Raw genomic sequence first — 108,581 nt, 5'->3', positions numbered from 1 at the left:
TCATGTCTCCTCCCGTGTGCCCTCATGTCTCCCGTGTGCCCTCATGTCTCCTCCCGTGTGCCCTCATGTCTCCTCCCGTGTGCCCTCATGTCTCCTGTGTGCCCTCATGTCTCCCAGGGCTCTGCTTCTGCATGCTTGGTTTATGTTTTTAGTTATATTGAATGGGTGCTGGGCAGTGGTGGCACACACCTGTAATCCCAGCACTTGGGAGGCAGAGGCAGGCGGATTTCTGAGTTCGAAGCCAGCCTGGTCTACAGAGTGAGTTCCAGAACAGCCAGGGCTATACAGAGAAACCCTGTCTCGAAAAAACCAAATCCAAAAAAAAAAAAAACAAAAAAAAACAAAAACAAAAATAGGAATGTGAATGGGTGCTTTGCCTGCATGTGTGTCTGTGCACAATGTGTGTACCTGGTGCCAAGAGGCCATTCAGTCCCCAGGAGCTGGAGTTACAGATGGTTGTGAGTCAGTGTGTGGGTGCTGGGAATTGAACTCAGGACCTCTGGAAGAGCAGCCAGTGCTCTTAACCACTGAGCCATCGCTTCAGCCTTCCAATGTTGTTGCTTCCTTAACAAAACATTTACTGATTGATTTTTGTGTGTATATTTTTGTGCATGCATGCCTGCATACCTGCCACTGTGTGCATGTGGAAGTCGAAAGAGAAGCTTGCTCTCGGTTTTCACCATAAGAATTCTGCGGATTAAACTCAGGCATTAGCTGTGTGGCCAGTGTCTCAACCTGCTGCACTATTTTGCTTGGCCCTATATTTAAAACCACGACAACATTGTTTTAAAGGTATATTTATTCCATGTATATGGCTGCTTTGTCTGCAGGCATGTCTGCGCACTCTCTACATATGTGCCTGGTCCCTGGGGCTGTCAGAACAGTCCGTCAGATCCCTTGGCCTGTACTTGTGCATGGTATAAGCTGCCCTGTGAGTGCTTGGACCTGAACCTGGGTCCTCTGTAAGAGCTGCTGACACACTTCTCCAGCCACCCTTAAAGTACATGCTCTAAGATTTATTTATTTACTTATTGAGACAGGGCCTCACTGTGTAGCCCTGACTGTCCTGGAATTCCATCCACAGATCAGACTGGCCTCAAACTCAGAGATCCACCTGCCTCTGCCTCCTAAGTGTTGAGATTTAAGGCATGCGCCACCACACCAGGATATTTATTTTTATTTTTTTTAAATATTTATTTATTATATGTAAGTACACTGTAGCTGTCTTCAGACACCAGAATAGGGTATCAGATGTCTTACGGATGGTTGTGAGCCACCATGTGGATGCTGGGATTTGAACTCATGACCTTTAGAAGAGCAGTCGGTGCTCTTACCCGCTGAGCCATCTCTCCAGCCCAGGATATTTATTTTTATTTTCATTGGATAAATGTTTTCCTGAATAGATGTATGTGCACCAAATTCGTATCTGGTACCCACAGAGGCCAGAAAAGGGGGGATGGTACTTTTAACTGCCAAGCCATCATTCCAGCCCCTCCCCCTCAACTTTTTTTTAAAATTTTTATTTATTTTTTATTATTTTTATTTTGTTTTTTGAGGCAGGGTCTTGTTATGTAGCCCAGGCTATGCTCAAACTTGCTGCCTAGACATCTGACCTGTGATCCTCCGGCCTCAGCTTCCCAAGTGCTGAGATCACAGGCCTGGGCCACCATGGCTGGCTCAGGATTCCTGTGCCCATGCCTTCTCAGGTACCTGCTGTCATGTGGGCTGTGTCATCTTTCCACTCACACAGCTGCCTGCAATGCCCAAGGCGCGCTTGGATCATCAAGTAGCCTGCCGTGCTCCCCACCCCACCCCATCGCCTCCCTGCTTGGTTCCCCCTCCCCCTGCAGCTCTGCCTGTCTGCACAGTTTGACTTCCATTGGCTCCTGGTAACTCGCTAAGAATTCTCCCTGACCCACACGGTGCCTCTTTCCTGTATGTCTCTTCTGTTTGTCCCTAAAGGCCGCTGTTCCTGCAGGTACTGGGCTGCACGCGGTCACTTCTCGGGACTCTCGGGCTGTTTCGCTGTCCCCCTAGACTTCCACAGTCAAGCCTCTAACTCAAGCCTGCCTTCCAGAGAGGGACCAGACCCAGGGCTTAAGCAGCCAGTGACTGTTCCACCAGGCGTGGATTAAGCATGGAGACTCTGGAGCCCAAATGCCTGGGTTCAAATCCTGTGTGGGTTTGCATAAGACGCTTACTCAGTGCATGCCTCTCATCTTGAGAGTATTCTTGAGAAGCTGAAGCAAGTGGATCGTGAGTTCAAGGGTAGCATTGGCTAACTCAGTGAGCTCCAGGCTAGACCAAGCTTGCAGGTTGGGTTAGGGTTAGGGTTAGGGTTAGGGTAACTGTCTAAAAACTAAAAAGCAAAGGCAAAGTAAAAGAATTCTGGCGAGGTGACTCAGTTAAGTGCCTGCCGTGTTCGTGTGGGGTCCTGAGTTCAGGTCCCTGCGAACCAGGTGCAGCTGGGCACAGCAGCTCACATCTGTAATCCAAGTGCTAGGGGAGCAGAGATGGGGAATCTCCAGGGTTCTGGGTTCAGTGAGAGACCCTGTCTCAGGAAAGAAGGTGGGATGGAATTGAGGAAGATATTCAGTGTCAGCCTTAGTCTACACACACACACACTCTCACATACACACACACACACACACACACTCATACACTCACACACACATACACACACACTCACACACACTCACACACACATACTCACACACACTCACACACACTCACACACACATACATGAACACACACACTCACACACACACTCACACACATACACACATACACACTCACACTCACACACACTCACACAAACATACTCACATACACACTCACACTCACACACACATACATGAACACACACTCACACACATACACACACTCACACACATACACACACACTCACACACACATACACACACACACTCACACACACACACATACACACACATACACACACACACATACTCACACACATACACACACACTCACACACATACACACACATGAACACACACACACATACACACACACACACACACACACACACACACGAACACTGTATACATATGCACCACCCACAAAACAAACAAAAGTCACAAATGTATTTGAGTTGCTTGAATCCTAGTTTCTTAGTCCATTAAATAAAATAGTAAATAGGGCTGGAGAGACGGCTCAGCGGCTAAGAGCACTGACTGCTCTTCCGAAGGTCCTGAGTTCAAAACCTAGCAACCACACGGTGGCTCAAAACCATCTGTAATGGGATCTGATGCCCTCTTCTGGTGTCTGAAGAGATTAACAGTGTACTCATATATATATAAAATGTTTGTTTGTTTGTTTGTTTTAAATTGTAAATACCCTGCATGGCAAGGGCTTCCTAAGTGTTAACTAAAGCATTAACTCAGGATTTGGTACCTGGCCAGTTCACTCTCCTGGGAACATCCTACACAAACAGTCTAGTAGTCTAAGCCTTGAAGTTGTTCTAGATTCTTCTGTCTCCTTTCCCCCACACCTGCCCCTCATTCTACTGAATCCCAGCCCCCATCCCTAACCTCTTCAGTTCCTGTCCTCACTGTGTGCCAGAGAGAACACAGCACACCACTACCTCAAGTTTCTGCCAGGCCAGGCCAAAACCTAAGTGCCCGAGCCCAGTCTCTCACATCCTCCTGTTTCCGTCCACATCCCTCCGCACTTCCTGTCCACACACCACTGGGGCCCTCCCGGCCTTTGGCCGTGGGGAGTCTTCTCCCCAGCCTGCCTCTTTCTCCGTTCCCCTCATGTCAGCCTCGAAACCCCACAGAGCTCCTGTATAGCGACCTCTGGTTCCTCCAGCCTTCCGTAGTTGCTCTGGGGGCCTCACCGTGGAATCATGGTTAAGGATGGCCAAACCACTGAAGGGTAGGAGCAGGGCCTGATCCCTGTAGTATCCCCAATGCCACCTGCCACACCCTTGCAGGTCCCTTGCCCACTGGGATAGGACTGAGTCAACGGTGGTGGTGACTGGGCTGGTGGAAGGGGTTTAGAAAGATGAGTATAAAAGGGATTCCCAGGAGAATTATCGTCCACTCAGTGGGCGCGCCCTTGTCCTAAACTTCACAGAACAGACAAGGAAGAAAATGGTTCTTCAGGCAGATGGAAGATGCAGTCAGGAGCTGGGGATCTGGGATAGATAGGTGTTGTGGGGGGAGTGTATCGGGGAAGAAGGCCAGAGGAGATGGACAGGAATGACTGGTGGGGGGGGTGCAGGTCAAGGTGCAGGAAGAGGTGGGAGGGGCAGCAGGGTGGAGAGTACCCTTTCTGGGAAGTGGGAGGTGGGGGGAGGAGGTTCGTGCTGTGCATTGTGGAGGGAGGAATTGGCCTGCGGGTCAGCGTGAGCTCACTTCCTCCTACTGACTCCTGTAGGGTCTGAGGGCATCAGGCTCTGGAAGAAATGAGCCAGGGGCACCCCAGGGGCCACCACCCTCCTCCCTGCCGCCAGGGCCTCCCCTCCGCTCAAACCAGCTCTCCTTATAGAGACAACCCTTTGTTCTGGGAGGAAAGGACCCTGTGCCAGGGGGGCGCTATGCCTTGGAACGCCGGAGCTCCAGGCAGAGGGGGCAGGAACTGGTGCCTGTGTTGAGAGGGAGGCTCTCCAGGCACTGTAATGGATTACAGTTAGGTGGTAGGAGGGGCTTTTTAGGAGGAGAGGGGTAATTCTGGCTTCAGACCACGGGGGTGGGGGGTGGGGGGGGGTGGGGAGGGTAGAGGTGGGAGTAGGGAAGAAGTTAGAGGAGTCTTTCCAAGTGATTCCTTGTAAGTGCAAGGGGCTTAAAGTAAGGCCTACAGTGTGAGCCTGGCAGTGAATCACAATGTAAGCCTGGTGGGGAGCCTTTGGGCTCTCTGCAGTAGGGGTGTCCTGACTCATGTTCCCCTTCCCACAGCCTGGGTGGGCCTGGGGACTTGGGTCCGTAGTGATGGTGCTGTTAAGATTTATTTATTTTATGTGAGTACACTGTCACTCCCCTCAGATGCATCACAGGAAGGCATCGGATCCCATTACAGATGGTTGTGAGCCACCATGTGGTTGCTGGGAATTGAACTCAGGACCTTTGGAAGAGCAGTCTGTGCAGCCCGTGATGGTGGTGTTAAAAGCAAGCATCCTTATGTGTTCTTCTGGCTCAGGGGGCTAGCCTTTCTGCTCTGCCCGCCTTCACTGAAATCCATCACTATTTCTTGTGACATCTGCTTCTTCCTTGTCTCATAATCTGGGGCGAGAAATAGGAAAGTCTTTAAAACTGCAAGAAGGACGCCAGGGGTGGTGGCTCATGATTGTTGTCCTAATAGTCAGGAAACTGAGGCAGGGGGAGAAGGTTCAAGGTCACTCTGCAGTATCCTGTCTCAAAATCATCAAACCAAGGCATACCCAAGAAAACCCAAACCATCACCAGGTGTAGCACTGTACCCTCTTCACCCCAGCGCTAGGGAGGCAGAGGCAGGTGGGTTTCTGTGAGTTAGAGGTCAGCCCCATTTACATAGTGAGTTCCAGGCCAACCAAGTCTAGATATTCTATAAAAGAAGAAAGACCCCAAACCAGAAAAAAAAAAAAACGGTAAAAGGTTTAGGAAGAAGTCAACATGGGCTGCAGAAAAAGGAAGAATGAGAGTTGGATAATAAAAAGAACTTCCCAGCTCCATGAAGGATTGTATATGTGTGTCGGAGGATGGTGGTGGTGGTGGTATGTGAGCTTTGGGAGCAGGGCAGTGTGCTTTTTGTTGGCCTGAAGTTGAGTGGCTTGCTCAGGCCCAGAATGTCTCTCTAGGACAGCTCTCAGTGAAACAGGGAGGCCGGCTGAGGGGTGGGAGTGTCTCTTCATAGGGCTGTCTTAGTGGAGCCATCTTTGCAGGACCAGAGGTCTGACCCATAGTACTCACTGGGATGGGTACCACACGTCTGGGGTGTCTGTCAGACCTCCATTCTAACCTTGACTCGACTGCCCCTGTCCTGTCTAAGATTCTTCCTGGGAGGGGTCTTTTCTAGATGGGGGCCTACCTCAAACCATATCTGCTGTGATTCAACTTCCATGACTTCCTAGAATAGTGGTTCTCAACCTTCCTAACGCTGCAATCCTATAATACAGTTCATATTGTGGTGATCCCCAAGCATAAAACTATTTTCATTTCTACCCCCCCCCCCCTTCGAGACAGGGTTTCCTCTGTATAATGGCACTGGCTGTCTTGGAACTCTGTAGACCAGGCTGGCCTCAAACTCAGAGATCTGCCTGCCTCTGCCTCCCGAGTGCTGGGATTAAAAGTGTGTTCCACCACTGCCTGGCTTAGTTGCTACTTGATAACTGTGATTTTGCTACTGTTATGAATCATAATGTAAATATCTGATATGCTACCCCTGTGAAAGGGGTCGTTTGATCCCCAAAAGGGTCACCACCCATAGGTGCTCTAGGGCTGGAGAGATGGCTCAGTGGTTAAGAGCACTGACTGCTCTTCCAGAAGTCCTGAGTTCAATTCCCAGCAACCACATGGTAGCTCACAACCATCTGTAATGAGATCTGATGCCCTCTTCTGGTGTGTCTGAAGACAGCTACAGTGTATTCACGTACATGAAATAAATAAATTTTAAAAAAATAAATTAAAAAAAAAAAGAAAAGAAAAACAGTGCGCTAGAGTATTTCCACGAAGCTTTGTCAGTTCTTTCCCAGTCTGAAATGAGGTCAGGATCGACATCACAGGCTCCCTGGACCTCTGGGTCCCTTTCTGTTCCTTTCTGGCTGATTTTCCCCGTGCTATTTACTGGATCGGTGCCCTCATCCTCTTACTTCTATCTGGGCAGGTCCCCTGGAGGCCCTCTCCGAAGCTTCCCCTGAGATCTTGTCTCTGTGTCAGGCTCTGTTCTATCCTATGGCTCCATGGTCCGTGTAGACCCGTGTCTAGATTCCTTTTACTCTTTTGTGGAGCGCGTGGGGAGCGCCGGGTCTGGAGTTTGGCTTCTACGGACGGGGCGGGCCCGGGGGGCGGGGCAACGAGACCCCGCCCCTTAGGGCCCCGCCCCCTGGGCCCCGGCCCGTACCCCCAACAGTGCCCTGGCCGCAGAGCCTCCACTGCGGCCCGATGAATGGAGTCGCTTTCTGCCTGGTCGGGATCCCCCCGCGTCCGGAGCCCCGGCCCCCCCAGGTGAGGGCTGACCAGGGCCCGGGTGAGCTGGGCGGGACCTGGAACGACATCCGGGCTGGGGTCACTGCGCCCCCGTCGGTGGGCACTGCTGTGGGAGCTTGCTGTCCCGCTGGAGGAACAGCTGCGCTAGGCAAGGGCTTGGAGGGAGGCGCAGTGTAGGGGCCCCGACGGGCCGGGGGCTACCGAGCCCGGGGCCACACAGCTGGTGGTGGTGCCAGGCCCTGGGCGGCCAGGCAGCAGGGGTGGGAGGCCCGCGCGCCTTTTGTCCGGGATTTTCAGGCGGGGCGCCCGCCGCCGTTTCCTCTGCCCAAGTTTTCGTTTTCCGTTGGCGAGGCCCCCGCACAGCTGGAGCCACAGGGAGTGGGGGAGGGGGCCGGGGCGGGACGTCCTTGGCTCGCCCCCTCCGGGTGGGGCTGCGTTGTAGGCTTCTGGGCTCGGGGCTGGGACCCCAGCCCTGCCCGGCCCTCCTCTCTGCCCGCTTCGGCTGTGGGTGGGTCCGGGAGTGGGGTGCCAGGGGCATTACTCAGCGCTGGGCTGCTCTGCTTGGGTTCTTTCATCTGCCAGCTGCTGGAGGCTGGGAGGGGCCTTCACCTTCCCAACAGGGTCAGTCCCCTGCCTTGGAGTCTGGCTGCCGGTCCTGCTTAAGCTAACCCCCTCTCCCTGTCGTTTCCCCCCTCCCCCCACAATGGCAGGGTAAGCTGAAGGGCTGAAAAATGTCTGGCCAATAGTTTTCCTGAGTTTGGAAAAGACATTCCCTGGGGTCCAGTTTGAGGGTCAAGACCAGGACTGAGCCACTCCCTCTTTTGACACTCCAGAGGGCTCCTACCCTCGGGTGTTGGTCCGGCGGGCACGTACTTTGCGAACTCTTTAGGAGACTCTGGTGTCTAAACTGGATGTATTAAGTTCTCCCTTAGTCGGCTTCTTTACCCCTCCCTCCAGCCAAAGTGTGTTTCTTAATTATAAACTTGAAATTCAGGATGGACAGGGGACAGAAGTAGAGGTCATTAAACTTGAGTCCTTCAGATTCTCCCCCAACCAACAGTGTACTTCATCTCTGTCCCCTTACTGCCTCCACCCATACCTGTGGGCTTCTGGTGGGTGGCCTTTGATCCCACGTGGTCCCCTCTGCCAGGGCCAACAACCCCATTTTCAAAATGGCCAGAGCTGACGGCAGGAGATTTGAATCTCCACAGCAAAACTAGTCATTTGGTCTCAGACTTGGCCCAAAGGCACCCCCCTCCACCCCCACCCGTGGTGGCTTCCTCCAGTTGCCCACATGTGGTTGGATCCACCCCCAGTTGGCTGGGAACACAGAGATCCCATGTTCCAGGCCCTGTCTCAGTGGGTCCCCTCCATGCAGGGCTAGATTAGAGGGTCTAAAAGTATGTGAGTTTGTAGTAAAGTGTTAGTGCCTATTACATTTTTATTTTATTTTACTTTTTGATTTTTTTAAGACCCGGGTTTCCTTGTGTAGTCCTGGCTATCCTGGAACTCTCTCTGTAGGCCAGGCTGGCCTTGAACTCAAAGATCCACCTGCCTCTGCCTCCCTAGTGCTGGGATTAAAGGTGTACATCACCATGCAAGGCAATGTTAGTGCCTATTTTACAGATGAGGTCTGACCTTAAGGTATGGTGATATTGTTGGCCTGGAACCTGAGTTCTGGTGGTCTTTAGGGCAGGAAATAAAGTTGGGGGAGGGGAGCATTGGAGAGATGGCTCAGCAGTTGAGAGCACTGACTGCTCTTCCAAGAGGACCTGGGTTCAATTCCCAGCACCCACATGGCAGCTCACAACTGTCTATAATGACAGGATCCATCGCCCTCACCTAAACACATGCAGGCAAAGCATCAGCGACATAAAATAAAAATAGATACATTATAAAAAAGAAGTTGGGGGGAATGTTTTTAGGAAGACAGTTTGGGTACTGCTGGGGCGGGGCAGGCTTCGTGGTTCCCAGCTGCAGCTAAGGGCACTGGGCCTGGGGACAAGCCTGTCTTGTGGGCAGTATGGATGAGGTTTTCCCTGTCCTCTCTCAGAGTAACCCTGAACTCATGGCTAAAGGATGCAGTGGTGTTGGCGGAGTTGGGAGTGGGGGTAAGGGCGGGTGTGGCATAACAAAGCCGGGCAGTGTGGGAGTGGGCAGTGGGTTGCTTCATCCCTCATTGCAAGGATACTTTGAAACTTCTTGTGTAAAGTTAAAAGACAAACTACAGCTGGGTGTGGTTGTGCCTTTAATCCCTGCAGAAGCAGAGGCATCAGCAGGCAGATGTCTGAGTTCTAGGCCAACCTGGTCCACATAGGGAGTTTCAGGACAGCCAGAGTTATAAAGAGAAACCCCTGTCGATGATGATGATGAATATAAAAGACAGATTACAGAGCAGATGACTGGACTAAGTGTTAGCTATTCAGGAGAACCTTCAGGGGCAGGTTTGTGAGGTGCAGCATCCCAAAGCAGTCTGTTGCATGGTACAGGAATGTTCCCTCCAGTAGGTGGATTCCTGTGATGCTGGATTCCAATGCAGATATCTAGAGAGATCAGAGAGCACGCAAACATATTCAAATGAGCGTGTACATTAGTGATAGAAATGTTTTTGAGATAGAGTTATTTGCTCTGTAGCCTAGGCTGGCTTTGTCTGTCTCACCCTCCTCAGTGATACGGTTAAGGTCTGACAGCAGTTCCTCTGGGGCAGGGTCTGTAGAGCTCATTATTTATTTGTCAGAGTATCCTCTCAAGGTGGGTACTGTCTTCATCATCCCATTTTACAGTTGAGAACACCGAGGCACAGGGAGCTAATAGCAAAGAACATAGCAGGAGAAGGACGGACCACCGGGTCCTAGAGTCATGACTGGCCCTCACTTTCAGCTGCCACACCCCGGGGTCTGTGCCCATTTAGGAGAATCCACGTCAAACCATCTTCCTGCTGGTTTGGAACTTGGTTGCTTGTTTTGTTGGTCATTAGGGTGGCACAGGGTGGTACAGCCTCAGGTATCCCTCAGTGTTTGTGGGTGAGGCATCATTCCATGGTCTTCAGCCTCCCTCCCCCGGAGCCCAGATTGGCCACCAGCGTTCCAGCCTGTGGTAGTCCCTTGGCATTCTCTGTCCAGTGGCGCATCAGGCCCGCTCTGCTGGCTGCAGTGGTTCAAAGGCGAGGGATCGGCTCTGTCAGGGATTTAGACAAAGCCTGGTTGTAATTGTCCTGCCCTGCCACCCCGACTGTCGTGAATGGGGCCTGTGGGAGCCAGCACTGCCTCTCCCCATACTCGCCCCCGCCCTTCAAACAGCCCGACTGTGGACCTAGGCCCCTGCTTCTCGTGAATTGTGCCAGCGTGTCAGCAGGGCAGTGCCAGGCTGTACCGGGAGGACATCTCTGCCATCACTGGGCGACATCGGGCCCAGATGGCCTTGGCTTTGGGCATGGCAGAGCTTGAGCCCTTTGGGGGGTTGTGTGTTCATCACCTGTCAGAGTGGTCAAAACGAAAGGGCCATCTTGCTCAGCTTCTCATGCTGCAGGGAGGAGGCTGCTGCACTCTGGCAGGCTCCTCAGCCTGTGAGTGGCAGGTGAGGCCCCGGCTCCCAGGGTTCGGTCCGTGGCCCTGTTTTCCCCACACCCTGCCAGTGCTAGTATCTGGGACTGAGTCCTGGGGGTGTGGCAGAGATGAGTGGACAATGTGTCCTGTTCATCTGTGTCCCCAGTGCCCGGCACAGTGCCTGGCACAAGGCAGCCCTCCATAAATGTTTGCAGAGAGCAAGCCAGCAGCCTCCCCCACTGGTCTCCTGGGGTGACCTGGGCCTAGCTCTCTCCCAGGCACTGGGATGGAAGACTTGTCAGTCTCCCTGTCAGACTTGAGTCAGTCAAAGGCAAGAAGATCATAGAAAGTATGCCCGTGCTGCTCCACGCTGGGCAGGTATGTGCACCCAGCTAGTAGGAAGAGGCCATGGCTTCCTAAGGCCACACAGTGAGAGACAAAGCCAAGGGCTGAGCATGCGCTTCACCTCATTCCAGCTGCCCAAAGGTGTCATGTCTGCCTTGTTACCCACACACTCTGGCACCCAGCCACACCTGCAGAATGTTTGTTGACTGACCGACTGACTAACTGGATTCATAAACGGTGAGACAATGTATGACACCCCAGAGAATCCTGCACCCCAACTTCCTCACGTAGGCAGGGTTAGGGTCTTGGAAAGACAGCCTGGGAGTATTGCTTGCTGTGTTGTGTGCCAGAGCCAGACCTGAGGGAGAACAGAAAGACTCTGAGTGATTCCTGTCACCACTGCCTTCCAAGGCTCCCAGGTGCCACTGCCCCCAAAGCTCTTGGCTTTCATTTGGCGCTTCATTTCTCAGAGTTCTGAGGCAAGTCTGTGGCTGAACCAAAGGCCAGCGTCCCGTGCCAGTCCAGAAGTGCTTAGCTTATGATTGATATCCTAAGCTGGTTTGGCGCTCTACGGCCTGGCTCTGTCCAGCTATCCCTGCCAGCCCCCCACGCCCCCACCTCATATGCCCGGATTAAAGGCACGTACCACCTGCCCTGCCTGAGGACTGAGGGTTGAGTCTGGAGCCTTGTGCATCTGAGACTCACTACCTACATGCCTGGCCTTGGGTTTGCTTTTATTTTTTTCTTTTAATTTACTTTATTATTTTATGTGTATAGGTGTTTTATCTGTGCCTGTGTTGCACATGTGGAGGTCAGAAGAGGGCCTCTGATCCTCTGGAACTGGAGTTACGGATGGTTTGGAAGCCACCATGTGGGTGCTGGGAATGGAACCCAGGTCCTCTGGGAGAGTAGCTGGCACCCTAACCAGCAAGCCATCTCTCCAGCCCCTTTACTGTTTATTTTCAGAGTCTTGCTAAGTTAAGGAGGCTGGTCCCTGTAGCCGGGTCAGGCCTTAAATGTCCACCCTTGTGTGTCTATCCCAGGATTACAGTCCTCTCATCCAGCTGCACAGTTATCAACTATTTTATCTCTTAAGCGACAGGTGTTGGATTCCCAGCCAGCATCTGTCCTAAACCTTGGGCCCAGGGACATCTCCTGCTTCCTTTGACTCCTGCATACCTAGGCTCTTGGGTCACCCTTCCTTTCTGTTCTTTTGTTCCTGGTCTGCATTAGCATTAGTCAGCCCCCCTCCCCCGGGCTATAGCTTCATCTGCTCTTACGGACCTGGACCTGCAGACCTGCGCACTGGGAGATGTTTGGCATTCTACCTTGTGACCCAGCAGATGGGCCTGGGAGATGAGGGCCTGGGGCCTGGGGCCTGGGCCTGGTGTGCCCCTCAGGCCCTCGGGAGTCTGGAGCATTTGGTTGGGCCTTACCTTCTTAGCTCTTGTGTAGCTCTACGCCATCGTTACTGTGCGGCTTTGGACACTAGCCTCCAGTTTTTCTTTCATGTGGACTTGAGGCTTGAAGCTTGCACATGCTAGCCAAGCACTTTGTGACTGAGCTACATTTTAGCTCTTGACCTTTATTTGTTAAAACTCAGATATAATCCATCAGCCTTGCTGAGAGGCCTGAGTGAGGGGAATCAGGCCGATCTCTATTGGCAGCCGTTGTTAGACAAATAATAATCAATAAGAACAGAGGCTTTGCTGGAACCCATAGACTGTTAACCCCAGCACACCTGGCTCAGTAGCACCCATTAGCAGGGGCGGGGGAGGGGGGAGGCTAGCTCACATCTTCCATAACCCTAAAGAGTTATGGACCAGAAGTTCAACATCAGCTGGGCGGTGGTGGTGCACGCCTGTAATCCCAGCACTCTGGGAGGCAGAGGCAGGCAGATTTCTGAGTTCGAGGCCAGCCTGGTCTACAGAGTGAGTTCCAGGACAGCCAGGGCTATACAGAGAAACCATGTCTCAAAAAACAAGACCCCAAAATTCAAAAAAAAAAAAAGAAGTTCAACATCACCCATCTTTGGCTACACAATTTTTTTGAGGCTAACCTGGGCTACATAAGACATAACCCTAACCCTAGTGGTAGGCAGGAGGCTTGCCACCAGTTCAAAGTCAGCATCAGTTATAGACATCAGTTGGGAACTCCACAACAGACCAGACTACAAAGGAACGCCTGTTTCAAAAACAAACAAAACCAAGCAAGCCAGCAAATAAATGAAACCTTCAAGACACCCAACCAACAGAGGAGTGCGATACAGCTCAGATGGTAGAGGCTTGCCTAGCTTGGACAGGCCCTGGGATTGCGTTGCATTGATTCAGCACGGTAGTGCAGGCCCATAATCCCAGCACTTGGGAGGTAGAGTCACGAGGATCAGAAGTTCAGGATCATCCTTGGCTACGTAATGTGTTTGTTTGGTGCTAACCTGGGCTACATAAGAACTTGCCATAAACAAACAAAACAGACATTTATGGTCAGAGTAATCTGAAGAGGGATCCAAACCCTGCTGGACAATAAATAATGTGCACTAGTGATAATTGTGGCACTGAGCTAAAGGTCAGCGCAGAACCCTCTGGGGGGCTCTGCTTGGATATTTACGCTGTATCACATCAGTTAAAAGGACTGTTTCCTAGACTCTGCACACTGGGGACTGAGCCTATGGCCAGATGCCTGTCTGCAGGGAGCAGTAAAGGCTGGCCACTTATGGTTGGGGCTAAGTGGCTGTTCAAAGGCCAGATATTCCTGAACAGACTGGCTGGAAGAAGCCTAGAAGACCTTGTGTGGGGTGATGTGCTCTGGAGAAGGCAGGAGGCCACTGTAGAGCCAGAAAGAATGGTGACCCAGAGGCAGGGAGGCAGCAGGGCCACTGGTCCTGGAGACTGCCTGCCTGCTCGTCCTGGGTTTGAATGCCAAGGGAGGGGGTGCGTTCCCTGGTTCCCCAACACAGCCTCTCATGTAGCAGGGGTCTGCCTCGCCGCTCCCTGTAGCAGAGTCTGGCCCGTAGGAGTGGAACTGGGGAAAGAAAGCCTTATGCCCAGTGCATTTGGGGGCATCTGGGGGTCGGGGGTAAACAGTGGAGCCTTTGTTGACAGCTGCCAGGAATCTGGCGGAGGAGCTGGCCCTGGGTTTGGCTGGGTTCTCCACAGACTGGCCCTCTTTGAAGTGACCCTTTCAAAGCTCAGTCTGTATTCTTGAGAGGAGAGGGAGTTTGGGCAGACTGGGCAGAGGGCTTGTTGGCCTCTGTGGCATGGACATGGGGCAGGAATGTGGTGGACTGGAGTACACGTCAGAGCCACACCAGTGGACAACTACTAGGGGTCTGACCAGTGACCAGTCTGGGTGTCGTTTCAGGGAAGGGCAGAGTTCCTTCTGGCTGGTGCCTGGTGTCTTTCTTTCGCCCAGCAATTTGATTTCTGTCTATACTGGGCTCCCAAACCTGCAATGTGTTCTTGTCAATTCCCACCACAGCTGGGAGAACCACTTGGGACACTAGGGTCAGACCACAGGACCCGGAGCACAGAGAGGTTGAGTGGGATTTGGGGCAAAGGGGCTTTCCCTACACCTTAGAGTCTTTGGAAAGCTAGGGACCCCAACTCTGAGCAGAGACCCCCACCTCTGAGCAGAGACCCCCCTACCTGAGTGGAGACCCCCACCTTGAGCAGAGACTCCCTACCTGAGTGGAGACCTCCTCCTCTCAGCAGAGACCCCCTACCTGAGTGGAGACCCTCACCTCTGAGCAGAGACCCCCCTACCTGAGTGGAGACCTCCTACTTCTGAGCAGAGACCCCTGTGCTTCCCTAGACTTTTCCTTACCAATGAGGAGACAATGACGGCTTGCCCAGGGGAGAGCCGGAGGGAGAAGAAAGGAACAGCTTATCCTTGAGGGTACCTTTCCCATCTCCCTATTTATCATGTTTAGGGAACGTGAGGCCTAGAGAAAAGGCAGGCTTAGGAAGAGAAGAAGCGGAAGAGAGGGAGGCAGAACAAACGGGCTGTCGTGGGAGCTAGCCCAAGTGACCCAGGAGGCCCAGGCCAAAGGATCAAGAATTCAAAGCCTGGATGACTCAGTTGAGACCCTGTCTTGAAATGAAAAAGGAATGGAGAAGGGGGCTGTCGAGATATCTCAGTGTTAGAGTGCTTGTCTGATGTGCACAAAGTCCTGGGTTCAACTCCCAGCACTGGGTAAACTGGGTGGTGGTGCATGCCTGTAATCCCAGCACTCAGGAACGTTAGAGTCAGCACCATCCGCCGCTCCATCTCCCGTCTCCGTGAAGCTGTAAACTCAGAGTTCCGTTTGCCTCTGCTTCTGAGTGCTGGGATTAAAGGCTTGTGTCGCCATGCCTGGCTTAACTAACTTAAAAAAAAAAGTGGCAGAAAAAGAAAAGGTGACATCCAGGCAAAGAAGGAGGAGGTTTCCCAAGGCTTCCTGAGGGAGACTCTGAGTGTTGGGGCGGAGCCCCTTGTCCCGCCCTGATACAATGCTTCCTCTCTTCCTGTAGCCATGAGATGCAGAGTGGCGGTTTGTGGACAAGCGATCGGAGTGTTTGGGAGTGGGTTGACCGGATCTCACTGCGGAGTAAACTGTAGCACTGTAGAGTGTGTAAGCATACCGTGATGGTCACACATTGAAACTGCCCAGTGATGCAATTCTCTGAAGGTGTCACCTGTGACACGGACTGTCCTGACACAGACCCGAGGAAATCTGGAGGCGTGGCCTCTGGTTCCTCCCCCGAGGGGGTGGGGCTCTCTCTTTGTTGCTCCCTGTATCTTGAGCTGGCATCTACACAGCTGAGCTCTCATTAGCTCTAATGAGACCTTGGCCATGGGCCTCTGCGCCCTGCTGCACCTGGGGGAGGAGTTGTGACAGCTGAGGGTGGGCAGGTGTACAAGAGGGGAGCGATGGGATAGTCACCCAGGCTGGTGACAGAGCCTATTCATCTACCCCCTCCCTCCGCAGCCTTTGCCTCCTGCACTGGGTCCCAGGGGCTCAGGCCCCTCAGTGCTACGGACCAGGCTCGGCCTGGGGCCACCAAGGACATTCCCAGGCATGACTGGCCTAGTGTTCCTCTTGTCCTCCCCCAACTACAGCCTGGGGCAGCTGAAGAGGCTAAATGCTTGGGAAAGATTGAGCAGTGGCCCTCATTTCGTGGGTGGTCATTACTTGTAAGCACCCTAGGCTCCACACAGCCCTGCCCTCAAGGGGTTTCTTGTCTGCTTTTCCTATTGCCCAAAAGCCAGACAAAAAGACTCCACTAAGATTTTTATAAACAATGGTCTGTGAGATTCCTGTCTCCATTACCTGCCAGTCCAGAATGTTCCCACGGCCCCCTTGCCTAAAATATCAGTGTTAAAAAGCCCCTGGCAGGCCAAAGGGGCAGTGTGGCACAGAGTCAGAGAGGGGACTAGAGCCAGGGTGGGTAAAATACACGGATTACGGATTCAGTTTGGATCTGGGTGACCTTGCCTGTGTGGTGTTTTTATTTATTTACTTATTTCAGTCTTTTGACAGGGTCTGTGTAGCCTTGGCCAGACTGGAGCTTAGGAGGATCCTCTTGTGTCTGCCTCTTGGGTGCTGGGGTTACATGTTGTTTAGCCCCACAAGAACACACTTTTGAGTCTGGAAATACCTTGCAGTGGTCCTTGAACATACATCTTTAGTTTCTTCAATGCTTTACAAAATGTTTTACTATTTATTTATTTATTTACTTATTTATTTATTTACTTATTTATTTATAGACAGGGTTTCTCTGTGTAGTCCTGGCTGTCCTGGAACTCACTCTGTTGACCAGGCTGGCCTCCAACTCAGAGATCCACACATCTCTGCCTCCCAAGTGCTGGGAGTAAAGGTGTGCACCACCACCACTTTTTTTTTTTTAACTTTCAAAAAATTTAATGTTTTATCTGCATGTATGCCAGTGCACCACGTGTGTGCCTGGTGCCAGAAGAGGGCGGTGGATCTCTTGGAACTAGAGTTACAGATGGTTGTGAGCCACCGTGTGACTGCTGGGAGTCGAACCCAGGTCCTCTGGAAGTGAAATGGATGTTCTTGTTTTTTTGTTTTGTTTTGCTTTGTTTGGATTTGGTTTTTTCGAGACAGGGTTTCTCTGTATAGCCCTGGCTGTCCTGGAGCTCACTCTGTAGACCAGGCTGGCCTCGAAATCAGAAATCCACCTGCCTCTGCCTCCCAGAGTGCTGGGATTACAGGCGTGCGCCACCACCGCCTGGCGAAATGGATGTTCTTAACTTCAGTGCCATCTCTCCAGCCTCAGAAATTAGTATTACAATTTTTTGAGACAGAGTCTAATATATCCCAAATCTGTTTCAGATTTGATTGGTAGCCAAGGGTGGCCTTGAACTTCCAGTCTCTGGCTCCACCTCCCAAGTGCTGCCATTGCTGGAATGTACCACCATGCCCGGTTACATAGAGCGGGGAACCCACCCAGGCCTTCATACACTCTAGACAAGGATTCCAGCAAAGAGCCATATCCCAAGTCCCCAAGAACTCTTTAGTAACATACTTTCTGTTGGGTAGATGTTCAAAGGCCATCACTAAGCAATTGCATATTTATTATAAAAACAAAATAAAAAACCAAGATCTGAGAGAGTACATATGTCACCAGCTCAAAAGACAGATCTTTTTAAATCCTACCTGTCCTATAGTTACTGCTCTATTGCCTGACACAAAAGTGCATGGAAGATCACTTCCCATGGGCCAACACAGCCCCATCTGTCCCAGAGCAGTGAGCTGAAATCCAAGGAGGGCTAGTAGCTTTGGTAAACACATGCACTGCACACACACACACACACACACACACACACACACACACACACACACACACAGAGCCTGAGTGAGATTCACAGCATAGATGTGAGTCCCAGCGTGTTTCACCTTTAACTGTTGTTGTTGGACAGGTTACTAACTTGTGCTGGGATCTCCCAACTGTTCCAGCATAGGTAAACCTTGTCTCCGCGGTGGTACCTTCTTGAAGCTTCTTTGAGAAGCCTGTATTTACTGATAGGACCCTGGATAGGATAGGTCCCAGCACACTGGAGGCAGAGACAGGTGCATCTCTGAGTTCAAAGCCAAGGCCATCCTGGGCTACAGAGCAAATTCCAGTACAGCCAGGGCTACACAGAGAAACCTTGTCTCAAACAAACAAGCAAACAAATGAAAAATAACCCTGGGGTCCCGACTCCATAAAGAGCGAGCCTTGACTGCACCACAGAAGAAGGGCGTGAGCTACTCTAGAGCCATCAATGGTGACCTGGTGACATCTTCCTCTCCTACCCACCTCTTTTTTTTGAGACAGGGTCTGTCTACATAGCCCTGGCCATCCTGGAACTCATATGTAGATCAGGTTGGCCTAAACTCACAGATATCTGTTTGCCTCCCCTTCCTGAGTGCAAAGATTCAAGGCATGTGCCATCATACCAGCCCCTTCCATGTTCCTTTGTGTTAGGCAATATGGCAATGACCATATGAGAGGGGTGTGTGTGTGTGTGTGTGGTGTAATGTGTGTTTAAACACTTTTTGCATTTATGGGTGTGTGTGCCACAGCACATAATTGTTGGTCAGGCACTTCTCAATTTCAACTTCTATGTTGTTATATATTTATGTTTTCACTTATTTGGTGTTTTAGTATTATTATTGTTATGATGATGGTGGTGGTGATGGTGATGATGATGTGTGTGCAGGCAGGGGGTTTGCCTGCATGTTTGTGTACCATGTTTGTGTCTGGTGCTTGAGGAGGTCAGAACAGGGAATCGGATCACTTGGAACTGGAATTACAGATGGTTGTAAGCTGCCAAATGGGTGCTAGGAATTGAACCCAGGTCCTTTGGAAGAGCAGCCAGTTACTTTTAACCACTGAGCCATTTTTCTAGCCCCTGGTTGTTGTTGTTTTAATTAATTCTTAATTTTTGAGACAGAGTCTCACTAAGTTGTCCAAGCTTGCCTGGAACACAGTATGTTTCCTAGGCTGGTCTTGAATTCCCAGTGGTCACTGCCCCCAACACCACACCCCCAGCTCCGGGATACAGGCGTCCTCAGCTTAGGCAATTCTTTGAACCCTGTGTCCACATCTGCTCTGTTTGTTGCGCGTCTACCCCTTTGATCTTTATAAATTCAGACTGCTTTTAATTTCTGCAAATCCTTTGGGGATTGCTGAACGAAAACTTGCTGAGCAGCTCCTAGATGCCAGGCATTGAGTTCTCTGAGGGACCCTGCAGGATCCCTTACAGCTCAGGAGGTGGAGGCTTGGAGGGAAGGGTGAGACCAGGGTTACAGAGTGGAGACCGAACCCCAGGCTCCGTGACCCTTTACCTAGTGTGCTAACCCTTCCACCTCGAGTTCCACTTGGTGATAACCTTTCCGTTGTCTGAGATTCGCCTCCGAAATTTGAATTGTTTGGGGACAAATAGGGGACAGGGTAGGGCCGAAATTCGACTCTCCTTAAGCTTAACGTGTGTACCTTTGGGGCAGGGACTGGTTCAGAGGTTTCCTAAGTGCTCAGCTGTTAGTGAGCTCAGATCTTAGAACTCCACGAAAGCGAGGCTGACCTGGGGCTAAGGTAGTGAGGAATGGCGTCGCAGGGAAGCAGAACCTTATTAGGGCAGTGATGGGAGTGGGGAGGTCTCCAGGCGCCCAGAGGCATCATTGGGGTTCGGCTCTGCGGTGACTGATGACGACCGGGCTTACCAGCTTAGGAAAGGCAGCCGCTTTAGCTTGCCGGTACTGCCTAGGGTAGAGTCCGTCCCTAACTTGCGGTAGGCAGGGATCCACCAATAAGAGGTGTCTGCTGCTCTTATTTTACATGGCCACGCCTCTCATTTTCACCGCTCAACCCCGTCAAGCAGAAGCCGTTTCTGCCCCCTGGGCTCTCGCCTCATTTCAAGCCCGGTGCAGTTTGTCCCATGGGGCGGAGAGGGGGTGGGGGTGGGGGGCTGCGACCCGGTGGCAGCCTGGCTGCGCTATTCATAGCTCCGGGGCAGGCGTACTTCGCATATTTGCCGCTCTTCACGTCTGGCTGGACCATCCTGCTCTGCCTTCCTCGGTCCCCTCCTCCCTCCTGCTCTCCCATCTTACCCTTTCAGCTTATCTCAGTTGCCTTCTTGTAGCCTGTGCCTGCAAGGACACTAAGGCCGGACAGCCCGTGACCCTTTGAGCTGGTGAACCTAGAGGGAGGATGCAAGAGATGAGGCGGCCAAGAGCCTGCCACAGGCGACTGCCACCGAAGACGCACCTGGCAGGAATATGGCACACTGTGGGACCTGGGCCTACTGCCAGGGTGACCTATGAGGATGGGGAGACTAGTCAGGAGTCATGGGAAGGACACAGAGGACTGGGGGAAAATATAGATGAGTACTGTATCTAGCATGTTTGAAAACAGGTGAGGAGGGCTTGTAGCTGGAACATGGAGTATGAGGAGAAGGCGTGGCTCCAGAGGGTGGAAGCAGAGACCTGTCTATCTGTGTGCCCCGTCCCCTTCTATACTACAATGCTCCCACTTTTGGACGTGGTTCTCAGCAAGAAAGGACAACAAAACAAAACAAAAACCCCTGAAGTATGGGTGTGATAGCACAAGCCTGTATCCTCAGTACTTGAGAGCTGGAGACAGGAGGGTCAGAAGTTCAAAGTCATCCTTGGCTAACCTGAGCTACATGGAACACTGTCTCAAAACAAACAAAAAAGAATTGAGGTAGTCTCTCTGTTCCAGGTGCCCCCCCCAGGGGAGGGGGTGCCACCCCAGTGATGAAAGCATTCCTTGTTCCTCGCCCCCAGATTCAGAAGCAGTGTGCTGAGGCCCACCTGGGCCACACACTGTCCCTTCAAAGCAGACACAGTCCTGGCATCTCAGGCCAAAATAATAGCCTCATAAACGTATATGCCCTGAGAGGGTGCCAAGAGACCTGACATTGGGCACAGGGACAGTATGTATGTGAAGTGACTTTAATTTTTTTATTTTTAAGCAAGTGGCACATGCACTTTAGTCCCAGCACTCAGGAGGCAGAGACAGGCAGATCTCTGAGTTTGAGGCCAGCCTGGTCTACAGAGGGAGTTCCAAGACACATAAGATCAGTTCTCTTCAGTTGTGTGGGTCCTGGGGGGGGTCCCTAGTCCAAGTAGTAAGCGGAGCCCCCTGGAGCTGGTGTGTTGGCAGACGTTAGTGCTAGAAGCTCCTCAGAGTGGGTGGGTGTGGGTCAGGCAGAGGGTTGGGGAAGCAGGGAGGGCTGGATGGCGACAGAACATTCCAAAGACAGTGTGCTGAAGGGACTAGAGGGAGGCGAGCACGGTGCTCCGGGAACTGGAAGGAGGACTGGGGTGACTGGGGCAAAAGGAAGGGGGGGAAGGGGGTGCGGCGGGTGTGGAGGCTAGAGGTGTGTCCTCCAGAGCCTGGTGGCCAAAATATTATCAGCTTAGACTGACCTCCCCAGAGGGAAACCAAGCCACCCAGAGTGGGTGTGGATGGGAAGTGGGCTGGTCCCTAGCCTTTGGGTGGCAGGGTCCAACCCTGATTGGTGACCTTCACGCTACTTAGAAATGGACCAGTATGAATGCCAGGGTTGAGTGTGTTCCTTCCTGGATGCCAAGATGAATGTAGATCTGTCTCCCAGCTTCCTGTCCCCCTCCCCCCAAAGGCCCATCCAGCTGTGGCTGGCTCAGGGACAGAGTGGGGATGGGTGGCACCTGTCCCTCACAGGTTCACAGGTGCTGTGTGTGCAGAGGGCCTTCTTTATAAATTTATCTTTATTTTATGTGCATTGGGGTTTTGCCTGCATGTATGTCTGTGTGAGGGTGTCAGATCCCCTGGAACTGGAGTTACAGACAGTTGTGAGCTGCCATGTGGGTGCTGGGAATTGAACCTGGGTCCTCTGGACGAGCAACCAGTGCTCTTAACACCTCTGAGCCATCTCTCCAGCCCCTACTTCTTTCTCTCTTTTCTTTCTCTCTCTTTCTTTCTTCTTTCCTCCTCCTCTTTCTCCTTTCTCCCCCTACCCCATTCTTCCTTGTTTATTTGAGACATGGTCTCTCTGTGTAGCCTTGGCTGTCTTGGAACTAGCTCGGTAGATCAGGCTGGCCTTGAACACAGAGATCTGCCTGCCTCTGCCTCCTGAGTGCTGGGATTAAAGGCGTGCGCCACCCCCTCTTGTCCCTGTCATCTACTTCTGTTGTGCCTATGACTCCATGTCTGAGGGCAGAGCTGGGCTGACTGACAACGAAGGTCTGGACATAAGAGATTGTCGCCCGTCCCCTTTTGACCAAGGATCCCAACCTAGAAGTCCTTCCAACCCCCTCGTAGTCAGGAGTGTAGTGAAGGGCATTTGGCCGCATAAAGCTGCGTATCTCCTCATCTCCTTGGATTGTCTCTGCCACAGCACAGGCTAGACCAGGGAGTGGTTCTGCTCAGAGGCAGGGCCAGCCAGCATACAGGGGAATGGAGAGGTAGCCTCAGCAGGTTGGACAGGGCTAAGGTGAGGGGGTGGGTGGTTTTAGAGGCGAGGCTGAGAGCCTTTTCTTGCAGAGAACGCCACGTGCCCTGGGGGAGATATTAGGATCTGCTGAAACCTGCCCTCTGAGGGAATGTGGTCTCAATTGGACTGGAGCTGAGCACTTGCTCTCCCCTCAAGGAAACCAGTGAGTGCACCTGTTGTCTCTGCCCAGGTGCCAGGTAGTAAGACAACAAGAAGAACTGGCATGGGGTGGGGGGGAGAAGGGTGACTCACACTGAGTTTGCAGTCTGTCTCAAATGAGCTGGCCAGTGATGGGATGGGTGGGAGGATTGTGAAGAGGAGTAACTGCAGGAAGCTCAAGGTTCTAGAATGACTGGCGGCTCCCAGTCTCAGGAGAGGGAATTGAGCCTCCTTGGCACTGCTGGACCGAAGGGAGGCTGCAAGGCTCAAGACACCGCCGATCCATCTTGCAGTAGACCTTCCTCACCTGTAAGTGATTGGGAGGTGGGGTTATGTGTCATTCAATTGGAGCTGGGAGTCCGGGAGAATATGCAGAGTGTGTGTGTGTGTGGGGGGGGGGGACCGCAGGGGAGGTCCCAGGAATGTCACCTTGTTCCTTTCATTTCCAAATGAGATGACCTGAAGTGGCATATATGAGCCAGCAGGGGGCACTGCTGGCTGTGACACTGACAATCTGCATCCTGCATTGTGTAGTCAAGATCCGTGGAGCAAGGAAACTCACAAGGACAGGCCTGCGTGGACACACCCTTGTGCGTGTGTTACAGCTGGTTGTAGGCTCACTGGGATTCAACACAGACCATGCGTACTCTGTAAGGTTAGATTTCAAACAGGAGTTCCACACTAAGTCAGAAGATCCTTCAATAGTCTTACCACCTCTGCATGGGGCAGGGCTGGGCAGAGTGGCCATTGGTTCAGTGTCCAAGGGGTGGGATTCCATCAATACCAGGGAGACTCTGTGTCTCTCAGGGCCCCTGTCAGCCCAGGCACTCCCCCGTGTGGGACTCTCTAGGACTCTAAAGAGGATAATAGCGGCCCTGAGAAGATGCAGGCTGGAGCCTGAGTCTTCAGGACCCCGATTATCCAGGCCCCGAGGACACCCAGGACAGGGCTGCCCAGGCTGGGACTCTGCAGCATTCTAGGATACCTGCTTCTGGATGTAAGAGGGTCAATCCATACCAGCTGCTAGTAACAACCCCCGCCTCGGGGTTTAATTCGGACTTTGCCAATTCTTTCGATTTTGATAAATTTATATAAAACTTGAGCCATCTTGATAAATTTATATGAAAGTATGAGCCGTCTGGTAATCCCAGCATTTAGGAGCCAATTCAGGGGGATCCTCATAAGTTCTGTGCCAGCCTGGACTACAGTGAGTTCCAGGCCAGTCAAACCTACAAAAATTAATATCTAAAACATTTTAAAAGATTTCTTAAAATCATGTCTAGGACTGGAGAGATAGCTCAGTGGTCAAGAGCACTGGCTGCTCTTCCAGAGGTCCTGAGTTCAATTCCCAGCAAGCACACAATGGCTCACAACCATCTGTGAAGGGATTTGATGCCCCCTTCTGGTGTGTCTGAAGATATCGACAGTGTACTCACATACATAGAATAAATAAATCATTAAATCCATCATGTCTCTGTGGGGGTGTGTACACGTGCAGGTGAGTGCAGGTGTCCATGGGGGCTGGAGATGTCAGTTGTGACTGGAGTTGAGGTTGCAGACAGTGGGAAGCCACCTGATGTAGCTGCTGGGAACCAAGTGTGGGCCTTCTTGCAGAACAGTGAGCACTCTTAACTGCTGACCTATCTCTCCAGCCTCTCACGAAACTATTTTTGAGTGTAGGGTTAGTTCTGTGCGGTTGTTTTCTGCATTGACCCATCACCGATATCTCACTCAAACTGCAGCTCTGTGATCATGAAAGCAGGAAGCGTCTAGTCAGTCTTCTCCAGTCCCAGGCAGCCATCTTCCTCCCTTCCTTCCTCCCTCCTCCCTTCCTTCCTCCCTTCCTTCCTCCTTCTTTCCTTTCTTACTTCTTTTCCTTTCCTTTCCTTTTCTTTTTCTTTTTTAAAAAATATTTTGAGACAGGGGTTCTCTGTGTAGCCCTGGCTGTCCTGGAACTTGCTTTGTACACCAGGCTGGCCTTGAACTCAGATCTCAGAGAGATTCGCCTGCCTCTGCCTCCGGAGTGCTTGGATTAGAGGCATGTGCCACCGCTGCCTGGCCTGTCAGTTTTATTTTCACTTTTCTTTTGTCTTTTGGATTTGTTTTTTTTTTTTTTTTTCCCCGAGACAGGGTTTCTCTGTGTAGCCCTGGCTGTCCTGGAACTCACTCTGTAGACCAGGCTGGCCTCGAACTCAGAAATCCTTCTGCCCCTGCCTCCCGAGTGCTGGGATTACAGGCGTGTACCACCACTACCCAATTCACTTATTTATTTTTATTAACTTTCTTGGCCTTTAACTTGCGTCCTTGTGCTTCTGAGACCCTTTACTGACTGAACTATCATTCCAGCCTAGCAGTGTCTGAAAGCCTGCTCTGGACAAAGGCACTCCTGGGCAAATCCACTTCTGAAAAGCAGTAGCCTTCATCCTTAGGAGCTGTCTGTCCAAAGGGAGAGGCTGCCATGGTACCCAGATGGACAGACGGACTCAGTTTCTTTCTCCCATCTAGGGACAGATAGATGCAGGCCAGGTACTCCGGAGCCCCCAGCATGCCATGGGCCACACGCCCTTACTCACAGGGAGCAGACACCCAGAAGACCGAAGCCAGCCCAGGGGTGTCTGGGTGGAGTGGATCTGGGTGGAGGGGATTGTGGTGGGCCCTGACCCACACTGGCTGTGGTTGCCTTGGCAACGGCCTGGGTGTTTTCTTTGTGGCTGACCCCAAGCTCACTCTCTTCTGTAAGTGCTCATTTCCCACCGGGAGCAAAGACTCTGTCTTTAGGCCCCTCCCCCTTGGTGTCAGCGTCCTCCTGCTGGGCTCACTCATGCCAGCCTGGCATGACCCTCTCTGGGAGCAGCCTCCTCTTGGGGCCTCATCTAGAGCTTTCCCAGAGGGCCTAGAGGCCAGGTCTGTGGGCCTCCCTTCCCACTGTGAGGGACAGGAGTGTGTCTCAGCCAATAAAAGCCTTGGGTCAGCTGTGGGAGGAGCCATGGTTCCACTGTAGGTCAAGTGGGAGGGGCCATGGTGACATGTTCTGCATGTGCCATGACACTGTGTCTTGTGCAAACCTTGTTGAGTAGCTACATGGCTGGATATTAAACAGCTTGCATTTTCAAGATCCCACTGTGTGCTCTGGGTCCATGCTGAGACTTTTATTTCTTATTTTTTGAAATGGTCACGCTGTAGATCAGGCTATCCTCTGACTATCCTCCTGCTTCCTCAGGTGACAGTACAGACGGGCACTGTCACACCTAGTTAAGGCTCTCTTTTGTTGATTTAATTCTCTCAAAATTCTTTGGGTGAAAGTTTCTATCCACCTTCATTTTGTGTGTTGGCTCCTGTCTGGGATTGTTCCTTCCCCTCCTGGACAGATGGCGGTTGGATGGCAGGCATGGGGCTCCTCTGCCCCCTGCCCCTTGCCCCCTGCCCCAAGCCTTCCTCTTCCTTGGCTCTGACCCACTTTGAGAGTGGTGGGGATGGTGTGTCACAGACCATCCCAACCCTGGCCACAGTGGTCTGAGAAGGAGAACACTGGTAGGGAAGACCTTTTGAATCGCCTGCCGCCCGCTGTCTTGAGCAGCACAGGGTCCCAAGCTCTGAGCTGCAGGTGGCGTGTCAGTGGAGGGGCTGGGAGCTTCAGCTCGCCTGGCCGGCTTGTCAACCAGGCCTGTCAGGGCCTGCCAGGAGGGGCCTCTGCTCTCTCTAGCTGGGAACGGAGATGTGACGGCCAGAGGGTGGAGGAGCCCAGAGGCACTGCCTGCAGGGAGGAGGGCAGGCATTGTCTGTCACATGCTCCCATGGCTACATAGTCCTAGCTCTGGACTTGTCATGGTGTGTGAGGTTGTGGGTGGCTCTGGGTCTGTGTTTGATGGTGTGAGAGACCAGATGGATAATTCTCGGGGGTGGGGGTGGGGTGGGGGTCAGGGATCTTGTTGGTCACCTGTGGTTTGGGACCTAAGGTCTCGGAGGAGGTGCTGAGCAAGCCGAGGAAGGAAGAGCGGGCGGGACTGACCTTGAGCCCTGTGACTCCGGCTTCCTGAGCTCGGCTCCGCTGCTGCTATCTGTCAGCTTCCCTCCTTCTGTCCCTGACCCTCGGGCTCCGGGCAGCTCTCCACCCTGCCCCTGGTTCCTGGTGACTCTGCAGGCTTCTTTTCCTCAGCGTTTGGCCCTCCTCTCCTGGAGGGCTAGCCTGGGAGCCCATTACCCATTACTGCCTGTCTTAGAAGTCCAGGCCCCTGACAGCATGTCAGGAATCCCCTTTGTGTGTGAGGACTACCTGACCGGTGTGAAGGAGAGCAGCTGGCTGGGCCCGAGTCTGGAGCCGGGGGACACTGGAGGCACTACTGACCGAAGGGCCCGGCTGGCAGGGACTCTGTGTGCCTTAGCTTTCCAAGGGGTCTCACCCTGGCCCATGGTACCACTCTACATGTGGTAGTTGAATGGATAACCCAGAAGGTAATGTAGAGGGATCTAGGGGGTGGGGCCAGGCCCTGGGATGCAGTCCTGGGGCCACAGGAGTGAGGCCTTTTTCTCCATCCTTGTCTTTAAAGGGGGTGGGGTGGGGGGTGGAAGACAACATGGCGGTGCACACTTTTCCAGCACACAGGAGGCAGAAGCAGGTGGATCCCTGTGAGTCCAAGGACAGCCTAGACTACAAAATGAGTTAGTTCCAAGCCCTCACCTCCCCCCAAAAAGGGAAACGGGGATTGGAGAAATAGCTCAGTGATTCAGAGTGCAAACTGTCTAGCAAGAGGATTCGAGTTTGATTCCCAGAACTCATGTAGGTGGCTTACAATTGTCTATAACTTCATTTCCAGGGGAACTGATGCCCTCTTCCTGTCTTCCTGTGGCGTCTGTACTCATGTGTTTGTGAACACACACATTAAAAATAATAAAAATAAATCCTTTTTAAAAGTGGGAGCCAGGTATTGTGGTACACATCTATAACTCCAGGACTTTGAGAGGTGGAGTCAGGAGTTCAAACTCATCCTCAGCCACACAGAGAATTTAAGGCCAGCCATGTCTACAAACACATACATACATACATACATACATACATACATACAAGTAATCTTTCTCTGGTTGTAAATGCCTGTAATCTCAACATTCAGGAGGCTGAGACAGAGGAGTTACTGTGAGTTCAAGGCCAGAATAGGCTATAAACAGAATTCAATGCCACCAGGGCCACATAGTAAGACCCTGCCTCTGCAGCCCACCAGCACCCCAAAAAGGCTATCATGTATATTCAGTGCTCAGGGAAGGGTCACAAATAGCAGTACTTTTTAGAATTCTGGGTGTCCTCTCTTAGGGGTGCAGTCCTGAGCTCCTGGGCTGGGACCCTTAGGAAGATGAGTGCCAGCTGTTCACTTAGGGGGCTGGGAGGGGCTGGCCAGCGGGTGATTCCGGTAGTGGGGGAGGAAGCAGCAGGCAGGGTGTGGGGGAGGACTCTGTGCAGGAAGGCTTGGAATAGAAATCTCAGCAACGCCTGGTATTTCCCAGGCTTGCCCCTCCCCCTTGGGCTCTGGGGCCCACCCCACATTCCTTTCCCAGAGGAAACAGGAGGGAGCCAGCTCCCCAGACCTACAAGATCATTTCAAGCTGTGGCCCTGGCTTTGAGGCCCTACTGTGTACACACTACACAGGCCCTCCCCTACTTGTCTTCCCTTTCTGCTGAGGCAGCCTTCTTCGAATCTGCCAGGTTAAAAGACGGAAAGTGGACATTGCAGATTCTGGTCTCCAAGGTCTCTGTAGGCCTGGACATGCCTCTGCCCTCCCCTACAGCACCCAGACCCTTCCAAGGCCCAACCAGACAGACATCTGGGTCAGCCATGACAGGCCTGAATATAAGACCTGGGCTTGTAGTGAGATGAAGAGGCAGTTGGGGACTGGGGAGGTGGCTCAGCAGGGAAAGGTGCAAGCTGTGCAAGTCTGATGTCTGGGTTCAACCCTCTGAGCCTATGTAGAAGCCACAGGCAGACCGGAGGTTTCCCTCTGACCTTGTAGGAAAGTGGCATGTGTACCCTTATGCACATGCACGTATACACATAAATACTTAAAAAGAAAAAAAAAGCCAGGCAGTGGTGGCACACACCTGTAATCCCAGCACTCTGGGAGGCAGAGGTAGGCAGATTTCTGAGTTCGAGGCCAGCCTGGTCTACAGAGTGAGTTCCAGGACAGCCAGGACTATACAGAGAAACCCTGTCTTGAAAAAAGCAAATCCAAAAAACAAAAAAACAAAAAACAAAACAAAGCAAAACAAAAAAACAAACCCAGGTAGTGGTGGTGCACGCCTTTAGTCCCAGCACTTGGGAGGCAGAGGCAGGCGGATTTCTGAGTTCAGCCTGGTCTATAGAGTGAGTTCCAGGACAGCTAGGGATACACAGAGAAACCCTGTCTCAGAAAAACCAAAAAGAAGAGGAAGAAGAGGAAGGAGTGGAGGTAGAAGCTGCCTAGCATAGTAGCAGAGGCAGGCAGATCTCTCTAAGTTTCAGGGTTATCCTGGTCTATGCCTCAAGTTCCAGACAGCCACAGCCACATAAGGTGGCAGACAGCTGGGAGGACTTAGTGAGGAGGCCTGACAAGGGGTCAAACGCTTCCCTGTGCCTGCGCATTCTACTTTGGGTCCCAGAGTCCACATGGGTGAGGACATCTTGGTGGGATGGCCACCTTGGTCTCTGAACCGGCCTTTGGGAGGATCTGACAAGGAGGGGCAGAGCAAGAGGTAGATCCACAACTTTGGTTTTCCAGTTTTCCAGAGGCCGGGAGAAATGTCGACTGGGTTTCACTGTCCCTGGCTGCCCGCTGCCCCTCACTGGTCCTTTCCTGCTCTCCCGAGTCCTGACTCAGCCCGTGGCAGCCTCTGCTCTTCCCGTTGGGCTTCCGCAGGGTGGAGGTGGGGGTCCAGCTCCTGCATGGGCCCCACAAGCAGCAAACAGGAAACAGGAGAACAAAACCGCGCCCTGGCTGACTCGGCCCCACCACCCCGGGCCTCACCCCCACCCTTCCTCCTCTGTTCTTCCTTCCCTCCATCCTGCCCACCCACTCCCTGGAGTTGTGTTCCTTTCTGGATCTCGTGCCTCTCACATAGGTCACCTTCCTGGGGAGTGAGGACAGGGGCAGTGCCAGTGTCCCCAAACAGCCCAGCCTTGTGGCTCTCCCTCTTAGATGGGCTCTGGGCTTGGGCCCCCTTCTGTTGAGGATTTCCTTCTCAGTTAATAACTGTTCTAAATGCTTCCACGAACGCCGGGTATGACATGGGAGAACACACAGCCCAGGGCCATTGCTAGCCCTGCCTCTGCTTGGGGAAAGGATGGGACCTGGAGAGCCAGAAAAGGGGAGTGGGCAGTGTCTGGAGTCCGCCAGCGCCCATTTCGTTCCCATTAGGAAGGTGTGGAGGGTATGGTCAGGTTGGTGATGCCAGGGTTCCTGGAAGGGTCCCGGGGAAAAGGAATGAACTTCGGAGGCTGCAGTGGGGTCTCCCTGCAGCTTGAGAGTGCATCTTACACTCTGACACAGTTCACGGTGTCATTCTGGGTGGGCAGTGTGTCACCCGAAGAGCACAGAGTCCCGAAGCAAGCACGTGCTGCTCAGTGTGTGCCTGTCACCATCCTGCTTGTATGTGGTCAAGTGGGTATCTCCGGGTGGGGGGCATCTGTAAGGGTCTGACATACTTTAAATGGTTGCGCCCCATGGGGTAGGGATGTTTAAATAGAATGACCATAGATGTGCGCAGTGATATTCACGCTGAGGGTCTGTGAGCGGGGTCTGTGGAGGACAGGTGATGGGATGCTGGCGATGGATTGCGAGGCACACAGCTAGAACACGTTTCTGCAGGAGTGTAAAGTTGATGGGCCCCACAGTGTGATCGCTCAGCAGTGTGAGTCCCTGTGTTTGTATGGTGTGGTCGGTGTGTGCTGTGCCCGAGCAGGGACCGCTCGAAGCCTCTGGCGTGGGGCGGAGGGTGGGCTGGCGCGGCGCCGGGGCCGCCCCGGAGGGGGAGGCGTCTGTCCCAGCGACTTGTCGACTTGTCCCTGCCCCGCTCTGGCGGGCGCCTTCACCGGGGCAGCGCGGGAGGCGCGGCCCCGCTCTAGCCGTCCTGCCGCCGTCCGCGCGGGCTGGCCGCCCCCTCGGGGCCTCTGGGCCGCGGGCCCGCGGCTCTGGGGGGCGGGCTGGGACCCCCGGGCTCCGCCTGCCTCGGGGGGGTCCGAGGACGTCCCCCGCCGGGCGCCGAGCCGCGGAGTCCCGCACCGCACGTCCCGCTCCGGAAGCCAGGCCCGGTGCGCGCTGGGGCCGCGACGGTGGCCGCGCTCGGGGGTCCCCGCAGGCTGCTCTGGTGGGCAGTGCCGTGTGGCGCGTGGAGCGCGCGGGCGTCGAGGGCTGGTGCTGGGAGCGCGCCGTCGGCGTGGACTGCAGCGCCCCGGAGCCGCGCTGTGTCTGGCTGCCCTGTCTGAGCCACAGCGACCGCCGCGCGCCGGGACTGCGTCCGGCCAGGGTGAGCAACAGTTTTGGAGCCGGGCGGGAGCTGGACGTCAGGGGCTGTGGGCGATTGGGTTACCCACTTTCGAGTTGACAGTGTCTGGCATTCCCAGACGAACATCTTTGCAGTTGGGGAGTGTGTGAGGTTGAGAATCAGGGTGAGATTGTCAGCGTTTGGGTGGGAGCTTTCCCAGAGGTGCTAGATGGAACTTCGAGTCTGGGATGAGCACCTGTGGGCTCATCCCGTCCCTCTAGGTTTACGGGCAGTGGAAAGATGGAATTGGGGCTGATGACCTGAGGAGTCGCTGGCATATTAGGAATCCTGGAGTAAGGGGGCTGGCAGAGGCACAGTGAGAGCTAAGTTACTGACCCACACAGTGGGATCCACTCTAGTCTCCTATCTTCTTTCCTACTATCATCAGGGATGCAGACATAGAGGCACATAAGGGTTTCCTAGTGGTCAGAGGAAGTTGAGGTGACAGAATGACTCCCCAGCAGGTAGTTGGTGATACCCAGGCAGTGGCAGGACTGGGGGCAGTGTTTCTGATGTTAGGGATCTGCCGAGCTGGTAGGCGTGAGTCACAGTGGGCACCATGCCCAGCCTCAATACTGTGTTTTCTGCAATGACCTCTTTATGCTGGGGTGGGGTGGGGGGAGTGTCATTACTGTTGCGGCCAATCTATCGAGGCCCACTTCTGCCTGCTGTGTTCCCTGGCGTGTTCTTTAACAACAGTTGGTGTTTCTGGATGTCTCTTTGTTTTCAAACACGAGGATGGGCATGGTTGCAAAGAGATTTCAGCCAGGAGGGTTTAATCAACAATGCCATGGCCCGTCTCTGTACCCTAGCTGGGTGCCTGTGTCAGAGGCAAAGTTGGGGGAGCTGAGCTGTACTTCTTGGTCTTCCAAGTTCTCAATGCTGGAGCTCTCTGTTTCTGTACCTCGTACCTCTCTCCACTTAAAGATGAGAGCTAGACTCAATGTTGTCCCAGGTCAGATGGGAGGAGCCGAAACTTGCTTTTTTTTTTTTTTTTTTCTTTTTCAAGACAGGGTTTCTCTGTGTAGCCCTGGCTGTCCTGGAACTCACTTTGTAGACCAGGCTGGCCTCAAACTCAGAAATCCGCCTGCCTCTGCCTCCCAAGTGCTGGGATTAAAGGCGTGTGCCACCAGGCGGCATCGAAACTTGCATATAGGGTAACTTGAAGGATTGAGGCTAGGTCTGAAAGAACTTCCCACAGGGAGGCAACCGGCTCTGGGTCTGTGGAGTCTTCTGACAGGCTCTATGGCAGGGGGATTCCGACACTCTCTAGAGACTAATTGGAAGGGCTGGGAGGCTGGACCTGGAGGGAAAGGAACAGAGGAAACGGGGAGGCAGAGATAAGTAGGAAAGGGGGAGTAGTTGTGCTCAGATGAGGAGAAACCGTGGGAGGAAGGCACAGCCACTGTCCTGGATTACCAGCAGGTCCCCTCAGGGAGTGGCACCCCCAGGCAGCTGGCAGCTCTCAGCAGGATGTGTGTGTAGGGGAGGGGAGGGGAACATGTGGGGACCTGTCCCAGCCGCTTCTCATCACTGGGGCAGCTGGTGGCTTAAGCCTTAATCCAGGACACCAGCAAAACAATGGGCCCTGCAAACACCCTCAGCTCAGAGCCTGGGTGGGAGTAGGAAGGAGGGCAGCCCATGGTAGGCGGGGAGCAGGGGTTTCTGTGGGACCCATGAGATCATCTTTCCTAGCAGCAGAAATAGGGAATTGGGGAGGGGTGTGTTCAAATCTCAAGGAATTTCCAGTGAATGTTCTCTGGGACCCTTGGACCCCATGCATGTGGAGCTCATGGAAGAGGCCGGGGTGTAGCTACAAGGGAATGGAGCTGAGGACACCACGGGGTGGGTCCCTGTCCCTGCCAAGGACTGAGACCAGGAGTTGTCTAGGTCTCCTGGATGTGCACCCTTGTGTGCTGTGCTCCCCCGCGTGCTGTGCTCCCCTGCGTGCTGTGCACCTCGCGTGCTGTGCTTGCTCTCCCTCGGTTGAGTAGGTGAGCAGGGTGGCCTCTGAGCCTGCCTGTGCCTTCAGGTGTTTGTGAGCTCTCTTCAGCTAGCCAGAGGGCAGCTTCCCGTACTGTGGGGAGCTCCTTACAGCCCAGGTCTGATGGGCTTTCCACTGTCCATGCCAGACCCTGGGCCTCTCATCTCTTCTTCAGGTTCCTGTCCAGGCCAAGGAGGAGTAAGGGCTGGAGGCTTGTTGAAGGAGTTGGTGGGAGACTTTTGGCTTCCTGAGGGCTTTGGGTCAGAGGCAAGTGCTAGCCCAGGCTGCCCAGTTGGCTATGAGGACTTGAGGCTCTGTGGGAGACGTCTTGCTTTTCCCACGGCTCGTCCCTGGACACTCATCTTCTCTGTCAGTCTCTCTGCATGCAAGTTATCTCATACTTGTTACTGGCTGCTTATCTCGGAGTCCAAAGACGCTCAGGCAGTCTTCTATGTCACCTCCTGCCTCCTGCCCCAGATAATGGTCCTCACCTCTTCTTTGAATGGGCTGCCATGTCATCTAGGGGAATCCCAAGCCTTCCCGCGGGGTCGGACAGAAGGCAGTATCTCCCATCTGCCTTTCCGGTGAACCAGCCTGGCCTTTGGGCTGAGCTTTGCAACCTCAGCAAGTTCCTTTAGTGGCCTGGTGTCCGTTTGGGGTTCTTGATCCCACGCTCCTGGAGAGTGCATTTGTGTGCCAGTGCAGAGATGCAGCTGTGTGCTGTGTGCATGTGTGTCTGCAAGACGGGTTATGTGCACTCGCACCTGTGCCAGTGTGCCTGCATAGTGTATACATGTGGTTCTGTGAGTCTGCCTGTGCGTGCATTCATTTTTTTATTTTTATTCTTATTTATTTATTTTTTATTTTATTTTATTTTTTTTTTTTTTGGATTTGGTGTTTTTGAGACAGGATTTCTCTGTGTAGCCCCTGGCTGTCCTGGAACTCACTCTGTAGACCAGGCTGGCCTCGAACTCAGAAATTCGCCTGTCTTTGCCTCCCAGAGTGCTGGGATTACAGGCATGTGCCACCACTGCCTGGCTGATTTTTTATTTTGGTTAGTTGGTTGATTGGTTTTTTTGGCCCAGAGTTTCTCTGGCTGTCCTGGAATTCACTCTATAAACCAGGCTGGCCTTGGACTCAGAAATCTGCACCCCCTCTGCCTCCCAAGTGCTGTGATTAAGCCACTTCTGCCTGGCTTATATGTGTACATTTATATGTGTGCCTGTGTTTGTGGTATGTTCTGTGTGCATAAGTTGTGAGTGTCTTCATGTATGTCAGTGTATGTGTGGGGATGTGTAAGACTTGTATGTACTGGGCTGGAGAGATGGCTCAGAGGTTAAGAGCACTGACTGCTGCTCTTCCGAAGGTTCTGAGTTCAAATCCCATCAACCACATGGTGGCTCACAACCATCTGAATTGAGATCTGATGCTCCCTTCTGGGGTGTCTGAAGACAACTGCAGTGTACTTACATAAAATAATAAATAAATCTTAAAAAAAAAAGAGTTGCACGTACAACTTCCTATGCAGAAAAGCTGTGTGTACAGGGTCTGGTACATAGGACATGCGTACTGGCTCAATTTCCGAGAAAGCAAATGTGTCATGAGGAGAGTGAATAGAAATCTCTTAGGAAAGAAGCTTCCTGCTTTGGGAGAGTAAGAGAAGGCTATGGTGAAGGGGCCAGGGGCTGGAGGAACCCAGGCCCTCGCGCTGGGGCTGTTGGCTCCGTGTTGGGCTCCAGGCTCAGAGGCAGCTGGAGGCTCGTGGAGAGCTGTGAGTGTGGACCACATGATGCTCACCCGCCTGTCTCCCTGTGCCCTGCAGCTTCCACTGGGCCCTCGAGATGGGTGCTCTTCTGGGCGCCCCCTCCCCTGGCAGGGGCCGAAGACACTGCTGCTACGCAAGAGCCTTCAGGACGGCTTTGGTTTCACCCTGCGCCACTTCATCGTGTACCCGCCGGAGTCAGCCGTGCACTGCAGCCTGAAGGTAGGGCCACTCTGAGGGAAGCTTGGTGGGAGAGGCTAGCTGGCGTGTCCTAGCCCCTTGCCAGAGGAGCCGCACCAGAGGACCAGCCTGGATCTCTTCTGCTGCAGTCTCTGAGGAGAACTGTAAGGAGGTCACGCCAGTTGAGCCTGGGACACTTGCTTTGTGACTGTGGACAAATTCCATACCTTTTCTGGGCTCTGGAAAGGGAATGGCCATCTTGAACTGGGCCTCCTGGGACTTCTTGTTCACTTGTCCACTGGTTCTTGATCTGGTCATCTCTCTTTCTGTCCCCAGGCTGAGGGGTCAGGTACCTCAGCTTATTCTCTAGGAAGAGTCCTGGGGAGGGGTCCGAGGCCCTAGGTTTTAGGCCTAACTTAGTTCCATGTTGCCGTAGATTGGCTCACTGTGAATTTACAGGCATCTCGCTCATCAGTTTATGCTGAGGGCTACCTTTTTTTTTTTTTAATCCCCAGAGCCTTTCCACCCCTAATACAGTTTCCGGAACAGGGCCCCAGCTCCTCAGGCCAGCACAAGGTAGCCCTCAGCTGGAGAGACAGGGTCCCTGAAACACAGTGGAGGCCAGGAGGCGGCCAGGCAGCATTCTGGCCTCCCAACTTCTCTTCCTGCAGAGGAGACAGATTTCTATCAGAGTCGATGAGATGAACCCCTCTCTCCTTCCCCCGTGGCCTGGATCGGCCTGCCTAACTGTGGGGGATTCTTGATTGGGGACCTTGACCATACCACACAACCAAAGCATTAGGTTTCTCTGCATGTCTCTGCTCCTATGTGTGTGTGTGTGTGTGTGTGTGTGTGTGTGTGTGTACACGCACGCATGTGTTATGTACATGTCTTTGTCACATGCTTCGTGGCTTTCCCATGTGTATGAATCTTTGATCCGAGGACATCATGGTCATTGGCTGGCTACTCCTAAGCATGGAGGTGGGGCCTAATAGTGCAGGTGGCATCAGATAATCAAGGATGCCAGCCTCTTCACTCCTGAAGCCCCTAGCCCTTCATTCCCTTCTTCCTACCCCCCACCACCTTCTCTTGGGACACTGGGAGAGAGTGGCAGTGACAGGGCCTGTGGTGTCTCATGGTGGGCTCTCCTTCTCGTGGGTCACCGGCCAACACTGGGGAAGACAAGCCAGGGTTCGGCCCTCCCTTCCCAGAACCTGCCCCAGACTGGGAGAAGCTCTTGTCCTCAGGCTACAGGAGGCCAGAGTTCTCCGCCTGGAGCCTGTGCAGGGAGCTTAGCTGTCCAAATGCATCTGTCTGCCTCTGCCACCCGCTGCCTCTGCTGTCAGCTCAGATCAGTGGGCGTGCACCTCCCACGGGAGGTGGGCAGAGGCCCAGGTTTCAGCAGCAGCACTCAGCAACCTTCCTGATCCACCTTGGCCTGGCCTGGCCCGGGTGCCAGGGAGTCCCGAGTCTGGGCCCTGGTTCTGCTGCTGAGTCTCTGAACAAGATGACCCTGAAGGTCTGCTCAACTCTGCCATGCAGCACCTGCTGCCTTAGCCTGTCTCTACCTTCTTCCGGTTCTTCTCCAAAGCCCATGCCCTGCCCCCTCTCCTCACCAGAATGGACTCCTGGAGCTCCTAGCGGCTCTCTCCCTCCCTCCTGTAGCTGCTAGAATCCTGCCCCTTGCCTACACCCACTTCTGCTTATCAGAGAACTTTTCCTGGCTCCCTTTTCTTTCCTTTCAGATCAGAACACTTTTTAGGTCTGAGTTTTGTTGCTTGTTGGTGTCAGCTCAGCACGTCCAGCCCTAAGTGCTCCCCGCTCCCCTCCTGCTAATCGGGACTCCCAGGCCATTCTCTGAGAGAGATAGCACTGTTTACACTTGTCAGGCGCTTATCTTTGTCCACCGGGTCCTCTGCCTGTGTTTTGGGGACCTCCTCCCTTGGCCTGTGGGCTCCCGGGGTTGGGGGAAGAGGTCATGGATCTCTGGTAGATTGGATGATCTTGGAAACCTGGGGCTGTGTTACTGGGACACTTCTCCTGACTGGGGACACCTCTGACAGCTCTCCCATCTCTGTGGCGGTTGGCTACTTGGAAGGAGATAAGGGTCGGAGGTGGGGTGGCTCAGCAGGGCCGCCAGGTGCAGCGTGCTGCTGATGCTGTCCAGGGCTGAACAGTTGCTACACCCATCTCTCTGTTCCCTGCAGGAGGAAGAGAATGGAGGCCGAAGAGGAGGAGGAGGTAAGGGGTGGAGCAGGGGCGGGGCCGGATTCAGTTTCTCTCCTGCACCCCATTGGGCTGGGCCCCACCCTTCTCTCATCCCTGTCTTGCCTTTCTCTCATTTCCTGCCAGCCTAGCTCCAGGCTTCTCCTCATTCTCTGTTCTCCCTCCCCGTTTCCCCCATCTTGTCTTTCTATAGGCCTGTCCCTCCCACCGCCATCTGATACCGAGGACTCTGGGTGACGCATACCCATCTGGTTCCACCCTCTCTCTACTTTCTCCCAGAACAGAGTTAAGGCTAAGGCTATGGGGCTTGTGGCTTAGGGTGTACTGAGCATGGGCTCATCCTATAGCTGGGCCAAGGGACTATAGATGGGCCAAGGGAGGTCCTAAGTATGTATTAAAATGAGAGCCTAACTCACCTTGTTGTCACCTTTGCTATCCTAAGGGTCCTTTGCTGGCTCTCAGACTCCGAGGTATTTAAAGCTGAATTCCCCAAACAGGCAGCTTTCCTGCCGTCTCTGTGGGCAGCCGTGGTGACATGGTCGTCCTGAGGTCTTGTGCCACGGAAGAAGGGGTTCACTGTCCTAGCACAGGTTCCCGTAAGGGAGTCTTGTTGGCAAATGATGGAGTTAGTATCCATCCTTGTCCTGCTGGAATCCCTGACCCTGGAGAGGGGGGTGGGCACCACAAGTATACTGGGCATCTCTGGTTCTGTGCCACGTCGTCTCCACACTTGTGAGGTCTCCCAGCTTGTGTCTTCATGACTTGATAGGTGCATTATTTTAAAAAAAAAAGATTTATGATCATTTGTGTCTGAGTATATGTATGTATATATGTGTGTGTGTATGGATGGATGTGCGCTATGTATGTGCAGGGAGCCAGAGTGCTAGAAGAATGTGTCAGTCCCCTGGAATTAGAGTTAGTTAGAATTAGAATTAGTGTGCAAGTTGTGAGCTGCCACATGCACACCAGACCGAGGCCCTGTGCAAGAATAGACAGTGCTCTTAAACCTCTGATCCATCTCTCCAGCCCGGATAGAGGCCTCCTTTTAAACATTATTAGCACTTGTGTGTGTGTGTGTGTGTGTGTGTGTGTGTGTGTGTGCTTGGGCTCATGCCAGATTGTGCATGTGCCATGCAGAGTGTGTAGACATGAGAGGACGGCTTGGCAGAGTTAGCGCTGTCCTCCCTCCTTTGTGTGGGTTTCAGAGACTCAGTTCAGACATCAGACTCACACCCAGGTGTCTTTCCCCACTGACCCCTCCTGTCAGTCCTGTGGGGTCCTCTCCTTTATCTTGTGGCTTGTGTATGAAGTCTGCTCAACCGAGAACTCTGGGAGGGCAGGGGCTATGTGCACCACACACACTGTGTAGTCTGGCTTCTAGCACAGGACAGAGCTGGCTCATGGATCTGGGCAGCTCTCTAAGTGTCCCTCTCCTGGTGTGGGCCCTTAGCTGGCTGTGGGCATAGGTCCTGCGGATGTGTGGGTCATTGCATGCTTGTGCCTGTGTGTGACCATCCTCTGAGTGTGTGTCCTCTGTGTGTGTAGCTGTGCATGGGTGTGACCTTCAGCAAGCACCCCCAGCTAACCTGGCTGATGCCCACCAGGACCCTCCCCACGGCACCGCCTGGAGCCCATGGACACCATCTTTGTGAAGAATGTGAAGGAGGGTGGCCCCGCCCATAGGGCGGGGCTTCGCACAGGTAAGCCTGCCTGTGACCTGATATAATACTTCTCTAGGGCTCACATCACTTTTAATTGGGTTTGGATTCATGAACCCAGATGCTGGGAGGAACCCAGAAGTTCCTCTCTCTTTGCTTTATTCATGCTTAGTACAGGGGTACACTGCACCCCTGCTATGGATTCTCACACATGACCCCATCCCTTGTCCCTAGGAGACCGGCTGGTGAAGGTGAATGGGGAGAGTGTCATTGGGAAGACATACTCCCAGGTCATAGGTCTGATCCAGAACAGGTGAGTGTCTGGCCTTCCTGCTTCCAAGGTACCAGGCAGGCACCCAGACTCCCCTTGCCCCAGCCTGGGCCCTGCAGTGGATCCCTCTCCCCAGACTCTCCCTGGCTGTCCTGTTCCGTCTGCTTGACCGCCCCTCTCCCTGTCTCTGCAGTGATGACACCCTGGAGCTCTCCATCATGCCCAAGGATGAGGACATCCTGCAGCTGGTGAGTCCTGCTGTCTGCGTGGAGGGCCCTGTGGGAGCCAAGAGAAGGAAACAGCCCGGCATTGCTCACCTGGGGTTTCCAGGCCCATCCCTGGGCTGGGGCTGCTTCTTGCTTCACTCTAACCTGCTCTGTGCTAGAGAGAGAGGAGGTTCTGGCCTTGGTAAGCAGGATTCCTGCCAGGGTATCTGAAAAGAGGGTGGCCCAGCGGGCCCTGCCAGCCTGGCATGTTCTTGTTTGCTCCTGTGAGGGAATGCCTGTTCCCTGTACCCCTCCCCACTTGGCCTGAGGGAACACGGCTCTGGAGTTGTGTCCATGATGCACACTCCAAACACCACCCTTCAATACACCCCAGAGCCACAGGTACCACTTGGTACACATCAGGACACTCAAGCCTGCACAGCCCTGTACAGCTCAGCTCCAGAGAAGACACAGAGCATTGCAGGGCAGGACTCACAGAGCCTCTCCCTGTCTCTGTGCTGCCATAGTCCGTTCTCTATGCCAGTGTACCACAGTACCCAGGTAGCACACAGTGGGACCTCATAACAGCCTCACAGTAGCACACAGTGGGACCTCACAGTAGCCTTGCTTGCACCTCTGTCTTGTAGCACAAATTACACACATCTGGATTCTGGGCTGTGGTGATGTAAGCACACACTGGTGCGTTATCGTGACGCTGCCCACAAATGTCACAGCGTGCCTCAGCCCCTCTCAGACACCTATACTTAGTGATATCACAGGATCCCAAATTCATCCACGTGAGATATAAATTCTGAACCTGTCATAACCAGTGTCTCAGCACTCCGAGAACATAAAACCCTTTGGGAGGGTGCCACCCAAAGGCCTGCCCAGCTTGTCTTGTGTGAAGCAAGCCCAGAGCCTTGTGTCTGGAGCCTGGGACAGTCCCCTTTGCCTAGTGCCCTGTTCTTGGTCTCTTGACTCCTCCCCAGACGCCAGCTTGCTTGCCCCTTCGGTCACTGCCCCTCAGAGGATGGCTGAGGGCCAAGCCCAGAGGCTCAGAGCTGCTGTGCTGGCTTTGGCTGTGTCACTGTAATGACAGGGCCACACTTGGCATGATGCCTCCCGGGGGAACCTCCGTTCCTGACCTCAATTGTCCCCTTGCACTTCCTGGAGTCTAGGGGGAAAGAATGGAGGCTCAGAGAGGTGCATGGCTCACCCCGAGTCTTAAAGAGCTTGCCTGTACTTCAGTTATGAGAGAGTAACAGGGCATGGCGCCCTGGCTCAGTCCAGCTGGCAGGGGCAAGGGGCACCGAGGGCAGCAGCCTTGGATTCTGCCAGACCGAGACCCAAGGAGGCTGGCATCCCCAGATGTCAACAGCTGGGAGCTCCACTACCCGCCATCTCCAGTCAGCCAGAGGGTGGGGCCCAGGCATTCCTGTGGTTGGGAGCCAAGGCTGGAGGCCAATCGGGTGGCGGCAGTTGCTGACGCCACCACCGACGCGGCAAGTCCCCTCCACACCCATCCTCCCTCCTCCTACCGCCAGGCAGCCGAAAGAGAGAGAGCCGGGTGGGGGAGAAGGGGGAGCTTCAGGGAGGGCTGGCTGAGGAGACTGAGGGACTCAAATCAGCTGGGCAGGGGCTGTGGTGAGAAGCAGCCGGACAGCAGGCACAGGCTGTGGGATGCTGCCTCTGCCACCGTGATGCTGGGAGCCCCGGGAGCCAGCAGGATGGCAGGAGGGAGAGGTATGTGTTGCTGGCCCAGTATGCCAGACTGGAGGGGCCGAGTTTGCGGGGGTGTGGTTAGCTGGTCCTTGTCACATGATGTTTGTGTTTGGGACTAGAGGGGTAGTTATTTGTGTATCTCATTGTGTGTGCCCTGTGTGTATTTCTCTGGGTGTGTATCTTGCCGTTTGTCTGTGATGTGGTGTAGTGTGTGTGTATGTCTGGGCTCACCCTTCCACCCTTTGCTGAAACAGGAGGCCCTCAGCTCAGCCAGTGCTTGGCTCGGCCAGGGCCACAGGGCTGCTGTCCGGGGGTGGGGTGCCTCCTTTTCTGGCTGGGCCTGGGCACCAGCCCTGTCACTCCTCAGCAATGCAGCGTCAGCTTCAGCAGCCACTGCCAAATTCCAGGCCTAGGGGTGGCAGAAGGTGGCCCGAGGCCCCTTAGCTTGTCCAGCCCCTTTAAACTGGTCTCTGGGGGGCAAGAAGTGGTCATGTTCTTCACCCCAAGGCACAGGCCCTGGGCCCCAAATCTTCTCACCCTATAGTGAAGGGACTTTGGGTTCTTCCAGCCTCCGCCTACCCTCAGACCACCCCTCCTTGGACACACCCACTCCTTAGCCAGCTTTCTAAGGTCCTCTACCACCTTGACAGATTTCTGCCAATTTCCCCACTAAACTACCACCAGGAGCTGTGGGCATGGTTGGCCATAAAGGAACTGTAGGCGGTGCAGGGCAGCATGGAGGGGGCAGGATGGGGAGGGCCCTAGCAAACAGATGTTGGAATGTTTGTGGCTAAAGGCTGTCCTTGTTTTAAAAGTCTTCCAGAAATCTGGCAATTTTGAGACAGAGAGAGAGAGAGAGAGAGAGAGAGAGAGAGAGAGAGAGAGAGAGAATCTTATCTCTTTGTCCTCCCCCAGGACTCTCCTTGGAGCACGCCCTCGCCCCTCACCCATTCAGGATGCCCCCATTTAATCATCTCCCTTCCATTTCCTTCTGAGGACCTTGGTACCCTAGGGCTGTCTCATTCCTGTCCTCTGAGTCCAGTTTGGTCATGCTTTTATGCCTCTGTTTCTGGCCAGGCCTACTCCCAGGATGCCTACCTGAAGGGCAACGAGCCGTATTCTGGAGAGGCCCGCAGCATCCCAGAGCCACCTCCACTCTGCTACCCGCGGAAGACCTATGCCCCGCCAGCCCGGGCCCCTGCCTGGGCCACAATGGTGCCTGAGCCCATCTCAGCACTACCCACAGATCCCCGGAGTCCTGCTGCCTGGAGTGACCCAGGGTCGCGTGTCCCGTCTGCCACCCGTGCCCACCTGGACAACTCTTCCTTGGGGATGAGCCAGCCCCGCCCAAGCCCTGGTGCCTTTCCCCACCTCCCTTCAGAGTCCCGGACGCCCCGTGCCTTCCCAGAGCCTGGCAGCCGGGTGCTTCCCAGCAGACTGGAGTGCCAGCAGGCTCTGTCACACTGGCTGTCAAATCAGATACCCCGCAGGGCGGGGGAGAGACGGTGCCCAGCCATGCCACCCAGGGCCCGCAGTGCCTCCCAGGACCGGTTGGAGGATGTGACTACCCACCACCCATGGCCCTGCTCCACCTCCCAGGATGCCTTGAGCCAGCTGGGCCAGGAGGGTTGGCACCGAGCTCGCTCAGACGATTACTTGAGCCGGGCTACCCGCTCTGCAGAAGCACTGGGCCCAGGAGCACTGGTGTCCCCTCGCCTTGAGCGCTGTGGCTGGGCTTCCCAGCGCCCGTCTGCCCGCACTTCTGCCTGCCCTTCTCGGGACTTGCCCCAGGCCCCTACCCCATCTGGCCTGCAGGGCCTGGATGACGTCGGGTACATTGGGTATCGGAGCTATAGCCCGTCATTCCAGCGCCGGACTGGTCTCCTGCACGCCCTCTCCTTCCGGGACTCACCCTTCGGGGGTCTTCCCACCTTCAGCTTGGCCCAGTCTCCTGCATCATTCCCACCAGAGGCCTCCGAACCACCTAGGGTCGTGCGGCCAGATCCTAGCACCCGAGCGCTGGAGCCTCCCGCAGAGGATCATCGAGATGAGGTGGTCCTGAGGCAGAAGCCACCGACGGGTCGTAAGGTCCAGCTGACCCCAGCAAGGCAGATGAACCTTGGATTTAGTGATGAGTCCCCAGAACCAGAGGCCAGAGGGGAGCGCCCAGGCAGGAAGGTGGCCCCTTTGGCCACTACAGAAGACTCCCTGGCTTCTATTCCCTTTATTGGTGAGTGTAACAAGTGGCTGGCTGAGGGTCCCAGTCGCCATCTTTTTGTGCCTCATCTCCCTGTCTACTGTGCCCGAGTCTGTGGTGTGCCGATCGAGAGGGGCATCTGGGTTCTGCCTCTCTCTTCGTCTGTTTGTCCATTCCTCAAAGCTTGCTTCTTTCCTCTGTTTCCCATTCCTTCATTCCTGTAGCCATCTTTCCGCCCACCTTTTCTCTCCTCCATCCCTCCCTCTGCATCCGTCCTTAGCTCCGTCCATTCTTCCATCATTAGTTCTAGTTTTTCCCTCCTTCCTCCTACTCACCCTTCTACATTTCTTTGTGTCTTTCATTGTCTTTCCACCTCTTACAATCCTCTAATAGATATGTAATCAGGTCCTGTGCTAGGCTTCAGGCCTACCTGGTGGATGGTTGTTCAGACAGAAAGCGTAAAGGACAGACAGCCTCTGTGGATGAGGAACGGCTCTGTGACCTAAATGGGTGTGGTCGGCACTGGAAAAATATTGGAAAAACATTTGGCTAAGAAGGATTTGAGGTAGTCTGAGGAAGAGTATTCAAAGAGAAAGACGGGACTGTGCAGAGCCTGTGGTGGGAGGGGCCGACCGCACTTCTAGACCATGTGGTCCTTTCCTGTCCGAGGCTCAGCTCAGACTTTACCCTCACACAGAGGAGGCTGTGATGGCTGCCCTAGAGTGAGGAGAGGCAAAAAGGCAGGGATGTGAGGCGATCTCCAGCTTTTTGGCTTGCCTAGAGAGTGGTGCCTCATCTCCCTGTTGGGGATGGGGGTGCAGAAAGAACAAGAAAAAGATTAGGACTGTGAAAAAGCAAGGCAGGCCAGGCTGGGTCTATGGGCTGTGGAGAAAGGCTGGACTGGAAGACGGTGGTATTAGGTCCACGTCCTGAGCCTGGTGGTTTGTAGCTGAGTGGCCTGGGAACTAGGAAGAAGCTTAGGAAGGAAGGTAGGACGCCTGTGTTGGGGGTCCAGCCGTGTCTCAGCAAGTCCCAGCCTCTTGTCAGGTGTGCCCATCTAACGCGGAGACAAAACACGTGTGCCCGGAAGTCAACGATCCGATAGAATATAGCCTTGTGATTTAGGAGCCCACTTCAAGGAGGGTGGCTCAGTGCTGCTCCTCGTGCCCTTGATGCAATGGAAGGCTCAGCACCTGCTAAACGGAGACACTCCTTGACCACACTCTTGTGGGCGAGGCACCCTGGGCCGCAGGCACGGAGCCGGAAATGCCCTAGTGAGGGAGAGTTTGGGGTCTGCAGTGTGAGCTGCCTGGGGTCTCACCCCTTCTCTCCTCTGCTGGCAGATGAGCCCACCAGCCCCAGCATTGACCTTCAAGCCAAGCACGTCCCTGCCTCCGCCGTGGTCTCCAGTGCCATGAACTCAGCCCCTGTCCTGGGAACCAGCCCATCTTCGCCAACCTTCACCTTTGCCCTCAGTCGCCATTACTCCCAGGACTGCAGTGAGTGTCTCTGGCCTGTGTCACCCCCTCCTCTGCCATCTAGCCCCTGTGGGTCTTTTTCCCAATGTCTACTTGCTTCTTTGGGGGCCCGATGGGAGAGCCCACTTCTGACCAGGAGGGAGGGCTCCTAGGGTGTCCGCCAACCTGCCGTTTACTGACCTGGGGCCTCCTGTGGGCGCCTTTCAGGCAGCATCAAGGCCGGCCGCCGCTCCTCCTACCTGCTGGCCATCACCACGGAGCGCTCCAAGTCCTGTGATGATGGACTGAACACCTTCCGGGATGAGGGCCGAGTGCTCCGGTGAGCCCACGTCTGCACGGGGCGGGGCGGTGTCCGCTCCCCTAGGATGAGCCATGGGTTTGGGTGGTGGGAGTCTGGGCCTGGGCCGACAGCTACAGCCCTCACCTTCCGTCCTTGCTCCCCAGGCGCCTTCCCAACCGCGTGCCAAGCCTACGAATGCTGCGAAGCTTCTTCACTGATGGGGTAAGCCAGCAGAAGCTCGTGTGTGCATCTGTGCATGTGCGTATGTGTGTGTCTGTGTGTGTGAGAGAGAGAGTGTTTGTGTGTGTGTGTGAGAGAGAGAGAGAGACTGCGTGTGTGTGTGTGTGTGTGTGTGTGTGTGTGAGTGAGTGAGTGAGAGAGAGAGAGAGAGAGAGAGAGAGAGAGAGAGAGAGAGACCGTCTGGTGTGTGTATCTGGGTGCATGTGTGTCTGTGTCTGTTTGCATGTGTGTGTGTCTGGGTGCGTGTGGGTATGTATGTCTGTCTGTCTGTCTCTAGAAGTGTGGTAGCTTGTCTCGGGTTCCATAGCTGTGACCCCCTAAGTGAAGTGCTTTGCCTGCTCGCCCTTCCCTGCACTTCATCTTCATGCCATCCATGTGACCTGCCTCCCACCGGAAGACTGCCCTTGTCCTCCAGGCTGGAAAGTCCCAAACCACAGAGCAGCCCTTCCTCTCTCCCTCTCTCCCTCCCTCCCTCTCCCTCTCCCTTGCCCTTTCCCTCGCCCTCTCCCTCTCTTCCTCTCTCCCTCTCTCCCTCTCCCCCTCTCTCCCTCCCTCTCTCTATCTCTCCCTCCCTCTCTCTCTCTCTCCCTCTCTCTCCCTCTCTCTCTTCGATGCTGGGAATAGAACCAAGGACTTAAGTGTGGTAGGCACAGCCTGGGCAATATCTCCAGCTCTTTTTGTTATCATTATTTGTTTTCAGACAGCGTCTTAGAGTGTAGTTCTGGCTGGCCTCATTCTGTAGACCAGGCTGGCCTTGAACTCAGGGCCTAGCTTACAAATCCTGATTTCTCTTCTCTTCTCTTCTCTTCTCTTCTCTTCTCTTCTCTTCTCTTCTCTTCTCTTCTCTTCTCTTCTGTCTCTTTTTCTTTTTCTTTTTTTGGTTTTCCGAGACAGGGTTTCTCTGTGTAGCCCTGGCTGTCCTGGAACTCACTTTGTAGAACAGGCTGGCCTCAGACTCAGAAATCTGCCTGCCTCTGCCTCCCAAGAGCTGGTACTTTTTTTCCTTTTTTAATGGATTTATTCCTTTTAAGAAATTTTTAGTTAAGTGTTATATATGTGTTTGCTTGTTGTATGTGTGCGTATGGGTGTGTGTATATGGGTGTGTGTATATGGGTGTGTGTGTATGAGTGTGTGTGTGTGTGTGCATGTGTATGGGTGTGTGCATGTGTGTGGTGTGTGCAGGTGCCCCTAGGAGGCCAGAGGCGTGGTTTCTCCGATAGCTGTACCCATAGGTGCTTATTAGCTCTACAATATGAATCAATCCAGATTCTTTCTCTTAATTTTTTTCTTTAGGTTTATTTATTTCATGTGTCTGAGTGTTTTGCCTACATGTATATACATGTGCCCTGCTCATGCCTACTGCTGGAGAGATCAGTTACAGATGGTTGTGAGCTACCATGTGGGTGCTGGGAGCTAAACCTGGGTCCTCCAAAACAATAACCAGTGCGCTTAACCGCTGAGCCATCCCTCCAGCCCTTGGTTTCTTAGGACTGGGCCTTTTTTTTAAATTAATTAATTAATTTATTTTTAAATTTTATTTTATTTATAAGAATACACACTGCACCAGAAGACGGCATCGGATCCTACTATAGATGTTTGTGAGTCACCAGGTGGTTGCTGGGAATTGAACTCAGGACCTCTGGAAGAGCAGTCAGTGCTCTTAACCGCTGAGCCATCTCTCCAGCCCCAGGCCAGGTCTTCATAGACCTTAAAGACAGTGTTTAATCCAGGCTGGCTTCGAACTTGAGATGTTCCTGCATCAGCCTCCCGAGTGCTGGGCCCTCTGAGCTTGCTGTGAAGCCCCACCCACGTGCCTTTTTCGGCCTCCTGGTCATTTGTGCACTTTCCTCACATGCATGTGTGCTTTGTTCTCTTTACACCTTCAGGGCCACCTGGCTCCCCTTGTCACTTCCTCAGTTTACTGACCTTTCCCTGGACAGGCCAGCTCTAGGCTGGATTCCTGTTGACACCATCGTGTCTTGTTTAACTCCTGGTGGGTTTGACGCCCTGTCCCATCACTGCTTGGTCTTGCTTGATGTTCCCACTTCTGCCGTTTACCTAACTCCTTATTGCCACAGTCGCTTCCTTCCCTGTTTCCTCAATTCCTTTGAGGCTGTAAAGCTGAAGGAAGCCCAGGTTGGCTTTTGCAGCGAGGGGAGTCAGGTGTCCTGCTGGCAGGGCCAACTCTTTCCTCCTTTCCGGCTTCTTCATGCGGTCTCATGACCTCAGCACAAACAGTCCAGAGAGTACAAGCAAGGCCTGCCCAGGAGGTCACACAGCACATCGGGGTCCAGCCCAGCCACACGCCAGGCCCGTGAGGCTGCCAGGAGCCCATGAGGCCCCTGAGATGCTGGTACTATGGGAGCCACCCTAAATTGCCTAATGTTTTCTCCCTACAGTCTCTAGATAGCTGGGGCACCTCTGAGGATGCCGACGCCCCCTCTAAACGGCACTCAACCTCTGACCTCTCCGATGCGCCCTTCAGTGATGTCAGGAGAGAAGGCTGGTTATGTTACAAGCAGATCCTCACCAAGAAGGGGAAGGTAAGGTGGCCCGAGGAAGGAGGACGGACTGCGTGCTCGGGCAGAACTTCCAGGCCCTCTCATACCTGCCCTGAAGCTTCTGGTGCCACCTCCACCCCCCCCCCCCAAAAATGAAACCAAACCAAAAAATTTACTTCAGGCAAGCCTGGGGACTCAAGGTTAGATGCTGGGAGGAGCTTCTGGGGGGAGGGGATTTACTGAAGTCTGGAAAGGAGGTTACAAAGCTGTTCGTGCTGTGGAAGTGCACTGCACAGCAAGCCATGTTTGGTAACCTGACCAAGCCATTCTTGAAAAAGACCATGAATGAGCGACGGGGGTCGGGTAAAGGAGAGAGAGGGTAGGGTGAAGGAAGCAGAGGCCAGCCCTCATCGGCCTACGAGGGAGGTCCTGGGGCGCAGACTTGGTCTAAGGACAGCCGAAACCCTTGGGGCTCTGACAGCTCACGTGGCTTCCTCAGGTGACTTAGTGAGGGAAGGCAGGGAGTAAGGGGACTGTGTAGAAGCCACCTTGAGATCCAGCTGAGAGCCTTTGTGAACCGGTGAGGAGGACAGGAGGGGATGATGGGACTCAGAAGGGAAGGTGGGGCTCTAATCTCCCTTGTGGGAGCCCTGGGCTGGAGGGAGGGAAGAAAGGGAGGCCGGGCGGGTTGGGCAGATCTGGCCTTGATCCTTGGTGCTGAGGCTTCTTGCTCTGAGGACTCAGAGCCCAGTGCTTATGACTCAGTGTCTGTAAGGGGAGCTGACTAACACTTTCCCAAACCTGCTCCTCAGCATTTAGAAGACGTGGTGTGAACAAGGGTGCACCATACTATGTGTGGTGAGCCTAGGCTGTAATCCAAGCTCTCAGGGAGACTGAGACAGGAGGATGGGAAGTTCATGACCTCTCTAAGCTACAGAGTGAGTTCAAGGCCAGCCTTAGCAACTTACTAAAGTTCTGTTTCAAAATAAAATATAAAATAAAGGCTAGGGGCTGGGGATCTAGACTATTGGTAAATGTTTGCCTAGTCACACTACACACACACACACACACACACACACACACACACAAAAGAGAATAGTGTTTTTCTTGTGGGTTGTGCCTCAGGCGCTCTTGCCTAACTTATGGAAGGGCCTGGGTTCCACTCAGCATTGCAGGAAGAGTGGAGAAAAAGTGGGACTAGGGTCCCCACAGAGCTTGGCACTTGGGGGCTGCTCAGGTTCCTCTGTCTTGCTGCCATTAGAGGAATCCGTCAGTATTTATGGGGGCTCCAGATTCGTGGCCACGTCAGCCCCATATATAAAGCAGCCTGGGATCTGTGTGAGGCGTACGCCGTCCTCCCAGGCACTATAACTCATCTCCAGATGACATGTTGCCTCATGCTACGTAAGGCCATGTAAATAGTTGTTTCCGTGGGTTGATTATGGGATGTGGAGGGGAAAAAAACATCTGTTGTTTCCTGAGTGCTTTTGATCCACGTTTGGTTAAATCCATGGTTCTGGAACCTGTACAAGAATCCCTGGAGGAGTGGAGTCTGGAAAGGGCGGACTAGGAAATAGAGATTGAATTTCTACACAGCCACATGTTGCTGTGTGCGTGTGGCTTCAGGAGCGAACTTCAGTCCCTTGAGCTATGAGTCAAGAGGAGAGAGGTGTGGGCTGTGTGAGCCGGGGGGCCCAAAGCCCCTGCTCCTCCTGAGGGACTGATGAACTTGTAGTGACTTAGGTGAGGGAGCCAGCTTGCCCAGTCCTGTCCTTTTGGGGTTGATGACCACAGAGAAAGTGCTAATTGCTTCTCAGTGACAGGTGCACTGATGGCCACAGCACAGGGAGGCTAAGGGCTTAGCAGGCTGGGGCTTGTATGTCTAGGAGATTGAGACAAAGCTTGTGGGAGTCTGTATTAGAGAAGAAGTGGGTGAGAGGGAGTATCTTGGGGGAGACCCCTCACTAAGGGCTGGAGGGAGGCTGAGCGTGCCCGGAGCCCGGTTGCCTGGAGAGCCCAGAGCAGCTGGTAGAAGGTGAAGTGGGAATTTGGTACCTGGGGGAACTTTCCTGTCCTGAGATACGGGGTAAAGTGCAGAGATGTGTGACGTAGGATAGTAGTGTGTCTGTGCCGGAAGGAGTCTGCACCATTGCTGTTGTTTACGTGGTCAAGGCGCTGGGATGGGACCAGGAGCTGTTTGTAAGAGATTCTAGGGAAAAGGTTGGCTGACGGCCTCTGGGGCTGAGGAAGGTGGAGGATACACCAAGGGTCTTAGCTCCTGGCTTGGCTGGCAGGGGCCACTCTCCCTTGAGTTTCTGGCCGCTTGAAGGGAGGATTTGGGGAGCGGAAGGTCTGTTGGAGCTGTGTGATCCTACACATCTCGGCTGAGATCCGGTGAATGGAAACTCAGAGGTATGGTGGACAGGGAGACACAGGGAGGCCTACATCTTGGCTAGGTGTGCACAAGCACCTGTGACCTAAGGAACAGAGAGAAGGAGATGACAAGGACCTAGTCGAGTCTCCCCCCCCCACTCCACCCCTTTGATTTTTGGAGACAAGGTTTCTCTGTGTAGCCCTGGCTGTCCTGGAAATCACTCTGTAGACCAGGCTGGCCTTGAACTCAGAGTTCCGCCTGTTTCTGCTTCCCGAGTGCTGGGATAAAAGGCACGTGCCACAACAGGATCTTGACAGGAAGTGGGAACTGGGAAGGTGAGGTTGGTCATGAAACTAAAGGGACATGGGAAGATGGCAGTCACTCCAAGAAGGGGTGGACGAGGAGGGGCAGGGGACTGCGGGAGTTGTACAAACAGAGCCTGTGGCACAATATCCTCTACGTCCACGTGTGGCAGAAAAATGTCTTAGTGCCACTTCTCTTAGGGAGCCTGGCCCAGCTTTGGGTGACACTGCTAGCCCAGCCTCAGGGTTTTCTGGTTAGGGACAGGCAGTGACCCCTTGGCTCACTGAGCAGTTCTGTCACTTGTTTACTTGGTCCCACGTCTGGAAACTAAAAGAAGTGCCGTGGAATCAGAGTCAGCTGCAGACCCTAGGTCTGTCTGGGGTAGCCTCATGTCATCTACACCAGCAGTTCCAGTCTCCCTCTCCCATCCTCAGCCTCCTTCAGAGACCACCAATGCCAGGCAGAAGATGGGTGCGTGCATGCTGTACCCCTTAGCAGGGCCACTGTGTGAGGGAAATGACCCTGGACCCTTCCTTACCTCTCATTATCCATTAGCGGTGATGCCAGGGGAAAACTTGACTTACTCAGGATTATCCAGATGGTTCAGTCTCAGGGGGGCCCTTGGGGCCACCTCATGCTAACACGGTTATTCTCTTGGAACAGGAATCTCATTTATTACATTAGTGGTAGGGCTGCTCCAGTTGGCCCTGTCTTAGCCCAGCAGCTCTGTGAATGTGTGCTAGGCTAAGGGAATCCTCCCTAAGAGAAGGTGGACATGGCAGCTTCAGCCCTGCTCTGTGGAGGGTCTTGGGGCCCTCACCCTCAGAACATAGAGCAGACTGAATATAGCTAATGAACGGTTGCTCGGCACCTAGCCCTGGGCTGGGCGCGTGTCCCAGCAGCTTGCTATGTAGCCAGGACACCCACAGCCAGGACGTGAGCCATGAGACGGTCAGAGGCACCTCAGTCCCAGAGCTGATGCTGGTGACTTGAGCTTAGAGCGGAAGGAGGCAGCCACATAAAGAAACGAGAGAAACTGAACACCTGGCCTGCAGGGGCGTGGAGATCAGGAGTTCCCGTACAGCACAGCACAGCCCCGCACAGCATAGCACAGCACACCACAGCACAGCACACCACAGCATAGCACACCACACTACAGCACAGCACAGCACAGCACAGCCCCGCACAGCACAGCACAGCACACCACAGCACAGCACAGCACGGCCCCGCACAGCACAGCACAGCACAGCCCCGCACAGCACAGCACAGCACAGCACAGCATGGTGGTGCACACTTTTAATCCCAACACTTGGGAGGCAGAGCAGGCTCTGAGTTTGAGGCCAGCCTGGTCTACGGAGTGTGTTCCAGGATAGACAGAGCTAGGGGCTGAGGAATCTAGCTCAGTGCTGAATCTACCTGACATGTACAGGTCCTGGGCTCAGTCTCTAAGGCAACAACAATAACAACAACACAAAATGAAATGAAAAAGAAAGAAAGAAAGAAAGAAAGAAAGAAAGAAAGAAAGAAAGAAAGAAAGAAAGAAAGAAAGAAAGAAAGGGAAGGAAGAAAGGAAGGAAGAAGGAAGAACAGGAGAGGAGGAGAGAGATGAGAACATGGCTTAGCAGGGGAGGAGACTTGCAGCCAAGCCTGAGGAGTGAGCTCGATCCCTGGGATGCTCATGTAGAGGGAGAGAACTTATTCCTTCAAGTTGACTTTGACCTTCACTAGCATGCCACAGTACACCCACATTCCCCCATCCATTTTAAACAAACAAACGGAGAGTCCGCAGGAGAAGCAGCAGCTAGTGCAGAGGCTGTAAGAGAGAAATGCAGTCACTGGTAGGCAAAAGCTTGGTGCGGTGACAGAAGCAGCAGGGAGATGAGTTTGGAGTCAGCATGTGCCCTCAGGACCTTCTGCTTGCTTTAAGGGGCTACCCACAGGGGAGTGACTGCAGGGCTGCTGCCTGGAGGGCCAAGGGGAAGGGTGCTGGGAAAGTCCAGATGAGAAGGTCATTGAGAGGGACAGGATGGTGCCACCCAGGTGGGGACAGGTGAGACTCTAAAACAACAGGTGAGAGTTGATTTCTCATGAGCTAGATGTCAGGAGCAAGTCCCAGGTTTTGGGGCAGCTGGGCGGATTGACCGAGCTGGGAAAGAGAGCACTAGGGTGGAGAACAGGTTTTAGGGCAGACTCCTGCCTGCAGTGAGCAGGGAGCATGGGGCCCAGCCATGCTCTGCCCAAGCCAGGGGCGGGGCTTGGGGCTGCTGAGCCGGCTTGGAGCCTCTCAGCACCGGGCTGGTACCTACCACAGGCTGGAATTGTACAGTTGGGAACAGCAGGTGACTGCTTAACGCCCCGGGTATGATAGTGACCCTGTGGGAGGTGTGCAGGGTGAGGAGAGCTCAGGACACAGCCCTGAGGTCTCCTCTGCAAGGCAGGCCTCCTTCTCTGTTGCCTGTTGGGCCTGGAACTCATTGACTCTGTTGACTGTAGGGCTTTGCTGTGAAGTGATCTCTGTATAGGTGGATGGTTAGCGTCATCCTTGGCTACTGCCTGCTAGGCACGCCTCTCCCTTCCACAGCATCTCCAGACAAATGTCTCCAAATGGTAGTTCACTCTAGGTAAGAAAGAACTACAGGTTGCAGCTGGGGACATGGCTCAGTGGTTAAGAACATAGGATTCCTTTCTTTTCTTTTCTTTTTTCTTTTTTCTTTTTTCTTTTTTCTTTTTGGTTTTTCAAGACAGGGTTTCTCTGCATAGCCCTGGCTGTCCTGGAACTCACTCTGTAGACCAGGCTGGCCTCGAACTCAGAGATCTGCCTGCTTCTGCCTCCCCAGTGTTGGGATTAAAGGTGTGCATCTCTACCACCACTGGGCTAACACATGGTCCCCTGGCAGAGGACCCAGACTCAGTTCCCAGCACCCACAGGACAGTTCACAGCCATCCTTAGCTCCAGGTCCAGGGGATCTGGTGCCCTCTCCTGATTTCCACAGGTGCCAGGCACAACCGTGGCATATACACCTGCAGACAAAACATTCATGCACATAAAATAAAATGAACTACGAGTGTAGAGGGTGGATAGAAAGCAGGAAAGAAGCTTAATGGTGGCGCACGCCTGTAATCCCAGCACTCTGGGAGGCAGAGGCAGGCGGATTTCTGAGTTCGAGGCCAGCCTGGTCTACAGAGTGAGCTCTAGGACAGCCAGGGCTACACAGAGAAACCCTGTCTTGAAAAAAACAAAAACAAAAAATGAGAGAGAGAGAGAGAAAGAGAGAGAGAGAGAGAGAGAGCCAAAAACCACAAAACAAAAACAAAAAGCAACAAAGCAAAGCAAAATAAATACATTAAATACATTTTAAAAAGGGAAAGCTCCGCCTGTGCCTCGCTGTGGAGCAGGCGAGGCGAGAGCTGGAAGCAGCCTCTGGCTCCTAAGTGACCCTGAGAGGCTTCCAGGCCGGGCGCCCCTAGTGGAGTCTTGAGGGAGAGGCAGGGCACTGGGGACAGCACACTCCTCACATGAAGGCAAGGGATGGTGTGGTAAAGTGGTAAAAAGAAATCCAAGACAAAGTTTCTCAGCCAGGTGGTGGTGTCGCACACCTTTAACTCACTGAGATCAGACTGGCCTTGAACTCAGATCTACCTAACTGCCTTCTGAGTGCTGGGACCAGAGGTGTGCGCCACCACGCCCAGCGGCTTGGTGACAGTTTATGCTTCTGGGGGTCTTACCCCTTTTTGGATTCCCTTTCAGGTAAGGCCCCTGCCTCATGGTGCTGCCACTTAGAGTAGGTAGAAGTTGACATCTTGGGAATCTTAGGGGTAGGTAAGGCAGTCTGGACAAGCGGACTGAGGCCGCAGGTTGCCTATTGGAGGAGAGGTGGGATGGACTAGGGTCTGTCTCCTCTGTAGTTCATGGCCTGCTGCTTCTCAGCCTCTGGCAGACCCGTGGCAGGCATGGCTCTCACCGCTGCCCTGTTTCTCCCACTCTGTGTCTCCCTGCAGAAAGCGGGCGGCGGCCTGCGCCAGTGGAAGCGCGTCTATGCCGTCCTGCGCGCGCGCTCGCTCTCGTTGAGCAAGGAGCGGCGGGAGCCCGGGCCGGCGGCTGCGGGGGCTGCGGCGGCCGGCGCAGGTGAGGACGAGGCGGCGCCCGTCTGCATCGGCTCCTGCCTGGTGGACATCTCCTACAGCGAGACCAAGAGGAGGCACGTGTTCCGGCTGACCACCGCTGACTTCTGTGAATATCTCTTTCAGGCTGAGGACCGGGATGACATGCTGGGCTGGATCAGAGCGATCCGGGAGAACAGCAGGGCCGAGGGCGAGGTGAGGCCCTGGGCTTGTGCCCAGTGGGCCACCAGCGCAAGGCAGGGGCAGGGCAGGGCAGGGCAGGGCAAGGCAGGGCTGCCTCTCAGCTGCTGTGACCTGGGGTGGCCACTCTGAGCCTCACTCCCTCTCCTGGGAAAAGAGCTATTTAAGAATCTAGCGCGGGATTGCCCACCTGAGTTTGGGTTTGAGGACAGACTTATGTACAGACTGCAGGGCAGCTGGCATGCTCAGGGCCCAATGACCAGCAGAAACAATAACAACTGTGGTGATGACAGTAATTACTGCCATTGTTGAGACTGCCTTGGGCAAGCTCTGTCCCACTGAGGTCAGCTCCAGGCCAGCCTTAGCCTCTGGTCGGCTGGAATAGGCAATCTCCAAGGACTGGGGTGCAGCATGAGCTGTCCTGCTCAGATGCCAGCCCTGTCCTGAGTCAGAGGACAGAACCAGAAGCCTTTGGCTGCAGGTGGGCAGAGGTTAGGCCAAGTGATTTGGCAGGGGTTGGGGAGAGCTTTAGAAAAAAGGCATCCCTCCTGGGAATTGCTGATGTCCCCTCTAGGTCCCATCTGCACAGAGGTCATTTGGCACTCCCTGGCAGAGGAAGGTACAGTTTAGGGCTTGGAGGCTGACATCACCATGAGGGGCAGTGTACCTGGATAGCCCTTTCCCTGAGGACTCTGGTGGGGTCCTTTCTCTTTACGGCAGAGGGCCTGTGTCCCCTGTTCTGGAGCCTTTCTCCTGGGATACTGTAGTGGCCACCTGTGGTCATTGTCCCTCTGTACATGACAGGTCTGGAAACAGCTGCACCCCAAGATGGAGGCGGCCTCGTCCAGCCTCACTATGCTTATTGCCAAAGTGACTGGGGCTCAGAGACATTAGGTGGCTTCCCCAAAGTCACACAGCTGCCCAGGGAGGCCAGCCCTGGCCTTTGTCCATCTGGGTCTATGCTGTCCACGTGGTGGATAGAGGCAAGGCTGAGGCAGGGCCAGGGAGGAGCTCAGGTGGGGTGGGCTGTGGGCCCTGACGTAGCTCCTCCCTCCCCTCTCCCCACTGCAGGACCCCGGCTGTGCCAACCAAGCTCTGATCAGCAAGAAGCTTAATGACTATCGCAAAGTGAGGTAAGGCCTGTGCTCCCAGAGCAGCCTGTGGTGGGGAGGAGCAGCCTATAGGGCTGGGGGTTTCCAGGCAGAGATCTCTAGTCCTCGCTCAGACAAGTGAGAATTGCAGCTAGTTGAAAAGGAGGGGGCCGGGGAAGTGGCACGCTGGGCTACTCCAGATGAAGACACCCTCCTCTTCCTTTTCCCCTCTGCAGCCATAGCTCTGGGCCCAAAGCCGATTCCTCCCCTAAAGGCTCTCGGGGCCTGGGAGGCCTCAAGTCTGAATTCCTCAAGCAGACTGCAGTCCGTGGCCTCAGAACTCAGGACCAGCCCGCAGGAAGCAAGGGTAGGAGGGCTGGGTGCAGTGTGTGTGCTTGTGCTGGGCAGTGCCCCTGCCTGTGTGTGCCCAGGGTCACTGCTGTTCTCAGCCTTAAGTGTGAGCCTGTGAGGGCTCTGGAGCCTCAAGGTTTCGGCGCTGAAGACATCTGGATCCCGATTTGCTTCCAGAACATTCTTGTTGGCAGCCCTCTGGTTTCTGCTTACGTCCTTTGGGAATGAGGGGCTCGCGCTGCGGGCTGCCTGCATCTTTACACTCTGGGCTGTTAGGATCCACTTCCTGGGCCAGAGAGATTGCTCAGCCCTAAAGAGCTTCCAGAGGGCCCGAGCTGGGTTGTCAGAGCTGACAAGTGCCTGCAGCTCCAGCTTCAGGAGATCTGACACCTCTGACATCTGTTGGCATCAGCACTCATGTGCAGCACCCCAGAGTGCGCACGCGCACACATGCACACATCCACACACACACACACTTTTTTTAAATTCTTTTTTTTCTTCTTTCTTTCTTTCTTTCTTTCTTCCTTTCTTTCTTTCTTTCTTTCTTTCTTTCTTTCTTTCTTTCTTTCTTTCTTTCTTTCTTTCTTTCTTTTTTTACAGCCAAAAGAAAGCATTTCCTTTGGTCTTGCCAAAATGTGGGATGCACTCTGATCTCATAGGTTGGTCCTTGAGGCCACCAACTACCCTTATGGAGCCATGACCTTCTTCCTGGGTCACTTTGCCCCCTAAGCCTTCTCTCACCTTTCAGTCTCCCTAGTTCTTTGATGAAGTCCCTGTGTCCTCTTGTGTGGGTGTGGCGTTGAGTGTGTGGGACCCTTCTGACCTCCTTCAGCTAACCCCAGCTCTCTTTGCCATTGTTCGTCCCAGAAGACAGTGTTGCAGCTCCCAAAACCCCCTGGGGTATCAACATCATCAAGAAGAACAAGAAGGCCACCCCACGGGCATTTGGGATCCGGTTGGAGGAGTGCCAGCCTGCCTCTGAGAACCAGGTGGGTCCCCACAACGCTTGAAGCAGGCAGCACCTAGGAGGCCAAGGCAGGGGGACCAGAGCTGTGGGGAGGTGGCGGCAGCCCGAGTCCTGCAGAGGGCGCCGCTGAGCTGGGGTCTGCCCTGTGCGCACCTTCTGAGTCGGTGGCTCTTATTAGTTCTGACCTTAGACTGAGGCCGTAAGGACCTCATCCCCTTGGGCAGCCTGAGAGAGCTCTCTCTCACTAAGCCTCCTACCCCAGCCCTGTCTCTAACCCCTCTCCCATGTCTGTGCTCCCAGCGTGTCCCCCTGATCGTGGCTGCCTGCTGCCGTATCGTGGAAGCACGGGGGCTGGAATCAACTGGCATTTACCGGGTACCTGGCAACAATGCAGTGGTGTCTAGCCTGCAAGAGCAGCTCAACCGTGGGCCCAGTGACATCAACCTGCAGGATGAGGTGGGTGTGGCTCGGCTGCTGGTGGGGTCCAGGGACTACCCGGTTGCATTCTCATGTTCTACTACGTGCTTGTCCCTGGGCCAGAATGTTCAGGTGGCAGGAGAAAGCCTGCCCAGTCGGCCGGCGCCAGCGGGCATTTTCCCAAGGATGACCCGAAAAGAAATGTAACCCTGGCCTGCTGGGTACTGAGACAGAGGCAGCTGTTTTGTTTTGCTTTTTTTTTTTTTTGTTTTGTTTTGTTTTGTTCTTTTCAGAGAGGGTCCTCTGTGTAGCCCAGGCTAGCCCTTCTGCCTCTGCCTTCTAAGGGCTGGGATTGTAGATATGTGCAGCACAAGGCAGCTGGCCTCTGGTTGGGTGACAGTTTTGCATGAGCACTTAGGACAGCCGAGTTCTCGCAGCTAAACTCAAATACAAATACGGGCAGAGAGAGGGCTGGACACTTGCTGGGAATTCCACTTCCAAGAAAGCCAGCTAGTGAGTGTGTGGGGGGGGGGGGCGGGGATAGGCCTCCTGCTGCTCTCTCTGCCTCCCCTCCCTCTCCTCTCCCTCCTCCTGCCCACCCTCTCTCCTTTCTACAGTCCTTCAGCACCAGGCAAAATGGGCTGGATTCCGTGGGTAGCTAAGGTCCTGAGAGCCCTGGCCTGGTGGAAGGGCGTGTGCCTTGCTGTCAAGGTGGCCAGCCTCCAGTCAGTGCTGCAGCCTGCAGCTGCTGAGACTGCACCGAAGAGCGTGCAACACGGCTGGCAGTTTGCAAATGACTCCTGGAGTCTTAGGTTCCCAGAGGGGCTGTGAAGAGGCCACACACAGGTCGAGACCCCTGGACCGAGGGCCATCCCCCTTTGCTCTGAGTATCACCTTGGAGTTTTCCACATCCATTCATTTGCTGGGGCTCTTTGCGGACTCTTTGTCTGCTGTGGTGCATGCGGACATCGGTGGTTCTCTTTCCATCGTGTGTGTCCTGGGGCTAAACTCAGCTCGTTGGTCTTGGCGGCAAGCGCCTTTACCCGTTGAGCTATCTCTCACTAGCCCACCTTGGATTTTTGTGTAAGATTTTTATTTAACCAAAGGCGCTCTAATGAAAAGGGATTTGGGGGAAAGCCATGAATCTGGCTACTGGAGCACCACAGACCCCATGACTCCACAGTATTTTTGTCTTTGGGAGAGGAGAAAATAGATGTGACATCAAAGACAAAAGAGTGGCCCACCATCAAGCACTTGTGTATCAGAGGAGGGAGAGACTGCTGAGGGCTGGAGCAGAGGCAGCCTCCAGAGCTCCTGAGGGTGAGGGAGAGCTGGCAGGGAGTGACAGTGTTGCTTGTGATTCACAGAAGGGTTTGAGGGTTGGACAAAGGTGGACACAACTTTTTGTGTTTGGGGGCGGGGATGGTAAAGCCCAGGGTGAGGTTCCTGAAGTCTTTGACCCTCAGCCAGCAGACAGGACAGTGAGGCGCTTTTGGCAGTTCTTATACTGGGGGGAGCACCGCCAAGGGTAGGGTGTGAGGGAGAGCGAGACTGAGGCTTTGTGGAGAGCTGAGAGTGCGAGTGCGAGCACGAGCACGAGCACGAAGCGAGAGCGGAGATGAGGAAAGAAGGTGTTGGGGTCACTGAGGGTCAGGCTAACAGAGGGCCCTGGGTAAGTGGAGGCAGGGAGAGGGGAGGAAGGACAGGCAGAGACTAGAGGGAGGGCTGTTAGCTGCATGAGGAACAGGAGGCTTGAGGAGAAGCTGAAGGAGGAGTGAGTCAGATCGTGCCCCCCTGGATTTGGGGGGATGGCATAGCGCCTGTATGGGTTGACAGGCTCTGACTAAGTGTGGTCATGTGACAGCCTGGGACCAAGGGAAAAGGCAGACTGATACCAGCCCGCAAGGGCAGAAGGCAGAGCTCTTAGGAAGCTGGTGTGGGAGCAGACTCTGTCAGAGGAGACCAGAGGCCGAGCTCAGAGGGGGATGAGAGGTTCTCAGCCCTCAGGGGGGAGTGGAGAGGGCCATCTTGGAGCCACCCCCGACCCGGTCAGCGTTCAGTGAAACACATCAGCTCGCCTTAGCCAGGAAGAAGAGGGGCCAGAGTTGGGGGGGTGTATGGCTGGCCTGACCCAGGGTTGAGCAGGCTTGCCCAGTGTACTGACTGTGTTTGGTAGCAGGCATCACTTGCACAGATGACATTTTATCTTTGCTTAGGTGGGGGGGGGGGAAGTCAGTACTGTGGGTGTGCCCATGGAGAGGGTGCTGTTGGGCACCCTGGCACAGAGCTGAGGCTCTTTGTGGTGAGTCTGTGTCTCCACTGACTGCTTCCTTGCTCTCTGAGACCGGACCTCGGAACTAGATCCTGAGCCTGGTGCCTAGCTATGGCACGTGGGGTGTTGGCGCCCCCTGGTGGACAGAGAACGGTTTGTTCCTCTAGATTATTAGAGCAGATTCTCTTCCCTAGCTCAGTGGCCACTTGAGGCAAATTAATTATGTATGGAGGTGTGTGTGTGTGTGTGTTTCATTGTACTGGAGGAAGTTTAGACCCATCCCCGGCCATATCCTCCTATGCGTGTGGTGCTCCCTCAATCCAGATGGGAAAACCAAAGCAGCCCAACTGGAGATTCTGGGCAGGTAAGAGTGCTTGCCAAGCAAGCCTGATGCTGAGCCGAAGCTTCCCCAGAACCCACAGAGGACGGAGAGACCTGACTCCCACACTGTGTCCTCTCGCCTCCCCGTATGCACAGCACCCAACACACTGATAATAAGCAACCTTACTACAGAAAGAAGAAGGGCTGGCAGAAAGCTCAGGGTTAAAGTGCTCGCTGAGCAGGTCTCGGGACCTGTGCACCTGCTGGGTGGGTGGTGGCTCACCTGTAGTTCCAGTCTGCGGAAGGTGGAGACTGGATATCCAGAGGACACTGGCTAAGGACAGTAGCACAGTGGTGTGCTCTGGGTTTGATTGAGACACCCTGCCGCGTTGAATAAGGTAGAAGAGTGGTAGAGAAAGATCAGGCCTTCACAGGCACGGCTGAGGCATACACTCCCACACTCGTGCTCCCATGTATATGCACATATGAAAATGGAAGACCCACCAGGGGACAAAATCACCGTACACTTAGGTCATTTGGATCCACAGCCCTTAGAGCACAGCCTCATGGGAGATAGTGAAGGCAAGGGCAGAAGCAGCTGAAAGGTCAGAGTGTGGTACAGGTGACTCGGAGGTGGGATTCACAGGTGGCTGCTCAGGCTTTGGCAGCAAGGCAGGGTGAGGTGGAGAGTTCCCCTAGGGGACAGCATGTGGTGTGCATAGGGCCTAGCATAAGGAGGACTCAGCATGTGAGCCCTGTGCTGCGGACACTTGGGCTTTGGGTGACGTGTCTGCTCAGAGGATCATCCTTAGCTGGGGAGCGTCAGGAGGCAGGCACTGGCCTGGCACTTAGGGACACACTGGCTGTCCAGGGCGTGTGTATGTGGGGTGGCTGCCCTGGCTTCGGTCCCCCATATTTGGGTCCTCGTGTTTTTTGTGCCAGGCAGTACTGAGCCCCCTGGGCCAGCTGTAGTCAAATATGTGTTCTGGACAAGCGTGGCGGTCTGGGCACTAGGTGGCCTGGCTGGTCCTAGAGCTGGTATGGACATGGGAACGTGGGCCCTGGGATTCTGTCTGTGTCCTGACGTCTCCCTTCCTCCCTAGCGCTGGCAGGACCTCAACGTCATCAGCAGCCTGCTCAAGGCTTTCTTCCGCAAGCTGCCAGAGCCTCTCTTCACTGATGGTGAGTAGTGGGCGGACTGGGAGGGCACCTTATCCTCACCATTCCCCGACATGAACTCTCTCAATCTGGGTTGTTGGTTTTAATTTTATAAGTATTTATTTTATTTTATAAGTATTTTTATTATATTTAAAACAACAAAGATATTTGTGTATGTGAAATACGGAGCCTGTCCATCGTCCTGACTCTGTCCTCCCTTGCTGAGGGAGCATCAAGCAGTCTCTGTAGTTGAGCACAGAGCAGGAACCGTTACCAAACTCCTTCGTGGGCTGAGACACAGGGGCTCAGAGGGCTAAAGTGACTTGCTAAGGTCACTCAGCCTGTATGTGGTACAGCCACATTCCACCTCAGGCTCTGGCCAGAAACCTATCTCTAACCCATTATTATCAGTTTGAACAAGTGTGGCAGCGTATGCCTCCAATCCCAGCACTCAGGAGGCTGAGGCAGCAGGATGATGCTTTTGAGGCCAGCTTGGGCTACATAGAGAGCTATAAAACAAAAGCCTGTTTCAAAAACAAAATTACAAGTAGTGCATAGTAGCGTTTGCCTTTAGCCTCAGGACTCGGAAGGCAGAGGCAGACGGATCTCTGTGAGTTCAAGGCCAGCCTGCTCTACATAGAGAGTTCCAAGACAGCCAGGGCTATGTGGAGAGACCCTGTTTCAAAATTCAACACAAAACAAAAATCATGAACAGATAAAGAAGGCAGTTCTGCCAACCTGTTGTGTTACTTTCCTGACCTTTCTGCTGTGAGGCTGTGGGTGAGACACCCAGACCCACCCAGGGTGGAGTGACCGAGCTCAGTACTGCGCTAATGGAGGTTGACAACTGGCCCCGCGGGAGAAGAAAGTCCTGGGGTGTGAATACTCTCACTGTGACTTACTTCAAGCCACTGGCATGGTATTCCCACCACAGACAGGAAAGAGACATACATTTGTGTCTGCACAGCCAGTGTGAACAGGTCACAGCTTCACTGCAGAGAGGATACAGTCAGATCTCCAGCCTTAGGCTATCCAAACAGGTCCTCTACCGATGGGAATTTAGATTGGCTAAAACCATGCCATGCCCTGCTTAAATCTGTCCTTACAAGCCTGGACCTGTTCTGGAGGTGTTTGCTTAGGTGTGGAGCTGTAGGTGAGTCTCCTGTAAGGGCCGGTGTGGCGGCACGTGGAGGAGGCCCAGTTCACAGTCACACAAGCAAGTGTGCAAGTATGTTGTCAACAGAGCACCATTCAGTTTTGTGATACACACACACACACACACACACACACACACAGGGTTAGCTGTAGCTGTTCTGGAATTTGCTCCTTAGACTAGGCTGGCCTCAAACTCATAGATCCATGCCCTGAGTGGTAGGGTTAAAGGTGTGCACCACCACGGCCTGGTTTATTTTTATTTATTACATTGTATTTATTTTGTGGAAAGTGGGGCAGGGGTGCATGCACCGTATGTGGAGCTCTGTTGACAACATACTTGCACACTTGCTTGTGTGACTGTGAACTGGGCCTCTTCCACATGCAGCCACACCAGCCTTTATAGGAGACTCACCTACAGCTCCAACCTGCTGGTCTCAGGGACTGAACTCTGGTCCTCAGGCTTGGAAGCGGATGCTTTTGTTTGGCGTTTTTCTTTTGGTTTCTTTCATTTTGCTCGTGGGGGTGTTCTGCAGGCGTGCGTGTCTATGCTTGGTTCCTGAGCAGGTGAGAAGAGGGCACTGGCTCCCCTGGAACTGGAGTAACAGATGGTCGTGAGCCATGGGAATTGAACCCAGGTCCTCTGTAAGGGCAGCGAGTGCTTTTAACCACTGGGCCATCTCTCCAGCCCCTTATTGTTTCATTTGAGACACTAAGTTACTCAGGCTGGCTTTGAACGTTGTCCCCTATCTGCCCCGAGTATCTGGAATTCCAGGCAGGCACCACCTCACCTTGTTTGTTAATTTTCTTCTTTTCTGTCGTCTGGGCATCAGATACAGGGCCTTGCGCATTCTAGACAAGCGTCTGCTGCTGCACAGCGGCCAGCTTGGTTATCAGTGTCCGAGGCTTTTGCTGGTCAGTGGATGGGGGATGGTCTCGTCATTGCTTCAGTGTGTCGCCCTCATTTCTAGGGAGAGTAAGCCTCTTCTGTTAGTCTATTGGCGCTGTGTAGAAGTTAGGATGCCCTTCCTCCCAGACCCGTGCTCCAAGAAATAAGACTCAGACTCAAAATAGATTTACAGTCGGGCGGTGGTGGCGCACGCCTGTAATCCCAGCACTCTGGGAGGCAGAGGCAGGCGGATTTCTGAGTTTGAGGCCAGCCTGATCTACAGAGTGAGTTCCAGGACAGCAGGGGCTACACAGAGAAACCCTGTCTCAACAAAAACAAATCCAAAAAAAAAAAAAAAAAAAAAAAGAAGACGATGGAAAGCCCAAAAATAGGGGTGGTGGTGGTGGGCGGTATTGGCTGTCTTGCCGGTAAGAGAGTTGAATAAATGACGAGCTGACCGCCTGTGGTGGCCTGGCCAGGGCCTGCGTGTCCGAGTAATCTGAAACAATTCCCATTGCAACCACAGATGTCTGGTATTGAGGTTAGGCATAGTCTCTTCTTTGTCTTCCCATCCAGTCCCAATAATAGTACTAATAACAATAGTTAGCCAGACAGCTGTGGTGACACTAGCCTAGCACTTGGGAGACAGGCAAATCTCTGAGTTCAAGGCCAGCGTAGTCTCAAAGCAAGTTTCCTGGTCAGCCATGGCTACACAGACACACTATTATTTCAAGGGGAAAAAAAGTGGATTGGAGAGATGGCTCAAGGGGGTTAAGAGCACTCTTCCAAGGCCGGGCGTGGTGGTGCACGCCTGTAATCCCAGCACTCTGGGAGGCAGAGGCAGGCAGATTTCTGAGTTCGAGACCAGCCTGGTCTACAGAGTGAGCTCCAGGGCTACACAGAGAAACCCTGTCTTGATAAAACCAAATCCAAAATAGATTTACAAATACTTTGGCCCTATAGCTCAGCTCTTCTCTGACTAGATCATAACTTAGTATAAGCCACTGACTGTAATCTGCATCTGCCACGTGGCTGGTCACCTGTGCTTAGGCACCATGAGTCACTTCTTTCAGGGCAAATCTCCCGAGCCTCGCTCTATCCCAGAATCCTTTCTGCCTCCCGAATGTCCCACCTTCTACTCTACCCTTTCCTATAGGACATAGGTTTTAAATTGATGGGTGATGCATCCAAACAATACACAGGATTCTCTCTACAGCACTGTCCATTTCCTGTGTACTTCATACTATGCTGTATATTTATTGGGCCTTCTTGTTTGCTCTTGATTTGTGGGAACAGTTTTTTGTATATGATATACATTAAGCTTTTCTGATCTTTGCAGTTACTTCTACAACCCCACTCCTTCCTTTTTATTTTTTTCATAGACAAGGTCTTGCTATACTTCCCAGGCTAACTTCATACTTGAAACAATCCTCCTGCCTCAGCCTTCTGGATGTTGGGGTTACAGGTGTATACCATCACAGGCAGCTGGCATTTCCCTTTGGACTTTTAAGTTTAGAAACTGAAAGTAATGTTTAAAATTATATTACAGAATTATACTTATTTATTTATTGAGTATGGAGGGGAGGATCCTTAGCGTTCATGTGGAGGTCAGAGGTCAACCTAGAGTCAGTTCCCCTTCCAGCAGGTGGGGCTGGCATCCGGAGTGTCTTCAGTATCACTCTTCATTTTATTATCTGAGTCAGGGTCTCTCCATGAGTACCTGGGGCATGCCAGTTAGCTAGACTGAATAGCCAGCGAACTCAGAGATTGTCCCGTCTCCTCTCCCAGTCCTGGGGTGATGGCGTGCTGCCACAGCAAAGCTTTTTATATAAAGCTGTGGGTCCAGATTCCGGCCCCCATGCTGGCCGGGCCCACAGCTCACCTGCTGAGCCATCTCCCCAGCCCCGAACCATAATCTTGGCAATTCTTGTACATAGCTCATCCGGATGAACTTTGTTTTATATCTTGGGTGCTGGGGGTGGTTTATTTCTTGGGTACTGAGGACCTGACCATGTTGAGCTCCTATTTGCTGAGGTTTCCCCAGTTAACCTGATGGAGGCTGCAGGCCCAGAAAGAGTAGGGGAAAGGCTTATTACCCTCAGTTCCCTGGGACATCTTTAGGAACCTAGGGACTAGCGGGGCAGGGGAGGAGTCTGAAGGCTCCCTTTTGTCTGATCTACTGAGCCTTGGGTTCCTTAGCCTAGAGACAAGGGTAGGGGAGATGGTGACCCTTTTCAGGGACCAGCGAAAAGCTCTGGTCTTCATCCCATACGAACACCCCAGGATGCATCAATGTCTTCCCCTCCTGGCTGGGATCCTTAGCTCGCAAGAGTGGGGAAGGGGTCGCCTCCCACCACTGAGGCTCACTCCTGTGTTCCAGACAAATACAATGACTTCATCGAGGCCAATCGGATAGAAGATTCCAGAGAGAGGATGAAGACGCTGCGGAAGCTGGTGAGGGAAGGAAGCCCCCTCAGGCGGGAGGGGCAGCTGGGGGCCGTTCTCACAGAGGCTTCAAAGAGTCTCTTTCGAACAATAGCCTCAGTTTCCCCATCTATACCAAGGAAGGGCGTTGGAAGGTGGATTTTAGCTCCCTACAGTGGAATGATGAGAGCCCCTTTAGGGTATGTGGAGCCTGGATTGGCGAGCTCGCCACAACCTGATCCCTTTTGCTTCCTCCTGTGCCCTAGATCCGGGACCTCCCAGGACACTACTATGAAACACTTAAATTCCTCGTGGGCCATCTCAAGACCATTGCTGACCACTCAGAGAAAAACAAGGTGTGTGCTGCCCCCGTGGAGTCTGGGGGGTGCCTGCTGCACTGGGATGGGTGCTTCCTCTGCGTGAGTGAGGCCCTGTGAGCCCCCCTCTGCCTAATGGTTCTCTTCCTAGCACACTGGTCAGTGCAGCCACCTGCAGCTCGTCAGAGCCATTCCCTCACTGAGCCAGCTCCAGTGTCCTGAGGGCCATGGGGAGGCCAAGATCTCAGTCCTCCATGCAGGGTAGCGTTTGTCCTCTGAGCCAGTTCTAATCCCTTTATTTGGCATCTTCCTAATCCATGTCTTTGTCTTTTGGTTCTACAGTGGAGAAAAAAAGTAAATTAAAGGGTTTCTCCTTGTTCGAATCTCCAACGTGTCCCATGCTAGAATCCCCAGAGCTATTACTAACCTCTCGGGCCTGCCCTCCATGGACCTGTGAGGTAGGCAGCGATCATTGCTGCCAGGCCTGAACATGAGAGACTTTAAACATCTGGCCTGGACTGTACTCACCAAACCTCTCTGTGGCCGTGTGCCATGTTCATCCCCTACTCTAAGGACATGTCAGAGCTGGGCATGGCGGCCTCAGAGACCCGGAGAGAAGGGCACTAGAGGTCACACTCAGAGCAATGACCCTGGAATTTTACCCTCCCCCACCCAGATGGAGCCCCGAAACCTGGCTCTGGTCTTCGGGCCAACGTTGGTAAGGACATCTGAAGACAACATGACAGACATGGTGACCCACATGCCGGACCGCTACAAGATCGTAGAGACGCTGATCCAGCATGTAAGTACCCACTGGATAGTTGTATACCAGATGCTCAGGGTCAGGCTCTGCTCCTGCTGGCCTGCGTGTCTCAGGATGCTTGCAAAAGCACCCGTATCCAAAGAGTGCACTTCCGGGGCTATGTGGCTTTCAGCAGTGACAGGCTGCCACCGAGGAACAAGAGGAACAAGATTGGAAGAAGAGACAGGGAAGAGACACAGGGAAAGGACCGCGGGGCTGGAGGCTGATGCAGAGGCTCCTCAGTGTGCTGTTTAGGGGAGGTGGCCTGCAGAACTGGGCACACAGTGTGACTTGGGTATCAGAGGTCTGTTTCCCAACAGCCACAGTCCAGGTCAGGGAGCACAGGAAGTACAGGACGGGGAGCAGGGACTGAGGCCCAGCCCCCATCCTCCATCTTCCATGATGCCCTGCGGGGAGCCACTGCTTCACCTCTGACTCTGGAGGGTCTGATAAGCCCTGAATTCTGGGAGATTGCTTTTGTCTAGGAAGGACGAAGCAACCATAGTGACCAGCAGAGGGCAGTGGTGGCCTCTGTCTCCTGAAACCCTCTCAAAAGGCAATCACCTTCTTGGGCACTGTTCCTCAACATGTAGGTCGCCATTCAGGGATTGATTGCCTAAGACCGTCAGAAAACACAAATATTTGTTACAACTCACAGCGATAAGAAAATCACAGTTGCCGGGCGGTGGTGGTGCAGGCCTGTAATCCCAGAACTCTGGGAGACAGAGGCAGGCGAATTTCTGAGTTCAAGGCCAGCCTGGTCTACAGAATGAGTTCCAGGATAGCCAGGGCTATACAGAGAAACCCTGTCTCGAAAAAAACCAAATCCAAAAAACCAAAAAAAAAGGAAAAAAGAAAGAAAGAAAATTACAGTTATGAAGAAAAATAAAAGTTTACATTTGGGGTCACCTCAGTATGAGGAGCTATAGTGAAGGGTCCCAGTATTACGAAGCTTGAGGACCACTGGCTTAGGGGCTCGAGGATGATTTTTATGACTCTTCAGATTTCCCACTTACCAGTCTTGTGACAGCCATACAGTGTGGACCCAGAGGTCCCTCCTACAGAGGGAATAAGGTTAGCCTTTGGTCACAGGAAGGGGGCTGTGGTTCTCCCCTTCTCAGACACCGTGGGGAAGAAAAGCTGAGTCTTGTCATCACTCACAGAGGAGGGAAACCGGTGCTCAGAGAGGGGATGACCTGTGCAAGGTCACACACCCAAAAATGGAATCTTCGGGATTTTAACCAGGTCTGTGTACCCAGGGCTGACTTCCCAGCAGCAGCTGCTGCGCCAGGGCATCGAGGCTGCAGTGGGCTTGGGTCCTGCTGACTCTGTGGCCTACTCGTCCACTCTTTCATCTCATGTCAGGGATTTGGCTTCAGGAGGAGCATCATGCCTGTTGTCTACTAGCATGAGACTAGCCAGCTGGATGCTAAGCCTGCTGGTGACACAGGGCCTCTGTGAGGCCTGGGGAAGCTTTGTTCTCAGGCACCAGGGTCGTCAGAGGTGCCCATAAGGAGAGCCCTGGTCAAGAGGGAGGGTTTCTGGCTGTATGGTGTTTGGAGAAGTTGCTGGAAGCCGGAGCTCTCTGGCCAACATAGGAGTTCCTGGAACAGCAGCCTTTGGGAAGAAAGCAGGCCTATAGCAAGTGGGCTTTCCTGGAGGCAGCGTCTGCCCCTCAGTCAGGCAGGGGGCATGTCCATCTAGATGCAGATCCTAGCGTGTGGGTGGTGAGCACGGTGATGGCTGTGCGACTGAGTCAGCAAATGAGTGACCAGCTGAGGCTAGGCAGGCTGGGCTCTCCTGCAGGGATTCATTCCTGACAAATGGCTGAGCTGGTGAATTTCCATTCTCAGCCTTCCAGGCCTGGGGACAACTCTCCATAGTAGGCTCCATGCTCTGCAGCCCCCTTGGGCCAGACCGCCTGAGCCTGGGGATCTCCACAGAAGCAGCATAGCTCAGGCAGAGGTGGACTGTATAGACTGAAGTCAGGTCTGGACAGACAGAGACCACTGGAATTAGCGGATAACGTTAACTCCTCCTGGGTTTTCAGCTATAATGGCTTCCCACAGTAGTTCCTGTCACAAAAGGAAGCCTGCTGTCCCCAGGCTTTCAGGCTAGACTTCATGAGGTAGAGAGTGGGAAGTGTGAACGGGACTGCTTCAGAGCAAAGAGGGGGAGACCCTGGTGCTTAGTGGAAGTCACCCTGAAGCCCTTCTGTGCTCCCCAAGTCAGCTGGCACCCAGAGCCCAGGGTGGAGGATTTAATCATTTATTCGGCTCATGTGGGGCCCTTTTCCTTTTGGACTTTTCTTTCCTGTGTTAGGGATGGGGCCTGGGGCACTGGGTGTGCTGTCCCAGTGCTCTGGCACCGAGACACAGTCTTGACAGCACTCCCCTGTGTGTTGGAGGGTATTTGACACCATTGCTGCCCTCAGGTCCTTGATACCAGGCTGTCTCCTCAACTGTGACATTAGGAACTAGTCCTGTGCCAGGCAGGCAGAGCGAGTTCAAGGCCAACCAGACCCCATAGAGTCTGAGGAGAGTCTGGAGGTAGACTGAGACCCACGCCATCTCCCCCCTTCCCCACACTTCATGGCAGCTCGTAGTGACACGTGGTATGTAACATGTTCCTCAGACCGTGAGGGATGTTTAACACAGGGAAGGCCCGGGCCTGGGACGCTTTATGGGCAGAGCACGAGCAATTACTTCAGCAATTGCAATGCTGCAGTGTGTGTTTATCACTTATTTTGAGGGTCCCACTAGATAACCCTAGCCTAGAATTTTCTATGTAGACCAAGCCGACTCAAACTCAGAGATGTCCCCCTGCCTCTCCCTCTGAAGTTTTGGGTAAAGGCACGGGCCGCCACGCCCGTGTAACATATAAATTATGTATATTTTATATGTTGAGCTACAGCTTCCCCACTGTTCCTCTGTCCTCTTTGCACCCCCTTTATTTATTAGTGGTATGCACGTAGTGGGGGGCTCACGTCCCATGGTGCTGGGGATCAGAGGGCTCTCGAGTTGCTTCTCTTCCACTTTAGTGGGTCCCAGGGGTTGGACCCGGACTGCCTGGCTTGCACAGTAAGTGCCTTTACCTGCTGGGCCATCCCAGCAGCTGCCACACCCTTGCTGGTGTCCTTCCTCCATCCGAGCATCCCTTTCCCGCTCCGTGTCACGCTCATCCCTTTCCCGTTCCGTGTCTCGCTCCGTTACCCTCTCCCTTCAAGGCTCCCCATCCATTACGGTCTCTTCCTCCCTGAACATGGCCCCCTCCTATTTTCATGGATATGAGAAAACATGAAGTATTTGTCTTTCTGAATCTGGCTTAACAAAGATGTACAGTTCTTTCATTTTCTGTCTGATGCCATAGTTTTGATTCAGCTGTAAACATGGCTAGGCACATAGTTTTGTTTATAGTTTTTGAGGAATCTCCACACTGACTTCTGTAATGGCTGCACAAGGTTTATATCCCAACCAGCATGAGTAAGAGTGCCTCTTCCCTACATCCTTGCCAGCACTTGTTACTCTTCATTTTCTCTGTCTCTCTCTCTCTCTCCCCTTCCCTCCCCCAACCTGAGACTGGCCTTGAACTCCTGATCCTCTGGCCAATATTTCCTGAGTGCTGGGATTCTCAGTGTGCAGCACGTTGGCCTGCTCAGGTCCGCTCTCCTGTTCCAGGTTTAATGTTTAGTCCTAGGATCTAGTATAGCTCGAGGTCAGGCATTGTGATGCCCCTTTCAGTTTTCCTCATTTAGTGTAATATGAGCTTACTGTGTTGAGTTATGTTCCTTCTGTTCCTAGTGTGGTCTCTGCTATGGTCATGAAGGACCTTGAGGTTTCTCTGCGTCTGTTGAGGTGATCACATCACTGTCCTTGATAGATATTTACACGCTGCATTACATTTATTGATTGGCATATGTTCAGCCTTGCACACCCGGATGAAACCATCTTGGATATGGTGTGTGGTAACTGAAATGTATTCTTGAGTTTGACCTGCAAGTATTTGTTGATAATTCTTGTGTCCCTGCTAATCAGGGAGACTGGTCTGCAGTTTTGTTCTCTGTTGGACTCTTGACTCGTTTGGCATCAGGGTAGAGCTGACTTTGTAGAGTGACCTCAGTAGTGAGCTTCCCTCTCCGATAGAGGAACCGCTTCAGGGGTGCTGTGAGAGCTTCTGGAAAAGTTTGGTAGAATTTGCAGAGTTTTGGTAGGCATTTCATTACTGCTTCAGTTGGATTGGTTTTGGTTTTGTTGGTTTGGTTTGGTTATTTTTGTTTTTGTTTTTCGAGACAGGGTTTCTCTGTGTAGCCCTGGTTGTCCTGGAACTCACTCTGTAGACCTTGAACTCAGAGATCCGCCTCTGCCTCCCAAGTGCTGGGATTAAAGGCGTGCGCCACCACTGCCTGGCTGGTTTGGTTTTTTGAGACAGGGTTTTTCTGTGTAGCTCTAGTTGTCTTTGTCCTGGAACTTGCTCTGTAGAGCAGGCTCACAGAGAGCTGCCTGTTGCTGTAAACTTTGTTACTCACCGGTGGGGTCACTGCTCAGTCTCCAAGCGCCTGTGTGGTCGTTTTCACTGTTAATTTCAACTTTTATTGCATTTTGATCTGCTACGCTAGATGAAACTATTTTGCATCTTTTGTGTTAAGACTTGCTTTGTGCCTAGAACGTAGTCCATTTTAGAGGAGGCTCCAGGAGAGGAATGTGTCTACCATATCTGCTGAAACAAACACTCTGTGGCTACCAGATAAGACTATTTGATCTGTGGTGGAGTTAAAAATCTGCCTGCCTCTGCCTCTTGAGTACTGAAATTAAAGGCACCATGCCCAGCTAGATTTTTTATTTTAAGTAATGCGTATGTGTGTGTGTGTGTATGTATGTGTGTGTGTCTACATATGTATGTGTCTGTGTGTGTCTATGTCTGTGTGTGTGTCTATGTATGTGTGTGTGTGTCTATGTATGTATGTGCATGCAGCACCCATGGAGGCCGGAAGAAGGTGTGGGACCCTCTGGAGTTTGGGTGGTTGTGACCTGCCCAACATGGGTGCTGGGCAACAAACCCAAGTCCTCTGGAGAGCAGCGAGTGCCTTTAACACCGAGCTATGTCTCCAGCTCCTCTATGTTACTTTTTATTTTGGCTGCACTATGTGGATTTGAGCAGGACATTTAAGGGCTGCTGCATTGGGACTGTCCATTGTGTTTATTATGCTCCTGAGTGTGTTTTCTGTAGATGTGGAAGCAGAGGTTCATATGCGCGCGCGCACACACACACACACACACACACAAGTGTCACATTGTTTTCAGACAGGGCTCGTCTGGGACCCCCAGTGTAGACCATCTATAACCTCGGGCTTTTCCATCTGTTCCCAGTTCCTGAAAACTTACTCAGAGGCTTACTTATTTACAGAGCATCAGCTTTGGGGCTTGTTCTCTGAGAGCTCATAACTTGTATAACCCGTTCATTCTATTCTGTGTCTGCCACATGGCTGGTTAGTTACCTCTCGTAGTTTCATAGGTCCAAGTGGTGAAACTTCCCACACCTAGCCCCCAAAGTTCCTCTCTCTCTTCCAAATGTCCCACCTCTTATTTCCTGCCTTTTGCTAATAGGCCATCCATTTTTATTGACAGGTGATGCTTCTACAAAATACACAAGAGATTCTCTCTACATTAATTTTTTTAATTAATTTTGTCTGTGTTGGGGTGGGGAGGTTATGCCTGCATGCATGTCTGTGTCCTGGTGACCTCCACGGAGGTCAGAAGAGAGTGTTGAATCCCTTGAAAATGTAGCCCAGGCTGCCCTTAAACTCACTGTGTAGCCAGGATGGCACTGAACTTACATGTGTTCTAATGTCTGGTTTCTGTGGTCGGGATCAACTCAGAGCCTCGTGCATGCTAGGCAAGCACCCAACCAACTGGGCTGCACCTCAGCTCCAAGGATTTTTATTATTAATTCTTCTGCTAATGGTGGTGACTTTTGCCCTCATCCTGAATAATGAGTTCGGAGACTGCTACATGGTGGATAAGCGCTCCGCCCGCCGAGCCATGCACCCATCCTGTTTCTTTAGCTATGTGGAACATCTTTGTTTCTTCTAATTTTGTTTTGAAGTTTACCAATTACATAGGAGAATTGCTACATCAGTTTGTTTACAGCTTCTTTTTTTCTATTTTTTCTTTTTTAAAGAATGATTTATTTATTTATCTATGTGAGAACACTGTAACTGTCTTCAGACACACCAGAAGAGGGCATCAGATTGCATTACAGATGGCTGTGAGCCACGTGGTTGCTGGCATTTGAACTCAGGACCTCTAGAAGAGCAGTGAGTGCTCTTGACCTCTGAGCCATCTCTCCAGCCCCTTGTTTTCAGCTTCTGTTTGCTTGGCAGGCTGACTTCTTTCCTTTGACTGTCAGTTTGTCATAATTTTGGCTGAAGATGTGGCTCTTTATTGATGGGTTGAGGTAATTTTCATGAACGGTCATAACTGAGGGATATTTACTAATCGCTGTAATTTAGTTGCATGGATTATTGTTTGTCCTTTTCTCTCGCCTATCAGCATGGAGGGCTTTTTATTGTTTGGACCTCTGCCTGACTCTTCCTCAGGAGATGTAGCCTTTCCCGTGCTCCCCTGGTTCAGACTCCTGCAAGCCTCTTGTACAGCGCTGGCTTCAGTTCACTGTCTTAGTTTTCTGTCAGTTTCAAGCCTTAGCTCTGCTGGGCCCTGGTTAGCAGTTAGTTACAAACTTCCAGACTTGAGAGGCAGCTTCTTGCTTGGCAGGCTCTGGCCAGCTGGTGTGAGGGTTGATGTTTTTCTGATAGGTCTGCCTTCGTAAAAGTGTTTCTTTTTATTTTTACACCTTGCCAGTAATTGGTCTTGAAGAGGTTCTTCCTGCGTGTTTTGGCCTCTCTTTGGGTGGCCGTTTGTTCTGTCCTTGGCATTTTCCTGCTGTATTCAGAGTCTGTGTGTCTTTAGTTCTAACCCCGCTCCTCCTATCCTGTGATGCTCTGGTGTGTCCGGCTCTCACTCCCCCCCCCCTTTATTGTTACACTGTTGTGTTTTGCCACCTGTCCAGCTGTTAGGAAACACCTTGACTAACTGGGGTAGGGGTTGCTTGGTTGACATTTCCACACCACAGTGGTTATCAAAAGAAGTCGGGGGCAAGAACCCAGAGTCTGGAGCTGAAGCGGAAGCTGTGGAGGACTGCTGCTTAATGACCTGCTCCTCGGTCTGCTTCCCTGTTCAACCGGGACCATCAACCCAGGAGCACGGCGCTGCCCACAGTGGGCTGGGCCTCCCACATCAAGCATTAATCAGGAAAATCTCAACAGACTTGCCTACAGGCCAGTCTTATGTAGACATTTTCTCAGTTGAGAATCCCTCTGCCTTGTGTCTGTTGGGATAAACTAGCCAGCCCACGCTCCACCCCTGACACGTCTTCTCTGCTCTATCCAGTCCGCTGGCAATGCTTTCTGCTCTGTTCTTTTTACCGGATTCACTGAGTTTTTCCTTTCCAACATTTCTGGTTTTTCCCCACATCTGTCTCTTTGCTGATCTTTTCCTCTGCTTTGCTGACTCTCCTCCCCAGATCCTAGCTGGATTTTACCTGCCTGTCTGTGTCCTGTTTCAATAACTGAGTCTTTTTACTAGTAAGCTTTTGAAATCTTCATCTGGGATTTTACCATAATCTATAATAGTCCACAGAGGTCAGCAGAGAGTGTTGAATCCCTAGAAAAGGTAGCCCAGGCTGCCCTTAAACTCACTGTGTAGCCAGGATCGCACAGAGCTTACATGTGTTCTAATGTCTGGTTTCTGTGGTGTCCGTGTGGTCAGCTGCCTTTCTCAGGGTTTATGCTGGTGCTGGGCCTGTGTTGGACAAGCTCTGACTAGAGCGTCCGGTTTACTGTAGCTGCCTCCCTTCTGTGTGCTGGGGCCTCTATAGCCATCCTTAGCTCTGCTGCCTTGGGATGGGCAGATTGTTTGAGAACCCTAGGGTGGGGTTCTCAAGGATGTGTTGGGAGTCTGAGCCATCGTCATGATACAGAGATCTGTGCAGGCAGAGGACTGTCTGGAAACTTTTAAGACTTCCTAAGTGATTCTCTTCCTGCTAGAGGGATGGGGCTGTGGGTGTGAAGTAAACCCCTGGAGGTTCTGAGCTCCGTGTCCTGCAGCAGGGAGTGACCCGCCCACACACTGAAGGCTCAGGGCTTCACACTCCAAGCTTAGTCTCAGCTGATGGTGTCTGTTTCGCCGCCGAGGGAGCCTTCTGCAGACCACACTTCCACTTTTCAGAGTGTTTGTTGTTGGTTTTTGAGGACAGGCTTTCTCTGTGTAGCACTGGCTGTTCTGGAACTCACTCTGTGGACCAAACTGGCCTGTAACTCAGAGATCCACCTGCTTCTGCCTCCCAAGTGCTGGGATCAAAGGCGTGCCCACCACCGCCCGGCCACAGTCAGATTGTTAGCACCCGGCTCTGACTCACAGCCGCCTTCTGGGACTCTCACTTGGACCTCACTGACTGGAACAGCTCCATGTTCTCTGGCTTCCCAGGGTTGTGAGGTCTTCGTCTTCGTGTTTTGAGACTTTGTCTCCCACGTAGCAGCAGATTGGCCTTCAACTTGCTAAGCGAGTTCAGGATGGCCTTGACTTTCTGACGCTCTTGCCTCCTGGTTCACGCTTGTGGCCTGTTAAGCCAGTGCGCCAGCTGAGCCCACCCAGCCCAGCCCAGCCGGTTGTCTTTCGCTGGTTTTTATTTCATGTGTATTTATGTGTGTGTTCTAACTGGATGGTGTCTGTGCATGACATGTTTGCAGAGAGTGTTGAATGCCCAGGAGCTAGAGTGACAGGTGGGTGTGAGCTGCCATGTGGTTGCTGGGAATTGAACTCGGGTCCTGTGGAAGAGCAGCCAGTGCTCCATATTCATTTGCCTTGGTCACATTGTCAAGGACTTTCCTTTCTCTTTTTGCAAAGCATTGGTTTATTTAGCATTGGGTATGGTTTGGTAAATCAAGCCTGTGTCCCCGCACTCAAAAGGCTTAGGTAAAGAGGATTTCTGTGACTTTGATGCCAGCCTGGGTCACATTGAAAGATCCCGACTCAGCCACCGCCACAATACACACGGAATGTCTTCACTTTGCTCTGTATTTTTGTCCACTTGAGATGTTTTTTCTTAACTCTTGGCATTCTTGGGTTTCCCTCCTTGGCTGTATGAAAGGGCTCTCAGCTCATCTGGTCCTGCATCACTGTTCATGACAACTGGACACAAGCCCACAAGTTTCTTTAGTTCGTTTTACCTCTTAGCAAGTACATTTTTTCTAAACATTATCCAGGGTTTTCAGATTCATAGCAGAATTAAGCAGAAGACACAGAAATACCCTCGAGCTCTCCACGTGGGCCGTTCTCCATTACCCACATACCCCAAAGCTGGAACCTCTGTCATGGCAGGGAACTGGTCACAGAGTCAGTGCTGCGGGCCCTAGCTCAGTTCATAGCCCTGGTTCTACACCCAGCTCTTCTGAAAGCCCGACAGCTCATCCTACCCACCAGCATTCATTAGAGTTCACTCCTGTATGCTCCGTGGGTCTGGAGAGCACGTCGCGACATGTGTCCATCCCTGTAGTATCATACAGGTCACCGCCACAGCCCTGACGGTGCGACACACTCTGCCCTCACGTTTCCCTTCACACTGTACCTGGGGTTTGCCTTTTCCACAGTCATGTGGCTGGAGTCACGCAGTGTGGACACTGGCAGTACAGAGGCCCACTCCTGACACAGCAGTGATTCCAGGGGTGTGGGTGAGTCACCTTGTATCTTGTTTTCCCTTAGAATTATTCATTAGTTTTATGTATACAAGTACACTGTAGCTGACTTCAGACACACCAGAAGAGGGCATCGGATCTCATTACGGATGGTTGTGAGCCACCATGTGGTTGCTGGGAATTGAACTCAGGACCTCTGGAAGAGCAGTCACTGCTCTTACTCACTGAGCCATCTCTCCAGTCCCCACCTTGTGTCTTTCCATGTCCTAATAAATAGTTCTTCTTGTTGTTGTTTTCCTTGTCTGCTTTTGAAACAAGATCTTGATGTGTAGACCAGGTTTGCCTGGGAACATAAACAGATCCTCCTGCCTCTGTCTCCTAAGTGCTGAGATGACATGCATGTACCACCATTCCTGGCTAATAGCCTGTTTCCTCCTGATACTGAATAATTCCCACTGGATATATGATGGTTTATTTGTGTATTCCTCTACTGAATGTCACGTCTCAGTCATTTAGTGACGATCTGAGGGAATTCTCTCTTGTTGAGAGAAGTTTGTTTTGGTTCACAATTCCGATGTTTCTGGTTCATGTGTAAGGGTCTCTGTTGCCTTTGGTGTTTGGTCTCACATTGTGATTGTAGCTGGAGCGTGGAGGAGCAAACTGCGCTCCCCCCCCCCATTAGCCAGGGAGCAAAGAGGAAGAGAGAGGAAGGTTGGCTGGGCTCCCCTCCCCTCTGGGGCGTGCCCACAAGGCCCCGCCTCCTAAAGCCCCTTGCTGTAGTGCCACCTGGGGACCAAGCCTTTGAAGCCCATGAGGGATTGGCCAAACCACAGCCCTCAGGCCTGAGCTGTTATAAATAAAGCTGCTTCCTAGACAGCGCTGTGTGCAGACTGAGGCTTCAGTGCCTGGGGCTGGCTCCCAGGACCAGGACTGCAAGGTCATAAGGAACGAGTGGTGTTAGCTTGGTGAACAATCCTGGGTATGATCCAGAGATGCCATCTTGTCTCAGCAGGGCGTGAAAGCCGAAGTCTCTGCACTCTCTCTTCCTTTCCTTCCCCTTCTATTTTTTTTCATACAATGTCTCATGGTGTAACCCTGTCTGTCCCTAAATTCTGCAGTCTCTCGGAACCTCCAGATCCACCTACCTCTGCCTCCCTGCCACTCAGCCTTGTTCCGTTCTTGTCCATATTGGTGTTGTCGATATTGTCGACCTCCTCCTGTGGGCTGTGTGGTGGCACTGTGTGATTTTCTTTTGTGTGTCCCCATGAGTGGCCTCATTCACACTGGCCTGTTTGGGATTGACCCTCCAGCCTCACTTGCTCTGGGCAGAGGCTCTGCCACCCAGCTGCAGCCCAGCCCTCCTGTGCTCATCCGCCATCTGTGGTTTCTTTCATGATGTTCAGGTCTGTCTTAGTCGGGTTTCCATTCCTGCACAAACATCAGGACCAAGAGGCAAGCTGGGGAGGAAAGGGTTTATTGAGCTTACACATCCACAATGCTGTTCTCCACCAAAGGAGGTCAGGACTGGAACTCAAGCAGGTCAGGAAGCAGGAGCTGATGCAGAGGCCATGGAGGGATGTTTCTTACTGGCTTGCTTCCCCTGGCTTTCTCAGCCTGCTCTCTTATAGAACCTAAGAGCACCAGCCCAGGGATGGCACCACTCACAATGGGACCTCCCCCCTTGATCACTGATTGAATGCCCTACAGCTGAATCTCATGGAGGCATTTCCTCAACTGAAGCTCCTTTCTCTGTGATAACGACAGCCTATGTCAACTTGACACACAAAACCAGCCAGTATAAGGTCTTTGGTCCATTTTTGTTTATTTTCCTGTTTTGAGTTGCAAGAGTTCTTGGTGTATTTTACCTGGGAAGCCTTCATCGACTGTCTCTGCAAATACATTTCTCTCCTCTGGTCTCTTTGCCTATTCTTTTGTTTTGTTTTGTTTTGTTTTTGTTTTTTCGAGACAGGGTTTCTCTGTGTTGCCCTGGCTGTCCTGGAACTCACTCTGTAGACCAGGCTGGCCTCGAACTCAGAAATCTGCCTGCCTCTGCCTCTGTCTCCCAAGTGCTGGGATTAAAGGCACGTGCCATCACTGCCCGGCACCTCTTTGCCTATTCTTAACATTTTCTATTGAGAGAAACCTGTTCTTCAGTTTATCACCATTTTCTTACATTACTTTGTCTAAACGACAGATGGAGAGCTAGGGGTTTCTCTGTGGGTTTTCATGTGTAAGGCTGTTATTGTGATGTAGCTCTGCATACCTAACATGTTTCTTCATGTGTGAACTCTGGAAGGAAAGGATTGTTAGTTCTTGTAAAATTATCACCAGTTCTCATTTTACTCCATTGTTAAGAAAGGACATGGACTGTGCAGTGTAGACCTTGGGGAGCCATTGGAATCCCACGGTGACCCAGGGTAGATTTGGCTTTGGAATGGTTTGTGCATATTCTAGAATGCATCTTCCCCAATGGTTGAGGGCCAATCCCTGAGTATGTTCACTAGTTCAGATTTGTCTAAAAGGATCAACATTTTTCCATATATATCTTTTAATATTTTTATGTGTTTACCTGCATGAGTGTCTGTTGACCTTGTATGTCCAGTGCCTGCAGAGGCCAGAAGGCACCTTTTTCGCCCTGCCTCGTGCGCATGTATTAAAGTTGTTTACTACCAGGGAGCTGCATCCGGTCAGCGCCATCTTGTAATGGCGAATGATCAAAGATGGCTTACTACAGGCACCAGATTCTCTGGAACTGGAATTACAGCTGATTGTGAGCTGCCATGTGAATCAAACCTGGATCTTCTGGAAGAGTCCCCAGTGCTCTTAACCTTGAGCCATTTTCCTAGTACTGGCTTAATTTTTACCTATTTAGTCAGCTACAGTATTTTTCTAAATGTCCTGCAAGTCTGTGAATTGTTATCTGTGTGTGCATGCTGACTCCTTTGTCTTCTATCACTCTCCGCATCATTAGAAACAAGGTCTCTCAGCGAACTGGAGCTCATGAGTCAGCTAGACTGGCGGGTCAGCAAACCCTGGGATGCACCTGCCTCTGCTGTCCAGTGCCAGAGTTAAAGCCTGTGTCACCCTGCGGTGCCGGCCTTGGCATGGATGGGGCCAGGGGCCAAGCTCAGGTCTGACTGCTACACCACAGACACTTTGTGGAGCCTTTCCCAGCTGCCAGCTGTCCTTACAATATCTTTAAGATATCTTAGACCCAGATGTGGTGGTTCACATCTGTAACCCCAGCACTTGGGACACAAGAGGACCAGGAGTTCAAGGCTAGACTGGGCTACAGGATTTTTGTCTCAAAAATACAAATTATTTTACTTTTTTTTTTTTTGAGATAAGGTCTCATGCAGCCCTAGTTGGCCTGACTAGGCTGGCCTCAAACTTGTGGCCTGCCTCCTGCTTCTGCCTCTCTAGTGCTGGGATTGTAGGTATGCTCCAGTATGCCCTTAAATTTAAATGAGAGTTTAGCAGAATATAAATTTCCTGGTTTCAAAGTTACTTTCATTTCATGTTGCTCAGTTACTTGTAAGCAGTTCAAACCTCTAGATTCTGGAGGCTGGAGCTTCACTTTGTCTTTTAACTTTTTCTAATTGACAAGATATTCTGTAGTCAGGCTGGACTGGAATTCTCAGGGTACCTGGGCTGCCCTTGAATTCAAATAAATTCTCTAGCCCCAGGCTCCCTACAGGCATAAACCACCATGTCAAATGTGTTTGGCATTTATGAAAAAGGTCCTGCCTGTCTAACACTTGTTTCCAGATATTTTCATTCACTGGACAGAGTGTGACACCCCAGGTGTCAATGTGGAGCCAGGAATGGTGGGAGATGAGGCCCTGCCCCCTCAGCTCCAGCAGTGATCTGGTTCCCCAACGTCGTCAGTGCACCTAGTGTCCACCAGAGGGCGCTGCCGACAGGTTTTTCTGGCTGGCTATGAGACTTAAACGTTAGAGAAGCTCCCGGGACCAGTAGCCTGCTTGTGGTGGGCTCTCCCTAGCACTGATGGGTTCCTTCCCACATGTGGTCACACTTTACCTTCATAAGGGTTTCTCATAGCTCGTGGAGTTCTTAGGACTTATTTGAAGGAGGAGTCATCTTTGGGACTGTGGGTCCTTTGGCCTAAAGGTTAAGAAACCTACATCTTCTCTCAGTTCTCCCCACACTAATTTCACCCTGTCTTTTGCCTCCTCTGCAGTCTGACTGGTTCTTCAGTGATGATGAGGACAAAGGAGAGAGAGTAAGTGACTGGAGGGTGGGCGTGGTATGGTCTGAGGTGATGAGCAGGTGGGCGTGGTCTGTCTGAGATGACCCTTGTCCTGGGAGAGGGCATGCAGCAAGATTCAAATGTGTGGAGGGAAGATGCTGCTCCTGCAGAGAATGTGGCTGTGGTTTCTAGCATCTGGGTCCAGTTCTCACAACCACCTCGATTCCAGCACTGCTGATGCCCCGCCCCTTCCGGCCTCTCTGGGCACTGCACTCAAGTGCACAAAACCATACTCAGACATAAATAATGACATATTGAATCCTGAGGCTGGAGAGATGACTCTGTGGTTAAGAGTATTTGCTGCTCTTCCAGAGGACCCAGGTTTGAGTCCCAGGACCCATATGGAAGCTCGTGGCCTTCTGTATCTCAAATTGGGGGGGTGTCTGGTGCACATATATACATGTAATCAAACTACCCAGACATGTAAAAAGTTAACATAAAAATAAAATCTGTAAAAAAAAAAATTAAGCAAGGGAGATCCTTGGCCCAAGGCACCTACAGTCTGATGGAGGAGACACGGCCCATCCCTTCAGGAGCAACAATCTGATGGGGGAGACACAGGTCAAACTGAGAAAACTCAGTATTTAGCATTTAGGGCAGTCCAGTCTGATGGGAGAATCAAAGCCCTTGTTCTCAGTCGGCTGGGGGAGCCTTCGGCTTGATGGGTGGCACCCTGAGGGGTGACAGGACAAGGTTCTGTGGAAGATCTGTCAGACCTGTTCTCAGAGCATGCCCACTGATGCAGCCCACGTATAGAGGAGCCGTGAGGCTGCCGGCTCACCGCTCCTTCCTGGTTGCAGACCCCTGTTGATGACAAGGAGCCACAGTCGGTGCCCAACATCGAGTACCTCCTGCCCAACATTGGCAGGACAGTGCCGCCCAGTGATCCAGGCTCAGGTGAGTAAGTGGCCTGTGTGGTGGGGAAGGGGGCGGGTTCTGCCCTTCTGAGGGTCCCAGATGCCTGGCCAGATGTTTAGCTTCCCTGTCTCCTCCTTGCAAGGCCCTGGCCTGGCAGCACCCCAAGATGGGCCATAGAGGGCTTTCTCCCTCCCTGGGAAAATCCAGATGTTTGCTCAGCTTCCCCTGAGGGGCTGGGCAGGGCAGGGCTGTGTGTTTGGCCTTCCTCATTGGTCTCTCTCCTGAGCCCTTGATCTTTACAGCTGACAGCGTACTTCTGGGAACATTCCTCTTTTTAATTTCTCTTCCTTCTCTCCTTGTACCCCGTCCCTCCTTCCTCTTTTCCCCCTGATCTCCTCCCTCCTCCTCCATCCTCCCTTCCCTCTGTTTCTCCTGCCCTCCTCCTCCAGCGGACCTGTTGGAGATTTAAAGGGTATAGTGCGGTGTCGCGGCCTCGGTCACTAACAGTAGCGGGTGATTATAAGAAGCCTGGGCAGGCGTGAGTGGAAGGAGTGAGGACCCCAGCCTGACAGCAGTTGGCAGTGCTGGTCCACAGCTGACCCTTGACCCCACCCTGCCTCCTCTCAGAGGAAGGCAGACCCTTTGCCCTGCCTACAGATGGCCATGAGCTCCGTGTCCTTCCCCGTACAGTGGAAGCACTTCAGGGTGACCAAGATGAGGGAACTTGAGTATAGACCCAGCCTCTGTAGGGACTGGTTATACTGATACCACCCTAGAAGCCATTGTCAAACAACAACCCCTGCCTCAGTTGAGGCCCTGGACACTCACCCTGGAAGTTCTGTTCCAGAGGAAGATGGCTTCTGTGCGCGGAGGCAGTGAGCAGGCCCTTTCTCCTTAGCCCCAGCCACTAGCTCATCTCACATTCTGGCTTCACTGCCTGCTGGCTTGTCCCAGAGAAAGGGCCCCACGGCACCCTTAGTTCTGAGACATAGGCTGGGGGTAGGGTAGCAGAGAGCAGCCCCCTGTCTCTTCTAATCACCTGCTGCCGCCTGTCCCGTGTGTGTCGAGTGTGGTCAGCCATTGTTGCTCTGCTCACCATTCGCGGGGGAGGGGCTGCGGAGGGGCCTCTAACCTGCCTGCCTGCCACAGAGTGTGGATTAACTGGACGGCCTTGTCCTAAGCTTGGACCAACCTGCTCCCTTCCAGCCTTGGAGAGGGCACTGCCAAGGTCTCGTTATCCGTTTCCTTCTCCATGCTGGAGATATTAAGGAGTGGCACTCTAGACCCTTGGGTCTAATGGTTCTGACTGGGTTTAAAAGGGGGCCTTGCCCCTTAAGGGCAGGTTGATGTCACTCTGTCACCAGCCCACTGTACCCGTGTTTCACCCACCTCATCTCTGCTTTGTTCCTTGATCACTTAGTGTGGCCCTTTCCTTCTCATGGGGTGGGAATGCGGCACAAGCCTCTTTCTGCACTGTGTGGTCTCCATTTCTTCAGAGTATCTGTGATGTGCTGTGTCGCCCCGTTGTGGTTTCTGTGGACTGCATCCGATACTGGCATTTTCTCTCCAGTGCTTCAGTGTCATGGGAGGCAGGAGGGGGTTGGGGAGAGAAGACAGGTCTAGAGAAAAGCCTCCTTTGTCCTTAACCCTGGGCAAGTGAAGACCCAGTGGCCCACAGACTGATGTCACTTCCTGCCTCTAAAAGAAGCAGTGGCTAACAACATCTGATGGGGTAACCCATAGAAAATGCCAGCTGAGCCAGTGGCCCGCCTAGGGCCTGGGGAGAACAAACGCCTTCATCTGTTAACCTTTGATCTTTCCTAGTCTAATGTCGGTTTTCTTTGTTTTGCCAGCAGATTCCACCACCTGTAGTTCAGCCAAGTCCAAGGTTAGTACCATGGCTTTCTAAGTGTGTTCTGCCTAGACAAGGCAGTCCACCACAGTGTCTGCTCAGGACGACAGACACAAGTTGGACTGGGGGTTGGGGGCGAGCTGAGGGTCCTGTGGATGGAAGGTGGGAAACACTGAGTGTCTGGGAAGAGAAGCGGAGAAGTAACCTTGGTGGTGCATGGAGAGGCCTCTGATGTAGAGGAGGCTGTTCTTGGGGTTGGGTAGCTGAGGGGCAGTGTGACTTGAGAGCAGTTCTCGTTGCAGAAAGTCCTGAGTTTGAGTCCGTCCTGGCTTTGCTTCTTATTTTATGATGTTGGGTAATTCTTTCTGAATTGCACCTTCCTCATTTGTAAAATGAAAACTACAGCAATATGTCTGCTGGGGTAAATATGTCTGCTGGGGTAAATATGTTTTAAGCTCTCCAGGTGAGCTGAGGATGGTGGTGTAATTCCAGCACTCGGGAGCTGCAGGCAGCTGGAGCTACAGCCTAGCCAGGGCTGCATGGCAAGAGCCTGTCTCTAAACAAAACAAACCAAAAACCAAAACAACAACAGCAACAAAAAGAAAAACCCAGGGCTGGAGAGATGGCTCAGTGGTTAAGAGCACTGACTGCTCTTCCAGAGGTCCTGAGTTCAAATCCCAGCAACCACATGGTGGCTCACAACTGTCTGTATTGAGATCTGATGCCCTCTTCTAGTGTGTCTGAAGACAGCTACAGTGTACTCATATAAATAAAATAAAATCTTAAAAAAAAAAAAAAGAAAGAAAAAGAAAAACCCAAACAGAGAAAAGCTGTCTGGGAGGCCTTAACAAAGGAAAGGGAAGGAAACAGCAAAGATGATTGAGAAATCCATGAAACAAAACAATTAAGAAAAATCAATGAAACTACAAGCTGTTTCTTTGAAAAAAATCAATAAAATTGATAAACTTCTAATCAGACTGACAGAATAAAAAGACATAGCACAAATTACCAATGCTAAGGATGAGACAGTACATCTCTAGACCACACACACACAGACACACACACAGACACTAACACAGGACATCAGTACAGACCACACAGATACTCAGAAAATACCATAAGCATCTCTGTGCCTAAAATCCCAGTAACTTAAAAGACATAAACCTATTCTTATGATTCAAACTACCAAAATTTGCATAAGAAATAACCTAAATAGTCCTGCATCTACTAAAGAAATTTAATTTGTGTATAAAAACTTCCAACAGAGAAGATGCCAGAGCCAGATGGCTTCACTGGTAAATTCTACCAAATATTTCAAGGATAAAATGTTTGGGGCTTTCTGTTTGATTATTTTTGTTTGTTTGTGTTTTATCGAGACAAGGTTTCCTATATATCCCTGACTGTCCTGGAACTCACTCTGTAGACCAGGCTGGCCTTGAACTCAGAAATCCGACTGCCTCTGCCTCCCAAGTGCTGGGATTACAGGCGTGCACCACCACTGCCTGGCTGTTTGCTTATTTTTTAAATTACACTTATTTATTGTGAATATGTTTTCTACAATGTGAATCACAGGGATTGAACTCAGGTCCTCAGGCTTGATGGCAAATCCCTTTACCTGCCGAGTATTCTTTATTTCTTTGTATGTTTGCTTGCTTGGTTGCTTGCTAATGAGGTAGGGTCTCTCTATGGAGTCCAAATTTGTGGTCTTCCTACCTTTTTCTTGGGTTCTGGGATTATAGGTGTATGCCACCACACCTGGCTCATTTTTCTTTTAAATAATTCATCAATTTATCCAATTTTATAGTATCTTGGTATAAAATGGTTGTCTTGTTCTGGTCTATTTCTATGAGGACACATCATGGCCAAGGCAACTATTAAAAGAGAAAGCGTTTAATTGGGGACTGGCTTACAGTTTCAGAGGCTTAGTCCATTGTCGTCTCGGCAGGAAGCTTGGTGGCATGCAGGCAGACACTGGAGAAGTAACTGAGAGTTACATCCTGATTCAGAGGCAGAGAGAGAGAGATTCTGAGCTTGGCAGGGGCTTCGAAACAAGCCCCTCAGTGACACACTTACATCAACAAGGCCATACCTCTTCATCCTTCAAACAATGACACTCTCTGATGACTCAGCATCCAAATCTATGAGAGGATGGTGGCCATATCAAACCACTACAATAGAATATTTAAAAACAGTCTCCCATTTCACAGTAGTGGACTACATACATGAAAGTGGCCCATACACGTGTGATAGGTTAATACTGTCAAGTTTATGTAAGTTCATACAATAATTAAATCACAATTGAAGAGGACAGAGTTCAGTTCTTAGCACTTGCGATTCATGACTCAGAATCCAGTAACTCCAGTTCCAGGAGATCTGGAGCCTTTTCTGGGCTCCAGGCTTTCAGCATGCATGTATGAAGGCATGTGAGTACGCACTCTCACACACATGCACACACACACAATTTGCACACACACATGCACACATATGTACCCCCCCCCCAAAAATCTTAAAAACAAAGTTATTTTGCTCATGTAGAAATACTACCACAGGGGTTAGAGAGAGAGATGTCTGAGACATTCAGAGTCTTTGCAGAGGACCTGGATTTGGCCCCCCAGAGCTCACATGCATCTCACAGCTGCCTGTAGCTCCCGTTCCAGAAGCTCTGAAGCCCTCCTTGGCCACTGTACTCATGCTCAACACGTGCATGCACTCACATGTACACATAAAATAAAAATAAATCTTTAAACTAATTACTATCAATTCTCCAAAATCTCTAATGGGGTGGAAGAGGCCGGGGCGCTCTCCATCTCAGCATGTGACACAGCCCTTCCCCCATACCTAAGGCTTCCAGTGTCTCCAGACACCCTGTACTCACTGAGTCACGCCACACAGATCTCATCTGAACCTCCCCTGCATTGCCTCATGTACTGAATCCTGAGAATGCAAGCAGGAGCCGAGGGTCTAAAGAGACGCCTCAGTAGTTAAGAGTGCTGACTGCTCTTCCAGAGAACCTGAATTCAGTTGACAGCAACCACATTGGTTGGTTTACAACCGACAATAAATTTGAGTCCCAGAATCTAACATTCTCTTCCTGTCTCTACAGGCCACAAACATGCGTGCGCACACGCGCACACATACACACACACACACACACAGAGAGAGAGAGAGAGAGAGAGAGAGAGAGAGAGCTGAGCAAGTAGACTCCTATCCACACAGGGTTTATCTTGGAATGGATTCCAGTATTGTACTAGTGGGCAAACAATACTAGCTGGAGAGAATTGGAACCCGGAGGAGGAGACAGAAGCTGGGTGGGGCTCACAAAGCAAATGTCTGCGTGCACAGACACGAGAGGTCTAGCTGAGAGGTGTTCAGAGCAACTGTGGGTAGAGGGAGGACAAGCCCCAAGGCGGGGAAGATGCCTCTGGGGATAGCAACAAGAAGGAGGAAATAGGTGGTCAGTCTCTGGGCACTGCTGGTGGGCAGTGGGCCTCCACTGAGTCAGTCTGAGGTGGGTTGCAGGAGGCCTTAGAAGGCCACTCTGCTCCACGGGCTCTGTGCTCAACAGTGCTGTCCTCTGTCCGAGCCTCTAGACCGGCAGTTCTCAACCTTTGGGTGGAGACCCCTTGGGTGGGTCCAGCAACCCTTCCGCAGGGGGGCATATCAATATTTACACTACGATTCATAAGCACGATTACAGTTATCAAGCAGCAATGAGAATAATTTTACGGTTGGAGGGGGTCACAGTTGAGGGACTATGTTAAAAGGGTTGAAAGGGTTATGGCATTAGGAAGGTTGTGAACCACTCACTGTCCTAGACAGAAGTCCTCCACCCTAGCCCCTGTGGCCACATCTGTTTGCAGTAGACATTTCCCCTCCCTAAGGCTGCCTGGCTGTGGGATGCCAGCCTCCCCAGAGTCTGTGCCTCCTTAATCTGCATGTTGGCTTGGTGGCTCCTCTGGAGGGGTCTGCTTAGCCACAGAGCATTGAACATACACAGCATGCCTTTCAGAAAGTGCCAAACACCTGACTTGCCCATCCCCGAGACTCTGGTGAGCTGCCCAGTCACGAGTGTACCAGTTCACATTTGCAGCCAGCCAGCCACACCCTCTTCATGCTGTCTTTACTACACCTCTCTGTTCTTAACCATCCTCACTCCACAGATAGAGAAGGCAATGCTCAGAGGTCAAGGAACTAGAAGTTTGGGCTACAAGTTCTCGGCCACCGGGGGTGGGCATCTGCAGGTCTCCTCTCCCCTCGGCGAATGCCATGGAGATCCTGTTCTGGTCCTCTGCGGTCAGGGTTGGAGCATTTGGGGACATGGGATCGCCTCAGCATGAATATGAAATGGCTAGTTAAGCACTTGAGAGCCCAAGGCGCAAACCAGGCTGCCTGGTTAACAGGATTAACTGTAAGGGAGACAGAGGCTTCGAACTGTGTATAGCAGGTGGTGCCTGTAGGATGACCCACAGAGCGTCTGAGCCTGCAGCCGCCGTGTCAGGTACCAAGGCCTGGGCCAGCCAGCCCTGCATCTCAGGGCTGGAGACCACATCTGCAGAGTGCTGAGACTGCTGCTGCCAGGCTCTTTCCTGACTCTGAGGTCCAGATCAGGGATTGTCAGCTGTGTCCCCAGAGCCTAGCTGGGGCCATCACCACAGCAGATACACCAGAGCCATCACCATAGCAGATACACAGAGCCATCACCACAGCAGATACACCAGAGCCATCACCATAGCAGATACACAGAGCCATCACCATAGCAGATACACAGAGCCATCACCACAGCAGATACACCAGAGCCATCACCACAGCAGATACACCAGAGCCATCACCACAGCAGATACACCAAAGCCATCACCACAGCAGATACACAGAGCCATCACCACAGCAGATACACAGAGCCATCACCACAGCAGATACACCAGAGCCATCACCACAGCAGATACACAGACCCATCACCACAGCAGATACACAGAGCCATCACCACAGCAGATACACAGAGCCATCACCACAGCGGATACACAGAGCCATCACCACAGCAGTTACATAGAGCCATCACCACAGTGGATACACAGAGCCATCACCACAGCAGTTACATAGAGCCATCACCACAGCAGATACACCAGAGCCATCACCACAGCAGATACACAGACCCATCACCACAGCAGACACACACGAGCCATCACCACAGCAGTTACACAGAGCCATCACCACAGCAGTTACACAGAGCCATCACCACAGCAGACACACACAAGCCATCACCACAGCAGACACACACGAGCCATCACCACAGCAGATACACAGAGCCATCACCACAGCGGATACACAGAACCATCACCACAGCAGACACACACGAGCCATCACCACAGCAGATACACAGAGCCATCACCACAGCAGACACACACGAGCCATCACCACAGCAGATACACAGGGCCATCACCACAGCGGATACACAGAGCCATCACCACAGCAGATACACAGAGCCATCACCACAGCAGACACACACGAGCCATCACCACAGCAGATACACAGGGCCATCACCACAGCAGATACACAGAGCCATCACCACAGCAGATACACCAGAGCCATCACCACAGCAGATACACCAGAGCCATCACCACAGCAGATACACCAGAGCCATCTCCACAGCAGATACACAGAGCCATCTCCACAGCGGATACACAGAGCCATCTCCACAGCAGATACACAGAGCCATCACCACAGCAGATACACCAGAGCCATCACCACAGCAGATACACCAGAGCCATCACCACAGCAGATACACCAGAGCCATCTCCACAGCAGATACACAGAGCCATCTCCACAGCGGATACACAGAGCCATCACCACAGCAGATACACCAGAGCCATCACCACAGCGGATACACAGAGCCATCACCACAGCAGATACACCAGAGCCATCACCACAGCAGATACACAGAGCCATCACCACAGTAGATACACACGAGGGCGGGGCAGCCTGTTCTTTTCCTTCCTTTCTTCTTCCATGAGGTCAGGGTTTTCAGAGGCTTCAGATGGGACCCAGGTGGACCCCACTCCATGAGTTACAGCCACACTCACTGTGTCCTCCCTATGAGAATCATTTTCTCTTTGTTTGGGTTTGTTTTTTTGTTTGTTTGTTTGTTTGAGCTGTTCCTTATTGGAGTGTGAGCTAGCATATGCCATAAACTGGCTGAAGTGAACTTGTTTAACAAAGATGTCCATGTTTGAAGCTGGGCGTGGTGGCGCAAGCCTGTAATCCCAGCACTGGGAGGCAGAAGCAGGCGGATTTCTGAGTTCAAGGCCAGCCTGGTCTCCAAAGTGAGTTCCAGGACAGCCAGGACTCCACAGAGAAACCCTGTCTCAAAAAACCAAAAGATGTCCCTGTTTGGAGGGAAGAGTCCCCTCCTACTTCTCTGATGGCCTCTCTACCTCAACTATCCGTGTAGCCCAGAGTAACCAGCCTGAGGCCCCCTGATCCCCAGCTGGGCTGTTGGATTCATCCCATTTCACCACAGGTTCCTCATCCCTTGGCTTGTCCAAAGCTCAGGAAGTAACCTCCAGGGGAGAGTTATCTGGCTACATGGGGATCACCATCACTTTAAAGAGAGGAGTTATATACTCTCAGTCAGACCCCTTCAAAAAGGGTGGGAGGCTGGAGAGATGGCTCAGTGGTTAAGAGCACTGGCTACTCTTCCAGAGGTCATGAGTTCAATTCCCAGCAACCACATGGTGGATCACAACCATCTACAATGGGATTCATTCCCCTCTTTTGGTGCACAGACATGCATTCAGATGAAGCACCTATGCAATAGCTAAATAAGTAAATAATCAAGCTGAGTTCAGCTATACAGTCTTGTTCCAGAAGGCTCCATGCACAGCTCTCAGCCCAGCCCCCCAGTTCAGCCTTTCTGTGGAGACTGTGGCTGGCAGTTGCCCTGTTTGCAACAGCAGCAGTTCAGTTCCCAGTGATGCCTCCCTCTGCCACCGAGGTCCATGATTAAAATACCAGCTACATCCACAGCCCCCACTGACTAAGGTGTTCTTTCTGAGCATGTGCAGTTAAGGAATCCAGCTGGGCCTGGGCGGGGCTGGAGAGATGGCTCTGGGTAAGAGCACTGGCTACTCTTGCAATGAGCCCACCTCAACTCCCAGCACCTGCATGGCAGTTTACAACCAACTGTAACTTTAGTCTGGGGATCCAACCTCTCCTGGTTTCTATGGACACTGCATGCAAAGACATACATGCAGATAATGCTCATTCTCTATAAAAGTAAACCTCAAAAAGAAACCAGGAAGGACTTGTGTAGCTTTACCCGGGGCCTCGCAGCGGCTACTTGTGTGTTCCAGCATCTGCTCTAAGTGGCCCAGCTGGCAAGAGCAGAGCTGAGGGCTGGGGTGCGAGTTCGAGGGCCAGGGTGCTGAGGGCCTCGGGATGCTGAGGGCCGGGGTACTGAGGGCCAGGGTGCTGAGGGCCGGGGTGCTGAGGGCCGGGGTGCTGAGGGCCAGGGTGCTGAGGGCCGGGATGCTGAGGGCCGGGGTGCGAGGGCCGGGGTGCTGAGGGCTGGGATGCTGAGGGCCGGGGTGCAGGTCTTAGCCTGGACAAAAGCCTGGGAGGCTTAGACAATGAACTCCCTAGCCTGGGCGGCGGCCGCACATCCCACTCCAGATCTTGGAGCTCTCAGCTAACTTGGGCTACATAGTTAAGAACCAGAACTGCCAGGGCCACACAGAGACCCTATCTTGAAAAACCAAAACCAACTAACCAACAACAACAACAAGAATAACAAAAAGACCAATGAATACTGACTTCCTACAGCTTGAGGAGCTAGAAGTTCAAGTTCACCGTGCTAGCAAGTTAGCTTCTGGTGAAGGCTTCATTCCTGGTTTTGTTTTGGCCTTTTAATTTTTTTTTTTTTGACAACTACCTCCTCACTGTGTCCTAAAGAAGGAGAAAGGGGAAGAGAAATTAATCTCATCACTAGGGCCCCACACTCATCATCAAAACCTAGTTTTCTTCCAAAGCTCTCTCCAGATACCTTCACGGCTGGGGTTAGAACGGCAGTGTCTGGCTTTGGTGGGGGACCCAGTTCAGTCGGGCACAGCTCTGAGTGGAGCCGGCTGAGTACTGTGGGTTGAGTATCTTCACCTTTGCCTCAGTGGCTCAGCGGGGCCCAGATTTGCCGTAAGCCCATCCCAGGCACGTGGCCTGATGCTTGCTGCTTTCACATGTGTTCCAGTGCAAGGGTCCCTGATAACCTCAGCCGCTGCACAGTTCAGTGACAGGGAGCTTTGTCCTAAGGTCACTATGTCTCAGAGACCTGCAAATAGCTCCTTGCCTGCTTACACCCTGGCTTCTAGTCCTCGGTTCCTGTACCCGCCCACCCCCATTGCACTCCCTGGGCAAGGCCGCGGACCTCTTTGCACTTGAGGCAGATGGAACGGGAGGAGGGTCGTTCGATCAGAGGATCCAGCACACAGGAGACAGACAGTAGGGCTGCCAGTCAGATCAAAGTGAAAACAGCCTCAGAGGAAGGCTTGGAGGAGCGGTCGCCGGAGAGTACACACTGGCTTCAAGCAGTAGTCTGGACACTAGGCCTGAGGTTGTTGCTAGGCTGTGGAGGTGAGGGTGGCGTCATCTGGTCTTGAACCAAGCTGGGGAGGAAAGCAGAGCCTGCTTTTGAAGGAGGGCTCTATGGTGGGAAGGGCTGCTGAGGCGGGGAGAGGGCCCTGTTCTTAGGGGGCAGTGTGGATGGAGGCGGTTTGGGCAGGGTAGGTGGGACGATGCCTTCTCCGTGGGTCGATCTGGGTACAGACAGAGGAGAGAGATGGAGTCACAGTTGGAAAGGAGTCTGGATCTCATAGGAGCGTTTGCTATGTGACACGGAGGCCTGAAGTGACCGCATTTGGGGATAGGAGTTAAGAACAAAGTCCTTAGCACTTCCCAGGATGCTGCAAAACCGAGATGGGCCACTGAGGGGCTTCCGGATGGAGGGACTCAGCCAAGATCACTGCTTCTCAGTGAGGACTGGTGCAAGCCAGGCCAGGGAGCACAGCAGGGGCTTGAAAGGAGTGGCCACCATCCAGACTAGGGCCTTGTACCAGGTTCCTCGGCCACTCAGGGCAGCCCTGTTAGCCTGGGGACTAGGTGGAAAGGAGGAAGTGACGGCGTGGTGCCCTGGAGAGAAAGGCTTCTCCAGTGGGGAGAGTGGAGGTGAGAATGGTAGATGTGAACAATGCATTAGCATCTACAACAGGGATCCTGGACCAGACACATTCATTGTCTTGGACTGTTGCCAGTAAGTCTAAGGAATTTATCTGGAAGTGGCTGGAGAAGAAGACCCTACCCAGCTCTCAAGTCAGACAGGAGCATGCGGTGGTGGCGCCCCAGCAGGCACGGAATGGGTGGGGAACAGGCTGGTGTGGGCACTGATTTGTTTTGGACGTGGCGATTGGATGCCATGGTAGAGGGCGAGGAGTAGGAATGTGTAAGGCCCTCTTTACCCTCGCTGTCTCCTTGCACAGGGTTCGTGGGTCCCCAAGAAAGAGCCTTACGCCCGGGAGATGCTGGCGATCTCCTTCATCTCAGCGGTTAACCGCAAACGGAAGAAGCGGCGGGAGGCACGGGGCCTGGGCAGCAGCACCGACGATGACTCCGAGCAGGAGGCGCACAAGGCTGCGGTGGGGACGCAGGAGCCACCCGAGGGGCAGCTGCCGGGCCCCGCAGCCGAGGAGGCCCCTGGTCGCCTCAGCCCCCCGACGGCACCCGACGAGCGGCCTGCGGCGGACACGCGCTCCATCGTCTCGGGCTACTCCACCCTGTCCACCATGGACCGTAGCGTGTGCTCGGGCACCGGCGGGCGGCGCGCGGGCGCGGGCGACGAGGCGGACGACGAACGCAGCGAGCTGAGCCACGTGGAGACGGACACGGAGGGCGGCGCAGGCCCCGGGGGCCGCCTGTCACGCCGTCCATCCTTCAGCTCACACCATCTTATGCCATGCGACACTCTGGCGCGCCGTCGCCTGTCTCGCAGCCGCGCGGATGCCGAGGGTCCCGGCGCGGGTACGGCCCGGGCGGGTCCCCGCGGTCCCGAGCCGCCGGGCTCGGCCTCGTCCAGCAGCCAGGAATCGCTGCGGCCCCCCGGCGGCCGCACCAGCACTCGGCTCGCGACCTTCGCGCGTGGAAGCCCTACGGCTACGTCTCCGTGGCACCGCCGACGACATGCTGGCCGTGCGGCTGCGGCGCCCACTGTCGCCAGAGACGCGGCGGCGCCGTAGCAGCTGGCGCCGCCACACGGTGGTGGTGCAGAGCCCGCTGACCGACCTCAACTTCAACGAGTGGAAGGAGCTGGGCGGAGGGGGCCCTCCGGAGCCCGCGGGCGTGCGACCGCACAGCGACAATAAGGACTCTGGCCTCAGCAGCCTGGAGTCCACCAAGGCACGGGCCTCGTCCGCCGCATCACTGCCATCGGGGGACCTAGGGGCCCTGCAGGGTCTACCCCCGCGCCGCTCAGCTGCCGCCCGCCTCCACCAGTGTCTGTGACGCCCTCTCCTGTGCCAGGTCTGCAGGAATTCCCGTCCCTTTGTGCCCCCCTCAGCCTCCTCCAGTGCTGCAGAAGGTTGGGGGCGGGGTGTGAAGGGCGGTGCTGGTGCTGCAGGCTGGAGTTAGGTGGGGTGGACAGAGAACAAGGCCCAGCTGAACCGAAGTGGGAGTCCTCAGGAGAGGGGAGGGGCTACTGGGAGTCATGTCCCTTGGATAAAGAACCTAGTGGCCCTTTTGTGTGAGTCTACTTAGGGACCCTTGGTGACCCATGCAGTGTGGGTAGACCGCCCAAGTTTAATACAGAAGGAAAGATACAGACTGGATTTTGGGTCTGTCCTCTGCCACCAACCCCCACCCCACCCCCACGCCATTAGCTCCTAGCTAAGGAGAGGGGAAGGATGAATGTCTGGGGAGCGGCTGTGTAGGGTGGGTGTCCACGGGAGAGGGGGCTTGTGTGTGCGTGAGTGTGTGTGTAGTCACAGTGCAAAGGTGTTTGTTTGCAGTAGCAATTTCAACCCCAACCCCTTCATTTCCCTGCCAGTCCCCAATCCAGGACTCTGCCTTTGGTCTTTGGTTCACACAGGCACCTTAGCCTCAAGCTGTTTCCACAGAGGCCCGACTGAACCCCACTACTACCGGAGTCTCCTCACATTCTTTGCTGACCTCTAAGTCACCCCCTAAGCTCTTTCACCTGCCTGCTCCCAGCTTTTTTTGGGTTTTTGTTTTGTTTTGCTTTTGACCCACCTGCAGCTGGCGGCTTCCTCGTCCCCATTTACCCTGCTTCCTTCTGCAGCTTAGCAACCTCACCTTCAGTTGGGAAGAACTGTCCCGCACTGATGTACAGGGTCTCAGCTGAGCTGTTCCTGCAGCGTGGGTGGGACCCAGGACCCAGCTGCTCTTCCCCCACACTGTAAATAAACCTAAAGCACTAGTCCTCCCTCCACGTCACTCATTCCAGGGGATCCCCAGTGGGGTGACCTGCCCCGCTGCCCAGGTCTATCAGTCTTTCTGGTTTATGCTAAGATTTGCTGTAAAGTCTCTCCCTCTCCCTTTCACTGTAAATATTGTCTCTAATGTGTAACATATTATAAAGAATTTATAAGGATTTTTAAAGATGTTTTGCTCATTTTAAAAAGTGTTGTGACAGTGTTGGGTAAAGCCCCCACGTCTGCATGGCCCCCGCCACTGTGTCCTTGACACACCTCTCTAGGCTATAACTAAGATTCCTGCTTCTGAAAGTCCTGTCCTAAAAGTACAGTCTATATCTTGGAAATAAATGGCCTTCCTCAGGCATGAACCAGTGTCTTGCTTGTTTGGATGGAGAGAGGGACAGAACAGCACTGGGAGGGAGACATCTGCGGTACCGGGCCCAGCAAACAGGGTATCCAGGCAGGATGGGGGGGAATCACTTCTCTCTGGTGGCTCTTTGTGTCCTAGGAGACTGGTATGAACAGAGAAAGGCACACAGGATGAGTGGTGTGCTGTCCCCACATCTCGGGTACGTCAGCAGGAGGTCTCCAGGTGTCTGCTCTGCAACACCTGCAGAGGCCAGGTGTGGGAGGCCCCTCCTTGCTCAGGCCTTCAGAGTGGCCTTGGGCACTAACCCAAGGCAAGAAACTTGGCCAGCTGTCTCAGTAGGCACCTCAGGCCCAGCACTTAGTGTGAGACTGACCCATTTTCTCAACCACGCGTAAGCTCACAGGCCCCTCAGTTACAGCTCTGAAGCAGCCCCCACCCACCCTTGGGTAAGCTCAGAGCTAGAAGCCCTGAATGTTCAGAGCCCACCTGAAGGGCTTTGCCCTAAACCGCACCTCCAGCACTCAGCTCGGCAGTCACTATGTCCTTTTCTGGGTGTGAGAAAACTGAGGCACTGAGCAGGATGTGCCTTGCCAAGGTCACCCTGTTAATAAGTGATGGGTCCAGAGAGAAGCTATGTGTGTGTGGGGGGGGTGAACTCCCTCGTCACAGGGTGACCTGCAGACAGTAAGTGACTAAAGATCAGAAGGTCAAATGAAGACATTTGTAGATATAAGAAAACAAAATTCTTTGCAGGCAAGAAGGGCCTTTGAGTTAAGGAAAACACACTAGATACTAACTTGAACCCATGCAGAGGATAAATACTGTGGACTTGGAGAACAGGGAAACATTGTATTTTTCTTGTTTCTCTTTAAAAGGCAACTCAGATGCACAAAACAATAATTGCAAAACTGTTGTTCACAAAGCTGTGATTTGAATCACACTAAACCACATGGAGGAAGGGGTAAGATCTACACTGGAGCAAACTTTGGGTTTGTTTGTTTTGTTTTGTTTTAGTCAGGGTCTCCCTAGGTAGCCCTGGCTGGCAGGACTAGCAATTCTCCTGCCTCAGCCTCCTGAGTGCTGGGGATTACAGATGTGTGCCCCCATGCCTGGTTTGTGGTTTCCCTCCGGCTCAGGTCTTGACCTCTTGGTCCCCGTCTCACTCATGGCACTATTTTGACGTCGATGGCACCTGCCTGGCAGAAGAAGATCACCAGAAGCCTTTGAAGGTCCCACTGCCCTGATTCCTCATCCAACTATAGTGTGTTCTCCACCTGATGGACTGAAACTCCCTTGAAATTGTGATCCAAAATAAACCCTTTATTTACTAAGTTGTTTCTGTCGGGTATTTGGTCACAGCAATAACTAGAATACAGTTTTAAAATGGAAATTTAACATAAAGAAACCAGGTGAGCAATTACTGAGAGCTAGGGTAACTTTTAAGTATGAAGCAGAAATTCTCATTAGGGACGATGACATTTTATTTCTAACTAGGGACCAGGACATTTTGTGTCTAAATAGGGACAAGGCTGTCTTGTAGCAGTCTATAAGACAGACTGTCAAGAGTTAAAACAGGTTTATTCCCAAGGGCAACCCAGACACAGGAAGTCTAACAGGCTGGAAAGAAAGCTACAGTTTGGTAAGCTAGTTGGAGATTTCAATATCCCATCTTCAACATAGACAGAACTGACCACAGGAAGAAAGCCTGGCCCTCTGTAAACCAGCTGGGCTCAGGGGCTCTGAAGAACATTCCAAAGGACAGAGTATGTCTTCTCAGGTACACGTGGGACATCCTCTGGGGCAGAGCACATCACAGGTCTTAAATAAGCCTGGATGCTGGTCAAAGGACAGGGAGGGACTGAGATAAAGTTGTTCTCAACCACAGGGTGATTAAGTTAGAAACTAAGGGCTTGGGGCCAACAAGATGGCTCATCAGGTAAAGGTGCCTGCTGCCAAACCTTACAACCTGAGTTTGATCTCTGGAACCCACAGGGTGGAAAGAGAACTCTCGAAAGTGGTTCTCTAAATCCAGGGATGGTGGAGCACACCTTTAATCCCAGTGCTGGGTAGGGGGAGGAGGGAGGGAGGGCAGACATAGGCTGATTTCTGAACTCAAGGCCAGTTTAGTCTACAGAGTTAGTTTCAGGCCAGCCAGGGCTACACAGAGAAACCTAGATTTGGGGCTGGAGAGATGGGCTCAACAGTTAAGAGCACTGACTGCTCTTCCAAAGGTCCTGAGTTCAAATCCCATCAACCACATGGTAGCTCATAACCATCCCTAATTCGATCTGATACCCTCTTTTGGAGTATCTGAAGACAGCCTCAGTGTACTTACATATGATAAATAAATAAATCTTTAAAAACAAACAAACAAACAAACAAACACTCACTATGGCATGGGTCCACACAGGAAAAAAAAAAAGACTTGCTGTACTGAATGGTTTTGTGTGTCAACTTGACACAGGCTGGAGTTATCACAGAGAAAGGAGCTTCAGTTGGAGAAGTGCCTCCATGAGATCCAGTTGTGGGGAATTTTCTCACTTAGTGATCAAAGAGGGAGGGCCCATTGTGGGTGGTGCCATCTCTGAGCTGGTAGTCTTGGGTTCTATAAGAAAGCAAGTTGCTGGGCATGGTGGCACACGCCTGTAATCCCAGCACTTGGGAGGAAGAGGCAGGCAGATTTCTGAGTCGAGGCCAGCCTGGTCTACAGAGTGAGTTCCAGGACAGCCAGGGCTGCACAGAGAAACCCTGTCTCGAAAAACCAAAAAAAAAAAAAAAAAAAAAAAAAAAAAAAAAAAAAAAAAAAGAAAGAAAGAAAGAAAGAAAAAGAAAAGAAAAGAAAAGAAAGCTGAGCAAGCCAGTAGGAAGCACCCCTCCATGGCCTCTGCATCAGCTCCTGCCTCCAGGTTCCTGCTCTGTGTGGGTTCCAGTCCTGACTTCCTTTGGTGATGAACAGCAATGTGGAAGTATAAGCTGAATAAAGCCTTTCCTCCCCAACTTGCTTCTTGGTCATGATATTTGTGCAGGAATAGAAACCCTGACTAAGACACTTGCTGCAACGCAAAGCCATAACAACCAAGATAAATGGGGGGGGGGGGGAGAGCAGAGAGGTGGATCAGCAGTTAAAAGCACTGACAGCAGCCTGGCAGTGGTGGCGCAGGTCTTTAATCCCAGCACTTGAGAGGCAGAGGCAGGTGGATTTCTGAGTTCAAGGCCAGCCTGGTCTACAAAGTGAGTTCCAGGGCTACACAGAGAAACCCTGTCTGGAAAAACCAAAAAAAAAAAAAAAAAAAAGCACTGACTGCTCTTCCAGAGGACCTGAGTTCAACTCCCAGCAGCCACAGGCACTCATAAATGTCTATAATTACAATTCCAGGAGATCCAACAAAGATGTGAATACAGACAAAACACCAATACACATAAGATAAAAGGATACATTTTTAAAAAAAAATCTAGATAGATGGCCTCAGAGGCTGAAGAAATGGGGCTCAATTCCCAGTACCCCCATAAGTCAGGTTGGGTGGTACACACCTGTGATCTCAACAATTGGGAGGTAGAGGCGGGGAAAATGAGAAGTTCACTATCAGGTTCTGTTACAGAGAGAGTCTGAGGTTAGTCTCGGATGTTATAATACCTTGCCTCAAAAAAAAAAATAAAGACACTATATGGATATTTAGAAGACATAAAGCCCCGATGTGGAGAAAGCCTCTTAGGGGCTTGTTGGGAATGGACAGCCTAGCTGCTGCTTCAGGGTGGCGTAGCTTAGCCAGCCGACAATCTGAATTCCATCCTCAGAACCCACAAAGAAGGTCCACGGGAGGCTCTTATTCCAGGAGTTGTTCTCTGACCTCCACACACACCCTGTGGCATACACGCCTACCTGCCACCGTGTTAACGCTTGTTACCTGAACATGCATGTGCTAACCGTCCAAAGCTGGACACACACACACACAGATACCATGTAGAACTATGTACACGCTGGAGAAGGGCTTAGCTGGAGAAAAAACCCAGCTCACCTGCATGCCTTACCACAGCTGACTTCGCAAACACGGGTGGTGGGGGTGGGGGTGGGGTGGGGGCGCAGGAAAGAAGCCAGGCTGCTGTGTGAATCCATCCCTGGGAAAGTCTGGGGATCCCCACTGGAGACAGCAATGAGTAATTCCCCAGGGATGGGGTGTCACAGAGGAAGGAACTGAAATAGGTGATAATTGGTGGTGGGGAGGGGGAATGGTCAGGGTTTTTTTGTGGGCGTTGAAAATATCCTAAAATTAGAATGTGGTGCTGGCTGCACATCCACAAACAAAGGAAAACCCACTGAGCTGTGGATGTTAAATGGAATTTCCAGCCTGGGAAACGCACCTGAGTAAGCTCTAAAGCAGGCAAGTTGCAGTCCGACCTTGTGTGCCTGTCCATAAAGTTTGCTGTTTCCTGAGAAATGTTTCTTGAGGAAATATCAAGTGTTGAGGGAGAGGAGTATCCCCCCCCCCCCACACACACACACACACACACTCATGTCACTTTTCTGTCATAGGTGAGGACTGGATCATGGCTATCTGGCTCAACTACGGAAGTCGGTGACTGACAACTATGCAGCACAGCGCCCCCTGGAGGAGCCTAGGTTTCACTGGCGGCGTCATCTGTGTCACTGCCAAGCCTCTCCTGAGGACACTGGATTGTCACCCACAACCGTGAAAGCTGCGGGAAGAGGCATCTCTGCAGCCTGGGAAGGTCTTGGACACTTGCCTAGCAAAGAGCATTTTACCCCTGCAGAGGGGCAGCATTCAGTTCCCAGCGCCCACGTAGGCAGCTCATAACCACTGTTCCCGGGAGATCCAAGATTCTCTCCTGGCCTCCTCAGAAACCTTCACTCATACACAAACTCCTCTCCCCACCCGCAACACATACACTTAAACCTAAAACATAAAAGGTAACAAGAGACTTTCCCAGCACTGCCAAGGCTCCTAGAAGACATGAGGTTTCCTTGGCCCGTGAGCCTGCCCACCCCACCCCCACCCCCGTCTCTCCTTGAGCTACTGGATTTCGTTTCTTTCCTAGAACCTTGAAGGTTACTTTTCACCCTAGCCCTGCCTTTGGCCTAGGACTCTATCACCAGCTCCAGAGAGTGACTCCTATATTTTGCTTGTTGGCTTGGTTGGTTTTGTTAAGACAGAGTCCACAACTGAGTCCTTGTCCTTCCTGCATCAGGACAAGGATTACAGGTGTGAGCCATGTCTGATTTTGACTTACTGGGAGAAGGTCTCTAAAATCCAGACTGGCTCTAGATCACCCTGCCTTAGTATACGTTCCCAGTCCTCAGATGCTCACATTTAGGTATGGTATTCATTTGGGGGATAAGTTACATCTATTGATTTATATATTATATCGGGGCAGGGCACAGCATGTGTGTGAAGGTCAGAGGAGGACTTGCAGGGGTCAGTGCTGCCCCCTGGGTTCCATCTTTACTGGCTAAGCCAGTGCCTCATGTATCCCAGGCTGGCCTCGTATTCACAATCTCACTCAATGTTTTTTTTTTTTAAGGAGTTATTTATTTATATGAATTCACCATAGCTGTCTTTAGACACCAGAAGAGGGCATCGGATCCCATTACAGATGGTTGTGAGCCACCATGTGGTTGCTGGGAATTGAACTCAGGACCTCTGGAAGAGCAGCCAGAGCTTTTAACAGCTGAGCCAGCTCAGTCTTTAGTTCCTAACCATTCTGCTGCTGCATTCCAAGTGCTGGGCTCACAGCTTATGTCCCACTCCCAACTCCACCCCCCTTTTTGTTGTTGATGATGACAAGGTCTCACTATATAACCCTGGCAGTCTGGAACTAGCTATGTCTATCAGGCTGGCCTCTGACTGGGAGATTTACCATTATCGGGAAGTTTATGATCAGTCTTTAAAATTCTGTGTTAGTATTCTGGGTGTGTGCATGTGCACACATATATGGAGGCCGGAAGTATGTGTCTTCTATTGCTAACTTTTTGAGACAGAGTCTCTCACTGAACCTGGAGTTTACCCGTTGGATCACCGAGCTGGCCAGTGAGCTCTGAGGACCTCTCCCCAACATCCTCCTCTTACCCTAGGGTCACAGACTGCCTGGGTTTTATGTGGGTGGTGGAAATCCAAATTCTGGTCTTTATACTTGTATGGTAGACACACTGCTGAGAGCCATCTCCCCAGCCCTTCCATTCCTCATACTGCGGTCTCCACTCAGGGGACCCCAGGGCCTGGCCATCCTGGGCAGGTCCACATTGCACATCCCCACGTTACAGAGCTCTTTGTTCCAGTGCTTGCTGTCAGCCACAGTTTGTAGACACTCACACCCCCCACCCACACCCCACACCCCGTTTCCTGGCTGGCACCCCTGCCACAGGCTACAGCTGGCCCTGGGGGTTTGGGTACCTAGGCACAGCAGCAGAGATCTATTCGGGAGTCACTCGGAGGGTGAGGACTGTGCCGGCATGATCTCTGGCATGCAGGTGACGCTTTATTTGTTCTCCATTTTAAAACGTCAGGGGAGGGGGAATGAGGAGGGGGATGGACACTCTCTTGTTTTCCAGGAATACTACAGGAAACTGACAACAGGACCTGCTGACATTCTAAAAGTCACAGGGATAGCCTCTAGGTAGATCGAGGTCTGACTCAGAGCAATGGCTGCAGATGACTCATGCAGCAGCGAGCAGTTTCTCAACTCAGGCTTGCTGGTGGCCCTTAGAGAATGATGCTAAGGATTCCAAAAATGGCTGGGAATGTGTAGCCTTAGAACCCTGCCATCCCATGGGACAGAGGTGACCGAGGACTGACTGATAGATCTGGTGACTCAGCCAAGAATATAGGAAGCCTCAAAGAACGTGTGGGAACTGTGATAAGACCTTCAGAATTCTTGAATTGAGAATTTTTGAAGCTGAGCGGGACATCTGGCCCATGCCCTGGGCACTGTGGGTAGTGGGTACATTTCACTGCATGTTTGTCTCATGTGTTTCGGGTGTTTCATGGGCGTTTCTGTCAGTTCCGTGATGGAATGAATGTACATTAGGGGTCATCCCTCCCAGGGGGCCAGAGGTTGACACCTAAGTCGGCAGTGCTTCGGGTAATCTGACCTTTAAGAACTGGCACTGGGGCAGGCAGAGCTGAATTCAAATTATGAGTTTACAGATCTCTGGTTCTGGGACACAGGAAAGATGCCCAGGATCTAACTCGCTAGAGATCATGGGGGACTAAACGGGGCCTCTTCTGTGACATCCAATCCAGAGTTGACTCTTTAGAATTAGTGAAGATAACAGGGCATGGTGACACATGCCCCTAATCCCACACCAGGGAGGCAGAGGCAGGCGGATCTCTGAGTCAAGGCCAGCCTGGTCTACAGAGCCAGTTCCAGGACAGCCAGGGCTATACAGAGAAACCCTGTCTCAAAAATCAAAAATAAAAAAAAAATAAAAAAAATAAAAAAAAAGAAGGCATCTGTGGTGTTCTTCACCATGGTATTAGGAATCAAGTGCCTTCCTGTCCTATCTGTCCCTTCGCTGTGCCACGCCCACTGACTCAGGACACACCCACTAACTCGGGGCACGCCCACTAACTCGGGGCATGCTGGCTTCAGAGCCCCCCATGCCTCTGTTATTCACCCCAATTCCGTCCACGCCCCAGTGAAATAACGAGGCACAGCCCACAGGAAGAAGATCCAGGAGAGAAAAAAGAAACAAGTTTTATTAAAGCCCCAACACTCGGCTAGAAAAACCAAAAGGAACGGGAAGAGAGCGGGGATGTAGGGAAGAAAAAAAAGGACATTAAAAAAGAGACAGAAAACACAGCAACCCTTTCCATTTAGAAATCAAGTTACACTGACAGAGGTCACAATATCCACAGAAGCCATCACTTCTACACCAACACAGGCCCTACGGGGTGGACGGGTGGGTGTGGAGCCGGGCTGGCCCAAGAGGGCCCCACTTGGGACCTCACTCAAAGCCTTGGCCCCCAGGCCCCTGGGGAAACAGTATATTGTGGAAGGGGCCACAGAGAACCCCCCATGCGAGTAACACAGCACAGCGGGCAGGGGGGAGGGGACCAGGTACTGGGTCCCCGGATGTGGCAGTTTCTCTTGTCAAGCACACACTGATGGACAGCGGCGAGGCGCATGCAGCTGGGGGTGGGGGCGGGGACTGACGTGCTGTGGGCTTTGAGAAGTCGGGTGGGGTGGGGAGCTTGGGAGGGGAGCCGGGCGAGTGGTGCAGGGATGATGGAGCACATGCACACGAGTACTCACACACACGGAGGCCCTCTCACACGCCTGCCTGCGCCTGCACACAACCGTACCCACAGCTAAGGTTATCTGTACCCATCCATATGTGGCCCTCACATGAACAGCCAGGCATGTCTACACACACATCACACATGTCCTTACTCCCAAGGCTCTCCCCACACAATCATGCCGATGCCGGGCAGGCTACGTTCACATACATGTACCAGGCTTCACGCACACAATATTAAATTTTGCCTGTGCACTCACAATCCATGCATGTGCACACACAAGTTAGTTATGTAGGCTTGTGCCAGCGTGCACACACACACACAGGCTACACACAGTCCCATCCAAATGCCTTCCAGGACACGCATGCGCAGGAACCAAATAGAAGAACTAGAACTACGCAAATCCCACGGGCCTTGCCTGAGCTCCTGGGGCAGCCCCTGCATGGTCGGTCACGTCTTCCTCCTCCCTCTCTCCACAAAGGACACTCAACTCAGGACAATGACGGAGGGGCGCACACTCAGGTCTCAGGGCTGAGCGGGTGTGAGGGCAAGCAGAGAGAAATGGAGGGGCCCGTCCCCCTCCCCTCCCAAGCCAGGGGTCTCTGTACAGACGAATCAAACCAAACTGCTTCATAGCGACTACAGAAACCTGGCCACAGGCCTGTCCCCAGCCCCTCCCCTGCCAGACAGCGGCCAGGGAGAGTGTGCTGTGGTTTTCTTTTTTTTTCTTTTTTCTTTTTTTTTTACTTTTTTAAATATTTATATATATTTATATTACGTATATTATATATATAATATGTAAATATATTTTTAAAACAATATAAAATGTTAAGACACTTCACTTAAATGTAAAGAGTTGCTTGCAATTAAAAGTAATTGCATCATTGTGAGGTCCTTTTTTTTCTATTTTTTAGGGTTTTTTTGGTTTTTTTTTTGTTTTGTTTTGTTTCTGGGAGGGATATTTTTTCTTCTTTTGTTATTTTTCAAAAAGGCTTGCTTGCCTTAGTACAAAAATGATCCAAAGTTAGAAAACAAGAGCAAACAAAACAAAAATAAATAAAAATAAACGAAATCAAAGAAAAGAAACACAACCCAATTTTCCCTCCCTCCACAAACCCTCAACAGCTGCCACCGGCTGTCCCCTGCTGGGCTCTAAGGTCTTGGGGTTCTGTCCCTTCAATGGTTCCTCCCTGTGCTTCCTGTGGAACTGGTCCCAAGACCACATCTCTGTGCTTACTTAGCTTTGTGCTCCAAAGGGGAGCCCTCCACCCTTGCAATCTTCCTTCTTGCTCTGGCCCCGCCGTACCTGCTGGGGGCCAGGCCAGGACCACGTCAGCCTCTCCCTTTGACTCCTGGACCCACCCAAAAGCCAGTCTGCCCTGTGCAGGATCCCTGCGAGGCATCCAGACTGGAGTACTAGCTGGCTCTTCTGCCTTGGGGACCCTCAAACACCTGACAAGTGGTCACCAGATCCCCACAGGCAAGTCACGTCTCACCTCTTCCCTGAAAACCCTCGAATCATAGAGGCTGCCTGAAGATCAGTTGCTCCCTCTAGGGGTCAGAGACATCACTGCACCCACCCGTCCCTTCTCCCTCAAACCAGACCCTTCCCACCCTCCGAATATGTTTCTAGACCCTTCCAACTTCCCCACCCCACCCCCATAAAATAAGTTAATGGCATTTAAAGTGCTAAATTAGGGAACTAAAAGTACCAGATGCCCCTCTCAGGGCTGCCTCTCCCAAGGCAGGTCCCCAGGGGCAGGCTGTCCCCAGAAGCACCTTCTGTAACAGGTGTCCTGGGGGCCTCCTTCCATCCGTTGCTAGCACCAGCCGGACACTGAGCAGCAGTGAGCCGGCGTCTCCCCTGGCACCTAGTGTCCCCCCTTCCCTCCTTACACCCAGCCTTGGCCTTTTCTCTGGGAATCCACTCCACCTAGGCCTGCTTCCAGGCCCACCCTGGTTCGAAAGAAAAACCACAGGCCAGCAGCAGAGTTCTGTCTCTTCGAAGGCTGGACAGACAGTGGGGCGTCTCCAAGGCCAGGGTCTCCCTTGTCCATTGTCCAGCCTGACGCTGGGTCAGTCCTTGTCCATTTGCTCCTCCCAGGAAGGAACCCAGGAATGGGAGGGGGGTCTCGCTCCGCTCCAAGTCTCCGTGGCTCAGAGTTTGTTCCAAGTGTTCTTGGGAAGTTAGGGGAGGTGGGAACTTTGGATGGACTTGGGGGGGAAAGAGGGGGAAAGAGCAGAGGGGAAGAAGATGACAGGAAGTGGGCGGAGCAGAGGCTGCTAGGGAACCGGAAGTCAGGGGAAGTTGGTGTGTTTGGTTTTTAGCTTTCTCTTTTGCTCTTTAAAAAAGAAAAAAGGAAAAGAAAGATAATTAAAGGAAATCTCTTAAAAAACCAAAAACACCAAGAGGAGATGAGCGAGCAGGGGGCCATGCCCCCCACAACCCTTCAGGCGTGAGAGTGGGCAGGGTAGAGTGGGCATGGGAGGAGGGGCGGACGATGGCAGGAGTAAGGGAGGGGCAGGCTGGGGTGAGGGCATGAGGGGCTTCTAGAAGGAGATGGAAGAATTCCTTGCCCCAAAGGAAGTCAATACAGGGATGGAAGTTCTGGAACCAGAGGGCTTTTCTGAGCCGGGGCTTGAGGTCTCATTCGGACCGCTCACCTCTTTAGATGGTTTAGTGGCCTGGAACAAAAACAGGGGTCAGGGGTCAGAGAGAGCAAAGCAGAGCCTCCATGCTGGCTCCTGGCTGAAGTGTTGAAAAATGGGGGAAACTCCACAAGTCCGAGAGAAAATTAACTGCAAAAGCGAGAACCCAGAAGGGCCGGGCGGCTGGAGAGAACGCTCCTCTGAACTGGGGGGGACAGGGTGGGAAAGTGTGTCAGCAGGGCACAAAGAAGGTTGAGGGGAGCCATGGGGTTGGACCAAAGGCCTGGAAAGCAGAGTGGGGGGTGGTTTCAATCCATGGTTACTGAGAGAAGAAAGACAGAAGACAGAAGAGACACCAGAGAGACCCAGCCCAGGACAGGCAGGGGGGACAGGGGGTGGGAGGGCGGGGGAGGGAGGGAGAAGAAGTGGATGGTTAGTAGCAACAGGGATGCATATAAAGCCAGGGCAGATGGGGTCAGTAGCTCAGACCAGCGGTAAAAGTCCCGCCTCTGGCCTCTGGCCTCACCAGAAGGCCCCTGGTCTAAGCTGGAGTGAGCTAGCCCCATCTGGGAACTGGGAGTAGCCACCTGCCACCACCAGCATCCCTCCCAGTTCAGGGATCCCCATTATGACCCTCCCGGCTCATGCCCTCCCCCGCCCCCACCCCAAGTGCCCCTAGCGGGAGCCACCATTCTCTAAGGCACAAGCTGTGCTCCAGGCTAGCCTTCCAGTCAGAAGCCGGTGCGCGCATGCGTGCACACACCCTCCTTCTTTTCTATTTGCCCCCCCAGGTTTGTTCTTTGGAATCATGGCCTCCAAAGTATGACTTAAGGACCACCTGTGTCATCTCCATGGTACAGTTTGTAGCTTGTGTCACACAGCATATTCCTGGGAGTCCTTCCAGAGCCATCTCTACTTTCGGGGTGGGAATGTGCATTTTAAGCCGATGTCACTACTGAGGGATGATGACCCACAAATCAGGCAGCCTTGAAGTCTGTAGCTGTAACCAGGGACTCACCTAGCGTTTACCTAGCAGCGTGATAAATGAACAGCCTTGATTTAAAAACAGAACAAAGGCTGGAGAGATGGCTCAGCGGTTAGGAGTTCGGACTGCTCTTCCAAAGGTCCCAGATTCAATTTTCACCACCCACATGGCAGTTCACAACTGCCTGTAACTCTAGCTCTAAAGTACCTGACACCGTCACACAGACATACATGCAGGAAAAAACACCAACTCGCATAAAATGGAAAATAATAAAGCAAAGCAAAAATCCTGATGTACTGATGCACGTGTGTAATTCCTGAAAATCTGAGGCTAAGATAAGGATTTGGCAAATTCCAGCCTGTCTCTAGGCTGCTGTCTCAACAAACCAAACAAACAACAAAAGCCACATTAAAGAAAAAGAGGGCCAGGCGGTGGTGGCGCAAGCCTGTAATCCCAGCACTCTGTGAGGCAGAGGCAGGCAGATTTCTGAGTTCGAGGCCAGCCTGGTCTACAGAGTGAGTTCCAGGACAGCTAGGGCTATACAGAGAAACCCTGTCTCGGAAAAACAAAACAAAAAAGAAAGAAAGAAAGAAAGAAAGAAAGAAAGAAAGAAAGAAAGAAAGAAAGAAAGAAAGAAAGAAAGGAAGGAAGGAAGGAAGGAAGGAAGGAAGGAAGGAAGGAAGGAAGGAAGGAAGGAAGGAAGGAAGGAAGGGAAAGAAAGGAAAGAAAGGACAAAAAGAAAAGAAAGAAAAGAAAAGAAAAGAAAAAGAGGGAGCCGGGCAGTGGTGGCACAAGCCTTTAATCCCAGGAGGAAGAGGCAGGTGGATCTCTTGAGTTCAAGGCCAGCCTGATCGACACAGTGAGTTTCAGGCGATAGCCAGGGCTACACAGAGAAACCCTGTCTGAAAAAAACAAAAAGAAAAGAGGGAAAGGAGAACCACGCAGCCCCCGGTGACCCGCCTGAGGTTCCTGACATCAAGCAGATCAAGCGGCCCATCCGTGAGGCTTTACCAGGCTGCAGCAGGCAGCCAGCGCCTCCCCCTTAGGAGAGTCTAAGCAAGCATGTGGATTCAGTAGTGTCTCCTCTCCTGTGGTCCAC

At 52.6% G+C, this 108,581-nt stretch overlaps 2 protein-coding genes across 2 annotated transcripts in view; one reads left to right on the top strand and one right to left on the bottom strand.

The window, feature by feature from the left end:
- The first annotated feature begins 30,705 nt into the window (after positions 1–30,705).
- Positions 30,706–95,594, top strand: Arhgap23 (Rho GTPase activating protein 23). Its single transcript, XM_052197481.1, is given in 25 exon segments — positions 30,706–31,167; positions 34,992–35,153; positions 37,319–37,352; positions 38,942–39,037; positions 39,230–39,308; positions 39,460–39,514; positions 42,272–43,424; positions 44,735–44,890; positions 45,077–45,188; positions 45,314–45,371; positions 47,789–47,932; positions 54,567–54,884; positions 55,941–56,002; positions 56,197–56,327; positions 57,179–57,300; positions 57,579–57,734; positions 61,392–61,470; positions 65,868–65,941; positions 66,178–66,267; positions 66,905–67,030; positions 80,980–81,021; positions 81,849–81,945; positions 83,763–83,794; positions 93,280–93,891; positions 93,893–95,594. Coding segments are annotated over 22 exon segments (4,170 nt in total). The 5' UTR covers positions 30,706–31,167; positions 34,992–35,153; positions 37,319–37,352; positions 38,942–38,970; the 3' UTR covers positions 94,298–95,594.
- A 9,936-nt stretch (positions 95,595–105,530) lies between these two features.
- The window catches only part of Srcin1 (SRC kinase signaling inhibitor 1), a 62,753-nt gene continuing 59,702 nt past the window's right edge, over positions 105,531–108,581 (bottom strand). The window contains exon 19 of the mRNA XM_052197340.1: positions 105,531–106,533. Coding sequence (XP_052053300.1) covers positions 106,399–106,533 — 135 coding nt within the window. The 3' untranslated portion in view covers positions 105,531–106,398. The remainder of the gene's footprint in view (positions 106,534–108,581) is intronic.

Source organism: Apodemus sylvaticus, chromosome 10 (assembly GCF_947179515.1).
Source record: "Apodemus sylvaticus chromosome 10, mApoSyl1.1, whole genome shotgun sequence".
Lineage (NCBI taxonomy): Eukaryota > Metazoa > Chordata > Mammalia > Rodentia > Muridae > Apodemus > Apodemus sylvaticus.
This window is presented reverse-complemented; position numbering and strand designations above follow the sequence as displayed.